We start from the raw sequence: 144,179 nt of genomic DNA, 5'->3' as shown, positions 1-144,179 counted from the left end.
TACCATCCCTACAGTGAAGCATGGTGGTGGCAGCATCATGCTGTGGGGATGTTTTTCAGCAGAAGGAACTGGGAGACTAGTCAGGATAGAGGGAAAAATGAATGCAGCAATGTACAGAGACATCCTGGATGAAAACCTGCTCCAGAGTGCTCTTGAACTCAGACTTGGGTAACTGTACATTTTTCAGCAGGACAACGACCCTAAGCACACAGCCAAGATATCAAAGGAGTGGCTTCAGGACAACTGTGTGAATGTCCTTGAGTGGCCCAGCCAGAGCCCAGATTTGTATACGATTGAACATCTCTGGAGAGATCTGAAAATAGCTATGTACTGATGCTTTCCATCCAACCTGATGGAGCTTGAGAGGTGCTGCAACGAGGAATGGGCGAAACTGCCCAAAGATAGGTGTGCCAAGCTTGTGGCATCATATTCAAAAAGACTTGAGGCTGTAACTGCTGCCAAAGGTGCATCAACAAAGTATTGAGCAAAGGCTGTGAATACTTATGTACATGTGATTTCTCAGTTTTTTATTTTCAATAAATTTGCAAAAATGTAAAAAATAACTTTTTTCACGTTGTCGTTATGGGGTATTGTATGTAGAATTTTGAGGGAAAATTAATTTATTCCAGTTTGGAATTAGGCCATAACATAACAAAATGTGGAAAAAGTGAAGTGCTGTGAATACTTTCCGTATGCACTGTACCAATCATCTGCTGTGTGACCCTAATTTTGTACTGAATGCCACATGCAACGTTCTCTGCTTTGTGCAAATTAGTAAAAGGGCACATAAATAGCACTGCAAGTAATAAATTATACAACAACATATACAATAATATTTTTATAAAGAATATTCTTTCTTCTAAACACAATGGGGGTAATTCCAAGTTGATCGCAGCAGGATTTTTGATAGCAACTGGGCAAAACCATGTGCACTGCAGGGGAGGCAGATATAACATGTGCAGAAAGAGTTAGATTTGGGTATGGTGTGATCAATCTGCAATCTAATTTGCAGTGTAAAAATAAAGCAGCCAGTATTTACCCTGCACAGAAACAATATAACCCACCCAAATCTAACTCTCTCTGCACATGTTATATCTGCCTCCCCTGCAGTGCACATGGTTTTGCCCAGTTGCTATCAAAAATCCTGCTGCGATCAACTTGGAATTACCCCCAATGTTTTATAGAGAATATTAAACACATACATTATTAAGTCAGTATAGCCTTTTGTAAACACCTTCACTTCACCCAGGTGAAAAAATGTTGTTGAAAGAAAAGTGTAAATAAGTGCAACCAATGTTTGTCTTCCCTGAAAGAATCAATAATGTGATGAGATGGAAATAATGTAAGTTTTACCACACACCTGCATGCAGCACTTACACATTGCGTTAGAAAGCTGCTTTATCTCCATATAATGCCATAAAATAATTAAAAATCAAAGCATAACACCCTTAGCAATAGGAAAATGTAAAACATAATAGGTCTCACTCACATGAATAATATTCATATGGCATATAAAAAGATTACAAGCCATGGAGCATTCTTTGTAGGTTTTCCAATCAGACTTTCAAAAATAGAGGAACACTCTTATTTGATGGTGAATTTGGATAAACTTAAAGAAAGAGATATGGGAGCCCCCATATTGTAGTATGTTTTAACACAAACATCTCAGTGTATAGCGTAAAATGCTTATTTAGGGCAAAATTGAATAAGAGGCGGGTTCAACTTCTAAATAATGGAGGTTTTGCAACCTGATGATTTCCTAAGCCTGGGGGCCTAATTCAGACCAGGTCTGAACTGGGCATGCCGGCGCATGCCAGACAACCGATGGCCATCTTAGTCCAGCGATCGCCTCTGCCTGATTGACAGGCAGAGGCGGTCGCTGGGCAGAAGGGGACGGGCCGCCATTTTGGGGGCGCAGTCCGGCTAACGCGGGCGTGCACGGACCATGCGGGGGTGCAGCCACTGCGACTCGGACAGAGACGATTAGCTTATTGCCAGAGCGCAGGAGCTGTGCAGCCAGGGAGCTACTCATCAAGTACAAAAGCATCACCGCTGTGCAATGCTTTTGTACTTGTGCGGGGGGTAGGGACAGACATGCGGGTCGGACTAGCCCTGTGCATGTCTGAGTAACTTATCGTAGCCGTTTTAAAAATTTGCACGGCTACCATCAGGTCTGAATTAGGCCCTAAAACTGCAGAGAAAGCACACTTTAGAATAGAATAGAATAGCACTAAATGTCAAAGAACCATCAATGATGCAGACCATACCAATAATACAGCTGTATAGCTAAACCCGCCAGACAATTCACCTGCAAATATGGGAGAAGCACTTCTCACTATGATCTGTGTAGGCTTTGTTTTATATATATATATATATATATATATATATATGCTAAGAAATTAGGAGAGCGCACTGGTAAGTTTAAAATGTAATATCTTTATAAATAAAGTGTAGTAGCAACGTACATTTCAGTTTCAGAAGACAAATACAGCATGTATTTAAAAACCGTCAGGGCTCTGCTCTGCTCCGTCTCGCTGATAGCACTGCACCGGCTCTGGTTCCAGCAGCTGACGTCACAACGTCCACGGTGTGTAGCCACGTCCATCGCGTTTCAACCAATAGTGGTCTTCGTCAGGGGATGTGGTCATTGTCCATAAGCAGGGATTTTATACATACACCCTTCATTGTAAGTTTAACACTTTCACATCAGTTTAAAAGTGAGAGACACGTTTAGGTATATTCTAATAAACACCATTATAACAGTTCACAACAAAATAAAATAAAAAGAGTGCAGCACACTAATCAGTCCCAATTCTCACAGAATCAATTTTCCTAACAACATTAAACTGCAATTGTTTTTAATCATTTTAATAGTACCTTGCCATATAACTTCTAGCTAAATGAGGTTAACAAACCTCCCCATGCCCAATCATTAATTGGGATCAGATCACTATGCTGCACTTTACAAAAAATATACATGTATTTTTACAACCTCTCTATAAAATATAATTCCATATATCCAAAACGAACACATATTCAAAGATTATATCCTAAAAAATATATGCATATATATATTAATAATAAAAGGCAGACTTAATACTATAATCGGACCAAAAAACCTAAAAAATATATATAATCCAATAGATGGGACTTCCACTCATTGACAAACAGCTGTTGATCGTAAATTCTTCCATTTCATATAATCAGAATGCTAATGATTCAGTGCATTTTAACCCATACGTCCGGGCTCATTGTTTGAGATCCACAGGTCGGGACTCAGCCGCTGCCACTTGTGGATCTCAATGAGCTTAGGCACACAGGTTAATCATGTAAAAACGGAACAATATCACATCCTTCATTAAGTCCTTGTGGTGCAAATGTGTTTAGGGTATATATCCAGTAAGTTTCTCTCTGAGAGAGCTTTTTTAACAAATCACCTTTTCTATCATCTAGTGTAATTTTTTCTATCGCTTTGAACTTAAACCCTTTCAAACTGGAATTGGCACATTCTTTAAAATGACGGGGACACTGTGATTTTCCACTTTGTGTAAAATGTTACGTGTGTGTTCTAATATGCGCAATTTTAGAGTGCGCTTCGTTTTACCAACGTAGCTTTTACCGCAGCTACACTCCAATAAATATATAACATGGGTACTCAAGCAGCTCAATTTACCTTTAATCTTCCATGATTTCTTTTTACTGGAATCAAAGAATTGTTTATTATCCTTATGTGCATATTGACACACTTTACATCTTTGACAAGCAAAAAATCCTTCAGTTTTATATATATCTGACTGGTCATTAATGGATTTAAGTTTGCTTGGAGCCAATCTATTTTTCAGGGAACAAGATTTCCTGTATATGATCTTGGGTTGCTGCGGGATGACATCTCTTAATAACGGGTCAAGACACAAAATGTCCCAGTGTCTCATAAGTATCTTTTTAATCTCTCCTCCCTTTACATTATACCGTGTCACAAAAGAGACACCTTGTGTATGACCCGACATCACATCTTTTTCCTTATATACCGTTAGCTCTTTCCTATCTCTATCTAGGGCTTTTTTATAACATTTTTTTATCAGTGTCTCTGGGTATTGTTTTTCCCTAAACCTTCTGTTATAGATTTCCGATTGTTCCTGAAATGTATCTATTTGTGAACAATTACGTCTCAATCTGACAAATTGAGAATAAGGGATATTCTCAATCCATTTCTTATAACGGCAGCTTTGGAAATGAACATAACTATTTCTATCTATCCCTTTAATATGGGTATAAGTGTTTATTTTTTCATTACTACTGTAATCACTGCTATCCAATATAAGATCCAAAAATTTAATTGTACTTTTTTGATGATTAGAAGTAAAATGTAAGTTATAATCATTGTCATTTAAATATACCATAAATTTTTTTAAATCCTCGTCATTCCCCGACCATACCACAAGTACGTCATCTATAAACCTTTTATATATATGTATATAATTTCGAAAGGGGTTGTTATTATAAATGACCTCCTTTTCCCATTTCCCCAGATAGAGATTTGCCAGACTTGGGGCATAGGGGGTCCCCATTGCAACCCCACATTCCTGGTTAAAAAATTCACCCTGAAAATTAAAATAATTATTCTTAAGGATATAACCCATACATTCCAACAAAAAATTCCTTTTTTTACTTGTTAAATTAGGATCTCCTTCTAGAAACATTTTAGTGGCCTCCAATCCCCCCTCATGCGGAATACTAGTATATAGGGCCTCGACATCAATCGTGGCCCAACTAAATTCATTTCTCCATTTTAGATCTCCTAGTTCATTCAAAATCTGTGTTGAATCTTTAATATATGATTCTAATTTAAGTACATGATCTTTTATATGTGCATCCACAAATTCTGATATGCTCGATGAAGCCGATCCTATCCGGGACACTATAGGACGTCCGGGTGGCTTGTCCAGCCGTTTATGGACTTTTGGAAGGCTATAAAATATTGGAACCCTAGGATGAGGGTTAAACATAAATCCAAATTCCTCTGAATTAATACTACCATCTTTTACACCTTTATCCAACAAAGATCTCACTTCTTCTACAATCCGTTCTGTGGGGTCCTGAGATAATTTTCTATAAGTGTTTCTATCATTCAACAATCTTTCACATTCCTCCAAATAATCCTTTCTATTTAACAAAACAATACCTCCTCCCTTATCCGCCATCTTAATAACCAAAAGGGGGTCTTTTTCCAACGTTTTCAAAGCAGCTCTTTCTCCTTTGCTCAAATTATCCTTAAACTTAAACTCATTACTACAAAGTTTATCTAGATCTTTTTTCACCAATTTGGAGAATGCATCGATAAAACTGCCTCTGGATTAAATTGGATAAAAGTTTGATCTCTTTTTAAAACTTTTACTATTATTTTGCACATTATTCTCCCCATCTGTATGTTTATTTTGTTTAACAAAGTGGCGTTTCAAAGTCAGGTTCCTTATAAATTTATTTGTATCTATAAATAATTCAAACCCATTGGGGGACGTATTAGGCGCAAAGGATAATCCTTTTGACAATAGGGTACTTTCATTTTTAGTTAAGATATGATCTGACAGATTAAACACCTCTGTTTTTAACGGGAATTCTGTCTTCTCATTTTTCCCCCTCTTTCCTCCTCTTTTGCCTCTCTTTGTTCCTCTTTTTTTCTTTTGGTTCCCAATCCTGGGCTGTGAACTACTTCTTTGTTGTTGAATGCTCTCCTTTCCCTCCAATTCCCCTCTCTCTGAAAAAAAATGTGCATTCCGGGTTTTATTTTCAGGTGTAGATAGGGCTTCATATCTATTAGTGGTGGGGATCCTATAGGGCCTCCCTCCATTCCCTCTATATTGGTTGTTATTGCCTTGTTGATATTTATAGTGATTTGTTACTTGCTCTTTTCCACTCTCTTCTTTGTCTCGGCCAATTCCGTATTGTCCCTTCACGATAATCTGTAGTATCACGTTTAAATTTACTAACCTTAGTTTCTATGATATCCCCTTCGAATTTTTTGATACGATTATCACCCACAGCTTTAAGGTCCTTTAATTCTTTCAGATCCTTAATAGGTTCCAACTGTTTCTCTAAATCACCTATCTCCATATCTATTTCACCAAGCTCTCTTTTTCTCTCTAAAATTATCAGTTTCATTAGCTCCAGTGAACTATTATCTAAAATTTTATTCCATTCATTTATAAAAGTCTGCCTCTCATTACCAAACGTGAATTTTTTAAAAAGCCGTAAACCTCTTGGTATCAATTTACACTCCACATATTTTTCTAAAGTTGTGATTTCCCAGCTGAGCTTCATCTCTTTTACATAAACTTTCTCTAGTTTGTCCCATAATGAATCCAAATCTAAACCACTCTCAATATCTGTATGTTTTTTTCTATAACCTATATCTAATGCTCATTGAACATTTTATGACATTCTTCATTTCTTAAATTCCTCCTATCACTCCTTGAGTATGCCATAACTAAGGTTAGTAAATTTAAACGTGATACTACAGATTATCGTGAAGGGACAATACGGAATTGGCCGAGACAAAGAAGAGAGTGGAAAAGAGCAAGTAACAAATCACTATAAATATCAACAAGGCAATAACAACCAATATAGAGGGAATGGAGGGAGGCCCTATAGGATCCCCACCACTAATAGATATGAAGCCCTATCTACACCTGAAAATAAAACCCGGAATGCACATTTTTTTTCAGAGAGAGGGGAATTGGAGGGAAAGGAGAGCATTCAACAACAAAGAAGTAGTTCACAGCCCAGGATTGGGAACCAAAAGAAAAAAAGAGGAACAAAGAGAGGCAAAAGAGGAGGAAAGAGGGGGAAAAATGAGAAGACAGAATTCCCGTTAAAAACAGAGGTGTTTAATCTGTCAGATCATATCTTAACTAAAAATAAAAGTACCCTATTGTCAAAAGGATTATCCTTTGCGCCTAATACGTCCCCCAATGGGTTTGAATTATTTATAGATACAAATAAATTTATAAGGAACCTGACTTTGAAACGCCACTTTGTTAAACAAAATAAACATACAGATGGGGAGAATAATGTGCAAAATAATATTAAAAGTTTTAAAAAGAGATCAAACTTTTATCCAATTGAATCCAGAGGCAGTTTTATTGATGCGTTCTCCAAATTGGTGAAAAAAGATTTAGATAAACTTTGTAGTAATGAGTTTAAGTTTAAGGATAATTTGAGCAAAGGAGAAAGAGCTGCTTTGAAAACGTTGGAAAAAGACCCCCTTTTGGTTATTAAGATGGCGGATAAGGGAGGATGTATTGTTTTGTTAAATAGAAAGGATTATTTGGAGGAATGTGAAAGATTGTTGAATGATAGAAACACTTATAGAAAATTATCTCAGGACCCCACAGAACGGATTGTAGAAGAAGTGAGATCTTTGTTGGATAAAGGTGTAAAAGATGGTAGTATTAATTCAGAGGAATTTGGATTTATGTTTAACCCTCATCCTAGGGTTCCAATATTTTATAGCCTTCCAAAAGTCCATAAACGGCTGGACAAGCCACCCGGACGCCCTATAGTGTCCGGGATAGGATCGGCTTCATCAAGCATATCAGAATTTGTGGATGCACATATAAAAGATCATGTACTTAAATTAGAATCATATATTAAAGATTCAACACAGATTTTGAATGAACTAGGAGATCTAAAATGGAGAAATGAATTTAGTTGGGCCACGATTGATGTCGAGGCCCTATATACTAGTATTCCGCATGAGGGGGGATTGGAGGCCACTAAAATGTTTCTAGAAGGAGATCCTAATTTAACAAGTAAAAAAAAGATTTTTTTTGTTGGAATGTATGGGTTATATCCTTAAGAATAATTATTTTAATTTTCAGAGTGAATTTTTTAACCAGGAATGTGGGGTTGCAATGGGGACCCCCTATGCCCCAAGTCTGGCAAATCTCTATCTGGGGAAATGGGAAAAGGAGGTCATTTATAATAACAACCCCTTTCGAAATTATATACATATATATAAAAGGTTTATAGATGACGTACTTGTGGTATGGTCGGGGAATGACGAGGATTTAAAAAAATTCATGGTATATTTAAATGACAATGATTATAACTTACATTTTACTTCTAATCATCAAAAAAGTAGAGATGAGCGGGTTCGGTTTCTCTGAAACCGAACCCGCACGAACTTCATGTTTTTTTCACGGGTCCGAGCAGACTCGGATCCTCCCGCCTTGCTCGGTTAACCCGAGCGCGCCCGAACGTCATCATGACGCTGTCGGATTCTCGCGAGACTCGGATTCTATATAAGGAGCCGCGCGTCGCCGCCATTTTCACACGTGCATTGAGATTGATAGGGAGAGGACGTGGCTGGCGTCCTCTCCATTAGAAATTAGATTAGAAGAGAGAGAGAGATTGTGCAGAGTCAGACAGAGTTTACCACAGTGACCAGTGCAGTTGTTGTTAGTTAACTTTTATTTATTTTAATATAATATATCCGTTCTCTGCTATATCCGTTCTCTGCCTGAAAAAAAACGATACACAGCAGCAGCCAGTCACACAGTGTGACTCAGTCTGTGTGCACTCAGCTCAGCCCAGTGTGCTGCACATCAATGTATAAAAGGCAAAGCTTATAATAATTGTGGGGGAGACTGGGGAGCACTGCAGGTTGTTATAGCAGGAGCCCCCAGGAGTACATAATATTATATTAATTTAAAATTAAACAGTGCACACTTTTGCTGCAGGAGTGCCACTGCCAGTGTGACTAGTGGTGACCAGTGCCTGACCACCAGTATAGTAGTATATTGTTGTATGTATTGTATACTATCTCTTTATCAACCAGTCTATATTAGCAGCAGACACAGCACAGTGCGGTAGTTCACGGCTGTGGCTACCTCTGTGTCGGCAGTCGGAACTCGGCAGGCAGTCCGTCCATCCATAATTGTATTACAATATATACCACCTAACCGTGGTATTTTTTTTTCTTTCTTTATACCGTCGTCATAGTGTCATACTAGTTGTTACGAGTATACTACTATCTCTTTATCAACCAGTGTACAGTGCGGTAGTTCACGGCTGTGGCTACCTCTGTGTCGGCAGTCGGCAGGCAGTCCGTCCATCCATAATTGTATTATTATTATAATATATACCACCTAACCGTGGTTTTTTTTTCATTCTTTATACCGTCATAGTGTCATACTAGTTGTTACGAGTATACTACTATCTCTTTATCAACCAGTGTACAGTGCGGTAGTTCACGGCTGTGGCTACCTCTGTGTCGGCAGTCGGCAGGCAGTCCGTCCATCCATAATTGTATTATTATTATAATATATACCACCTAACCGTGGTTTTTTTTTCATTCTTTATACCGTCGTCATAGTGTCATACTAGTTGTTACGAGTATACTACTATCTCCTTATCAACCAGTGTACAGTGCGGTAGTTCACGGCTGTGGCTACCTCTGTGTCGGCAGTCGGCAGGCAGTCCGTCCATCCATAATTGTATTATTATTATAATATATACCACCTAACCGTGGTTTTTTTTTCATTCTTTATACCGTCGTCATAGTGTCATACTAGTTGTTACGAGTATACTACTATCTCTTTATCAACCAGTGTACAGTGCGGTAGTTCACGGCTGTGGCTACCTCTGTGTCGGCAGTCGGCAGGCAGTCCGTCCATCCATAATTGTATTATTATTATAATATATACCACCTAACTGTGGTATTTTTTTTTCTTTCTTTATACCGTCGTCATAGTGTCATACTAGTTGTTACGAGTATACTACTATCTCTTTATCAACCAGTGTACAGTGCGGTAGTTCACGGCTGTGGCTACCTCTGTGTCGGCAGTCGGCAGGCAGTCCGTCCATCCATAATTGTATTATTATTATAATATATACCACCTAACCGTGGTTTTTTTTTCATTCTTTATACCGTCGTCATAGTGTCATACTAGTTGTTACGAGTATACTACTATCTCTTTATCAACCAGTGTACAGTGCGGTAGTTCACGGCTGTGGCTACCTCTGTGTCGGCAGTCGGCAGGCAGTCCGTCCATCCATAATTGTATTATTATTATAATATATACCACCTAACCGTGGTTTTTTTTTCATTCTTTATACCGTCGTCATAGTGTCATACTAGTTGTTACGAGTATACTACTATCTCTTTATCAACCAGTGTACAGTGCGGTAGTTCACGGCTGTGGCTACCTCTGTGTCGGCAGTCGGCAGGCAGTCCGTCCATCCATAATTGTATTATTATTATAATATATACCACCTAACCGTGGTTTTTTTTTCATTCTTTATACCGTCGTCATAGTGTCATACTAGTTGTTACGAGTATACTACTATCTCTTTATCAACCAGTGTACAGTGCGGTAGTTCACGGCTGTGGCTACCTCTGTGTCGGCAGTCGGCAGGCAGTCCGTCCATCCATAATTGTATTATTATTATAATATATACCACCTAACTGTGGTATTTTTTTTTCTTTCTTTATACCGTCGTCATAGTGTCATACTAGTTGTTACGAGTATACTACTATCTCTTTATCAACCAGTGTACAGTGCGGTAGTTCACGGCTGTGGCTACCTCTGTGTCGGCAGTCGGCAGGCAGTCCGTCCATCCATAATTGTATTATTATTATAATATATACCACCTAACCGTGGTTTTTTTTTCATTCTTTATACCGTCGTCATAGTGTCATACTAGTTGTTACGAGTATACTACTATCTCTTTATCAACCAGTGTACAGTGCGGTAGTTCACGGCTGTGGCTACCTCTGTGTCGGCAGTCGGCAGGCAGTCCGTCCATCCATAATTGTATTATTATTATAATATATACCACCTAACCGTGGTTTTTTTATACCACCTAACCGTGGCAGTCCGTCCATAATTGTATACTAGTATCCAATCCATCCATCTCCATTGTTTACCTGAGGTGCCTTTTAGTTCTGCCTATAAAATATGGAGAACAAAAAAGTTGAGGTTCCAAAATTAGGGAAAGATCAAGATCCACTTCCACCTCGTGCTGAAGCTGCTGCCACTAGTCATGGCCGAGACGATGAAATGCCAGCAACGTCGTCTGCCAAGGCCGATGCCCAATGTCATAGTACAGAGCATGTCAAATCCAAAACACCAAATATCAGAAAAAAAAGGACTCCAAAACCTAAAATAAAATTGTCGGAGGAGAAGCGTAAACTTGCCAATATGCCATTTACCACACGGAGTGGCAAGGAACGGCTGAGGCCCTGGCCTATGTTCATGGCTAGTGGTTCAGCTTCACATGAGGATGGAAGCACTCAGCCTCTCGCTAGAAAACTGAAAAGACTCAAGCTGGCAAAAGCACCGCAAAGAACTGTGCGTTCTTTGAAATCCCAAATCCACAAGGAGAGTCCAATTGTGTCGTTTGCGATGCCTGACCTTCCCAACACTGGACGTGAAGAGCATGCGCCTTCCACTATTTGCATGCCCCCTGCAAGTGCTGGAAGGAGCACCCGCAGTCCAGTTCCTGATAGTCAGATTGAAGATGTCAGTGTTGAAGTACACCAGGATGAGGAGGATATGGGTGTTGCTGGCGCTGGGGAGGAAATTGACCAGGAGGATTCTGATGGTGAGGTGGTTTGTTTAAGTCAGGCACCCGGGGAGACACCTGTTGTCCGTGGGAGGAATATGGCCGTTGACATGCCAGGTGAAAATACCAAAAAAATCAGCTCTTCGGTGTGGAGGTATTTCACCAGAAATGCGGACAACAGGTGTCAAGCCGTGTGTTCCCTTTGTCAAGCTGTAATAAGTAGGGGTAAGGACGTTAACCACCTCGGAACATCCTCCCTTATACGTCACCTGCAGCGCATTCATAATAAGTCAGTGACAAGTTCAAAAACTTTGGGTGACAGCGGAAGCAGTCCACTGACCAGTAAATCCCTTCCTCTTGTAACCAAGCTCACGCAAACCACCCCACCAACTCCCTCAGTGTCAATTTCCTCCTTCCCCAGGAATGCCAATAGTCCTGCAGGCCATGTCACTGGCAAGTCTGACGAGTCCTCTCCTGCCTGGGATTCCTCCGATGCATCCTTGCGTGTAACGCCTACTGCTGCTGGCGCTGCTGTTGTTGCCGCTGGGAGTCGATGGTCATCCCAGAGGGGAAGTCGTAAGCCCACTTGTACTACTTCCAGTAAGCAATTGACTGTTCAACAGTCCTTTGCGAGGAAGATGAAATATCACAGCAGTCATCCTACTGCAAAGCGGATAACTGAGTCCTTGACAACTATGTTGGTGTTAGACGTGCGTCCGGTATCCGCCGTTAGTTCACAGGGAACTAGACAATTTATTGAGGCAGTGTGCCCCCGTTACCAAATACCATCTAGGTTCCACTTCTCTAGGCAGGCGATACCGAGAATGTACACGGACGTCAGAAAAAGACTCACCAGTGTCCTAAAAAATGCAGTTGTACCCAATGTCCACTTAACCACGGACATGTGGACAAGTGGAGCAGGGCAGGGTCAGGACTATATGACTGTGACAGCCCACTGGGTAGATGTATGGACTCCCGCCGCAAGAACAGCAGCGGCGGCACCAGTAGCAGCATCTCGCAAACGCCAACTCTTTCCTAGGCAGGCTACGCTTTGTATCACCGCTTTCCAGAATACGCACACAGCTGAAAACCTCTTACGGCAACTGAGGAAGATCATCGCGGAATGGCTTACCCCAATTGGACTCTCCTGTGGATTTGTGGCATCGGACAACGCCAGCAATATTGTGTGTGCATTAAATATGGGCAAATTCCAGCACGTCCCATGTTTTGCACATACCTTGAATTTGGTGGTGCAGAATTTTTTAAAAAACGACAGGGGCGTGCAAGAGATGCTGTCGGTGGCCAGAAAAATTGCGGGACACTTTCGGCGTACAGGCACCACGTACAGAAGACTGGAGCACCACCAAAAACTACTGAACCTGCCCTGCCATCATCTGAAGCAAGAAGTGGTAACGAGGTGGAATTCAACCCTCTATATGCTTCAGAGGTTGGAGGAGCAGCAAAAGGCCATTCAAGCCTATACAATTGAGCACGATATAGGAGATGGAATGCACCTGTCTCAAGTGCAGTGGAGAATGATTTCAACGTTGTGCAAGGTTCTGATGCCCTTTGAACTTGCCACACGTGAAGTCAGTTCAGACACTGCCAGCCTGAGTCAGGTCATTCCCCTCATCAGGCTTTTGCAGAAGAAGCTGGAGGCATTGAAGAAGGAGCTAACACGGAGCGATTCCGCTAGGCATGTGGGACTTGTGGATGCAGCCCTTAATTCGCTTAACAAGGATTCACGGGTGGTCAATCTGTTGAAATCAGAGCACTACATTTTGGCCACCGTGCTCGATCCTAGATTTAAAGCCTACCTTGGATCTCTCTTTCCGGCAGACACAGGTCTGCTGGGGTTGAAAGACCTGCTGGTGACAAAATTGTCAAGTCAAGCGGAACGCGACCTGTCAACATCTCCTCCTTCACATTCTCCCGCAACTGGGGGTGCGAGGAAAAGGCTCAGAATTCCGAGCCCACCCGCTGGCGGTGATGCAGGGCAGTCTGGAGCGACTGCTGATGCTGACATCTGGTCCGGACTGAAGGACCTGACAACGATTACGGACATGTCGTCTACTGTCACTGCATATGATTCTCTCAACATTGATAGAATGGTGGAGGATTATATGAGTGACCGCATCCAAGTAGGCACGTCACACAGTCCGTACTTATACTGGCAGGAAAAAGAGGCAATTTGGAGGCCCTTGCACAAACTGGCTTTATTCTACCTAAGTTGCCCTCCCACAAGTGTGTACTCCGAAAGAGTGTTTAGTGCCGCCGCTCACCTTGTCAGCAATCAGCGTACGAGGTTACATCCAGAAAATGTGGAGAAGATGATGTTCATTAAAATGAATTATAATCAATTCCTCCGCGGAGACATTGACCAGCAGCAATTGCCTCCACAAAGTACACAGGGAGCTGAGATGGTGGATTCCAGTGGGGACGAATTGATAATCTGTGAGGAGGGGGATGTACACGGTGATATATCGGAGGGTGAAGATGAGGTGGACATCTTGCCTCTGTAGAGCCAGTTTGTGCAAGGAGAGATTAATTGCTTCTTTTTTGGGGGGGGTCCAAACCAACCCGTCATATCAGTCACAGTCGTGTGGCAGACCCTGTCACTGAAATGATGGGTTGGTTAAAGTGTGCATGTCCTGTTTTGTTTATACAACATAAGGGTGGGTGGGAGGGCCCAAGGATAATTCCATCTTGCACCTCTTTTTTCTTTTCTTTTTCTTTGCATCATGTGCTGATTGGGGAGGGTTTTTTGGAAGGGACATCCTGCGTGACACTGCAGTGCCACTCCTAGATGGGCCCGGTGTTTGTGTCGGCCACTAGGGTCGCTAATCTTACTCACACAGCTACCTCATTGCGCCTCTTTTTTTCTTTGCGTCATGTGCTGTTTGGGGAGGGTTTTTTGGAAGGGACATCCTGCGTGACACTGCAGTGCCACTCCTAGATGGGCCCGGTGTTTGTGTCGGCCACTAGGGTCGCTTATCTTTCTCACACAGTCAGCTACCTCATTGCGCCTCTTTTTTTCTTTGCGTCATGTGCTGTTTGGGGAGGGTTTTTTGGAAGGGACATCCTGCGTGACACTGCAGTGCCACTCCTAGATGGGCCCGGTGTTTGTGTCGGCCACTAGGGTCGCTTATCTTTCTCACACAGTCAGCTACCTCATTGCGCCTCTTTTTTTCTTTGCGTCATGTGCTGTTTGGGGAGGGTTTTTTGGAAGGGACATCCTGCGTGACACTGCAGTGCCACTCCTAGATGGGCCCGGTGTTTGTGTCGGCCACTAGGGTCGCTAATCTTACTCACACAGCTACCTCATTGCGCCTCTTTTTTTCTTTGCGTCATGTGCTGTTTGGGGAGGGTTTTTTGGAAGGGACATCCTGCGTGACACTGCAGTGCCACTCCTGGATGGGCCCGGTGTTTGTGTCGGCCACTAGGGTCGCTTATCTTACTCACACAGCGACCTCGGTGCAAATTTTAGGACTAAAAATAATATTGTGAGGTGTGATGTGTTCAGAATAGGCTGAAAATGAGTGTAAATTATGTTTTTTGAGGTTAATAATACTTTGGGATCAAAATTACCCCCAAATTCTATGATTTAAGCTGTTTTTTAGGGTTTTTTGAAAAAAACACCCGAATCCAAAACACACCCGAATCCGACAAAAAAAATTCGGTGAGGTTTTGCCAAAACGCGGTCGAACCCAAAACACGGCCGCGGAACCGAACCCAAAACCAAAACACAAAACCCGAAAAATTTCCGGCGCTCATCTCTACAAAAAAGTACAATTGAATTTTTGGATCTTATATTGGATAGCAGTGATTACAGTAGTAATGAAAAAATAAACACTTATACCCATATTAAAGGGATAGATAGAAATAGTTATGTTCATTTCCAAAGCTGCCATTATAAGAAATGGATTGAGAATATCCCTTATTCTCAATTTGTCAGATTGAGACGTAATTGTTCACAAATAGATAAATTTCAGGAACAATCGGAAATCTATAACAGAAGGTTTAGGGAAAAACAATACCCAGAGACACTGATAAAAAAATGTTATAAAAAAGCCCTAGATAGAGATAGGAAAGAGCTAACGGTATATAAGGAAAAAGATGTGATGTCGGGTCATACACAAGGTGTCTCTTTTGTGACACGGTATAATGTAAAGGGAGGAGAGATTAAAAAGATACTTATGAGACACTGGGACATTTTGTGTCTTGACCCGTTATTAAGAGATGTCATCCCGCAGCAACCCAGGATCATATACAGGAAATCTTGTTCCCTGAAAAATAGATTGGCTCCAAGCAAACTTAAATCCATTAATGACCAGTCAGATATATATAAAACTGAAGGATTTTTTGCTTGTCAAAGATGTAAAGTGTGTCAATATGCACATAAGGATAATAAACAATTCTTTGATTCCAGTAAAAAGAAATCATGGAAGATTAAAGGTAAATTGAGCTGCTTGAGTACCCATGTTATATATTTATTGGAGTGTAGCTGCGGTAAAAGCTACGTTGGTAAAACGAAGCACACTCTAAAATTGCGCATATTAGAACACACACGTAACATTTTACACAAAGTGGAAAATCACAGTGTCCCCCGTCATTTTAAAGAATGTGCCAATTCCAGTTTGAAAGGGTTTAAGTTCAAAGCGATAGAAAAAATTACACTAGATGATAGAAAAGGTGATTTGTTAAAAAAGCTCTCTCAGAGAGAAACTTACTGGATATATACCCTAAACACATTTGCACCACAAGGACTTAATGAAGGATGTGATATTGTTCCGTTTTTACATGATTAACCTGTGTGCCTAAGCTCATTGAGATCCATAAGTGGCAGCGGCTGAGTCCCGACCTGTGGATCTCAAACAATGAGCCCGGACGTATGGGTTAAAATGCACTGAATCATTAGCATTCTGATTATATGAAATGGAAGAATTTACGATCAACAGCTGTTTGTCAATGAGTGGAAGTCCCATCTATTGGATTATATATATTTTTTAGGTTTTTTGGTCCGATTATAGTATTAAGTCTGCCTTTTATTATTAATATATATATGCATATATTTTTTAGGATATAATCTTTGAATATGTGGTCGTTTTGGATATATGGAATTATATTTTATAGAGAGGTTGTAAAAATACATGTATATTTTTTGTAAAGTGCAGCATAGTGATCTGATCCCATTAATGATTGGGCATGGGGAGGTTTGTTAACCTCATTTAGCTAGAAGTTATGTGGCAAGGTACTATTAAAATGATTAAAAACAATTGCAGTTTAATGTTGTTAGGAAAATTGATTCTGTGAGAATTGGGACTGATTAGTGTGCTGCACTCTTTTTATTTTATTTTGTTGTGAACTGTTATAATGGTGTTTATTAGAATATACCTAAACGTGTCTCTCACTTTTAAACTGATGTGAAAGTGTTAAACTTACAATGAAGGGTGTATGTATAAAATCCCTGCTTATGGACAATGACCACATCCCGTGACGAAGACCACTATTGGTTGAAACGCGTTGGGCGTGGCTACACACCGTGGACGTTGTGACGTCAGCTGCTGGAACCTGAGCCGGTGCAGTGCTATCAGCGAGACGGAGCAGAGCAGAGCCCTGACGGTTTTTAAATACATGCTGTATTTGTCTTCTGAAACTGAAATGTACGTTGCTACTACACTTTATTTATAAAGATATTACATTTTAAACTTACCAGTGCGCTCTCCTAATTTCTTAGCAACAATACCCTTCTGCTCCTTTGGCTTGGAGCTGGATGTAGCTGCACATGGAGGAGTTTTAAAAGCAGGAGAGGAATCAACTCTGGAAACATTTGGACTGTTTGCGCAGAGACTGAGTATTTCAACATTACTTTTTCTATTGCCATTTTTTCAGCTGCTGCATAAGTCTGTTTGATACATAGTATTGTGATACATTTATATCAATTTGCACGGTAGTTGTAACCAGTGGTTATTGTTTCATTTATTATGGCATACTCAAGGAGTGATAGGAGGAATTTTAGAAATTAAGAATGTCATAAAATGTTCAATGAGCATTTAGATATAGGTTATAGAAAAAAACATACAGATATTGAGAGTGGTTTAGATTTGGATTCATTATGGGACAAATTAGAGAAAGTCTATGTAAAAGAGATGAAGCTCAGCTGGGAAATCACAACATTAGAAAAATATGTGGAGTGTAAAATGATACCAAGAGGTTTACGGCTTTTTAAAAAACCCACGTTTGGTAATGAGAGGCAGACTTTTATAAATGAATGGAATAAAATTTTAGATAATAGTTCACTGGAGCTAATGAAACTGATAATTTTAGAGAGAAAAAGAGAGCTTGGTGAAATAGATATGGAGATAGGTCATTTAGAGAAACAGTTGGAACCTATTAAGGATCTGAAAGAATTAAAGGACCTTAAAGCTGAGGGTGATAATCGTATCAAAAAATTAGAAGGGGATATCATAGAAACTAAGGTTAGTAAATTTAAACGTGATACTACAGATTATCGTGAAGGGACAATACGGAATTGGCCGAGACAAAGAAGAGAGTGGAATACAAAAGAGCAAGTAACAAATCACTATAAATATCAACAAGGCAATAACAACCAATATAGAGGGAATGGAGGGAGGCCCTATAGGATCCCCACCACTAATAGATATGAAGCCCTATCTACACCTGAAAATAAAACCCGGAATGCACATTTTTTTCAGAGAGAGGGGAATTGGAGGGAAAGGAGAGCATTCAACAACAAAGAAGTAGTTCACAGCCCGGGATTGGGAACCAAAAGAAAAAAAGAGGAACAAAGAGAGGCAAAAGAGGAGGAAAGAGGGGGAAAAATGAGAAGACAGAATTCCCGTTAAAAACAGAGGTGTTTAATCTGTCAGATCATATCTTAACTAAAAATGAAAGTACCCTATTGTCAAAAGGATTATCCTTTGCTCCTAATACATCCCCCAAAGGGTTTGAATTATTTATAGATACAAATAAATTTATAAGGAACCTGACTTTGAAACGCCACTTTGTTAAACAAAATAAACATACAGATGGGGAGAATAATGTGCAAAATAATAGTAAAAGTTTTAAAAAGAGATCAAACTTTTATCCAATTTAATCCAGAGGCAGTTTTATCGATGCGTTCTCCAAATTGGTGAAAAAAGATCTAGATAAACTTTATAGTAATGAGTTTAAGTTTAAGGATAATTTGAGCAAAGGAGAAAGAGCTGCTTTGAAAACTTTGGAAAAAGACCCCCTTTTGGTTATTAAGATGGCGGATAAGGGAGGAGGTATTGTTTTGTTAAATAGAAAGGATTATTTGGAGGAATGTGAAAGATTGTTGAATGATAGAAACACTTATAGAAAATTATCTCAGGACCCCACAGAACGGATTGTAGAAGAAGTTAGATCTTTGTTGGATAAAGGTGTAAAAGATGGTAGTATTAATTCAGAGGAATTTGGATTTATGTTTAACCCTCATCGTTGGGTTCCAATATTTTATAGCCTTCCAAAAGTCCATAAACGGCTGGACAAGCCACCCGGACGCCCTATAGTGTCCGGGATAGGATCGGCTTCATCAAGCATATCAGAATTTGTGGATGCACATATAAAAGATCATGTACTTAAATTAGAATAATATATTAAAGATTCAACACAGATTTTGAATGAACTAGGAGATCTAAAATGGAGAAATGAGTTTAGTTGGGCCACGATTGATGTCGAGGCCCTATATACTAGTATTCCTCATGAGGGGGGATTGGAGGCCACTAAAATGTTTCTAGAAGGAGATCCTAATTTAACAAGTAAAAAAAAGAATTTTTTGTTGGAATGTATGGGTTATATCCTTAAGAATAATTATTTTAATTTTCAGGGTGAATTTTTTAACCAGGAATGTGGGGTTGCAATGGGGACCCCCTATGCCCCAAGTCTGGCAAATCTCTATCTGGGGAAATGGGAAAAGGAGGTCATTCATAATAACAACCCCTTTCGAAATTATATACATATATATAAAAGGTTTATAGATGACGTACTTGTGGTATGGTCGGGGAATGACGAGGATTTAAAAAAATTCATGGTATATTTAAATGACAATGATTATAACTTACATTTTACTTCTAATCATCAAAAAAGTACAATTGAATTTTTGGATCTTATATTGGATAGCAGTGATTACAGTAGTAATGAAAAAATAAACACTTATACCCATATTAAAGGGATAGATAGAAATAGTTATGTTCATTTCCAAAGCTGCCATTATAAGAAATGGATTGAGAATATCCCTTATTCTCAATTTGTCAGATTGAGACGTAATTGTTCACAAATAGATAAATTTCAGGAACAATCGGAAATCTATAACAGAAGGTTTAGGGGAAAACAATACCCAGAGACACTGATAAAAAAATGTTATAAAAAAGCCCTAGATAGAGATAGGAAAGAGCTAACGGTATATAAGGAAAAAGATGTGATGTCGGTTCATACACAAGGTGTCTCTTTTGTGACACGGTATAATGTAAAGGGAGGAGAGATTAAAAAGATACTTATGAGACACTGGGACATTTTGTGTCTTGACCCGTTATTAAGAGATGTCATCCCGCAGCAACCCAGGATCATATACAGGAAATCTTGTTCCCTGAAAAATAGATTGGCTCCAAGCAAACTTAAATCCATTAATGACCAGTCAGATATATATAAAACTGAAGGATTTTTTGCTTGTCAAAGATGATAAGTGTGTCAATATGCACATAAGGATAATAAACAATTCTTTGATTCTAGTAAAAAGAAATCATGGAAGATTAAAGGTAAATTGAGCTGCTTGAGTACCCATGTTATATATTTATTGGAGTGTAGCTGCGGTAAAAGCTACGTTGGTAAAACGAAGCGCACTCTAAAATTGCGCATATTAGAACACACACGTAACATTTTACACAAAGTGGAAAATCACAGTGTCCCCCGTCATTTTAAAGAATGTGCCAATTCCAGTTTGAAAGGGTTTAAGTTCAAAGCGATAGAAAAAATTACACTAGATGATAGAAAAGGTGATTTGTTAAAAAAGCTCTCTCAGAGAGAAACTTACTGGATATATACCCTAAACACATTTGCACCACAAGGACTTAATGAAGGATGTGATATTGTTCCGTTTTTACATGATTAACCTGTGTGCCTAAGCTCATTGAGATCCATAAGTGGCAGCGGCTGAGTCCCGACCTGTGGATCTCAAACAATGAGCCCGGACGTATGGGTTAAAATGCACTGAATCATTAGCATTCTGATTATATGAAATGGAAGAATTTACGATCAACAGCTGTTTGTCAATGAGTGGAAGTCCCATCTATTGGATTATATATATTTTTTAGGTTTTTTGGTCCGATTATAGTATTAAGTCTGCCTTTTATTATTAATATATATATGCATATATTTTTTAGGATATAATCTTTGAATATGTGGTCGTTTTGGATATATGGAATTATATTTTATAGAGAGGTTGTAAAAATACATGTATATTTTTTGTAAAGTGCAGCATAGTGATCTGATCCCAATTAATGATTGGGCATGGGGAGGTTTGTTAACCTCATTTAGCTAGAAGTTATATGGCAAGGTACTATTAAAATGATTAAAAACAATTGCAGTTTAATGTTGTTAGGAAAATTGATTCTGTGAGAATTGGGACTGATTAGTGTGCTGCACTCTTTTTATTTTATTTTGTTGTGAACTGTTATAATGGTGTTTATTAGAATATACCTAAACGTGTCTCTCACTTTTAAACTGATGTGAAAGTGTTAAACTTACAATGAAGGGTGTATGTATAAAATCCCTGCTTATGGACAATGACCACATCCCCTGACGAAGACCACTATTGGTTGAAACGCATTGGGCGTGGCTACACACCGTGGACGTTGTGACGTCAGCTGCTGGAACCAGAGCCGGTGCAGTGCTATCAGCGAGACGGAGCAGAGCAGAGCCCTGACGGTTTTTAAATACATGCTGTATTTGTCTTCTGAAACTGAAATGTACGTTGCTACTACACTTTATTTATAAAGATATTACATTTTAAACTTACCAGTTCGCTCTCCTAATTTCTTAGCAACAATACCCTTCTGCTCCTTTGGCTTGGAGCTGGATGTAGCTGCACATGGAGGAGTTTTAAAAGCAGGAGAGGAATCAACTCTGGAAACATTTGGACTGTTTGCGCAGAGACTGAGTATTTCAACATTACTTTATATATATATATATATATATATATATATATATATATACTGCTCAAAAAAGTAAAGGGAACACTTAAACAACACAATGTACCTCCAAGTCAATCACACTTCTGTGAAATCAAACTGTCCACTGACAACTGCCAAATTCCTTTGTCGTATAAACAACCCTTAATGAAGTCTAAGAACACAGTACGCTGTTTACTTAAGAAGTACCGTAAGGGTACGCTAGTTGCGTAACGATCGCTTAGCCGTAGGCGAGACGCTCAAGCGTCACGTTCGCTCACGGCCCAGTGATCACAGGACAGCACGTTATTGGTGATGACTAGAGTAATGATTCGCTATGGCGTAGCGGACGCTCGAGACCACGAGGAGATCACCAGCGGCGCAGATGCTCACAACGCTATACCTTTATGTCTAAACCTTTTATCAATGAAATACACAGAATACCTTAATGTGAATACAGGGTGTAAGTGCAACCTTGTGTAACCTGACTAACTACAAAGCTGCTTGAGCGTCACCGACGCTCAAGTGAACACTTAAAACTATAGGAAATACACAGATACTGGTTTAGGGTCCAAAGCCTATTATCTGTATTATAACTATTATACTTGCAAAAAGAATCACAGTACAAATGATACACTACAATATAACAGAGACTTCCTAACCGAATAACTATACAAGAAATACAATACAATACTATGCTGATCTAATACAATACAATACTAGTCAATGGGAGATACGAGAGAAAGAGAAGGGAGAGAGAGAGAGAGAGAGAGAGAGAGAGACGGAGAGAGAGAGATTGGCTCACAGTAAGACAATATGATTACGGAGAAAAACTTACGCACAAAGGGTATGATCGCATGCGCCTCTGGACATCCAGCTTCCCGATTATCAGCAATGAGAACCGTTTGATGAGAAGTGAAAGCTGGATGCCACAGGCCCGTCTTTTATGCTACTCACACAATGCAATCTAATGGTCCCTACAACCTCATTGTCCATTGGACGCAGGAATTCGGCTTCGCACTATAACGAAAGGTCATAGGGTGCTTCATACAGGTGGGCTGTGACGATTTCAAACAGCTCAGGTGGGTGGGAAACTAGGTTTCCCGCCGCATACCTGAGTATGAGTAAATAATAGAAATGGACATAAACTTCTTATGTCCATAACTATCCGCTCGAGCGATTAGTACGCTCCAAACCAACACCGGAATATTGTTAATTAAATACTCTTCCGATGGGTACCAAACACTGCTGTATGATTCCTGTTAGACCCTTCGCACAATACAAAGAGGGATTCCTCCGTTCAGGGACATTCTATATTAACCAAACTTTCAGAATCTATCAAAGGGACCATGGTCTACAAACTACATTAATTGTGAAAATATGTAACGAATGAGTCGCACGCCACGGTTACATAAACTCTACCGTAAATACGCATACCGTGCGTCCGCGGGTGCACGCTATTGCGGGTATGCACCTTCACGGGAGAGCATACGCATGCGCAGCGCAGACCAGTGTGCGGTGCAAATATGGCAGAGTGTATGGGGATATTTTTCTGACTTTGACAGTCCACCCTTTGGCAGTCAATAATAACTGCCACCTTCAAAACATTTCATAAAGGAGAAAAATATAAGTCAGGGGTTAATTCATTTCCATGGTTGGGTAAGGAAGAAGAGAGGAGTAGGTGTGAAGAGGGTATGACCTAGTGAGATAGCAGAAGTATGTGTGTATGAGTCCATGTTTGGAGGGTCATGTATCATCGTGCCGTACGTGTGGTAAATCAAGCTTCGAGGTATTGCGAAGTATACATTTGAATTCCTTCTTATCCCGTGGTACAGGTCTGTGGATGGGCTGTCAAACTTTACCGAGCTCTTTTCGGCTTTTGAACAGAATGGGGAGCACATTTTAGTTGATGATACATGAATGGGGGAATATGTGATTGCTGATATCTGTGCCTGTATTCCCTATACTATGTGTGTTATTACCTGAGGGTTGTAGAGATGAGGATGAAGAACACTTATGGAAAATGCAATGATATTCTATGTCAGGTAAATGTACATCTGTCGTTGAAGTTTTGTTCGGTATCTGTTGAGAGTCGTCTTCTTTGCGCTGTATTGCTCCTTGGGCATGAGCAAATAGCTTTGTCAGTGCCATCAGATTTACAAAAAAAAATGTTGGGCTAGCGTGAGTTTAAAAATACTAGGGAAACTGGGGATCCATGGCAAAGTTCATCAAGTGTCCATATCATAGGTAGTCAGAACTTCATCTTTGGCGCTTGTCTGTTGTCTGTATGGCGTCTCGTCAACTTCCTCGTCCAAGGGGGTCTTTGTATCTTGGAGAAAAAACAGAAAAACAGGTGAAAGAAACGGACCTTATAATCGCATTTTCATCACATCATGGTTTCTATCATTGGGTCATAAATCAAATCTAGGTTAATTACGGTTTCCTCACTCCTCAAGCTCATCACTTTTGTACTTTGTTTGCACCTCATTAAAGCCTGCCCGCATCTAAATATCAATCCAATAGATATAACAACACCTAAGATACATAGGAGAAACTTTCCAACATCCATTATGACTCCTTGAGCCCAGTCTCCTAAACCGGAGAACCAATTTCGCGGGTTCAACCATGACACCCAACTAGTCAGCTCATTACCTACAGCGGCAAGGGTGAGATTGTGTTTTCGGCTAAATTCCCATTTTAATTGGAGAATATCGTCCATCTTTTGGTCTATGACCTCTACCGGATCCTCGGTGCTATTTGTGATATACGTGCAACACTTTATGCCGTACTGTGTTGCCAATGTAACACAATATCCGCCTGTTACTGCTGTAAGATAATTAAGAACCATCCTATGCTGAACTAATTCTGTTTTATAAGCTTGAAGTTCTCTTCCAGTGTATCTGAACGTGTCATCATACATTTCAGTGATATTATCTAACAAATTGGCAAGTGCGGAAATGTATCTATAATTCATCACTCCTCGAGCGGTGCGAGTGAAATCTAACGCTACCAGAACCTGAATCCCGGTGGATTCATGGATAAGATCAGAGGCCGGATGCTCTAACCTTTCTGACAGTTGTCTTTTAACTCGGTGCTCGTAATGAGTGTGAGTATAAGGAGCTTGGGCACCATGGTGTATGTCTTTCATTTTGTCATGTGTTACCGTCATCACTTCAGGCAATACTTTTCCAATATAACACAATCCTTCAGAGTTTGGGGCAAGCCACTTGTACGCCTTTCTCCCGCATATGAAATATGCATCATCGGGGAGAACATATGGGACAGAGAAGGACATTACCATATTACACACCTTCCAGGTGAAATCTCCTGACCCTAATTCTTCCATCTGCTTAATGCATGTATCAGTTTGTACGATATGTGCACAGTATCCTGGTGATACTTCTCCAACTCTAGTAATCCTATTTCCTAAGGTATATCGATACCGGAAAGATTTTCCTCTACTGGCTATGTGGCGTACAAGCTCTGTATCTGTAGGCATTCTATCTGCTCTGTGTGAAAAGGTCATGGTAAGGTTGCTCCATGACACTTCCCAATTTCCCGGCTTACGGGGATTGGAGATATTGAAACATAAGAGGGACCTATCCACATGGTATTGGTGGAGCTTCAAACTAGGAGGGCTGGAGATGTTAAACCTCCGGTCCACCGGTCTCCCACCACTTAGCTCAAGTACCTCCCCTAACGTTAAAGGAAATGGTACTAGCCCTGATTTGCTATGACCCTGAGGTACTTGAGAGCATACCCAACAATCTGTTTGGTTTAATACGTTACCCACTAAGGAGTGATAGTCACTCAATGGATGCCGGTCCATATGGATATTAAAACTGGATTGGCATTTCTTTATGCACCCATCCTCAATCAAATTGTCACAGAGCCTACAGATACAGTTTTCTTCAGCTAACAATCCATCACAATTTCTTCTATCGGATCGTTTTCTGATACTCGCCTTTGCTTGTTGGTTTGGTTGATCTTGGAAAACTACGCCTCCATCATCATAATCGGAACCCATTCCAGAACCTCTCTCGACCTCTATGGTACTCTCGCCGGAACAGACTGCTCTGGTCAACATCATGGTTAACATCAAAATCCGGATCACAGTCTCTTGGGGCAAGTCCATCTTTGAGGAGGAAATAGAGAAGAATGAGAAGGGGGAAAAAGAAATTTTAAGGGAGAGGGGATGGGGAGTGGAGAAAAACAATAAAAGGGAGAAGGGAGTCAACAACTGCTTTCGGTCTTCAAGGCTCAGGTGCCGCCTCAGTCCTCCTGGAACAGACACTCCAGTGATACAACCTCTACCATCTGTTCCTTATCACGGGACTTCTCTGGATCAGCAACCTTTTTGCAGTGGGATGAATGGACCCAAGTCTCTCTCTCAGCAACCTTCAATGCTGTGGTGCTAGTCAATAAGACCTGGTATGGTCCTTCCCATCTATCAATAAGACAACCTGAGCGTAGAAAATTTCGTATCATTACATAATCCCCAGGTTCAATGTCATGACAATTACTATCTAGTAAATCAGGAATCACCAACTTCAGATTATCATTTTGATTCCTCAACTGCTTACTCATGTTAATCAAGTATTTTACAGTTACTTCATTGTTACATTTCAAATCATCCTGAGGGTTAATCATGACATGCGGTTGTCGACCAAACAGAATTTCAAAAGGGGACAGGTTAAGAGGGGACCTGGGAGTGGTTCTGATGCTATACAAAACAATGGGTAAAGCTTCTGGCCACGTCAATCCTGTCTCTGCCATTACTTTACTCAATTTATTTTTAATAGTGCTGTTCACTCTTTCGACCTTCGCACTCGCCTGTGGACGGTACGGAGTGTGCAGCTTGCTATCAATACCCATTAATTTACACATTCCTTGAAAGACATCACCGGTAAAATGGGTACCCCTATCACTTTCAATGATTCTAGGGATACCATATCTACATACAAATTCCTGTACAATTTTTTTTAGCTGTAAACATAGCGGTATTTGTAGCTGCTGGAAATGCTTCGACCCAATTTGAGAAAACATCTATACAAACAAGTACATATTTCAAATTTCGACATGGGGGTAATTGAATGAAGTCAATTTGTATTACCTGGAAAGGGCCGCCGGCAGGTGGGATATGGGATGGTTCTGTAGGTATTGCTTTTCCAATATTCTTTCTCAGACAGGTAAGGCATGACATTGCTCTTTTACCCGCATGAGAGGAGAATCCTGGGGCGCACCAGTATGCTCTTACCAATTTGCACATCCCCTCCTTGCCTAGATGAGTCAACCCATGAGCTGCTTCAGCCAGACATGGAAGATATGCTCTGGGGGCCACTGGTTTACCATGTCCATCCGTCCAGAGCCCTGAGGACTCCTGGCCATATCCCTTTGCCTTCCAGACTGCTCTTTCCTGTGTGGAACACAAATTCTGCATCTCACACAACTTCTGTGTGTTGATGGTATTAAATACCATCAGTTGTGTGGTGTCTGTCTGTATGGGGGTAGCAGCTGCAAGCTTAGCTGCTTCGTCTGCTCGGCTGTTACCAAGTGACACTGGGTCTTGACTATATGTATGTGCTTTACATTTGATAACAGCCACTCTGTCGGGTTCCTGTATCGCTGTTAGAAGCCTTTTTATATAAGCTGCATGCGCTATCGGTGTACCAGCTGCCGTCATGAAATTTCTGAGGCGCCATAGGGCTCCGAAATCATGTACTACCCCGAAGGCGTATCTAGAATCAGTGTAGATATTGGCTGACTTACCCTTAGCCAATTCACATGCTCTGGTTAGGGCGACCAGTTCAGCAACCTGGGCTGAGTGAGGTGGACCTAGCGGTTCCGCTTCTATGGTGTCTTGGTCATCTACGACTGCGTATCCAGTACACAAGTCTCCCGAGTCTGACTGTCTATGACAACTACCGTCAGTGTAGAACGTGAGTTCTGCATCTTCCAGTGGATTGTCACTGATGTCAGGCCTTGCGGTAAAATTTTGGGTCAAATATTCCATACAATCATGTGCATCTTCCTTTGTATTAAATCCTCCTTCCCCATCACTCTCACCTTCCACCCTTTGTGTCTGACCAGGCACACCTGGGAGAAATGTTGCAGGATTTAATGCGCTACATCTCCTTATGGTGATGTTTACTGGGGCCATTAATGCCAATTCCCATCTTGTAAACCTTGCTGATGAGACGTTTCTGGTTTGGGCAGAATTCAATAAGGCAGATACTGCATGTGGTGTATGGATTGTGAGGTTGTGGCCTAGCACGACATCTTCGCTTTTTGTCACTAGCAATGCTATCGCCGCAACGCTACGCAAGCATGTGGGAAGGGATCGCGCTACCGTGTCTAGCTGAGCGCTGTAGTATGCAACTGGCCTGCTGGCATCACCGTGTTTTTGGGTTAGTACACCTGCTGCGCAACCAGCACTTTCTGTTCCGTATAGTTCAAAGGGTTTCCCATAGTCTGGCATACCTAGTGCTGGCGCCTGCGTTAGGCACTGTTTGAGTCTCTCAAATGCTGTTTCGGATTCGTCTGTATGCGAGATCCTATCAGGTTTGTTTGAGGAGACCATTTCCTGCAAAGGTAACGCCAATATGGAAAACCCTGGGATCCAATTACGGCAATACCCACACATTCCTAAAAACGTCCTGATCTGTTGCTGGGTTTGTGGCAGTGTCATGTCTCTAATGGCTTGGATTCTATCAGCGGTCAGGTGTCTCAGTCCTTGTGTTAGACAGTGTCCCAAATATTTTACCTTAGGTTGGCATAATTGCAACTTGTCTTTGGAAACCTTATGTCCTGTGTCTGAAAGATGAAACAGGAGCTGTTTCGTATCCTTCAGGGAAGCTTCCAGCGAATCTGAACACAGTAGTAAATCATCTACATACTGTATCAATACTGATCCACTCTCCGGTTGGAAAGACTGTAAACAATCATGCAAAGCCTGAGAAAATACACTTGGACTATCTATGAAACCTTGGGGTAACCGAGTCCACGTGTATTGGACTCCTCTGTATGTGAATGCAAACAAATATTGGCTGTCAGGGTGCAGAGGTACCGAAAAGAATGCGGAGCAGAGGTCAATAACAGTGAAAAATTTGGCAGTGGGAGGAATTTGCATTAGGATGACAGCTGGATTTGGCACTACGGGGAACTGACTCTCAACTATTTTGTTAATCCCCCTTAGATCCTGCACTAGCCTGTAACCCCTCCCCCCACTCTTTGTAACAGGGAAGATGGGACTATTTGCTGTGCTGGACGTTCTTACTAGAATGCCCTGTTGTAGCAAGCGCTCTATTACTGGGAAAACTCCTAACTCCACCTCTGGCTTCAGAGGATACTGTGGGATTTTTGGAGCTATCCTACCATCTTTTACTTGTACAACTACTGGAGCTACGTTTGCCATTAATCCAGTGTCCTGTCCATCTTTTGTCCAAAGTGACTCTGGTATCTGAGATGTCATCTCTTCTATTTGGGATGGATTCCTATTTGTCATAATGGGATGTGACATTAATTTTGATGGGGAGTCTAACATGTCTCGTACTTCCTGAGCGTGATTCTCAGGAATGTCCAAGAATACACCTTCAGGAGTACAATAAATGACGCAACCCATTTTACATAGTAAGTCTCTTTTAGTACTTTCTATCAACTATAAAAATTGGCAAACAGGAATAGTGATATACGAAATTGAAAAAGAAATGCAGATATATATGTATGCGTGCGTGTATACGCAAGACAGAAGAGAAATAAACAGTTTTAAAAGACACAAGCGTTTTGTTCTTACTTCCGGTTCCCGGATTCCTTCAGCACTCTTTATCTAAGTGAAGCAGACGCTTATCCCGTCAGCACTGCGAGACAACCTCCCACCCTTTGCTGGGGGATAATGTCTGCTGATCTACCTAGTGCAGATATGAGAAGGACAGGACGAGTCCCCCAATTGACAACTGCTAAATTCCTTTGTCGTATAAACAACCCTTAATGAAGTCTAAGAACACAGTACGCTGTTTACTTAAGAAGTACCGTAAGGGTACGCTAGTTGCGTAACGATCGCTTAGCCGTAGGCGAGACGCTCAAGCGTCACGTTCGCTCACGGCCCAGTGATCACAGGACAGCACGTTATTGGTGATGACTAGAGTAATGATTCGCTATGGCGTAGCGGACGCTCGAGACCACGAGGAGATCACCAGCGGCGCAGATGCTCACAACGCTATACCTTTATGTCTAAACCTTTTATCAATGAAATACACAGAATACCTTAATGTGAATACAGGGTGTAAGTGCAACCTTGTGTAACCTGACTAACTACAAAGCTGCTTGAGCGTCACCGACGCTCAAGTGAACACTTAAAACTATAGGAAATACACAGATACTGGTTTAGGGTCCAAAGCCTATTATCTGTATTATAACTATTATACTTGCAAAAAGAATCACAGTACAAATGATACACTACAATATAACAGAGACTTCCTAACCGAATAACTATACAAGAAATACAATACAATACTATGCTGATCTAATACAATACAATACTAGTCAATGGGAGATACGAGAGAAAGAGAAGGGAGAGAGAGAGAGAGAGAGAGAGACGGAGAGAGAGAGATTGGCTCACAGTAAGACAATATGATTACGGAGAAAAACTTACGCACAAAGGGTATGATCGCATGCGCCTCTGGACATCCAGCTTCCCGATTATCAGCAATGAGAACCGTTTGATGAGAAGTGAAAGCTGGATGCCACAGGCCCGTCTTTTATGCTACTCACACAATGCAATCTAATGGTCCCTACAACCTCATTGTCCATTGGACGCAGGAATTCGGCTTCGCACTATAACGAAAGGTCATAGGGTGCTTCATACAGGTGGGCTGTGACGATTTCAAACAGCTCAGGTGGGTGGGAAACTAGGTTTCCCGCCGCATACCTGAGTATGAGTAAATAATAGAAATGGACATAAACTTCTTATGTCCATAACTATCCGCACGAGCGATTAGTACGCTCCAAACCAACACCGGAATATTGTTAATTAAATACTCTTCCGATGGGTACCAAACACTGCTGTATGATTCCTGTTAGACCCTTCGCACAATACAAAGAGGGATTCCTCCGTTCAGGGACATTCTATATTAACCAAACTTTCAGAATCTATCAAAGGGACCATGGTCTACAAACTACATTAATTGTGAAAATATGTAACGAATGAGTCGCACGCCACGGTTACATAAACTCTACCGTAAATATGCATACCGTGCGTCCGCGGGTGCACGCTATTGCGGGTATGCGCCTTCACGGGAGAGCGTACGCATGCGCAGCGCAGACCAGTGTGCGGTGCAAATATGGCAGAGTGTATGGGGATATTTTTCTGACTTTGACACCACTTAGGAAGCAACACTGATTGACAATCAATTTCACATGCTGTTGTGCAAATGGAATAGACAACAGGTGGGAATTATAGGCAATTAGCAAGACACCCCCAATAAAGGAGTTGTTCTGCAGGTGGTGACCACGGACCACTTCTCAGCTCCTATGCTTTCTGGCTGATGTTTTGGTCACTTTTGAAAGCTGGTGGTGCTTTCACTCTAGTGGTAGCATGAGACGGAGTCTACAACCCACACAAGTGGCTCAGGTAGTGCAGCTCATCCAGGATGGCACATCAATGCGAGCTGTGGCAAGAAGGTTTGCTGTGTCTGTCAGCGTAGTGTCCAGAGCATGAAGGCGCTACCAGGAAACAGGCCAGTACATCAGGAGATGTGGAGGAGGCCGTAGAAGGGCAACAACCAAGCAGCAGGACCGCTACCTTCGCCTTTGTGCAAGGAGGAACAGGAGGAGCACTGCTAGAGCCCTGCAAAATGACCTCCAGCAAGCCACAAATGTGCATGTGTCTACTCAAATGATCAGAAACAGACTCCATCAGGGTGGTATGAGGGCCCGACGTCCACAGGTGGGGGTTGTGCTTACAGCCCAACACTGTGCAGGACGTTTGGCATTTGCCAGAGAACACCAAGATTGTCAAATTCACCACTGGCGCCCTGTGCTTTTCACAGATGAAAGCATGTTCTCACTGAGCACATGTGACAGACGTGACAGAGTCTGTAGATGCCAAGGAGAACGTTCTGCTGCCTGCAACATCCTCCAGCATGACCGGTTTGGCAGTGGGTCATTAATGGTGTGGGGTGGCATTTCTTTGGGGGGCCGCACAGTCCTCCATGTGCTCGCCAGAGGTAGCCTGACTGCCATTAGGTACCAAGATGAGATCCTCAGACCCCTTGTGAGACCATATGCTGGTGCGGTTGGCCCTGGGTTCCTCCTAATGCAAGACAATGCTAGACCTCATGTGGCTGGAGTGTGTCAGCAGTTCCTGCAAGATGAAGGCATTGATTCTATGGACTGGCCCGCCCGTTCCCCAGACCTGAATCCAATTGAGCACATCTGGGACATCATGTCTCGCTCCATCCACGTTGCACCACAGACTGTCCAGGAGTTGGCGGATGCTTTAGTCCAGGTCTGGGAGGAGATCCCTCAGGAGACCATCTGCCACCTCATCAGGAGCATGCCCAGGCGTTGTAGGGAGGTCATACAGGCACGTGGAGGCCACACACACTACTGAACCTCATTTTGACTTGTTTTAAGGACATTACATCAAAGTTGGATCAGCCTGTAGTGTGTTTTTCCACTTTAATTTTGAGTGTGACTCCAAATCCAGACCTCCATGGGTTAATAAATTTGATTTCCATTGATAATTTGTGTGTGATTTTGTTGTCAGCACATTCAACTATGTAAAGAACAAAGTATTTAATAAGAATATTTCATTCATTCAGATCTAGGATGTGTTATTGTAGTGTTCCCTTTATTTTTTTGAGCAGTGCATATATATATATATATATATATATATATACATATAGCAGAAGAAACGAGGCGGCACTCAGAGACTTTCACTTCAATGGTATAATTGTGCAAATGGTGCAAATGGTCACATCAACATTTCGGGGACCTAGTCCCCTTCTTCAGGATAACAATAGTGCAAACAGGAGTATTTAAATAAGGTTAGAAACACTTACCCACCGACCCCATTCGGTCACATGCTGCAGCGTTTCCCTCTGGCCGCCCGATCTGGACTTCCGCCCGGCTCCCGAACACCTCCACGGGACCGGAAATGACGTCACGGGAGCGAGCCGCATCACCATAGCAACCACTCGAGGCAAACAACTGTCCAAGCGTCTCCTCCTGGCCGCGTCTCTCTCGCTTCCGCCCAGAACCCCCCAGGTCCCGCAAGATCAGGAGCAACATCACGGAGGCCAGCTGCGTCACCATGGTGACGCTGTTGCTGTGAATAAATACAATAACAAAACGATATAATAAGTGACAAAATAAGATGACCTTAAAGGTCAATGCAATAGCGAAGCATCATAATAAAGTGCTAGTGCAGACTACAATACAATTAAACACCAATTAAAAACATCACAGGGTGCAAAAAGAAATCTGTATGGTGACACATCTATTGTTGTAATGATCTTGAGGGCACAATACTGTATACCAAATATGACAACAATATAAACACTCAAGCATTTTTTAGTAACCTATAACCTATTCAAGAATGCTGGAGAAACATGTGCATAGCACCCAGACTTCATGACCTAATTATTCTTAATGTCTGACACATACTCATCCACCCAAATACAATCCAATAATTAAGCCCAGCCAAGACATGGTGGAGCTAACCTATCTACCAGGGAAATTTTTCTAGGACACTTTCAACCAGTTACTGCTGGAGAATTGATGGAATTTACAGAAAATTAATTAACCCCAAATTTTCATTTAGACCCCCCGGTTTCAAAGTATTCAGCCTATGAATCCCTGTCACCCCCCCCCCCCCCCCCCCCCCGCCCCCCTCGGTATCGAATCCGGGACATGATCGATTATGCGATGTTTGAACGTGGCCATGGAATGTCTAAATGTCACGAAATGTTTGGCTACAGGTTGATCGCCGCTACCCGATGCCAAACCATTTCGGATGGCCTGCCTGTGCTGGGCCATTCTGATTTTAAATTGGCATTCTGTCTTGCCGATGTAATACCGCCCACATGGGCAAATAATGGCATATATGACAAATTTCGTGCTGCATGTAAGTGGCCATCTAATTTTGTATTTTTTCCCTGAATAGGGGTGAGCTATGGTAGTCCCTGGTGACATGTGGGAACATGTTGTACAGCCAGTACATTTAAAACATCCATTGCGCCTAGACAAAAAGTGTGTGGGATTTACTTTAAGTTTAAAGGTCAATGCAAGAGTGAAGCATCATAATAAAGTGCTAGTGCAGACTACAATAAAATTAAACACCAATTAAAAACATCACAGGGTGCAAAAAGAAATCTGTATGGTGACACATCTATTGTTGTAATGATCTTGAGGGCACAATACTGTATACCAAATATGACAACAATATAAACACTCAAGCATTTTTTAGTAACCTATAACCTATTCAAGAATGCTGGAGAAACATGTGCATAGCACCCAGACTTCATGACCTAATTATTCTTAATGTCTGACACATACTCATCCACCCAAATACAATCCAATAATTAAGCCCAGCCAAGACATGGTGGAGCTAACCTATCTACCAGGGAAATTTTTCTAGGACACTTTCAACCAGTTACTGCTGGAGAATTGATGGAATTTACAGAAAATTAATTAACCCCAAATTTTCATTTAGACCCCCCGGTTTCAAAGTATTCAGCCTATGAATCCCTGTCACCCCCCCCCCCCCCCCCCCCGCCCCCCTCGGTATCGGATCCGGGACATGATCGATTATGCGATGTTTGAACGTGGCCATGGAATGTCTAAATGTCACGAAATGTTTGGCTACAGGTTGATCGCCGCTACCCGACGCCAAACCATTTCGGATGGCCTGCCTGTGCTGGGCCATTCTGATTTTAAATTGGCATTCTGTCTTGCCGATGTAATACCGCCCACATGGGCAAATAATGGCATATATGACAAATTTCGTGCTGCATGTAAGTGGCCATCTAATTTTGTAATTTTTCCCTGAATAGGGGTGAGCTATGGTAGTCCCTGGTGACATGTGGGAACATGTTGTACAGCCAGTACATTTAAAACATCCATTGCGCCTAGACAAAAAGTGTGTGGGATTTACTTTAAGTTTTGCAATATCGGTTTTAACTAAAATATCTTTGATACTTTTACCTTTTTTGTAACTAGGCATGATGCACTTATCATGTAGCATCTTCAAGTCAGGGTCTGATGCCACTATTGGCCAAAGCTGTCTGAGTTGATGTTGCGTCTCTCTGCTCGCCACATCATAATCACACACCCAGGGAATTATTTTAGACATGTCTTTGGTGTGCTTGGGCCTTACCAGGATTTTCTTTCTGTGTAGCCTCTGCTTTTTGTCGGGCTGATTGTACCAATGCCCGGGGGTAGCCTCTTGCCAGAAATCTGTGTTCCATCTCCTCCAACTGAATTGCTCTAATGGAGTTACTGTTGTTGGCCCTGCATACTCTCAAAAACTGAGAGTATGGGAGACCCCTGATGGTGGATATCGGGTGAAAACTATCATATCGCAGAATCGTATTGCGATCGGTAGGCTTTCTATAAAGGCATGTGGCAATCTTACCATCCTGCAATTTGATTAAAATATCAAGAAAACAGATTTCTACTGGACTGCTGGTCATTGTAAGTTTAGCTGGACTATCTGACTGGTTATGTGATTCAACCAATGAACCTAACTCCTGTATTTCCCCTCGCCAGAAAATCAACACGTCATCTATATAACGGTAATAGATAAACAATCTATTGGCAATGGCCTTGTTGGACAAAAATAATTCTCGCTCTGTTTCCCACATGAAGGCATTAGCGAACGAGGGTGCCACAGAAGACCCCATGGCACACCCCGTTTGCTGCCTATAGAACCTTCCAGCAAAGATGAAAAAATTGTGCGTCAGGGTAAACTGTAGTAACTTCATGAATAAATCAACATCTGGCCCAGTATACAGAACATTCCCCACAATTAGACGTCTCACAGCCTGCAAACCCTGCTGGTGAGGGATGCAGGTGTATAGGCTGGTGACGTCCACCGTGGCCAAAGAAACATCTGTTGGAATCTCATCAATGGTGCGGAATGTCCGTAACAATGTACTGGAGTCCTTCAGATATGTACTGATACCCTGGATACACGGTTGTAGGTAAGTGTCCAAGAAAATGGCTACTGGTTCACACAGAGACCCACTGGCAGACATGATGGGTCTGCCCGGGGGTCTCTGCGCATCTTTATGAACCTTAGGAATGGTGTAAAATAGAGGAACCACCGGTTTATCAGGTAACAACTTCTCGAAAATATCTGCCGAGATCAGGCCTTCCAGCTTGGCCTGTTCCAACAGATGTATTAATTCTAACTTGTACTCTGAGGATGGATCCTTAGTCAAAATACAATACGTCTCCCTATCACCAAGCAGTCTAAGGCACTCCGCTGTATAGTCTGTGGTGTTCTGAACCACTATGGATCCACCTTTATCAGCTCCACGTATTATTATGTCCTCTCTGTTACTTAGCGCTTTCAAGGCCATTCTCTCATCATGCTGTAAATTGTGGAATTGATGTCTACTAGATTTAAAATCTGGATTCTCAAGCATCCTGTGAAAGGTTTTAAGGGAAGCGTTAGTGGTAACTGGATCAAAACGTGACTTTGGGCCCAATTTCTGGATTCTTGGAGGCAGTGATTCCTTGATAGCCTGTGGGGTCTTTTGTCAAAGTGCTCTTTAATTTGCGGTGCAATTTAAATGTACTGATTTTTTTCTTAAAATCATCACCAAAATTTGTCGGAACAAATGTCAAGCCTTTGTTAAGCACCCGCAACTCAGATGGTGATAAAGGTGTGCTTGACAGATTGAAAATTAGTGCTTCTTCGCCCTTGGTGGTTTTGCTTTGCTTTTTCCTTTTGTTTTGTCCCCCTCGCCTAGTGAACTGGCCTTTCTTCCTCGACCCGCGATTATGGCGCGGGTCCTGACCCCTAAAGGGGTGTCACGCTTGGAACATGCTGAGGAGGACCCATGGGTATCATCAGAGTCAATGGCAGAAGTTGTTTTCTCTACGGCCTTGAAAAGATCTAGACTTGGCAATGGCAATGAAAATTTGGGGTTAATTAATTTTCTGTAAATGCCATCAATTCTCCAGCAGTAACTGGTTGAAAGTGTCCTAGAAAAATTTCCCTGGTAGATAGGTTAGCTCCACCATGTCTTGGCTGGGCTTAATTATTGGATTGTATTTGGGTGGATGAGTATGTGTCAGACATTAAGAATAATTAGGTCATGAAGTCTGGGTGCTATGCATATGTTTCTCCAGCATTCTTGAATAGGTTATAGGTTACTAAAAAATGCTTGAGTGTTTATATTGTTGTCATATTTGGTATACAGTATTGTGCCCTCAAGATCATTACAACAATAGATGTGTCACCATGCAGATTTCTTTTTGCACCCTGTGATGTTTTTAATTGGTGTTTAATTTTATTGTAGTCTGCACTAGCACTTTATTATGATGCTTCACTCTTGCATTGACCTTTAAGGTCATCTTATTTTGTCACTTATTATATCGTTTTGTTATTGTATTTATTCACAGCAACAGCGTCACCATGGTGACGCAGCTGGCCTCCGTGATGTTGCTCCTGAACTCGCGGGACCTGGGGGGGTCTGGGCGGAAGCGAGAGAGACGCGGCCAGGAGGAGACGCTTGGACAGTTGTTTGCCTCGAGTGGTTGCTATGGTGACGCGGCTCGCTCCCGCGACGTAATTTCCGGTCCCGTGGAGGCGTTCGGGAGCCGGGCGGAAGTCCAGATCGGGCGGCCAGAGGGAAACGCTGCAGCATGTGACCGAATGGGGTCGGTCAGTAAGAGTTTCTAACCTTATTTAAATACTCTTGTTTTGCACTATTGTTATCCTGAAGAAGGGGACTAGGTCCCCGAAACGTTGATGTGACCATTTGCACCATTATACCACTGAAGTGAAAGTCTCTGAGTGCCGCCTCGATTCTTCTGCTACATACTACCGGTCCCCGGCTGGGGAGGGCACCAGAGCAGTATCAGTCCAGCTTTGGACTTCGTGGAGTGCCGGAGCAGCTGCATCTTTTATATATATATGTATATATATATATATATATATATATATATATATCAAAGGATAGAAATAGTACAAAAAAGTAACCAGATTAGGATTTTGTGACTATTAAAGGGATGAGAGAGTGTTTTTCAATTTAAAAAAATACATTAACGGGTACATTTTTCATATAATTTTTGAAATGTTATTAAACGTGCAAGGCAAGTCAGCCCCTCAACATCAATTAAACCACTTTAGATTGATGTAAGATATTAAATTCGACCTTTAGTAAACGTACCCCTAAGTGTCCATGTACTGTCTTTATATTAGAGAAATTTGCTCGCCAATTTTTGCTGGTTTTTGTTTTGGTTCTAATTCCATGGAAGCGTTGCTTTTGGTTTTGACAAATTGGCCTCACTGGTTTTGGTTCCGGATTTTTTTTTATATATGTAAACAGCTAAAATTATGTTATTTTTGCAAGCCAAACTAAATCCAAAACCCAAAATTCAGATTTAAAATCCAAATTCCAGACCGCGGGAAGATGCAAACCAGCACTTGGTTCGGATTAGCACCCCTCCCACCTATCAAAGAGTATTTTTAATTAGCATGGATCTCTGGCATTTACAGACTGCATATTGGAAAAGGCACTATGATGGTAAATCCTGAATACATTTATACAATTTGGCAATTTTAGGGATGAGTTTGGGGTATAGGGACCCTGGATTGGTGTGACCTGGCTTCTTTGGGGCATCACATTGTAATACTTAATCTAACACATTTTTTAGCATCAACACGAAAAATGTTTTTGCAAGAGATGCAAAAGAAACAGGGGACTACAATGCCTTTTCTGGGGCACACTTGTAAGTTTGAAAATTAATGCATAATTAAAAATTAACTTTTAATTCATCATTTTAAAATATAAACATACCAATTTCTACACCAGGTTTTATGGCATAACCCTGCTGATTTAAAAGAGTACAGTTAGCGTTTATCATAAGTTAATAAATAACCATAGCGAAAATATGAGAGAAAACGATATATATTTCTCACAACCTGCGACCTATAATTTCTCTCTAAATAGGGTTACAATTGTCAGATCGTCCTATTTATCACCTCTCACCATTTAGTAAACAAGAAAACACCAATGCTCTCAAAAAAGTGTTTTTGATGGAGTTTGTATGTACTCCCTTTTTGTGGTTGTTTTGCTGCAGACTATGAGGTCATTCCGAGTTGATCGCTAGCTGTCGTTGTTCGCAGTGCAGTGATCAGGCTAAAAATCGGCAGTTCTGCGCATGCATATGCGGCGCACTGCGCACGCGCGTCGTACTTTCACAAGAGCCAATGTGGTTTTACACAAGCTCTAGCGACGCTTTTCAGTCACACTGCTGATCGTTCAGTGATTGATAGGACGTGGGTGTTTCTGGGTGGTAACTGACCGTTTTCGGGGAGTGTGTGTAAAAACGCAGGCGTGCCAGATAAAAACGCAGGATTGGCTGAGGAAACGGGCGAGTGCCTGGCCGAACGCAGGGCGTGTTTGTGATGTCAAAACAGGAACGAAACAGACTGAAGTGATCGCTAGCTAGGAGTAAGTCTCGAGCTACTCTGAAACTGCACAATCTTTTTTTGTGGCAATGCTGCAATCCTTTCGTTCGCACTTCTGCTAAGCTAAGATACACTCCCAGACGGCGGCGGCTTAGGGTTTGCACCGCTGCTAAAAGCAGCTAGCGAGTGAACAACTCAGAATGAGGGCCTATATCTGCTGCTCAAAGTCTAAACGTAGTTGGTCACCAATCAGTCGTGTGGGCAAGCTACTTACATACAGATGTTATATAGGTATGTTACCACTTCTCTGATGTATGGCCGACAACCCTGGTGTTAATAATAGTCCCCAGGGTGGCCGTAATAAATGGTATCACTCCCAGACTATAAAGACAATGTCAAAACATAAATTGCATGTAGCTGTTCAAATCTTTCACGTAATTCTGACTAATAGGCAGAAACCCACCAATCAGTTGTGTGGGTGACCACCTAACCTGCAGATAGTGACTAATCTGAAATTACATGGATGCCTCTAATGGGTCTCCATGTTTATTGGTATATAACGAGCAGTACTGCTGTGGATAATGGTCCCCAGAACAGTCAGATAAGAGATGACCTATCAATTTCATTGATATGGGGAGGAAAAACCATTAATTGCACACGCTACCTATATTGTTACATTCTAGCCATTCTGGAATGTACAGTAATCAATACATACTTGCCTACCTGACCCTCTCCATGAGGGAGAAAATGCTCTGTTCCTGGACTTTCCTGGTAATGTATGATTGCCATCACCTGTGGTGAAACGCCTTTCTTATCAATTACCTAGCTCACCACAGGTGATTGCAATCATACATTACCAGGAAAGTCCAGGAACAGAGCCTTTTCTCCCTCATGGAGAAGGTCAGGTAGGCAAGTATGAATCAATAAGCATTCAGCAATGTAGGCAAATTCTCTGTCAGTGTATTACATCTATAAAGACATGCATATGCACAGGCAACTGTGACCAAGCTGTAACAAGCGAAACGTACGTCAACTTCCGGTTCCGGTCCGGGTCCGGCCTCCTTTCACTGGGTAACAGACGCCGGAGATCGTGCCTCACCTCACCGCACTCCAGCGCTTGCTGCACAGAGGCAATATGGTGGTAACAAGCTAATTCAATCAGCAAATGCATTATCTATTCCGCTCTATGTTTTTTCTACTCATTTCCCCTCAATAGGAACGGGCTCTCTCATTTCTGCAGCCGGGATACCCTGCACTGCAATCAAAGCATCAGGGTTCCCTGTGCAGCAACAAAGAAAGGAGAAGCCAGTTCCTCTCTTCACTTTTCGAAGCAGTGTGGAGCTTTAGGTGTCTCTCTCATCCTGGATTCAATGTTTCATAACAGATACAGTACAGCAGAAGGCTCCTCATCTCCGCACACTCTGGTTTCCTACAATCTTTCTATTAAGGGCGTCATTATCAATATTTAATCAAGCTTGACATATATCTTCAAGAATTCCTCTGTGTAACTGTATATGCATGTCTTTATAGATGTAATACACTGACAGAGAATTTGCCTACATTGCTGAATGCTTATTGATTACTGTACATTCCAGAATGGCTAGAATGTAACAATATAGGTAGCATGTGCAATTAATGGTTTTTCCTCCCCATATCAATGAAATTGATAGGTCATCTCATATCTGACTGTTCTGGGGACCATTATTCACAGCAGTACTGCTCGTTATATACCAATAAACATGGAGACCCATTAGAGGCATCCATGTAATTTCAGATTAGTCACTATCTGCAGGTTAGGTGGTCACCCACATAACTGATTGGTGGGTTTCTGCCTATTAGTCAGAATTACGTGAAAGATTTGAACAGCTACATGCAATTTAAATTTTGACATTGTCTTTATAGTCTGGGAGTGATACCATTTATTACGGCCACCCTGGGGACTATTATTAACACCAGGGTTGTCGGCCATACATCCTGGAAGTGGTAACATGCCTACAAGCCCGGCGTTACCCGCTCAGCAAAGGGATGCAGTGCAGGTAGGCGCCGGTCCGGACAGGCGCTCTGCTTGCCCTGCATCCCTTTGCTGCACAGCCCTGTCTCCCCCTGCTGCTGCCGGTAGCTGTGTCTGTCACACTGTACAGGCAGCGGCGCTGGCAGCTAGAAGCCTCCCCCTACTCCCCCTGCAGTGTCCGTAGCCTGGCCGAAAAGGGGGCAGAGCTAAACGGAACTGGGGGAGAGGGGCTACACGGGGCCAGGCTGCAGCCTGTTCACAGGATGATGAGCGGCTCCAGCAGCCAGACTTCTTTAGGTGAGTGAATGGAAAGAGAGTGAGCAAGAGAGAGTGTGTGTGTGTGTGTGTGTGTGTGTGTGTGTGACTAGGCAGTGTTTAAGCGTCACTGCTACAGGGGGCATTGTATGTGTAAGCATCACTACTACTAGGGGGCGTTGTGTGTAAGCATCACTACTACTGGGGGCGTTGTGTGTAAGCATCACTACTACTAGGGGGCGTTGTGTGTAAGCATCACTACTACTAGGGGGCGTTGTGTGTAAGCATCACTACTACAGGGGGCGTTGTGTGTAAGCATCACTACTACTAGGGGGCGTTGTGTGTAAGCATCACTACTACTGGGGGCGTTGTGTGTAAGCATCACTACTACTAGGGGGCATTGTGTGTAAGCATCACTACTACTGGGGGCGTTGTGTGTAAGCATCACTACTACAGGGGGCATTGTGTGTAAGCATCACTACTACTAGGGGGCGTTGTGTGTAAGCATCACTACTACTGGGGGCGTTGTGTGTAAGCATCACTACTACTAGGGGGCGTTGTGTGTAAGCATCACTACTACTGGGGGCGTTGTGTGTAAGCATCACTACTACAGGGGGCGTTGTGTGTAAGCATCACTACTACTAGGGGGCGTTGTGTGTAAGCATCACTACTACTGGGGGCGTTGTGTGTAAGCATCACTACTACTAGGGGGCGTTGTGTGTAAGCATCACTACTACAGGGGGCGTTGTGTGTAAGCATCACTACTACTAGGGGGCGTTGTGTGTAAGCATCACTACTACAGGGGGCGTTGTGTGTAAGCATCACTACTACAGGGGGCGTTGTGTGTAAGCATCACTACTACAGGGGGCGTTGTGTGTAAGCATCACTACTACTAGGGGGCGTTGTGTGTAAGCATCACTACTACTGGGGGCGTTGTGTGTAAGCATCACTACTACAGGGGGCGTTGTGTGTAAGCATCACTACTACTAGGGGGCGTTGTGTGTAAGCATCACTACTACTGGGGGCGTTGTGTGTAAGCATCACTACTACTGGGGGCGTTGTGTGTAAGCATCACTACTACTGGGGGCGTTGTGTGTAAGCATCACTACTACAGGGGGCGTTGTGTGTAAGCATCACTACTACTGGGGGCGTTGTGTGTAAGCATCACTACTACTAGGGGCGTTGTGTGTAAGCATCACTACTACTAGGGGGCGTTGTGTGTAAGCATCACTATTACTAGGGGGCGTTGTGTGTAAGCATCACTACTACAGGGGGCGTTTTGTGCGTAAGCGTCACTACTGCTAGGGGGGCGTTGTGTGTTTAAGTGTCACTACTACAGGGGGCGTGGTGTGTAAGCGTCACTACTAGAGGGGGCGATATGTGTAAGCGTAACTACTACAGAGGGAGTTGTGTGTGTAAGCGTTACTACTACAGGGGGCATTGTGTGTAAGCGTCACTGCTACAGGGAGCACTGTCCCTTTGTAAATTATGGGAGGCACAAATTTATAGTTTGCAGGGGGGCGCCAAACACCCTAGCACCATCCCTGCATACCTATATAACATCTGTATGTAAGTAGCTTGCCCACATGACTGATTGGTGGCCAACTACGTTTAGACTTTGAGCAGCAGATATAGGGGGTAATTCCAAGTTGATCGCAGCAGGATTTTTGATAGCAACTGGGCAAAACCATGTGCACTGCAGGGGAGGCAGATATAACATGTGCAGAGAGAGTTAGATTTGGGTGGGGTGTGTTCAATCTGTAATCTAAATTGCAGTGTAAAAATAAAGCAGCCAGTATTTACCCTGCACAGAAATAAAATAACCCACCCAAATCTAACTCTTTCTGCACATGTTATATCTGCCTCCCCTGCAGTGCACATGGTTTTGCCCAGTTGCTATCAAAAATCCTGCTGCGATCAACTTGGAATTACCCCCATAGTCTGCAGCAAAACAACCACAAAAAGGGAGTACATACAAACTCCAACAAAAACACTTTTGAGCGCTTTGGTGTTTTCTTGTTTACTAAATGGTGAAAGGTGATGAATAGGACGATCTGACAATTGTAACCCTATTTAGAGAGAAATTATAGGTCGCCGGTAACCTTGTGAGAAATATATAGTTTTCTCTCATATTTTCGCTACGGTTATTTATTAACTTATGATAAACGCTAACTGTGCTCTTTTAAATCAGCAGGGTTATGCCATAAAACCTGGTGTAGAAATTGGTATGTTTATATTTTAAAATGATGAATTAAAAGTTAATTTTTAATTATGCATTAATTTTCAAACTTACAAGTGTGCCCCAGAAAAGGCATTGTAGTCCCCTGTTTCTTTTGCATCTCTTGCAAAAACCTTTTTCGTGTTGAGTCTATTTGGTCTAGTTATCTGGGAGCATCGCCAACCAAGAGCGGATAGAAATTGACATCAAGCTACAGCTAATATTTTGGTATACAATTAATTAATTTTCTATTGTCAAAGGTCCTGTGCGGTTTCAATTCTATCTCTTAGCACTTTTTTTAGCATGTAATTAGTTTTCTACTTTCAGTATGTTACATATTTTAACATTTTAATTCTTACAATTCAGCATGATACCACCTCTTATTATATTTAGAATTAGGATGTGCAGTCAGGGGCAACAGAATGTTTTTAGGTTGGGGGAGGCGAAGCTAAAATTTCATTTTGGTGCCCCTGTGATGCACAGACAAAACCCTCCTGCTCCTCAGTGGTCCCACCTCTAACCTCACCCTACATGGTGCTGTGGTGCCGGCCTCCTCTCAACCCCCCTTCCCCTCTCAGTGCAGGTGAGCGCTTACCTCGGGATCTCCATAAGCAGCTTCACCTTTCCAAGCAGTCTGCTTCCGCAGGGTGCTGTCCCATCTTCTGTCCTAGTTGGCTCTGTCTCTCTGAGTTTTCACTGATGTGTTACTGAGAGGAGGCATGGCCATTCTAAGCCTGCTGGGAGATCCCAGGACCATAGTCATGCCTCCTCCCAGTAATGCATCAGTGAAGAGAGACAGAACCAACTAGGACAGAAGATGGGAGAGCACCCTATGGCAGCAGACTGCTTAGAAAGGTGAATCCGCCCACAGATATCCAGAGATAAGCGCTCACCCAACTGAGGGGGACAAGGAGACTGGCACTGCAACATCATGTAGGGTGAGGCTAGCAGTGGGACCACTGGGGAGAAGAAGGGGTTTGCCTGTGAATCACAGTAATAGGTTGCTGCTGCACAGCCCCTGCACAGCGGATGTATTGTGAGGTATTTCACTTGACTGCACAGCACACCACTCCTCTGCTGCTCCAGGACATCAACGCCTCTGTCATGTTTGGGGTGGCAAGATTGCTCTGTTGCCAACCTCATTCCGATGGCTCTGTGTGCAATTCAAACCAACCATACAAACTACAATCACCAGCAGGCCCTTAATATCCATGCCTGCTGGCAGTTGTGGTTCTACAAGTGTCATCGTGCCAGAATATGCATGCTGGCACTTGTAGGTCACCCATAAAAAACAATATTAACACTTTAATTACCATTAACCTAGCACCCACCACTACCAGGGGTTGTAAGGCATAGCCCTGGGGTTGACTGGTTGTCCCTTGAGAGAGGGGACCCCATTTTGGGGGCTCCTAGTTTTCCAACGGATTCCAGCCCTGGGCTGTCCAGTTTGGGGCTGATTAGAATTATGGCATTGGGACCCCATATTACCGTTATCTCCCTGCTGGTTCAGACTGGTTGCTGGTCATTGGAAAATAGGGATAATCTCACACTGTTATTTTCCCCTACTTTCCAGTATAAGACCAGGCTCAGAGTTCTAGGGTTGGTTTTGGATTTTGGGGTGCACACTGCACACACTTAATGAATTTTGAAAAGACTGGAGCCTTCACAGATCACAGTGATCTGTGCAGGGCTCCCGGTGCTATTCTAAACTTGGGGGCCCATTTATCAATGAGTTTTATCATATGCAACTTGTTTCAAAACTCGTTGCATGTGATAAATGGTGCTCCAGCCATTAAGCACCCAACTGTTATTTTATGTCAGTTAGGAGCTGATTGGCTGGAGAACCATTTATCATATGCAACGTATTTTAAAACTCGTTGATAAATGGGCCCCTTGGTCTATTGTTTGGTTGGATTTACTAGCGGTTTTCAAAACCCTGGCTTTCTTTTCATTCTTCCTATGGTCTAAAATATTGATGGTGCTTTGATATTCAATTCTGTTCTATTCTAAATTGTGCTTTTTCTAAAGTTTTACAGCGGTTTTGCCCTAGTAAATAGGCGGGTTGTAAAACCAGTGTAAAACTGTCACAAAATCAATGGGATTTATAATTGCCTCTTAGTATAATTCTACAGCTAAGTGTGAATGATGGAACAAGAAGAAGACCATATCGCTTGAAAGTGAAATATGATGTTTTAATGTGAACCTCAGAAAATGTGTTGCATTTTCCCTGTAACAGGCATTCCCGAACTCTGTGCTCAAGGGACACTAACAGTCCAGGTTTTACACTACGTTCACCTCCCCTCTCCTACAAGCTCTTCACTGGCTTCCCTTCCCTTTCAGAATCCAATTCAAACTTCTCACACTCACTTGCAAAGCCCTCACCCTCTCCTCTCCCATTTACATCTCTGACCTTATCTCCCTTTACACTCCCACCCGTCCTCTTCGCTCTGCTAATGCACACCGACTCTCCTGTCTTCTGATTACTTCCTCCCACTCCTGTCTCCAAGATTTTTCACGTGCTGCTCCCTTTCTCTGGAATTCTTTACCTCTCCCCCTCAGACTCTCCACCTCCCTACAGAACTTCAAACGGGATCTTAAGACCCACTTCTTTACCAAACCCAGCCAAATCTCATCCTAACTCTCTGTTCTACGCTCTCTGTGTACCCCATCTGTGTCACCCGTCTGTCTACCCCTTCCCTTAGAATGTAAGCTCTCACGAGTAGGGCCCTCTTCCCTCATGTGCTTATCCTTTTCTTACTTTAATAATCTTCAACTGCACCAAATCCCGCAGTTTTTTGGCCACCGTGGAACTTATCTCTATGTCGTTTACTGGTGTAGTTATGCTTAGTTACCCTGTACTTGTCCTATATTGTCTTCAACTGTAAGTCACTGTTTTCCTGTTTTGATTATGTGTATATGTACTCTGTAATTGAGCGCTGCGGAACCCTTGTGGTGCCATATAAATAAAAAATAATAATAATAATAATATCCATGCTTGAACTGAATTAGTACCTCAGTTATTCTGATTTAACCATTTGTGCTGAAGGCTGGATATCATTAAAACCTGCACTGTTAGTGTGCCTTAAGTACTGAGGTTGGGAATGCCTGCCTTATAGTGTAAGATGACCTACAGTAAAAAACGCTTCTTAAAGCAGGTGAACCATGTGAGTCTTGTTTTTTTTATACACACACACACAAAGGAAGAAATGCATATAAATAAATAGCAGCATAAACAGGTTTTTATTGAGTGCACTGATAGCTTTAGAAAAATAGACTCCAAATAAAGCATAAAAAAGATAAATTGATGAATTAAATGGATCTGTGGTACATACACTGAGAACAAACGCTAATGTATCTTTATGCTTATTTGACCACTGTTATGAAACCCTATAATTCTGACAACTATTACGCTTTTTTAACTTACTTCACTAGTAAGGATTTTTTTCCATGTTCTTTTCATATTCGGATACCTTTATTGGCACGTTATTGTGATCAAGAAACTAAATTAGATGCATACTTTATAAATGTCAGGCTTCCATTCTACTTGCACTGCTGAGCTAAAATGAGATATTACTCACAGCGCTATCCAGCGTCTTAATTAATATTATATATTCACATTTACAACCTACAAGGTTGAGCGTCAATAGACAGCAGCGAACCTCTATGGAAAAGAGAAATTTGGCCTTTTGCAGACAAAATTTTAGTAACTAAATATGTATAGTCATTATATGGGACAAACACTTGCGGGTAAATGTCATAGGGTCTGAGTTTGCTGGAAGTGTGGGATTTCTTCCGAGAATGCCGTATTTTTAAAGTGGCAATCATTTACAAAGCTAAACCAACCTGGTTTTGCCTTGTAAATGATTGCCACTTTAAAAAATTGGGCATTCTCGGAAGAAATCCCACACCACCGGCAAACTCGGACCCTATGACATTTACCCCTTGTTCTGAGTATTGCACATTTACTTTATACATATTATGTGTAATTATTTGACACAAGCTCCCAAGATATTTTGCACAAGAAACTAATTTATCTGCATATTACAGTTGCTGCCACCTGACTCCATCTTGCAGGGTTCCTGGAAATGCTCAGAGTGTATTCTTAGAGAGTTTCCAGTGGTTGATCTGTGATGTCCTGATGTCACATGCATCCGGTGGTGGGGGTGCGGGCCCAGGGTTCCTCAATGCCCGTCTACAGCACTGCTTCTACTAAGTGATTAAGGTAACATTACATTCCAAATAAAATATAAGCATAATGCCCCTACTATTCATTGCATGTGAATAGTAGCTGTTGCACAGGTGGAAAATGACACAACACAAAATATTGTTGTGTTGGTTATGTGCTGTCAAGTCGATGCAGACTTATGGTTACCCTATGGATGGCTGCCTTGAAATTTCGGAGCCAAGCGGTTCAGTGTTCAGTGTTGATACTGTCTCACTGCTGGTTTTCCTCTTTTTTTGTTGGCCTTCAACTTTTCCAAGCATAATGTCTTTCTCTAGGGATCCTGTTCTGCGCAAGATGTGAAAACACAAAACACTGTATACAGAAATAATGATAATGGGCCTAGTTCAGGTTGGATCGCAGTGTGCTATCCAACCGGAATTTTTGAGTAAAAGATGCGGGCGCATGTGCAGCACCCGTCCTGTGCATGCACCCGCATTTTCTGCCTGTCAATCACCAGGGAGGAGACGGAGCGTCGCAGTGGAGGAGCTGGACAATCAGGGGATGGTGCAGTGCTAACGGGGGCATGATTGCGGCAGCTGCATGATGGCGCATGCAGCTGCCGCGACCGGGGAAATGGCTGCAGGTCTTCTGCGGGTGAAGCTAAGCTGCGCCGGCAGGAGGCTTCCTCTATTACTGCTAACAAGCAGATGGGATCGCAATTTCTGCTTGTTGAAGGGTGAGAGGCTCCGGTCAGCATGCTGGGTGGCCTTGCCCAGCGATGGGCGGACCCCAGCATTACCTCCAAAGGATAGCAAATTCTGCTAATTAGCAGAATTTGCTATCCTTACTGAATTAGGCCCAATGATTGGAGTTCATGTTAATAAAATAAACCTTTTGACTAAAAACAATGGAATCTCCCATTTTGTGGGTTAAACCAATACTAGCAATACATTTTACTATTTAATTTACAGCTTTCTCATCCAAATCAAAATGACTCAGCACATACAAGTGTTGCCTCATAGTGAGCCAAGAGAGTTTAGCATGTACAGCTTGTGTATTTGCAAAAACAAAATAGTAAATGCAACCTATATTGAACTTCGACAATGACCTGGAGAGATAGTACATTTAGGGGAAGATTTATCAAATCTTGGAGAGCAATAAAGTGGACAAGTTGCTCATAGCAACAAATCACCATCTGTCATTTTTCTAGCACAGCCTGTAAAATTACAGTTATTTATTATTACCCATTATTTATATAGTGCACACATATTCAGCAGTACTTTACAGTGAATATTTGGCCATTCACATCAGTCCTATCCCCAGTAGAGCTTACACTCTATGGTCCCTACCACATGTACACGTACTCATATACACACTAGGGTTATTTTATTTTTTTGTCGGGAGTCAATTAACCTTCCAGTATATTTTGGGATTGTGTGATGAAACCTTATTAGCTGCTATGGCGGGGTATAGCTCTCAGAGGCAATGGAGTCGCCTGCCTCCGGGCTCCATGCCCTAAATGGGCACCTGCATGTACAGCAGCACCTATGTGGTTCACAGCGAAATCCAAGTTTTGACCAATGCTCTTCGATTAGAGCTCTGCAGCACACCCACTGCTTCTGCAGAGTTAATCAGCTCTGTCTCAGGTGGATGCGATCATGTGACCGCCGCTCAGGATTCCGGCGGTCACCATGCCGACGTTGGGATCCCAAGCGATTAAATGCCTGATAGTCGGCATGGCGACTAACAGCGACTATTCCCACTCGTGGGTGTCCATGACACCCATACAGTGGGAATAGAACCTGTGGCGAATGCAGCAAACCACCGAGCTCTGTTGCGCTCAAACCCCTTACCGGCATTCTGCGGTCAGGATCCCAGGGTCGGTATGCTGACCTCCGGGATTTCCACCTCCGATTTCACAGCCCCAACATGCCCCAGGAGCCCTGCTAACACCAGTAATAGGGGGCAGGACAGCTGCTTTGTACCACTCAGCCTGCGCTGAAGCAAGCGTCTGTGCACCCATATATACACATACACAAACACACACAAATACACTGCATATTTGTTTTCCCTTTTTAATAAGGGGCATGGCACCAAGAACCAACTTGCCTCCAGGTGACTGGGATGAACTTACGCCCCTGCTGCTATCGGAAACTTCTTCACTTTATCTCTCTCTCTAAGATTTGATACACATTTGCCCCCCACCCACCCCCCTCCAAATTGTTAATGTATTAAAAGCGAGAGAGAGAGAGAGAGAGAAAAAGAGATACTAATTACAAGCTTGTGAAAATAAAGAACAACATTAATGCACATGAAACACTTATGTAGTGTGTGTGTGTGTGTGTGTGTGTGTGTGTGTGTGTGTGTGTGTGTGTGTGTGTGTGTGTGTGTGTGTGTGTCTTAAGTAGAGATTTATCAAATATTAGCAAGAGATAAAATGGAGAGAGGTAAAGCACTAGAAAAATGACAGTTCTCATTGATAAATCTCCCCCCAGAGTAGTGCACTGACAGCATTATTTTTCTGTATAAGGGTTGTGCTTGTAAAGAGGTCAACTGCTTATTTGGGCAGTAAGTTCAGGGGTATAGGTAAAATGGTAAATTAGCCCTTTCTATCTTATTGGTAGACTAAATAATACATGTAATACTGCTTCAGTTTTTTTATTACACATTATATAAACACAAATATTTCAGGCGACTTGTAAAACCGATGAGTGGGACCCATTCCAGTTACTGAGCATGACCTTATGTAGAGTTGACCAACAGTTATTGGATTCAAATTTAAAATGAAACACTAATATTCTGGAAGATTTGGAAAAAAAAATCTATATGGTAATCAAAAAAATGTTACGTGTAAAATTGTATCACACTATCATGTGTTCTGTTGGATTTCTCAGTATTTTTTAAGTGTTATATTAATCATTTAGGCATATATATATAATCTATTGTCCTACTCAAATTTTTCTTTCTGAAAATATAATTGATAAAAAAAAACACTGTTTCATAAAGAAAAACAATTAAAATAACCTTATCCCAAAATATAATCATACTTACTATTTGTTCCTGTAAGACATTAATTTACCATTTGTTTTTAACATGTGTGCAGCCTCTTTCACAGATGGTATAGATGTGTCCTCATACATGGTGGCTAAAGTCGTGCCAAACAGCCCCACCTGGTGTGTCAGGTTCCTGTCAAATCAGCCCCACCAAGCTCCATTTTCGCTCACAATGTGCATCTTATTCACACAAATAAAACAACTGGAGTGACAAAACGTCTTTACTAGATCCCACTGATCAGTCTGATGTCCGACATTGAAATATTTGTGTGTAAACTAGAGATGAATACTGGAGATTATTGTTGAGGTAATAATACTTTAGGAACAAAAACAGGCCCAAGTTATGTGATTTTAGCTGTTTCTGTCCATAACAGCATATATGTTGTGTAACCTAAAGAGACATTGATTTTCATAAGCCTCTAAATTACTGACTGATCAATCTGGTAAAGCGAATGAGTGATTGGTTGCTGAGGGCTTCAGCATGTTTTTGTAAATTTTTGAATAAAAAAAAAATACTGATACAAAAACAAAACCCACAGGGGTGACCATTTGTACCTGTTGACCAAATGCATGTTGACCATTTGGTGTTGACCTAATTACTGTCGACCATAACACTGTCAATCCATTGATCCACACCCATTTATTATATTAAGTATACAGTATATATATTTATCAAGGGGCTCAGACCATGCACTTTTTAGTGGTTAGCCAAGCCTCTGTGGCAGCTGGCCACACCCTCTCTGGAGACTGGCCACATCCTCTCTGGAGACTGGCTACATCCTCTCTGGAGACTGGCCACATCCTCTCTGGAGACTGGCCACACCTAAACAAGACCTACTACCACTGCATTCCCCATGTGTGCCCTTCATGCCCCAGTCTGACACTGGCTGGTCATATACATGGTCACCTCCATCTACAGTAACACCCTTCCTGGTCCAGGCAACACCCTTCCTGTTCAATCAGCAATTACCTTTTTTTGTTTAAAGCAAATTAGACTCTACAACCAATTATTGCATTGGTTGTTATTGTTTACAGTGTAGACTTTTTAGCAAATGATCCCTAAATACTTTTTACCTATCATTAGTGAAACAGCATAAATGTTGGGGTATGGATCATTAGGTCGACAAGAGTTAGGTAGACAGTCATTAGGTCAACCACTATTGGTCGACATGAACTAGGTCGACAGGGTCACTAGGTCGACATGGTCATTAGGTCGACATGAACAAGGTCGACATGGAAAAAGGTCGACATTAGTTTTTTTACTTTTTTGGTGTTGTTTTCTTTGTAAAGTGACGGGGAACCCCAATTAGTGCACCGTGTCCCCTCGCTTCACTCACCATGCTTCGGGCAAGGTGCCTCGCTCCGCTACCGCAGGTTACCATTCCCAATTGTAGTCCACATGGATCGTAAAGTATGAAAAAGTTAAAAAAAAAGAAAGTTGAAAAACTCATGTCGACCTTTTTCCATGTTGACCTTGTTCATGTCGACCTAGTGACCATGCCGACCTAATGCATGTCAATCAATAGTGGTCAACCTAATGACTGTCGACCTAATGACTGTAAGCCAAATGTTGTGTAACCTAAAGAGACATTGTTTTTCATAAGCCTCTAAATGACTCCAGACCGATCAGTCTGGTAAAGCGAATAAGTGATTGGTTGCTGAGGGCTGTAGTATGGTGAGGCTTCTTGCACCACAAAATTAACAGCAATCAGCTAATCACAGCAGCACCTCTCACCCATGTACACTGCTAGATGACTGGCCCCATCACACCCATGTTCACGGTTAGTTGATTGGTCCCATCACACCCATGTACATTGCTAGATGACTGGCCCCATCACACCCATGTTCACGGCTAGTTGATTGGTCCCATCACACCCATGAACATTGCTAGATGACTGGCCCCATCACACCCATGTTCACAGCTAGTTGATTGGTCCCATCACACCCATGTACAGTACATTACTAGATGATTGGTCCCATCCATAGATAACAAGAATAAAAGTGAGATAGTTGCAGCAGCACCTGGAAGCTTAGCATCCAATAGTATACAGAGATACAGATGGAATAAGACAAGGACAAATGTCATGACGGTGCTCATGTGTGACATCCAACATTGACCATAACGCGGTGCATGTATTGTTACACAACTGGTCATCCTCACACCATCTGTATACCATCTTAGTATTGCTTATGTATGAGTTTTATATGTGGATGAATGACATACTCTAAACAAATTTGCATTTTACTTTGTCACTAAGATGTCTATTTACTAAGCATTGGATGGAGATAAAGTGGATGTAGAACAAGTACCACCCAACCAGCTCCTGTCATTTTTCAAACACAGGCTGTGACATGACAGTTAGGTGCTGGTTGGCTGGTACTTTATCTCTTTCCACTTCATCTCCATCCAAGGCTTAGTAAATAGAGCACAATGTCACCATGGGCCTGATTCAGAGATGGACACAGGAGTGCTGCTACTATCGGAAACTGCAGCTGCACAAGGACTGTTCTGCGCATGTGCAGAAGAGGCCTTGAGATGTCATCCGTAGTTTACCTCTGCCACTGTCTGATTGACAACTTGCTGCCTGCGTGTACTTGCAACCGATGGTCATGATGCGGGATCCCAATTTGCTAAGTCGGTTACAGTGCTGGAATCGAAGCTACATGCAGGAGGCGTTCCTTCTACTGTGACGTCTATTGCATGTTCCTCCTTCAAATCGGATGGAAATTCATGAGTGGCTTTGCATTTCCGTCTATCTCTTAAGCAGGTCCTACTGTATGTCACTACGTCAGGATTTGTGTGTAGGGACTCACTGACTAAGCAAATGTCAATAAGTGATAACTACAGGAATATTACTTAAATCAAGTGGCCCAGCCACACTACAGATAACTACAAATAACTGCTGTTTCACTATTGTAAATTCCTAGCAGTGCTGCACACAGTTTCCGATTAGGATTAGGACTTACACCATATCTAAATGTGTACTATCGATTTCCAGTAATGAGACACCATTGATAAAGATACTGTATATACTTTGATGTAGTATAGTTCAGAGAGAGGAGCCACAGGTCAAAGAAATACAGATGGACTAGTTGAACAAATGATTTCTTACCTATTAAATATCAAATGTACTGTACTGTATGCAAAACGGAAATATTAGACAACGGTAACAAACTGAGTAGTTTAAAATAAGCTACTGTAAATAAAGGTACATCTTTATATAGTTTCAATTTATCTCTCAAAAATATTACTTTTAACAGAATAAATAATATTAGTATATGCTTACAATAATCTTTCTGTGATCATTAAAAAAATACCCACTCTTAAAATAAGGCTCAGTTATTCCGCAAACAGGAAATTATAAAGGCATTTACGTAATACTTTACACAATCCATCATGTTAAACATGTCACAACCTAGTCATTAATTGGACATTTTATTGTTTCTGCAGTCAGTTTTCTTGATGGTTTTAGGGAGAGAGTCAGGAAAGAATCCAAAAGTTTGGCAGTAATTTGTCTAACATTTACGTCATAAGAAAAGTATGAATTTTTGAGTTCCTGTATTTTGTGGAAATTCCTCAAAAAAGGCCAAATTGTGTCTTCAAGACGCTGCCACGATCAAGGAACTTAAAGAGTACCTACTGCCTACGATAATGGGGCCAAATGATCATAAGAGTCCAGCCTATCAATTCACAAGAAGCCAGTGACGCAGCTGAGAAACTTAGGGCCTCATTCAAGTTTGTTAGCAATTCAAAAAAGTTAGCAATTGGGCAAAACCATTTTGCACTGCAGGTGGGGCAGATGTAACACGTGCAGAAAGATTCAGATTTTGGCGGGGTGTGTTCAAACTGAAATTTAAATTACAGTGCAGAAAATTAGCAGCCAGTATTTACCCTGCACAGAAACAATATAACCCGCCCAAATCTAAATCTCTCTGTACATGTAACATCTGCACCACCTGCAGTGCAACATGGTTTTGCCCATTTGCTAACTTTTTTGGTATGCTAACAAACCTGAATAACCCCCTTAATGCCTAACACTTATAAGGCATCATTAAACTTTACAAGGCACTGTTTCCTAATGAACCCATAGGCTGCATCCATAGAAATACTACCACCAGTGTGTTAAGGTTTTAGATGCACTTTAAAGAACCTAAAATTATACAGATAGAGACACAATACATTAACCAAATTATTGACGGCAAAAGTGTTGCCAGTTGTACATTATCTCTTAGATTAAAAATGCTAATTGATAAATGATAATTTTGTGATGAATTAAATTCTATAAACTTTCAATACACAAACTAAATGTGTATTGAAATAAATGATGTTAATGAATAGCAGTTTATCTTTTCTCTCCTAAACTATGAAGAAGAAATCAGCAACAGATCCTTAAGGATCCAAACACTCAACAAAGTTACAAATTATGGCACATACAAGTTGTGTCTTGACAGAATTTGGTTAGTTTTTTCCCTGAAATCAGTTTATCATTGGCATATATTTATTTGAGTCTGAAAAATGTGGAAATAAAGGCTTAAGTAATTTGCTACAAGTCAAATACATTGCTGTTTTTCAATATTCAATCAATTGCAAATGAACTTTGCAATTATATATTTATATCCACCACTCTAGGGACTCTACCTTGGCCTACTGACCACTCTGCTAGTGTTTAGCATGTCTTCCAAGCTGTTCAACTTTGCCTGCTTTACATGCCATAACTTTTGTACACTCTACTGACTCCTGTACATTTTTAGTGAAAGACGTCTGTTTTTGTCAAACATCTGCACAATAAACAAAAACACATTCTCGTAATACAGTATGCACTGTATGCACCATCTATGAAATGGTCTTGTATTTATAAGCTTATTTCCCTGTTAACATCACAAAAATAAACACTTATACAAAATACATTGGAATTCATTGTTAGAAATCCATTTGAAAGTCAGATGCCTTATCCAATAAGGATCTGAAATGATGTCCAAGTAGAAGCCTTGCTCCATGTTATAATGGCCTTATAGCTTGCACCATCAGTTCTGCTTCTTCAGGTTTTTGGCTGCCCATTTTGCGTGATAGGATTTATCTTTTCTAGCGAAACTTCTGCATCATAATCTAGAATCCCGGAGAATGCAGGAGATATTTTGTCCAAACTTTTAGAGAAACCACTTTCCTCTTCTTTTTTCAAGACCTCCTCTTCAGGGCAAATAATAGCATGTGGAATTAGGTAAACTAAATTACACTCATTTGGAATTGAACCTTTGGGCTCCTGCTGACATGAATAGATGACTGCCCCATTATTATTTATGCTGACTGTTTCAATTGCATTGTTCGATGTAGGGCAGAGTCTGTAGCAGCCTAGTAGGGTTGAGAAAGCCTTGCGGAAATCTGCATTGAAAGCATATATGATGGGATTCAATGAAGAATTTGCCCACCCAAACCACACAAAAATGTCAAATGTGGTTGAACTGATGCAGAATGGTTCCGCACCACTTGCCGAAACACTCGGATCGCAAAATGGCACCATACAGTTCAAGATGAAAAAGGGCAACCAACAGCATACAAAAACTCCCATAATCACTGACAATGTCTTCAATACTTTAGTTTCTCTTTTAAATGAGGTCTTCAAAGAGCTTTCAGGTTGCTGGCAATCAATGCTACCTCTATCGCCTGTGCTGTTTTGGCAGTTTTTGGCATGCACAGCAGCCCTTTCTAGAGCTGAGATGCGCCGTATTTGTTTTGCTGCTATCCTGTATATCCGTGTATAGGTTACAATCATAATGGCCACTGGTATATAGAAGCTAATCAGTGATGAAGAAATTGCGTATGTCCTGTTTAGGCTGGAGTCACAGTTATCCATCGTGGTGCCTTGCAAGGTCATGTTTAGGTCAAAAAAACTGGTTGTTTTTGCTTTATGCCAGTTAAGTTGCACAGGAATGAAAGATATCAGGACTGATAAGGTCCATGCAACACTTATCATTATAAAGGCTACTTTCGGGGTCATTTTCCTTTCATATCTAAAAGGGCTGGAAATGGCCCAGTACCTATCAACGCTGATGACACAAAGGTTCAAGATGGACGCCGTTGAACACATTATATCAAAAGCAACCCATATATTACAGAATGAACCAAATGGCCAGAAGCCAGCAATCTCTGCAATAGCTTTCCAAGGCATGACCAGCATTGCTACCAAAAGGTCGGACACAGCTAGGGAGATCACAAAAAAGTTTGTGACTTTTGACCTCAGATGGCGAAATCTGACGACAGCTGCGCAGACCAAAGTGTTTCCAAAAAGAGTTGAGAGTATTAGAACTGAAAGGAAACAGCCTGTAAGGATGCGAAAAGATGAATCCTTTTCTGCAATTAGCATTTCTCCATCCATACTGGTCATATTTAAAGTCATATTGCCTGGTAGTAGAATTTCATATTAGAAGTCACAGATATTGCTAGCAATGGCCAGCTGCTATAGCAGTGTTCTGTCTAGTTCCCATCTTTCCTGCTGATTTGAGTTTCCCAAAGCATTTGTAAGGAAACCCTGATGAACCATTTGTCATTTAAAACAAGCCTTCAAAACAATCCAGTGACAATATACAGCCATTTTTAGTTCAATGCTTTCACTAGCAGCAAGACAGCATATACTACAGGCATATCACTTTGGCTAAACTATTGACATGTGCAGTATCTAAAGGAGTAAGCACTTCTCATAGTAGTGGCAAACAGGATATTGATCATGTATACTCGGCCTCTTTCTATTCACTGTTTCTCTCTTCTTTAGTTATAAATTAATCTTCAGTCTTGGCAGCCAAAGGACATCTTGGCATGCAGATCAGTGTTTCATGTGGTCATTCCATCTTGTTTATTATTTTCACACTTATTTTGGTCACTTTACAGAAAGATCTTTTCACCAGGCTGTTGAGAGGAAAAAGTACATTTTATTATTTTTGCAAATAACTTCATTTTTCATTTTTCATAACCATCCTTCCTACACTATTCTGAAGTACCATTTTTTTTTTCCTAGGAAAATTCTTAAGTGCTATAATGTAGCTTTTATTGCCAATAAAACAACGTGACATGAAATGTTATTTCAGAGCTCACATCTTAAGGCTGTATTTGGAAATGCATGAACATAACAATTATCAAAGTGTGAGAATGTTTTCCTCACATAAGTGTTTTTGTTGAAAGATGCCCTGTGCATCTTGGTTACCCCTCATTATATGAAAATCTTGCCATTTTCTTCTCTTCTCATCTGCTGAATTTACAGATGTTTTAGTTGTTTGACAGACACAGCGGATTCTACAAAACTTTATTTTGGCTGCATTTAATTCACTTTAGTACCATAATACTTTATTATTATCAGAACGGATAAAAATTTGAAAATATAAAAATGATATATATATTTTTACATGCATATATATATATATATATATATATATATATATATATAAAGTTACTGTGGACTGGCACTCCCTCCTCAATAAACAGCGTTGCTCCGGTGCCTTCCCAGTGCAGATGGGACAATGTTACAAAGAAGAGGCGGCACTCAGAGACTGTAGTTGTCAAAATTGTATTCCACACAAACGATCCAACGTTTCGGGGGTACTTACGCCCCCTTTGTCAAGGTGAACAACAGATGTTGTTCACCTTGACAAAGGGGGCGTAAGTACCCCCGAAACGTTGGATCGTTTGTGTGGAATACAATTTTGACAACTACAGTCTCTGAGTGCCGCCTCTTCTTTGTAACATTATATATATATATATATATATATATATATATATATATATATTAGATTCTAAAATATTAAAATTGTATATATATATATATATATATAGTTCAGGGGTATGTCGGCGGCACTCAGTCAGACTTATACGGCTGAAGTATAAACAAGTGGTTATATTTATTGTTGTTTTAAATAAAAATAGAAAAGGCTGATTTCCCCTGAATGACCAAAAAGTCAGCATAGGAGTGTTTTAACAGAGGGGAGACCCTATTTGCCCGTACCTTGTCCCCGAGGACATCTCTATTGTGCATATGCAAATCACAAGGAAAATGGCAGCTGCAGCCATTTACCCAGTGATTTATGTCTACATCTATGGCCACCGCTGGACTCCAGAGGAGTAAGTATAATTCTATTGGGTCCAGAATGTTCGGGGCCCCCTGGACCCAGTGTGCCATGTGTACCGAACACATAGCACCCATTATAAACACACCTATGAGTCAATACCATAATAAACTAATTGATTATAGGATGATGTTCAACCGAATATTCTTTAGCTGGCTACTGACTCACAGCACTGAGGTCACGGGTTCAATTCCCAGCATGCTTGAGTGGGTTTCCTCCGGGCACTGCGGTTTCCTCCCACAATCCAAAAATATATTGGTAGGCTAATTGGCTTCCAGCAAACACAAATACAAAAATAACCCTAGTGTGTATGTGTGCGTGTGTACATGTGGTAGGGAATATATATTGTAAGATCAACTGGGGCAGGGACTGTTGTGAATGGCCAAATATTACCCGTAAAGTGCTGTGGTATATGTGTGCGCTATATAAATAACTAAGAAGAAGAAGAAGAGAAAGAAATAGCCACACACTGGAAAAAAATAACTTGCCTCAACCAGATACTGTTTTGTTTTTTTTTGTTTTGTTTTTAAATAAATTTACATATCCAGAATGACATTGATTATTGCACATTATAGTAGAGATGAGCGCCTGAAATTTTTCGGGTTTTGTGTTTTGGTTTTGGGTTCGGTTCCGCGGCCGTGTTTTGGGTTCGACCGCGTTTTGGCAAAACCTCACCGAATTTTTTTTGTCGGATTCGGGTGTGTTTTGGATTCGGGTGTTTTTTTAAAAAAACACTAAAAAACAGCTTAAATCATAGAATGTGGGGGTCATTTTGATCCCATATTATTATTAACCTCAAAAACCATAATTTCCACTCATTTTCAGTCTATTCTGAATACCTCACACCTCACAATATTATTTTTAGTCCTAAAATTTGCACCAAGGTCGCTGGATGACTAAGCTAAGCGACACTAGTGGCCGACACAAACACCTGGCCCATCTAGGAGTGGCACTGCAGTGTCACGCAGGATGTCCCTTCCAAAAAACCCTCCCCAATCAGCACATGACGCAAAGAAAAAAAGAGGCGCAATGAGGTAGCTGACTGTGTGAGTAAGATAAGCGACCCTAGTGGCCGACACAAACACCGGGCCCATTTAGGAGTGGCACTGCAGTGTCACGCAGGATGTCCCTTCCAAAAAACCCTCCCCAATCAGCACATGACGCAAAGAAAAAAAGAGGCGCAATGAGGTAGCTGACTGTGTGAGTAAGATTAGCGACCCTAGTGGCCGACACAAACACCGGGCCCATTTAGGAGTGGCACTGCAGTGTCACGCAGGATGTCCCTTCCAAAAAACCCTCCCCAATCAGCACATGACGCAAAGAAAAAAAGAGGCGCAATGAGGTAGCTGACTGTGTGAGTAAGATTAGCGACCCTAGTGGCCGACACAAACACCGGGCCCATTTAGGAGTGGCACTGCAGTGTCACGCAGGATGCCCCTTCCAAAAAACCCTCCCCAATCAGCACATGACGCAAAGAAAAAAAGAGGCGCAATGAGGTAGCTGACTGTGTGAGTAAGATTAGCGACCCTAGTGGCCGACACAAACACCGGGCCCATTTAGGAGTGGCACTGCAGTGTCACGCAGGATGTCCCTTCCAAAAAACCCTCCCCAATCAGCACATGACGCAAAGAAAAAAAGAGGCGCAATGAGGTAGCTGACTGTGTGAGTAAGATTAGCGACCCTAGTGGCCGACACAAACACCGGGCCCATTTAGGAGTGGCACTGCAGTGTCACGCAGGATGTCCCTTCCAAAAAACCCTCCCCAAACAGCACATGACGCAAAGAAAAATAAAAGAAAAAAGAGGTGCAAGATGGAATTGTCCTTGGGCCCTCCCACCCACCCTTATGTTGTATAAACAAAACAGGACATGCACACTTTAACCAACCCATCATTTCAGTGACAGGGTCTGCCACACGACTGTGACTGATATGACGGGTTGGTTTGGACCCCCCCCAAAAAAGAAGCAATTAATCTCTCCTTGCACAAACTGGCTCTACAGAGGCAAGATGTCCACCTCATCATCACCCTCCGATATATCACCGTGTACATCCCCCTCCTCACAGATTATCAATTCGTCCCCACTGGAATCCACCATCTCAGCTCCCTGTGTACTTTGTGGAGGCAATTGCTGCTGGTCAATGTCTCCGCGGAGGAATTGATTATAATTCATTTTAATGAACATCATCTTCTCCACATTTTCTGGATGTAACCTCGTACGCCGATTGCTGACAAGGTGAGCGGCGGCACTAAACACTCTTTCGGAGTACACACTTGTGGGAGGGCAACTTAGGTAGAATAAAGCCAGTTTGTGCAATGGCCTCCAAATTGCCTCTTTTTCCTGCCAGTATAAGTATGGACTGTGTGACGTGCCTACTTGGATGCGGTCACTCATATAATCCTCCACCATTCTTTCAATGGTGAGAGAATCATATGCAGTGACAGTAGACGACATGTCCGTAATCGTTGTCAGGTCCTTCAGTCCGGACCAGATGTCAGCATCAGCAGTCGCTCTAGACTGCCCTGCATCACCGCCAGCGGGTGGGCTCGGAATTCTGAGCCTTTTCCTCGCACCCCCAGTTGCGGGAGAATGTGAAGGAGGAGATGTTGACAGGTCGCGTTCCGCTTGACTTGACAATTTTCTCACCAGCAGGTCTTTCAACCCCAGCAGACTTGTGTCTGCCGGAAAGAGAGATCCAAGGTAGGCTTTAAATCTAGGATCGAGCACGGTGGCCAAAATGTAGTGCTCTGATTTCAACAGATTGACCACCCGTGAATCCTTGTTAAGCGAATTAAGGGCTCCATCCACAAGTCCCACATGCCTAGCGGAATCGCTCCGTGTTAGCTCCTCCTTCAATGTCTCCAGCTTCTTCTGCAAAAGCCTGATGAGGGGAATGACCTGACTCAGGCTGGCAGTGTCTGAACTGACTTCACGTGTGGCAAGTTCAAAGGGCATCAGAACCTTGCACAACGTTGAAATCATTCTCCACTGCGCTTGAGACAGGTGCATTCCACCTCCTATATCGTGCTCAATTGTATAGGCTTGAATGGCCTTTTGCTGCTCCTCCAACCTCTGAAGCATATAGAGGGTTGAATTCCACCTCGTTACCACTTCTTGCTTCAGATGATGGCAGGGCAGGTTCAGTAGTTTTTGGTGGTGCTCCAGTCTTCTGTACGTGGTGCCTGTACGCCGAAAGTGTCCCGCAATTTTTCTGGCCACCGACAGCATCTCTTGCACGCCCCTGTCGTTTTTTAAATAATTCTGCACCACCAAATTCAAGGTATGTGCAAAACATGGGACGTGCTGGAATTTGCCCATATTTAATGCACACACAATATTGCTGGCGTTGTCCGATGCCACAAATCCACAGGAGAGTCCAATTGGGGTAAGCCATTCCGCGATGATCTTCCTCAGTTGCCGTAAGAGGTTTTCAGCTGTGTGCGTATTCTGGAAACCGGTGATACAAAGCGTAGCCTGCCTAGGAAAGAGTTGGCATTTGCGAGATGCTGCTACTGGTGCCGCCGCTGCTGTTCTTGCGGCGGGAGTCCATACATCTACCCAGTGGGCTGTCACAGTCATATAGTCCTGACCCTGCCCTGCTCCACTTGTCCACATGTCCGTGGTTAAGTGGACATTGGGTACAGCTGCATTTTTTAGGACACTGGTGACTCTTTTTCTGAGGTCTGTGTAAATTTTCGGTATCGCCTGCCTAGAGAAATGGAACCTAGATGGTATTTGGTACCGGGGACACAGTACCTCCAACAAGTCTCTAGTTGGCTCTGCAGTAATGATGGATACCGGAACCACGTTTCTCACCACCCAGGATGCCAAGGCCTCAGTTATCCGCTTTGCAGTAGGATGACTGCTGTGATATTTCATCTTCCTCGCAAAGGACTGTTGGACAGTCAATTGCTTGGTGGAAGTAGTAAAAGTGGTCTTACGACTTCCCCTCTGGGATGACCATCGACTCCCAGCAGCAACAACAGCAGCGCCAGCAGCAGTAGGCGTTACACGCAAGGATGCATCGGAGGAATCCCAGGCAGGAGAGGACTCGTCAGAATTGCCAGTGACATTGCCTGCAGGACTATTGGCATTCCTGGGGAAGGAGGAAATTGACACTGAGGGAGTTGGTAGGGTGGTTTGCGTGAGCTTGGTTACAAGAGGAAGGGATTTACTGGTCAGTGGACTGCTTCCGCTGTCACCCAAAGTTTTTGAACTTGTCACTGACTTATTATGAATGCGCTGCAGGTGACGTATAAGGGAGGATGTTCCGAGGTGGTTAACGTCCTTACCCCTACTTATTACAGCTTGACAAAGGGAACACACGGCTTGACACCTGTTGTCCGCATTTCTGTTGAAATAGTTCCACACCGAAGAGCTGATTTTTTTGGTATTTTCACCAGGCATGTCAATGGCCATATTCCTCCCACGGACAACAGGTGTCTCCCCGGGTGCCTGACTTAAACAAACCACCTCACCATCAGAATCCTCCTGGTCAATTTCCTCCCCAGCGCCAGCAACACCCATATCCTCCTCATCCTGGTGTACTTCAACACTGACATCTTCAATCTGACTATCAGGAACTGGACTGCGGGTGCTCCTTCCAGCACTTGCAGGGGGCGTGCAAATGGTGGAAGGCGCATGCTCTTCACGTCCAGTGTTGGGAAGGTCAGGCATCGCAACCGACACAATTGGACTCTCCTTGTGGATTTGGGATTTCGAAGAACGCACAGTTCTTTGCGGTGCTACTGCTTTTGCCAGCTTGAGTCTTTTAATTTTTCTAGCGAGAGGCTGAGTGCCTCCATCCTCATGTGAAGCTGAACCACTAGCCATGAACATAGGCCAGGGCCTCAGCCGTTCCTTGCCACTCCGTGTGGTAAATGGCATATTGGCAAGTTTACGCTTCTCCTCCGACAATTTTATTTTAGGTTTTGGAGTCCTTTTTTTACTGATATTTGGTGTTTTGGATTTGACATGCTCTGTACTATGACATTGGGCATCGGCCTTGGCAGACGACGTTGCTGGCATTTCATCGTCTCGGCCATGACTAGTGGCAGCAGCTTCAGTACGAGGTGGAAGTGGATCTTGATCTTTCCCTAATTTTGGAACCTCAACATTTTTGTTCTCCATATTTTAATAGGCACAACTAAAAGGCACCTCAGGTAAACAATGGAGATGGATGGATACTAGTATACAATTATGGACGGACTGCCGAGTGCCGACACAGAGGTAGCTACAGCCGTGAACTACCGTACTGTGTCTGCTGCTAATATAGACTGGTTGATAAAGAGATGTCGTAGTATGTATGTATGAAGAAGAAAGAAAAAAAAACCACGGTTAGGTGGTATACAATTATGGACGGACTGCCGAGTGCCGACACAGAGGTAGCCACAGCCGTGAACTACCGTACTGTACTGTGTCTGCTGCTAATATAGACTGGTTGATAAAGAGATGTCGTAGTATGTATGTATGAAGAAGAAAGAAAAAAAAACCACGGGTAGGTGGTATACAATTATGGACGGACTGCCGAGTGCCGACACAGAGGTAGCCACAGCCGTGAACTACCGTACTGTACTGTGTCTGCTGCTAATATAGACTGGTTGATAAAGAGATGTAGTAGTATGTATGTATAAAGAAGAAAGAAAAAAAAACCACGGGTAGGTGGTATACAATTATGGACGGACTGCCGAGTGCCGACACAGAGGTAGCCACAGCCGTGAACTACCGTACTGTACTGTGTCTGCTGCTAATATAGACTGGTTGATAAAGAGATGTCGTAGTATGTATGTATGAAGAAGAAAGAAAAAAAAACCACGGTTAGGTGGTATACAATTATGGACGGACTGCCGAGTGCCGACACAGAGGTAGCCACAGCCGTGAACTACCGTACTGTACTGTGTCTGCTGCTAATATAGACTGGTTGATAAAGAGATGTCGTAGTATGTATGTATGAAGAAGAAAGAAAAAAAAACCACGGGTAGGTGGTATACAATTATGGACGGACTGCCGAGTGCCGACACAGAGGTAGCCACAGCCGTGAACTACCGTACTGTACTGTGTCTGCTGCTAATATAGACTGGTTGATAAAGAGATGTAGTAGTATGTATGTATAAAGAAGAAAGAAAAAAAAACCACGGGTAGGTGGTATACAATTATGGACGGACTGCCGAGTGCCGACACAGAGGTAGCCACAGCCGTGAACTACCGTACTGTACTGTGTCTGCTGCTAATATAGACTGGTTGATAAAGAGATGTCGTAGTATGTATGTATGAAGAAGAAAGAAAAAAAAACCACGGTTAGGTGGTATACAATTATGGACGGACTGCCGAGTGCCGACACAGAGGTAGCCACAGCCGTGAACTACCGTACTGTACTGTGTCTGCTGCTAATATAGACTGGTTGATAAAGAGATGTCGTAGTATGTATGTATGAAGAAGAAAGAAAAAAAAACCACGGTTAGGTGGTATACAATTATGGACGGACTGCCGAGTGCCGACACAGAGGTAGCCACAGCCGTGAACTACCGTACTGTACTGTGTCTGCTGCTAATATAGACTGGTTGATAAAGAGATGTCGTAGTATGTATGTATAAAGAAGAAAGAAAAAAAAACCACGGTTAGGTGGTATACAATTATGGACGGACTGCCGAGTGCCGACACAGAGGTAGCCACAGCCGTGAACTACCGTACTGTACTGTGTCTGCTGCTAATATAGACTGGTTGATAAAGAGATGTAGTAGTATGTATGTATAAAGAAGAAAGAAAAAAAAACCACGGGTAGGTGGTATACAATTATGGATGGACTGCCGAGTGCCAACACAGAGGTAGCTACAGCCGTGAACTACCGTACTGTGTCTGCTGCGACTGGATGATAAATAATGATATAAAAAATATATATATATCACTACTGCAGCCGGACAGGTATATATATTATATAATGACGGACCTGCTGGACACTGTCTGTCAGCAGAATGAGTTTTTCATAGAATAAAAAAAAAACACCACACAAGTGAAGTCACACGACGAGTGTTTAACTTTTTCAGGCAATCACAATATAGTATACTACTAACTATACTGGTGGTCAGTGTGGTCAGGTCACTGGTCAGTCACACTGGCAGTGGCACTCCTGCAGCAAAAGTGTGCACTGTTTAATTTTAATATAATATGTACTCCTGGCTCCTGCTATAACCTATAACTGGCACTGCAGTGCTCCCCAGTCTCCCCCACAATTATAAGCTGTGTGAGCTGAGCACAGTCAGATATATAATATATACATAGATGATGCAGCACACTGGGCTGAGCAGTGCACACAGATATGGTATGTGACTGTCTTGTACTCCTGGCTCCTGCTATAACCTATAACTGGCACTGCAGTGCTCCCCAGTCTCCCCCACAATTATAAGCTGTGTGAGCTGAGCACAGTCAGATATATAATATATACATAGATGATGCAGGCATGCAGCACACTGGGCTGAGCAGTGCACACAGATATGGTATGTGACTGAGTCACTGTGTGTACCGTTTTTTTCAGGCAGAGAACGGATATATTAAATAAAACAACTGCACTGCTGGTGGTCACTGTGGTCAGTCACTAAACTCTGCACTCTCTTCTACAGTATCAGCCTCAGGTCAATCTCTCTCTCTCTCTCCTAATCTAAATGGAGAGGACGCCAGCCACGTCCTCTCCCTATCAATCTCAATGCACGTGTGAAAATGGCGGCGACGCGCGGCTCCTTATATAGAATCCGAGTCTCGCGAGAATCCGACAGCGTCATGATGACGTTCGGGCGCGCTCGGGTTAACCGAGCAAGGCGGGAAGATCCGAGTCGCTCGGACCCGTGAAAAAAAATATGAAGTTCGTGCGGGTTCGGATTCAGAGAAACCGAACCCGCTCATCTCTACATTATAGTAAGTGCAATGGGGTTGACCACTGATAGCACTTATTGAGCTCATGGCTATTGGCATCACTAGGGTGGGTGTCATCCAGTGTGGCACTGTGTGGTTGTGGCTTTGTATCCATTAAAAACAAACTATGTCAATCAGTGCCGTTACTAGCCATTAAAGTGCTGTGTGCAAGAATTAGCATCGACGCACACCACACCCCTCCCCCATAAACAAAACAAGGCCAGAGCGTAGTCGTGTGCCAAAAATATAGGGGTGTGGCTTCATGGGGAAGGGGAGTGGCCACATAGCTGCTTATTATGGCAGTGTAGAGACCCCTTTTACACATTACGGCAGGCAGACTCCCACTTTCTACACTTTACGCCAGCATAGTCTCTTTTTTACACATTACGGCAGGTAGAGTACCCGGGGTATATTTACTAAAATTCGTATTAGTCCCGATCTGGAGGGAGATTCATCACGAATGACATCGAATGTGTGTATTTGCAACTTTTTGAAAACTTTACGCCTCATTTACTAAGCTGTCGTATTTGTATTTTTCGTGTTTTCCTATGTCGATGTCATTCGTGGTTTTGTAAGGTAGAATGCGGCCGATTTAGTGGTTTTGCGGCCGTGTTATGAGGTTTTTTTAAACGACTGCGTCACATTTTGGTTACGGCAGTGTTTGTCCGTTCACGGACGCGTTTTTTTCCTAAGTTTCGTTTTTGTCACTCGTCCGTGATTGGTTTGATTCGTGATGGAGGAGTGTCTGTGCACATTACTATAAAAACGCCCCAAACCATCCGAACCTCGTGGGTTTAGCTAGTGGAGAGGTGAGAGGAAGGTGTGTTAGGAGTTGGTGAGTTGTTTGGAGTTTTTGGCGGTTTTGAGGAGGTTCTTTGTGATTGTTGAGTGCTGTACTGTGTGTGTAAGTAGTCTTGTCATACTTGTTGTGTAGTTATTTAAAAGTCTGTCTAGTTTTTTGTCATTGTTTTTTATTTCACGTCTATTGTCATTGTTTGTGAGTGAGTGTGTGTGTGTGTGTGTGTGTGTGTGTGTGTTTGGTGTGTGGTGTGTAGTGGTATTGGAGGAGTGTGTTTACTGTTTTTTTTCTCAGTGTTATTTGTTGTTTGTCCTGATTATGTCCCAGTCAGAGGTGAGTGTGGTGGAGGAGGTGAGTGAGAGGGAGGAGGTGAGTGAGGTGGAGGAGGTGAGTGAGGTGGAGGAGGTGAGTGAGAGGGAGGAGGTGAGTGAGAGGGAGGAGGTTAGTGAGGTGGAGGAGGTTAGTGAGGAGGAGGGGGAGGTTGTTGCTGCGGCCTCCAGTGATAGTGATGGTGTTGTGGCTCCGCAGCCACGCACCACTACAAAGACTGGCCGCAATGTAAAATTCAGCTACAAATATGGCTTTGGTGCGGGAGCTGATGAGGCATCATCGGCAGTTGTTTGGCCATGATGCTGCAAAGGTGTCGTCACGCAGGAAGAGTGTTCTGTGGGGGAAGGTAGTTGCGGCTGTGAATAGTGAGGGTGTGGTGAGGCGGACCGAGGACACGTGTCGTAAGCGTTTCTACAACATAAAGCGCCGTGTCAAGGCGAAGATGGCCAAGGAGGCTAAATCAGCCCGCCAAACCGGGGGTGGACACCCCTTCCGTGCATCTTACCGTGATTGGGAGGAGCCTGTGCATGCACTCATTCCGCCAGAAGTGGTTGGTGCCACTTATGTCCGGGATTCGGATCGGCCAAGGCAGGATGGGGAGTTTTTTTTTTTTTTTTTTTAAATGAAACATCTGTGCTTTGTCCTTAGTTGTCTGAAATGTCTTCTAGCTAATTGTGGTTGTCAATTTGTTCATTATTCTAATGTGTTGGTGATGTAGTGCAGGCCTGGCCAACCTGTGGCTCTCCAGCTGTTGTAAAACTACAAGTCCCATCATGCCTTGCCACAGTTTTGCTATTAGGGAATGCTAAAACTGTGGCAGGGCATGCTGGGATGTGTAGTTTCACTACATCTGGAGAGCCACAGGTTGGCCAGGCCTGATGTAGTGTTATTCTCAATTATCTATTTTTTTAACCTTTGTATAGTTGATTTTTTTTGTGGTTGCCTTGTCCTTTTTCTGGTATTTTACGCCAAAAGTAAATGTTTGTAGGTGTATTTTAAAGAAATGTGATGAATATTTTTTTTTTTTTATTATTTTATTACATTTCATAGCATTTATGTTTATTGTGTGTTGTTCTGGGTTGTCTTTTGTGTGCTTCATGTGTTTTTTCATGCATATTTGGTTGTGATGTTTCCAAGTTTTCGCAGATATTTGTGGCTAGTGTTTTATTGTTAGCATCAAAAATTGGGAGCTTAGCGTGCAATATTGTGGTTGTGTCAAGCTACGACGTTTTGGTTTTAAGTAGTAATTTTTTTTTTATTATTTGCGTTAGTGTATGGATTATTTTGGAAATTTTTATCAAATTTAAATGATACACACCCAATGAAGTCAGGCAGAAAAGCATAAGCATTGTTTAGTTTACTTCTCATCAGGTACCACATATGTTTACATCACAATAAGGAATTTGCATAAACATATCAACAAATAGTATGTTCATAAGTACATTCTTCATATTTCTACAGTACGCAAGAGAAGCAGGACAGCCAGGCCACATCCCACACTGCCAAGAGATGCAGATGGTGCCAATGCAGGTAAGATTTTACTGTAAACACATATTCTGCAAACACATAGAAACACAAAATGTTAATGTTTATCTTATCACATAGGTTCTTCTTCGGCAAATCCCCCTCCACTAAGGCGCCCATCACAGGGCTCGGTTACTGTGGCTACGAGGCCACCCAAGAGACGCCGTCTTGAGGCAGAAGCTCCAGCACCAGCATCACCACCCCAACGGCGCATCTCCGCAGTGTCGGCCATGCCACCACTAGCTCTTTTGGCCAGCCCACAAAGTGAGGATCCACAATCCCCTCAGTTGTCTGGTGAGTAAACATAACAATTGCGTGTAAATAAGTTAAAAAACAGTGGGGTAGATTTATTAACCTGGAGAAGGCATAAGGAAGTGAAAAAACACTGATATGTGCAAGGTGATAAAGGCAGCAGTACAAAATGAACACAAATATTAATTTACATATTGGAGCTGTTTGCCTTGTGCCTTTATCACCTTGCACATATCACTGGTTTTTCACTTCCTTATGCCTTCTCCAGGTTTATACATCTGCACCACTGTTAGTGCAGAAAAAAAAAATATTACACAAATGACCAGTCATCCTTGCAATAATCAACAACAACAACCACATGGTGTTAAGGTATTTTTAGATGGTTAATTGTCAGATGTGATGTTGGCCATATCAACACATTTTTTTGACATAAATTTTTGCGAAAAAAAACGACATAAATGTTAAGTCTCATCCAATTGTTTGGCATGGCCAACATCACCAGTTCTAAACATAGGGCACCTTAATACTTTTTCACCCATTGCTAATGTGTACATTTTAGACCACTATATTTGTTAACGTTTTGGGCAGACCACTAACTGGCTTGAACAATGTATGAGTGTATTGGTCAACACATTTATTGTATTGTGTGTGTTGTTCCAAAGGAAGCTTCATACCCAATATGTAAATGTAGTAATTTGTATTTGTTAGAGTTCTTCGTGTTTAAACATTAATTATGGCTCAGAATCCAACTATTCCCACAAACTTTAAACAAATGAGTAGTGAACGTTAGAAGCCACATATTTTTTAAAAAAGGTGAACAACATAGTTAAGTTGAGGCCACAATCTATTTAGCAATTACAACATTAATATTAAGAAGTAATGCATGTTGACGTAAAGCTATAGTAAGACCAATGCTACATATTTACTAAATAGTGGCTGTCTTCAACCCCATACAGACCCACCCATCATCACCGAGGATGCCCAGCAGGAACGTGACCAGGAGACCTTCACACTCCACCTGCAGGCCATCGATCCGACCCAGCAAACCACGCCGCAGGACATACCCCAACCACCCCAAACATCACACAGCCCCCAATTGACCACAACACAAGTGGACACACAAATGGGCCCTGAGTTTTGGACCCGTTGGTCCACACAACAGGCGCAATACTGCGCAAGCCTCAACACCCACAGCCAATACCTGTCAAGTCTGCCCCATCATCTGCCTAGACTGAGTCGCAACTCAGGCAGACTTATAGTGCAGGTGGGCAGAATCGCAAACTCCATGGAGCAGATGAGGGCAGACAACAGCCAAATGCAATCAAACCTCCAACGCATCTTGGATGAACAACAGCGGCAGCAACAATCACTCATCCAGATCATCCAACATAACCAAATGATAAATGAGAACCTATCACGAATTATAGCAAACAACACTGCCGCTAATACGCAGCTCACAGCAAGCTTGAACAATCTAAGTCAAAGCCTAAGTGTGTTGGCATCACACCATGTGACATCGAGCTCGGGGACAACTACACCAAGCCACACCCCAGTTCAATCCCCAGTTCGACGCTCAAGTCGAACCCGCACCAACAAGCCAGCACAATCCTCGGCACCCAGCACACACAAAAAAAAATAATAATAATGCGTGCACAAAATATGGTGACTATTAAAATGTTTTGGTTTTTTTTCATAAATTCGTGTGTTAAAATAAATAAATTGTTAACATGGAATATGTGTATTGTTTAATTCGCTCCACAAACCACCTCCACATTAGTGTCTTGGGCCAGATGTGTATTGGTATAAATATATTGCCTGCCCCTAGGTGTCCTCAGCTCAACGTGTGTCTAATCTATGGCACCCAGCACATTGGCCATGGCCGCAAGATCACATAAAGCTACCCTGACTGCATGCCACTGCGACTCCAGGGTAGGGAAGCAGAGAGAGGCATCTATGTGGCCATCCAAGACATCCAAAATTAAAGGTGAGTGTCATGACCTGTAATCAATACAATACTGTGTTCTATTACATTACAGAAGCACCACTTAGACATAGACGTGTATGTATGTTTTAACTCACCTGAATTACATATTTCTAAAAGGTGGCCTGTGAGATACTAATGACATCGCTAGTCACAGGCTGGAAGCTGCCAGTAGCCATAAAGTGCAACACAGGCAGGAGTTTGTGCTGGCCTGAGACAGAGCGAGAGCGTGCTGTCTCAGGGTCTAGGTTCAGTTTGACAAGGTCATACAGAGGGAAAATGTTATTTACATTTAGTCGGAGCATCTGTATAACATGTTCATCAGCAAATTTGTTATGGTTTAAACGCCCACTAAAACAACAAGCCATGGCCAGCCTATGCGGAACATGTACAACCTGCTGACCATGTTGATTTTCCTGGCCTGGGTTTATTGTAGCCTCATGGAGCAGTGTCAGGTATCCCCCAGCAAACAAGACAGCAGTACTACACACAGTAGCAGCCATTTCAGAATGAGAGTGGTGAAAAATGTGTTGGGGCCCCTTTTAAAGGTTCAAAAAGTCAGGTGTGACTAATGTTGAATTGGCAACACATGTAAACACGCTTCTCAAAAGCAGGTCTACTTTTTTTTAGGCTTTTTGTACGATTAGTATTTTTACACGGCCGCACATGCATTTTCACGCAAGAGATTTCAAATACGAATGGTTAGTAAATGACCGTGTTCAATACCTAAACAGCCGCGTTTGACCGATGGTGTATTCATTCGTATTTTTACTACACAGCCGTAATAAAAATACGAATGCACTCATCACTGCCGTGATTTTAGTTTAGTAAATTCCCGAGATGACACTTTGAAGAAAAAACACCATCTCGGTCAAAATCGGGACCTTAGTAAATATACCCCCCCCCCCCTTTTTACACAGTACAGCAGGTAGAGTCCCCTTTTTACACAGTACTGCAGGAAGAGCTCCCTTTTACACATTACGGCAGCAGAGTCCCACCTTTTAAACATTATGTCAGGCAGAGTCCGCCTGTTTACACATTACGGCAGACAGAGTCCCCCTTTTTACACATTAGGCAGCAGAGTCCCCCTTTATTACATATTAGGCAGTGTAGTTCCCCTTTTTTACACATTAGGCAGCATAGTCCCCTTTTACTTACACATTAAGCAGCATAGTCCCCCTTTTATACACATTAGGCAGCATAGTCCCCCTTTTTAACACATTATGGCAGCATAGTCCCGTTTTTTTACACCTTAAGCAGCAGAGTTTCTTTTTTTTTTACACATTTAGCAGCATAGTCCCCCTTTTTTACACATCAGGTAGCATAATCCCCCTTTTTTACACATTAGGCAGACAGTGAGCAGTGCACTCACCTGTCAGCGTCCTCTTCCTGGGAGTGCAGGCAGTCATGGCAGCGGCAGGGGATGTCCCTGTGCGAGTGACGGTGGTACAGACCCGGCGCAGTAGCTGCAGCCAGTCTGTTCAGCTTCGTCCAACTGGCTCCCGACACCCCAGGTGCGGCTTCCTGCCGTGAGGAGGTGTATCCCTTGCTTGCGCTGCCGCTGACTTGTACTGCTGCTGGAGTCGAGGAGAGGGGGGAACAGACGGAGCACACGGTAACACAGACAGAGCTGCCGGCTATAATGTATTAGCAGCGATACGTCCGGCATAGAAGGAGCCGGGCGCAATGCTAGTATTATATATTATAGCAGGGAAAGAGGCATTTGGTGACAGCCAGTGGTGGTGCATGTGCATGGTGCGCCCATGGCGCAGCTGCGCTGTGTGCAAAGCACCATCTGCCCATAACTAGTTACGGCCCTGGGGTGTCAGGGAGAAATGGATGAGAGGGGAGAGAGAAGCAAGAGAGAGTGTCAGGAGAGAGAGGGGAGTGAGAGAGAGAGTATTATGAAGAGAAAGAGAGAGAAAGGCAAGGTCAGTCAGAAGGAAAGGGGGGAAGCCAGCATTGGATAGTTACGCTACTGATTACAGCACAGCCACAAGTCTCTCATGGGGGTGGGCTCTTCACGGCATTAAGCCCCGCCCCCTAAATACCCACGAATTGCACCACTCCCCTCCTACATACTCAGTGTCTGCCTGCAGCTGCCACTGGGATGGGGGGTCCAGGATAGTAGTTGTACCCCCACCCCCTTTCACCGGCTAGTGTGTACAGAGAGAGGAGGGATGGGTCAGCCCACAGCTGAACAGCGCTGCACATTTGGTAGGTTGGCAACTTTCCAGGAAGCACAAAGCATCCCATTGTACCCGGGGGAGGATGGGGAAGGGGATACAAAGGTCCTCTCCTCTGGCGGAACAGACGGCTACCTCACCTCCTCCCTGATTGTGATGGCCAGTACTGGTCGCCTGCCAGCGTACTAAATGAGTCAGGCTGACTCATTAGTACTTGGCTGTCTTGCATAATGCCGCGGTCACTTAATTGCAGCTTGTTCTGCCCACACTGTCTCTATTGCAGCGCGATCGGAGCTGAGCTGAGAGCTCCGATCACAGCTGGCAGCCAGAGTGGAGCCGCCGTGCACCCGTCAGCTGCACGACAAACCAACCATCTGCCCGCATCATCAGTGAAAGAGGGAGGGAGCCGGGACTCCGGCGTTCCTCTCCTCGGGAGCACTGTAGCTACAGTAAATGGCTACACTGGCTGGTGGGCGGTAGTGTAGCGCATTGCACTGTGTGCAAAGCCCCTCTCGCCCATACCTAGTTACGGCTCAGATGTCAATACCAGCCTTTCCCCAACCCTAAATCCTGCTAATCCAGATGAACGCAAACAAATTTCCCACATTAAGTCTTTCAAGTTGTACTATACTATGAATGGTTAGTATTCAACCCTTTCTCGAAAAGTGTCTGATATCTGTCTCACTGTCTCGATCTCCTATTTTATTTACTATACTATGATCTCAAGGATGGCTGTGTATACCTTGCAGATTTCAAGGCTTTACATAACTAACTTATGCTCAGTCAACATACATGCTTCATTTATTTTTAAATAAATATTTCAGATTACACAAACAAAGTTGAACAATTTTCTCCTGTTGTGGAATCTGAATACATTTTCATTGATCAGTTGATCTTTATGTGATCAATATGAAGGATAAATATATGTGAAACATAGTGAAGTTTAAATGCTATCCACTGCACCAAGTATATGACCTAGTAATGTTCCATTGTAAACACCCTATAAAGCATTAGTGAAGCTTTGCTTGCAGTCTAGAGATGTGCGGTGGGCACTTTTCGTGTTTTGTGTTTTGGTTTTGGTTTTGGTTCTGGTTCCATGCTCGTGTTTTGGATCTGGATTGGTTTTGCCAAAACCACCCTTTCGTATTTTTGGTTTTGGATCTGGATAATTTTTGAAAAAAAACATAAAAACAGCTAAAATCACATAACTTTGGGTCATTTTGATCCTACAGTATTATTAACCTCAATAACATTAATTTCAACTCATTTTCAGTCTATTCTGAACACCTCATACCTCATAATATTGTTTTCAGGCAAAAACGTTGCACCAAGGTGGCTGCATGACTAAACTAAGTGACACAAGTGTGCGGCACAAACACCTGGCCCATCTATGAGTGGCACTGCAGTGGCAGACAGGATGGCAGATTTAAAAAAATAGGCCCCAAACAGCACGTGATGCAAAGAAGAAAAAGAGGTGCAATGAGGTAGCTGGATGGCTAAGCTAAGTGACACAAGTGTGAGGCACAAACGCCTGGCCCATCTAGGAGTGGCACTGCAATGGCAGACAGGATGGTACTTTAAAAAACTAGGCCCCAAACAGCACACAAGTGTGCGGCACAAACAACATGGGACGTGCTGGAATTTGCCCAGATGTAACACACACACAACATTGGTGGCACAGGAGAGTGTACCCCTAAACCACACACACACAGCAAAGCCTGTAAAATTAATTTGGATAATATTAACCCTTTTATTTGGAGCTATTATAATAACATGCAGCACAGGTGAGCGTACCCTTACACCACACAGAGCAAACCCTGTAAAAATTCTTTGGATAATATAAGTAATGTCTATAACCCTTTTATTTGGAGTAAATAATATACAGCACAGGACACCACCACTGGACTTATGGCAGCACAAGACACCACCACTGGACTGATGCAGCACAAGACAGCACCACTGGACTGGACTTATATGGGTGTACCCCTGGACTTATACAGTAGTACCCCTGGAGTTGTACGGCAGTGTCAGACAGGATGGCACTTTAAAAAACTAGTCCCCAAACAGCACATGATGCAAAGAAGAAAAAGAGGTGCAAGATGGAATTCTCCCACCCACCCTTATGTTGTATAAACATGACATGCACACTTTAACAAACTAATCATTTCAGTGACAGGGTCTGCCACACGACTGTGGAAGAAATGACTGGTTTGTTTGTGCCCCCACCAAAAATGAAGCAATCAATCTCTCCTTGCACAAACTGGCTCTACAGAGGCAAGATGTCCACCTCATCCTCATCCTCCAATTCCTCACTTCTTTCAGTGTGTACATCCTCCTCCACACAGAGTATTAATACGTCCCCACTGGAATCCACCATCACAGGTCCCTGTGTACTTTCTGGAGGCAATTGCTGGTCAAGGTCTTCCTGGAGGAATTTATTATTCATTTTGATGAACATCATCTTCTCCACATTTTGTGGAAGTAACCTCAAACGTCGATTGCTGACAAGGTTACCGGCTGCACTAAACACTCTTTCGGAGTACACACTGGAAGGGGCGCAACTTAGGTAAAATAAAGCCAGTTTGTGCAAGGGCATCCATATTGCCTCTTTTTCCTGTCAGTATACATACGGACTGTCTGACATGCCTACTTGGATGCTGTCACTCATATAATCCTCCACCATTCTTTCAATGGTGACAGAATCATATGCAGTGACAGTAGACATGTCAGTAATCGTTGGCAGCTGCTTAAGTCCATACCAGATGTCAGCACTCGCTCCTGACTGCCCTGCCTCACTGTCAGTGGGTGGGCTCGGAAATCTTATCCTGTTTCTTGCAGCCCAAGTGGCGGGAGAAAATAAAGGAGAAGCTGTTGACGGGTCACGTTCTGCTTAAGTTGACAATTTTTTCACCAGCAGGTCTTTGAACCTCTGCAGACTTGTGTCTGCCAGAAAGAGAGTTACAACGCAGGCTTTAAACCTAGGTTCGAGCATGGTGGCCAAAATGTAGTGCTCTGATTTCAACAGATTGACCACCCTTGAATACTGGCAAAGCGAATGAAGGGCTCCATCCACAAGTTCACATACTTTGCAAAATCGCTCCGTCTTAGCTCCTCCTTCAATTTCTCCAGCTGCTTCTGCAAAAGCCTGATGAGGAGAATGACCTGACTCAAGCTGGCAGTGTCTGAACTGACTTCACGTGTGGCAAGTTCAAAGGGTTGGAGAACCTTGCACAAGACGGAAATCATTCTCCACTGCGCTTGAGTCAGGTGCATTCCCCCTCCTTTGCCTATATCGTAGGTGGATATATAGGCTTGAATGGCCTTTTGCTGCTCCTCCATCCTCTGAAGCATACAGAGTGTTGAATTCCACCTCGTTACCACATATTGCTTCAGGTGATGGCAGGGCAGGTTCAGGAGTGTTTGCTGGCACTCCAGTCTTTGGCATGCGGTGGCTGAATGTCAAAAGTGGCCCGCAATTTTTCGGACCACCGACAGCATCTCCTGCACGCACCTGTCATTTTTCAAAAAATTCTGCACCACCAAATTGTATGTGAAAAACATGGGACATGCTGGAATTTGCCCAGATGTAATGCACGCACAATATTGGTGGCATTGTCAGATATCACAAATCCCCAGGAGAGTCTAATTGGGGTAAGCCATTGTGCGATGATGTCCTTCAGTTTCTGTAAGTGGTTGTCAGCAGTGTGCCTCTTATAGAAAGCGGTGATACATAGCGTAGCCTGCCTAGGAATGAGTTGGCATGTGTGAGATGCTGCTACTGGTGCCGCAGCTGTTGTTGCTGCAGGAAGCAATATATCTACCCAGTGGGCTGTCACAGTCATATAGTCCTTAGTCTGCCCTATTCCACTTGTCCACATGTCCATGGTTAAGTGGACAGTGGGTACAACTGCATTTTTTAGGACACTGATGACACTTTTTCTGACGTCTCTGTACAGTCTCGGTATCGCCTGCCTAGTGAAGTGGAATCTAGATTGGATTGGTATATACTACCTCCATCAATTCTCTAAGTCCCACTGAACTAATGGCAGATACCGGATGCACATCTAACACCAACATAGCTGTCAAGGCCTCAGTTATCCACTAACAGGATGACTGCTGTCATATTTAATCTTCCTCACAAAGGACTGTTGGACAGTCAATTGCTTACTGGAAGTAGTACAAGTTGTCTTCCGACTTCCCTTCTGGGATGAGAATCAACTCCCAGCAGCAACAACAGGAGCAGTAGGCGTACCACCTAAGGATCCTCCGGAGGAATCCCAGTTCGGAGAGGACTCCTCAGTCTTGCCAGTGACACGGCCTGCATGACTACTGATGTTCCTGACTGAGGAGGAAGTTGATGTTGAGGGAGTTGGTGGTGTGGCTTGCAGGAGCTTGGGTACAAGAGGAAGAAGGGATTTAGGTGTCAGTGGACTTCTTATGCTCTTACCCACAGTTTCACAACTTGACACTGACTTCTGATGAATACGCAGCAGGTGACGTATAAGGGAGGATGTTCCTAGGTGGTTAATGTCCTTACCCCTACTTATTACAGATTGACCGAGGCAACACACAGCTTTACACCTGTTGTCCGGATTTGTGGAGAAATAATTCCACACCGAAGAGGTGGCTTTTTTGGTATTTTGCCCAGGCATCACAATGGGCTTCTTCATCCAAAGGAAAACAGGTGTCTCCCCAGGTTCCTGATTTAAACAAACCACATCACCATCAGAATCCTCATCATCAACTTCCTCCTCAGTGCCATCAACACCCATATCCTCATCCTCGTGTACATCAACAGTGACATCTTCAATCTGAATATCAGAAACTGGACTGTGGGTGCTACTTCCAGCACTTGCAGAGGGTGTGCAAATGGTGGAAGGAGCCACCTCTTCCCATCCAGTGTTGGGAAGGTCAGACATCACAACTGCCGACACACTTGGACTCTCCTTGGGGATTTGTGATACCATCTTAGAACGCACAGTTCTTTGCTGTGCTTTTGCCAGCTTAACTCATCATTTTTCTAGTAGGAGGATGAGGGCTTCCATCGTCATGTGAAGCTGAACCACTAATCATGAACATAGGCCATGGTCTTAGCTATTCCTTGCCACTCCGTGTCGTAAATGGCATATTGGCAAGTTTACGTTTCTCCTCAGACCATTTCAATTTATTTTTTGGGGTCTTTTTACTGAACTTTGGCTTTTTGGATTTTACATGCCCTCTACTATCCCATTGGGCATCGGCCTTGGCAGACGACGTTGATGGCATTTCATCATCTATGTCATAACTAGTGTTACATGACTAGTGTTGCAGCAGCTACAGCACTAGGAGGAAGTGGTTCTTGATCTTTCCCTATTAAATCCTCCAAAGTTTTGTTCTCCATTATATAGTTATATAACAATATGCGGTACAGGAGAATGTATCTCTACACCACACAGGGCAAACCCTGTGAAAATTATTTGGATTAAATATTAATTACTCCTTTATTTGGAGTAAATAATATACAGGACAGGTCAGCACCACTAAACTTATATGGCAGCACCACTGGACTGGACTTATAAGGCAGTACCACTGGAATTATACAGGAGTATCACTGGAATTATATAGCAGTATCACTGGAATTATATGGCAGTATCACTGGAATTAAACGGTAGTATCACTGGAATTATACGGCAGTATCACTGGACTTATACGGCACTACCACTGGACTTATACGGCAGTACCACTGGACTGGATTTATACGGCAGTATCACTGGACTTATACACCAGTACCACTGGAATTATATGGCAGTATCACTGGAATTATACGGCAGTACCACTGGACTTATACGGCAGCACCACTGTGCTGGATTTTTATGGCAGTATCACTGGATTGGATTTATACGGCAGTATCACTGGACTTATACGCCAGTACCACCAGAATTATATGGCAGTATCACTGGACTTATACGGCAGTATCACTTGATTTATATGGCAGTATCACTGGACTGGATTTATATGGCAGTATCACTGGATTTATACACCAGTACCACCAGAATTATATGGCAGTATCACTGGACTTATATGGCAGTACTACTTGACTGGATTTATACGGCAGTATCACTGGAGTTATACGCCAGTATCACTGGAATTATATGGCAGTATCACTGGAATTATACAGCAGTATCACTGTAATTATACGGCAGTACCACTGGACTGGATTTATATGGCAGTATCACTGGACTTATACGCCAGTACCACTGGAATTATACAGCAGTATCACTGGAATTATACGGCAGTACCTCTGGACATATATGGCAGTTTTACTGGACTGTATTTATACGCCAGTATCACTCTATTTATATGGCAGTACCACTGTACATATACGGCAGTATCACTGGATTTATATGGCAGTACCACTAGACATATATGGCAGTATCACTGGACTGGATTTATACGCCAGTACCACCGGATTTATACAGCAGTATCACTGGAATTATATAGCAGTATCACTGGAATTATATGGCACTATCACTGGAATTAAACGGCAGTGTCACTGGAATTAAACGGCAGTACCACTGGACTTATACAGCAGTACCACTGGACATATACGGCAGTACCACTGGACATATACGGCAGTACCACTGGACTGGATTTATACGCCAGTACCACTGTAATTATACAGCAGTACTACTGGAATTATATGGCAGTATCACTGGAATTATACAGCAGTACCACTGGAATTATATGGCAGTACCACTGGACATATATGGTAGCATCACTGGACTGAATGTATATGCCAGTACTGCTGGAATTATACAGCAGTACCACTGGAATTATATGGCAGTACCACTGGACATATACGGCAGTATCACTGGACTGGATTTATATGCCAGTACCACTGGAATTATATGGCAGCACCACTGGACATATACGGCAGTATCACTGGACATTTATGGCAGTATCACTGGACATATATGGCAGTACCACTGGACATATACAGTAGCACAGGGACACCACCACTGGACTGATGCAAGCACCACTGCAATTGACTAGACTTATACAGCAGCACTGGACATATGGCAGCAGAGGACACCACCACTGTGACTGGACTGATGCAGCACAATACACTACCCCTGTACTGATGCAGGACAACACAGCACCACTGCAATAGACTGGACTTATACAGCAGCACTGGACATATGGCAGCAGAGGACACCACCACTGTGACTGGACTGAAGCAGCACAATACACCACCACTGAACTGATGCAGCACAACACAGCACCACTGGACTGGACTTATACAGCAGCACTGGACATATGGAAGTAAGGACACCACCACTGTGACTGGACTGATGCAGCACAAGACACTACCACTGAACTGCTGCAGTACACTGAGGATGGAGACATGTCCTCTCTCTACACTTTCCAATGCCGGTGTTAAAATGGCGGCGACGCGCGGCTCCTTATATGGAATCTAAACCCCGCGAGAATCCGACAGCGGGACGATGACGTTTTTACCTCATTCTGGTTTCCGAGTCAGGCAGGAAAACCCGAGCCTGACTAGGATTCGGGCTCTGGTAGAGAATGTCGGGGGGGTTCGGTTCTTAGGGGACCGAACCCGCTCATCTCTAGTTTGCACGTCTAAAAAATTATTTGGCACAAATAAAAACAGAGACCAAAGCATACATGTCTCAGATAGCTACATAGAGTTTCTTGCATTGGAGTATCTGTGGGCTACAGCACATATACAGGTGAACCTGCAGTTCACCAGCTCATGCATTCATCATATAAATAAAAATGATCAATATTGAAGTTATAACATAATAGTATGCTCAGGGTCGTCTTCAGAGATGAGTAGGCTCATGTGCAGTCTCCTTCTGGGCCCCCTCATGCCTAGCCTGCAGCGCTCTTGACTCTGGGCAATAGGATCACTAGGGGACCCTTGCGCTGTCCCAAAATCTAGTACGCATGTGCAGGTCTCCGGGGAATGGCGTGGCAGCCATTTTCCCAGTGATTTTCCTACTGTACATGCACAAAACACCAGGAAAATGGCCACTGCACCATTTTCCCAATGATTTCTGTAGTACTGCGACGCAGGACTCTGGAGAATAGTTATTGAAAAAAATAGTAGCAGGGTGTGTGGTGTGGGCCTCCCTGGACCCCGGGGGCCCATGTGCACTGCGCACACTGCACCCATTATAAATACGAGAGTGATTATACTAAAGAAAACTGTGACGCACTTTTATTAATGAGTGCACCATACATTCCAAGGGAGAACTTTAGTAGATGATAATTGATGAACAGCCATATGTGGTGAGCTGAAATATGAAATTTTAAGAGCTATCTTACTGTACATATCAGTGGTTCTCAAACTTTTTTGAATCACGGCACCATAGAGCATCACAAAAATGTTTTCATGGCACCCCTAGGCCAAAAGTTTTATATTGAGAAATTTAGAATAAAATATTAAATAAAGTAAATTATGTTTATATGTCATCCTTAGGTTCAGTTATATGGTGAGGGACAGGATTTGCTTCTGTTTAATATTTACATATTTTATGGCTGGCAGCCACAAGCACTGTTTTTGTCTATTACATTCAGAGCTGGCCCTAGGTATAGGCAAACTAGACAAATGGGGTATGGGTCATTGGGTCGACTCAACTTAGGTCGACAGTTATTGGGTTGACCATTGAAGGTCAACATGCATTAGATCGACAGGGGCTATAGTTCGACATGGTCATTAGGTTGACATCTACTAGGTCGACAGGTCAAAAGGTCGACATGGGTTTTTTCAACTTTTTTGGGTGTTGTTTTCTTCGTAAAGTGACGGGGAACCCCAATTGGTGCACTGTGTCCCCTCGCATGACTTGCTTCACTCGCCATGCTTTGGGCAAGGTGCCTTGCTCTGCTACCGCTGCGCTCGGCACAGGTTACCATTCCCAATTGTAGTCTACCTGGATCGTCAAGCATGAAACAGTCCAAAAAATGAAAAAATGTGAACAATTCATGTCGACCTTTTGACCTGTCGACCTAGTACTTATCGACTTTATGAACCTGTCGACCTATTGACCATGTCGACCTAATGCATGTCGACCTTCAGTGGTTGACCTAATGACTGTCAAACTAATGACCGTATCCCAGACAAATGCCTAGGGCATTTGGAGTGCCTATGGGCACATGCAATTTCTGCTGATTAAAATGATATGTGGCATGCCTATATTCAGTGTGTGACTGTGGCTGTATCTGCATACGAAATGCTACGTTACAGTGCATTCCTGGAAATCACTGTAACGTAGCATTTCGTATGCAGATACAGGCACAGTCGCACACAGAATATAGGCATGCCGCATATCATTTAAATCAGCAGAAACTGCTTGTGCATCCTAGCCATATTGCAATGCAAATAAGACGCATTTTTAGCAAAAAAAAAGACATCTCCTGCTGCATGCCGTATTGAGGCAAGATGTATGAGGACACCTCTGTATTCAAGCAGAGGCAGAGGTCACAGTATTAGAGACCATGTGAGTACTGTGTGCAGGTGGGTTGGTTGTGCAATAGTGTTCGGCATATGTGTAAGGGGTATTATGTGTGTCATGTGTATAAATGCATTAATAATGTGCAGCATATGTGTAAGGGTAATTATGTGCATCATTATGTGTATTAATAAGCATATGTCTAAGGGACATTATGTGTATAAGGACATTAAGAAAGGTTGGCATAATGTGTAAGGTGCATTATATTTATAAGGACATTAATAATGTGTGTCATTTGTGTTAGGGGCATTACTGCGTGGTATTATGTGTTTAAGTGCATTACTAATGTGTGGCATTATGTGTATAAGCTGCTCTATTGTGTGGCGTAATGTTTACAAAGGGCACTACTGTGTGGTCTAATGTGAATAAAGAGCAATATGGTGTGGTGTAATGTGAATAAGGAGCAATTCAGTGCGATGTAAAGTGGATATAAGGGGCACTACTGTGAGGAGTAACGTATATACTGTATAAGGTAAAGTGGTACTACTGTGTGATGTAATGTGAATAAGAGACACTATCGCATGATAAAATGTGAATAAAGTTGCACTACTGTGTGGTGTAATTTGAATTGGGGGTACTTTTGTGTGGCCATGCCCCTTTCCAGCAAGAACAAGCCAATTTTTGGGATGTGTGCAGAATGTGCGCACTATTCCTGTATAAAATATAGGGGGTAGGAGCACCAAAATGAGAACTGCTATGGGTGAGTTGTGATGGTGCTGCGAAAGGGGTGCAGGGTCAGAGGTGGAACTAGCGGTGGTGCTAGGGGGAACCAACCAAAAACTTGCCTAGGGCATCACATTGGTTAGGGCCGGCTCTGATTACATTGACCATAAATAATTTTAATAGATCCTGGACCACCAACTCAGGGAACCCCTGCAAGAGCCTCACGGCACATCAGGGTGCCACGGCACACAGTTTGCAAACCATTGGTATATAGGATGGATTATAGTGGAATACCCCAGATGACCCTATAATTTTAATCAAATCTACTCTTAATCTTTTCTGTACTATCAAAATTAGTCTGAAGATAATGCATGCTGTTTTACATAATTAAGAAACATTTGTGAATATTGCAGTATTATATGAAAATAATATAATATCACCTCATAATCTGTTGCTTTCTTTTTAATGTTACAATATTTTAAACAAAATGTCAAAGGGGAAAGCATCATAATGATTTTTCCCCTGCATTAGTCTAATAACTTAGACTGTGCAGTGTGCTTCTTTCCTCATTAACGGCAGTTTCTTAACCAGAAAAGGTTGTATAATTAAAGCCTCTGCTAGGAATCTAGGGCAATCCATGGTACACAGTATAATTAGTAGGTTCATCAGCTGAAAGCAAAAGTATCAACGTTTTACAGCCCTTTGTGAAATAAAAGTTTCAGGATGCAGAAACTAATAGCAGATGAATTAGAAATTACCACATAGACCAAACACCCAGTATTATTTCTCATATTAAAAAATGACAACTGTATTCTGCATGCTTACAGCAGTTTATCATAGTATCATAAACGGTGAGTCATGTTATCTTTATGTACCTGATAAATGAGCCATAAAGAAAGAAAAATACCTATGCATTATTCTGACAATGACTGTTTTCAAAAGAACATTGGCCCTCATTCCGAGTTGTTCGCTCGGTATTTTTCATCGCATCGCAGTGAAAATCCGCTTAGTACGCATGCGCAATGTTCGCACTGCGACTGCGCCAAGTAACTTTACTATGATGAAAGTATTTTTACTCACGGCTTTTTCTTCGCTCCGGCGATCGTAATGTGATTGACAGGAAATGGGTGTTACTGGGCGGAAACACGGCGTTTCAGGGGCGTGTGGCTGAAAACGCTACCGTTTCCGGAAAAAACGCAGGAGTGGCTGGAGAAACGGTGGGAGTGCCTGGGCGAACGCTGGGTGTGTTTGTGACGTCAACCAGGAACGACAAGCACTGAACTGATCGCACAGGCAGAGTAAGTCTGGAGCTACTCTGAAACTGCTAAGTAGTTAGTAATCGCAATATTGCGAATACATCGGTCGCAATTTTAAGAAGCTAAGATTCACTCCCAGTAGGCGGCGGCTTAGCGTGTGTAACTCTGCTAAATTCGCCTTGCGACCGATCAACTCGGAATGAGGGCCATTAGCTCATGTTTAGCTTGCATCCATGGTAACATGTTAGTCAATCCAGTGCTCACTCTATACAACTCTAAGGGGGTATACTGTATTTACTAAAGTGTAGGTTTTTAGAAGTGGAGATGATGCCCACAGCATCCAATCAGATTCTACTAATCATTTATCTAACATCTTCTAGAAGATAATAGCTAGAATCTGATTGGTTGCTATTTGATACATCTCCACTTCTCACTCGAAGGTGAAATCCATATCAGGACTAATGTCTCTGGCATGCAGGGCCATTTCTAGGGCCAGGCGAGTCATGCAACTGCATGCGGCGTCGGCGGCCACAGCCACCGGGTTAGATGCATCAACGTTTTGAGTGCTACAAAATGGAGAGAGAAAAAGCACCAGCCAGTCAGATCCTAACTATAATTTTTTAAATGCCCAGGGGGTAGATTTTGTCTGCGGGAAGAGGGGCTTAGGTTTAGGCACCACCGGGGAGGGTTAGAGTTAAGCTGCGTGGGGGGTTAGGTTTAAGCTACAGAAACAGAGGGTTAGGGGGCATGGGGATGGTAAGTGTTCTGAACATCAGGATGCTGTGGTCGGTATTCTGACCGCCGCCATCCCAAACGGCGGCAACTCATACCCAACCCTGCCTCACATAGGAATATCTTTTCTAAGGATTATTTGTACACAGTAGCCCTTCTCACACTATATGGCATGGTACCACCACAATACAGTATGAACTAACATTGTAATTTACTAATGTAGACTATATGAGAGATGGTCAACAAAATATGCTCCCGTCCGAAGAAACGAACATCCTTCACCAGCATACTGCTCCAGCAAAAGGTACTGGATCAGTGCACATGCATGGGCTACACATGGTCAAAAACATATTGCTTTAGTGATATGGCTGTACATGACTAGAGAGTCTGTACTGCATGTGCAAAACAGTGATGATTGTGTAGTATGTATCAAGACTTCAAACGCTGGATCATTTATTAGTAAGGTCTAATCACTTTGAACCCACAGATTTCAGCAGTACATTCTATTGCCAACTAGAGGTAGACATCAAAGTAACTAACACCACCCAATGCAGAGGTGGGATTATCATGACAAGTGTTGATCTGCTAAATGACTGTCACAATAATCCTGATAATTACTTTTGCTGTTAATCACTGTCTCCATGCAGCATGTGTAACAACACTACTCTGGGTTATAAATTCCCACCTATGGGCATGACTCATGGAATTAGGTGACTTTGAAGAAGAAAAAACACACATAATTGCGGTACAAAATAATGTTCAGGGAAATATAAACAATGCTTTCCAGTTATACAGTAGCAGATTCTAGCAAGGATTTCCATACACAATTGGCAAGTGTTACTACTGTGTGATGACATAATAATAAAAGTGCTAGTTGTTTCAGTCAGGGAAACGACAAAGAGCATTTTAGAAGTCTGGCAACTACAAAACCCTTGACCTTATATCTCCATCCTCTAATATCAGATCTCACGAACATTACAAGAAATAAACAATCTTTACACATCCAAAAATATGTCACTCTTTTAAGTGCTGCTATATCTTGTCACATACTGTACAGTATATCACCTCTGATTGTGACCAACTGTGCTCAAAGTTCACTTAATGCCATTAGAATTAAATATTTAAAAAGATTTCTTTGACCTTTGTAAGATGACTGGCTGAGTTCCGTGGAGACTGCAATTCTGTGAGTTACATCAAGTTCCATATAGTGACAAATGGGACATTACTACTGCACTAACCAGGTACAGCAACTGCAAACTGTGACATAGGCCTGTGATTCTTAAAGGGACTTGCAACGGAGATTAACAACACATCTTCTTTTAACTTGCCTGTAACAGTGTTTATAAAACATTCCACAGATAATTAGTTGCTATATGATCCAATCCCTTTCAAATGAGAGATTAACCCCAATATTTAAGATTAAGGGACATATTTATAAACTGGAGAAAAGCCCTATCTCCTAGGAAAATAGTTGAAGACTGTTTGTAGACTTCTCTGGGCCAGAGCATTAGGGGGTGAAGGGGGGGCTAGGCCATGAGTTTGGTTTTGCTGTCTGTAGAATTGTTCCCATTCTGACCCATAGGCCATAGGACAAATTATCCTGCTCTGTAGATGCTGGGAGTAAATATTACACTTTTAGGGCCTAATTTAGAGTTGTGAGCAACTGAAAGGTGAAGTACATACAGCTGGAAGGAACTATTGCCAGCTTGGCAAAACCATGTTGCACTGTACTGGTGGTCAAACTTAAAATGATTTATGTTGGGGGAGAATGCATCCTCGCTCATCTCTAAATTACAGGGTAAATCTAAAACTGTCCAGAATGTGAGCTACATGTGAAACCAGGTAGCATTTTCCCTGCATGTACGCCCCATGTAGTTTATGTTATTATTTTTATTGTAGATGTATAAGGCATCGTAGCATATTGCGTTACAAAATAGTGAAATAAATATATCAAACACAAAATAGGGAGGTATGGATTTGACAAAATAAATGTAGGCATTGAAAGGGTAGAGAGGGTCTGTTCATGAGAGAGCTCACATTCCACAGGGTAGGGATGGCCATCGAACATCAATGATTCTAAATCATCAATGGTCTATGACCGATGGTAACTACTTTTACCATCGATGGGGTAGAACCAGATGGTTTCCCGCCATTGATGATAAAGAGTTATCAAAAAAAATATATTTTCTTTCAGGGTGTCAGGGACATGGAGCACAGCCATGCCCCGGGCCCTGATTGGCCCACAAATCACTTAATACTAAAGTAAGGGTCACCATCGGTGGTTCCCTTACAGATTGTTTCCAACCATCAAGGTTATCAATCGATGGTACCATCAATGGTAACCATCGATGGATAACCCACCGATGGCCATCTCTACCACAGGTTACAAGAGGAGAGAGTGTTTCTCAGAGTGGTAAACAGGACAGTTGCACGGTGCGTTTGTGTGGGCAGTGTAGGTAGGAGCAAGGTAAACTATATGAAATAAATGGATATTCACAGTCCGCTTACATATTAGAAGGCTGTGGGAGAGACACATTGGCTTGGTAAGGAATGCCATAAGTGAGTAGCAGCATGGCAGAAGTGACAGAGGGTTACCAGAGGTGAGGCACAGGACAAAGGCAGATCTGCAAGTGTGAGAGGTAGAACATTTTGAGAAGGATTTGAGAAGGATGAGGGGTTGGTGATAATTAGAATTTTTATGCTAGTTATTTAAAAATTAATAAATGTAATTTGCATTATCAATTATTTTTCCTGTTTATTTAAACAACTACATACAGTATATATGGGCCAGATTTATGTGTGTTTATGCAAAAGTGTACTTTTTTTCCTATATTTTATACAATATCCTTTAAAGTGAGGCGTGTGTATATATGCAGGGAAAATTAAAGCACGCAGTAACAAATCATTGGTAATAATGGGTTGGAAATGGAATCCCGGCGGTCAGGATCCCAGAGGTCAAAATATGGAACCCAGGTTCCCGGACACCAGAATGCTGACAGCCGGGCGAGCACTAGAAAGACCCTTGAGGGCTTGGTGGCTCGCTGCGCTCACCACAGGTTCTATGCCTTCTCTATAGGTGTTTTGGACATCCACGAGTGAGAATAGCCTTGGTACAGCTGTTGGCATTCTCGGTGGTTGGGGATCCCAGCGTCGGTATTCAGACCGCCGGGATCCCGACTGCCGGGATAGTAACTACATCCCGTAATAATGATGCCATTCTCACACAAAGTAAAAACGTTCACGGCCAATTACCCAAAATGTGTTAGCCACAAATTATCATTATATATCCAGCAAACAGTTACCACCATCGTGCCCAACAACGCCACCTCAGCACTGGTATAATTACTGAAAATGATTCCATACAGTACCTAGGATAGGAGTGTGAAGACTTCCAGCACACATGGTCAGTCTGAAAAAAGTCTTGAGTCATCAAGTTTTTTTTATAAAATATTAATATATTGATCCACAGGAAGGTAAAACATATATATACATATATCCCCTTACTAATTTCCTATTACCAGTCATACTTTAAACAGAGTCCTACCCCCAATGCTATCCATATATTACAGAGATAATCAACTGTCCCAAGCCACATATACTGCAGAGGAAAACCCCAACCATACTAGCCTTTTATCGCAGTTACTATCCCACTTTCCAAATCTCATGTTGCTGTCTACAAGCACAACTGCAATTACTAGTCCATCCTTTACTGTACAGATACCCATGATTACTCAGCAGATAGAGATGCTCCATTACTAGCCATTATTTGTGCTAATACCTCTCTGTATGCTGGGCACTTGCCTCCAAACAGGAAACAGAACTGCAGGAAAGAAAAGATGAAATGACATCATATTTAAGAGTAAATCGCAATAAAAAAAAAACCCTCCCTGCTCTCCAGTTGCCAAGTGTAGAGATATGGGACTGTCAGAACTTGTGACAACACTATGTTTTTCATCATACATGTTAGAGAACTCTAGCTCAATTATGTTAGACCCCTAGAGCCCATGAGAAGGTCTTCTGCCTATAATAGCCACCTGCTGTTCCCTTAGAAGACTCAGGAGGCTGGGTACAGCTGAAAGGAAGAATGTCACTGTTTTTTCCACAACACGGCTGACAATGACGAGAATTAATTGCATCCAAAAAAAATTGTGAGGGCTGAGAAATCTGCTGCTGCAGCACATCCACACGAGTTGCTATTCCTAGTTATAAACAGTACCCAGGCATTATTAAACTATTAGTTTAAATCTAATATACACCATTGGGCTAAATTTAATATACACAATCCATACATCCCAATATGACCCATTCCAGTAGGGACAAAATGCTCTCTACCTGGACTTCCTTCTTAAGTTATGATTGCAATCACCTGTGTTGTGTTGAAACATCCTTATTATCAATTAAATAGTTCAACACAGGTGACTACAATCATATATTAAGAGGGAAGTCCTTGAAAGAGCATTTTGTCCCTCCTGGAATAGGACATGTTGGGAGGTATGCACAATCTTATATACCCCCATCCCCCTTCCAATGGGGTCCCCCTGTCTAAAGTGTCCCGGGCACCCCCAAGACTTAATCCGGCCCTGCAGCACAGAACTCACAAACTATTTTAGCAAGGTTAGGTAATACAGAGACTAGCTGAGAGAACTTCAGCAGGCACACAGCAGGAACATCAGATAGTTCAGGGAACAGGACTAAGTGCCAAGGCTTCAGCCACGGTCCAGATACTAGGCACTAGCACATAGAAAAAGGAACAGGAAATTGAAAGTATCACCGGTAGGGAAGTGCAGGGCTGTCTGACTTTTAGCAAGAACAGGGACAAATCAGCGAGAGCCAGGCAGCCCAACCCCCTTAATAAGAACTAGATGCAGCTAAGAAGCTGCATGTATATCAGGCATCCCAGCTGCTAGGCAACAACCAGGACTAGGAAACAGTGCAGACTGAGTCCCAGTTACCCGGGATCAGCAACCTTCAAAGCCAGCATGACGCAGCGTCCAGGTCACCTGGCAATGAGCAGGACAAGCTACAATAAGGTGACCATAATATCCCTTTAATCTGGGACACATATGATTTACACAGGTTCTGTGGCTGGCTAAAACCAGGTGAAATTCAGGCTAGATTTTAGCCAGCCACAGAACCTGTATAAATTCTAGGTGTCCCAGATTAAAGGGATATTATGGTCACCCTAGCTACAACAATGAGCCACAGTGACATAACAATATATTAGTCGTCAGATATTGCACTGATATTAGGCTGCTATAGCAGCAGTATTGTTATTCTGTATGCCACAACCACTATATTCAGCTGATTGTCGAAGGACCAAAAAAAACTTTAATCATACCCTGTAATCAAGTTTCATCTTGGTGGACTGATGAAAATATATAACCTGTACACCCTTTAGACTTAGGCCGATATATATCGTTCCTACATGAACTGGAATGATATATTGGGCTATCACTTAGTGTGTACCCTCAATCCTGCGCTCCCATATGTCGGCAGCAATGTTGTCTCATCTGATGTGCTGCACGTCAGATGGGCCGACCCCACTGACAACACCATGCAGCTGAATGCAGGATGTACTGCTATATTGCACGGTCAGACACTGGATTGTGCAGTGTGTATGGCCATGCGATATAGCTGTACTATTGGATGTGTGCTATTGGATGAAAAACACGTCATTTTGCTGTATAGCTGGGATTATTAGTGCTCAGAAAAAAGAAATAGAATTACCACAGACTGATATTTATGTTGGAAAGTAACTACATACAGTACATTTATTTATTTATTTTTGGTCACTCAAATCCTTTAGTTACCAATATGATGATTTTCAAATTATTCTAATGAACATTGATGAGAAATAAGCAAGTACTAAATCAGCTTTCTCAGGGAGAGTGGGAAAAAATCACCATACTCAGGGTGCCCTTCACCATAGCCCAGTAACTGCTGCACGCAGCCATTATTCTCAGGGCTCTGTGGTTTGCCTCAAAGTCCCCACTACATGCCCTACATTATAAAACAGCGATAGACAATACTTCAAGGATTGCAGCCCTCTAACCTTCACAAGGGTCACACTTTACCCTTAATCTCATTAACAAAAAACTGCCCCAATTATCTCTGAAGACCCAAATCCATTTAGTTGTACGTAAATTCTTCCACATGCCATTCATGCCTCCAAATGCCACTTAGGCCTCCTACATTCATCTATTACTTTAATTTTTGAACAAAATAAAAACTCTTTTCCTTGCCTTAAAAAACATCACATCGTCTTAGATTCCACATTTATTCCAAAACTTACTGTACTGCAGACTTTCCCAAAAGTCATTCAGGCTACCCACTTACCCTCATATGTCACTCAGATGCCTCCGCCCAATATGATCTTGCACACCCCATACTGAGAGAACAAGTAACCAACCACTGCTAATATAATAATCACTTAGGGGGTCATTCCGACCTGATCGCACGCTAGCTATTTTTTGCAGCGCTGCGAACAGGTCAAAACTCGGCAAAACTGCGCATGCGTATGCACCGCATTGCACAGGCACGTCGTACGGGTACAAAGCGGATCGGTGTTTGCCGATGGATTTAACGAAGAATCCATTCGCACAGCCGATCGCAAGAAGAATGACGGAAGAAGGCATTTATGGGTATCAACTGACCATTTTCAGGGAGTGGTTGGAAAAACGCAGGCGTGTCAAAGCGTTTGCAGGGCGGGTGTCTGACATCAATTCCGGGACCGGACAGGTTGAAGTGATCGCAGCGGCTTACTCAGAAACTGCACAAAACTTTTTTGTACCACTCGGCTGCACAAGTGTTCGCACACTTGCAAAGCGAAAATACACTCCCCCATAGGCGGCGACTATCTGATCGCAGCGCTGCAAAAAATAGCTAACGAGTTATCAACTCGGAATGACCCCCTTAGTCACTAATTAATTTATAATTACTAACAGTGCCGAAGTACCAAATAGGCAGAGTAGGCACTGGTCTATGGGCCTGCGCCTTTTAGGGGCCCCACAACAACAGATCAAAATAATATTGAATAAGAAAATTACAATCAAGTATTCTTAAGATGTTTCCAATAGATAGAAAAAATGAATCAACTCAAAGAAACGAAAACTTTACATTAAAGACTGTATTAATGTATTGAACAGTACCCAATAACAACTTACATAAACCGTAGACATCAGCAGTGGCGGTTCTTGCCACGGGCAAGCGGTACTTTTGCCCGGGGCGCCGCCATCCGGAGGGCGCCGCACCAGGGCAAGATCCGCCACTGTGCCCCCCGCAGTGCCCTGCTGTGCCCCCCCGCTTTGAAGGGAACCAGACGCGTAGCGTCTAGTTTCCCTTCATTGAGAGGACCTTAGTTGTGCGGTGCGCGATGACGTCATCGCGCACCGCACAGCAAAGGTCCTCTCCATGAAGGGAAACTAGACGCTACGGTCTAGTTTCCCTTTGTGTAGAGGACCTTTGCTGTGCGATGCGCGATGACGTCATCGCGCACCGCACAGCATAGTGGCACAGACACTAGGGGTCATAATTGACCTCTAGTGTCTATGCTGTTCTATGGGAGAGACGTAATAACGTCTCTCCCATAGATCGAAGAGAAGAGAGAGGGGAGAAGAGCGGTGCCGCCGGCGGAGGGGGTCTGGATCAGGAACGGGGATGGTAAGTATTCTTTTTATTTATTTATTTATTTTCTTGCAGCGTCGTGACCACGGCCCCAATTGAAGCCACGCCCCCATATTTTGCCCGGGGCGCCACAAGTCTTAGAACCGGCCCTGGACATCAGATTCACATTACAGTTTCCAAATTGTAGACTGTTGGTTGGTAAAATTAAAAACATATTAGAAGATAATTTGCGAGGGGAGCCCTGAGATTTTGACTGCCTAGGTGCCTCCACAGGGTTTAATCCGGCACTGATTACTAATGCCGCCAGTTTAACAAAATGTCTTGCTTACATTGTCAATAAAGTTTGATTAATCATGAATTTTGCTTGGAGCTCTTTCCTGAGGAAGATGTAGGTCTTATACAGTGAGGGCATGATTTAGAGGTGGGCACACTGCCGGTGTTGGAGGTAGTGGAGCGTTTTTTCACCACTGCGCATGCGTCTAAGTTACGTCAAACAATGCGTCCATATTGTGTACATACAAAGTTGCAGTTGTGATTTCAGCAGTGACGAGCAGTGGGGTGAGGCAGAGCCTTTCCTGTCACACTCCAGTATACGTCAGAGTTTTGACTGTATAAGGTATATGAAAAATACAAATATGTTAGAAATGTCTTTTTTATATTATTCTACAAATTTTTGTAGTCAAAATTCTGGAGTTAAAAGTCTATAGCAGGTGAGGCAGTGCTTCCCTTGCCTATCTTTTCTGCACATCTCTGATCAAAAGTTCAAAACTCTTCAAATTTCTAGGAGTTTATACCTCTGCCCCTGTGCATAATGCCCACATGAACCCTTTGGCTGATATATTGTGTGTAAATCTGGCTCTGGTACTAGCCAGTGCATCTTCAGCCATTTACCTCACTGCACGTCCCTGGATGTCAGGTGCATGCAGGGAGTATTGAAAATGTAGTAGGTGTTCCTGGGCGGTGACAGGGAGGTGTCTTAGCACATGCACGGAGAAGGCACATCTAATGGGCGTGTTATTACTGGGTGTACAGAAGCTGACAGTGGGCATCTCAGCCCTTGCACATTTGGATGCACGAATGTATACAAGGGAATGGCTTTGTATCTGCATTTGCTTAAATTTTAAATTTGCAGACAGGTGACCACCAATAGATATAGAGGTGCATGCTACTGTGTCCACCTCTAAAACAGGCCCTGAGTGGTCAAATTATTATGACCACCAGTCAATTTTAAGTAGCTATTCTACAGATAATGCTGAAGTAGGATGTCTGAATCCATACAAGTATGGAAAGAAGAATGTATGTAGAGACTAATGAAGTGTATTACTCATGACATAATGGGTAAATGATATTGGCCCTCATTCCGAGTTGTTCGCTCGCTAGCTGCTTTTAGCAGCATTGCACACGCTAAGCCGCCGCCCTCTGGGAGTGTATCTTAGCTTAGCAGAATTGCGAACGAAAGATTCGCAGAATTGCGAATAGAAATTTCTTAGCAGTTTCTGAGTAGCTCCAGACCTACTCAGCCATTGCGATCAGTTCAGTCAGTTTCGTTCTTGGTTTGACGTCACAAACACACCCAGCGTTCGCCCAGACACTCCCCCGTTTCTTCAGACACTCCCGCGTTTTTCCCAGAAACGCCAGCGTTTTTTCGCACACGCCCAGAAAACGGCCAGTTTCCGCCCAGAAACACCCACTTCCTGTCAATCACACTACAATCACCAGAACGATGAAAATTCCTTGTTATGCCGTGAGTAAAATACCTAACTTTTGTGTAAAATAACTAAGCGCATGCGCTCTGCGAACCTTGCGCATGCGCAGTAAGCGACTAATCGCAATATAGCGAAAATCGGCAACGAGCGAACAACTCAGAATGACCCCCATTATGTGAAGGACTTTGAACCTGGAATGATTGTTGGTGCATACAGCAGTGGTGCGAGCATTAGCAAAATTACTGCACTAATGAATTTTTCGAGGGTGGCAGTTGTTATGTGCACATAGAGCAAACCAGCAGACAAAAAAACTGGGTCTGAGCGGTAGGCCTGTGGTCATAAATGGATATTGAATTCTCAAGCAGAACGGAGAGTGGGAAGACTTGTTCAGTCCCACAGATGGGCAAAAGAGCACCAAATTATAGATTTTCTATTTCAGGGATTAACTCAGATGGCCTCTCAACGAACAGTAATTCACCAGTGCAGTCTTTTTGCTAATGCTCCCACCGCTGCTGCAAACACCAACAATCATTCACATTCAATGTCTTTCATTTCTCATTGTTTTCCAATTATTTCAGGAGTGAAACACTTCATTAGTCTCTGCATATCTTCCCCTCTACGTTCTAATACAAATTCAGATATCCTACGTCAGCATATTTGGTTTTGAGGCATAGCTAATTTGCATAAAGTCGCCTGGTGGTCATAATAATTTGGCCACTCAGTGTATGTGCTGCGTGACAGCCCTGCACTGTGGAGAGAATAGAGTTGGTACATTTTCCAGGCTGTAGTCACAATCTGCAGACGAATGGTTTCTTTATTGTGCAAATTGAAGCACTGCAGCCATCACATACAGAGAGTGTGTATCCCCCAAGAGAGTAGTTGATCAACGCTGCACTTAACAGCCAGACTAGGTGTTATATATTTATGAAAATGTACACATTTTGTAATAAAGATAACCCCCGTGGGGTTAGGGTCAGGCTGCGGGGGAGGGAGGGTTAGGTTTAGGCAGCGGGAATTGGGGGTTAGGTTTAGGCACCTCCGGGGGGTGGTTAGGGTCAGGCACTAAGAGGGGAAGTTATGGTTAGACTGCGGGAACAGAGGGTTAGGGATAGAGGGTAGAGAAGAGAAAACCTACCACACTCACCACTGTCGGTTTTTCACTCATCTGGATCTCGGCGTCTGTATTATGACCGCTGGGATCCCGCAAGCTGGCATTTCATATTGAAACCTTTCCATACACTGGACACAGGTCCGACTTTTTGTATGAGCTCAATGGGCTCTTGCCCAAGGGCCCTAGGAGTATAAGGGCCCTAGGCTGATAGCTGAAAGTCTCCTCTTTGCAGGGGTACCAGCTTTTTGAAAATCGGCCCTGGGAAACCAGAGATATCTGACTTCAAAGCAGTGGACCCATCCGAGACTGTTAATTGCTCTTCCCAGCCAGATATCTCAGGTTCTGTCTGACTTTGAGGTTTTCTGAGGGTACAATCTAAAAGCTGTGACTCTCCCCTTTTGGTCAACACTGGCATCTTGTCTCTACTGTGCCCAGAACCAGAGATATCAGCCTTCCAGCAGCTGGTCCCTGCTCCAGCTCCACTCGCCTGGGATGCAGTTTTATATTTTTGTTGGTAGATTGCTCTGGCTCCTGAAATCTGATCCCCACGTCCCCCATACCTCCTGAAAGGTGGGACTCTCTAGTTTTTTATCCAATTGAAAGCTAAGAAATCTATTTCCAGGAACTGGAGATATCTAAAGTTAAGCAACCTGCCCTTCCACCATAAAGGGTGAGCTGCTGACATGCCCTCAGCCCCTGTCTCCTGTGAATAGCCGCTATGCACACAGCGCCTAGTTACTGCTGAGCAGAGTCTCAGGAGCCTCCCAACTGCCCCCCCCCCCCCACACTTCACCACAAGACACTGTGGCCCGCGGGTGGGACAGCGGGACAGTAACAAAAAATGGGACTGTCCCGCCAAAATCGGGACAGTTAGGAGGTATGTGTTAGACACAGTCATACTATATGCATTTGCATAAATGTACATAGGATCTCATTCAGCTTGGATCACTATTGAGGCAGAAATTGCATTTTTTTACAGAACTGCTTTGGCACAAAAAAATGCATCTGAAAGGTAACAGACACCCACTGATGCATTCACAAATTTGCGTATGCATTCGCATAATTGAGATGCATATGCAGAAAACTAATACCATCATCAATTTTGGTTCACCCATGTGTAAGAGGGGTGGCGGTGCGGTGTGGTGATGCCTGCTGCCGTGCAGGTGTACTTTCGTTACTCACCAGGCGCCGCTCTCTCTCACCCTCAGGTACCGGAACCTTCGACGGACCTGGCAATCTTCAGTCGGATCCGGACACGGCGATTCCCTCTCGGAGCTGACGGACGAACGAGCTGAGGAGAAAATAGTCTACCTTAAGGGGGGGTATCAACCCTTCTTCCACCGGAAAAGGGGATACCCCAGGGGTGACAGCGACCTTCACCGGTTGGGTGAAAGGTCATCACTGGCACAAAGCCTCAGCCACCCAGAATTCACACACTCGCACTCTCGCGCGTAGTGTGATGAAGGGGTTGTCACGTCCGTGAGCAAACCCCTATTCCGGCGCTCGGTGACAGACAAAGGGACAAACGTACACAGATGCTACTCACCGTCAGTTCCGCACTGCGAACGTCTTCTTCTCTTACAGGTCCCTGTAAGGAGGCAAACAAACAAACAGCCGTGCAGGGCCTAACTTCAACCTAGTGTAACACCCCTATACTAACTACAACGGCAGAGCCCTCAAACTAGCTCTGTGGGTGTGGTGCAACAAAACTAAACACAGACCTAACAAGCTTACACTTTGCCCTGCACGGTAACAACATACATCACGATACACAGTGCAAGCAACTACCACGGTGCTGTCCCTTTAAGTACCTGAATCAGAACACCAGGTAGTGGGGGCCGCACAGCTCACCCACCTCCCGTATTCTGTCTTTCCAGGGACTCAGGCCGAGCGGGCCTGCCTGCCTAAACACCTTGGGGTGGCCTGGCCTAGTGCCCAGTACCACCTGTATTCACCTTCGGGGGAACCGCTTATCGCCTGGGCCTATTGCCCCCTATTTGCGCACGGGCCGAGGCCCGACATTGCCCACGGGCCTAGCGCCCGCCTAACTTGTCGCCCGTTGGGTGACCTTGGCCTAGTGCCCAGGGTCACCTTGTATCCCTAGCGGCCGCCTACTAAACTAGGGCCTATTGCCCTCTAATGTCACCCAGGCCTATTGCCTGATTTTGCCCCCCGGGCCTAATGCCCGCCTAACTGGTGCCACAGGCCGGTGGCCTGACTATCCTTACGGGGCTAGTGCCCACTATGTGCCCTCGGGCCTAATGTCCGGCCAACAGTGGGGCCTGACTTTGTGCCCACAGGCCGGAAGGGCCTGACCATGCCCACGGGCCTAATGCCTGTCCCTGGTGGTCTAGGGAAAAAAAGGGAGGGGGGTGGAAGTTGCCTCACTGAGGCCTCACCTGCACTGGGGGTCTACGGCGCCCTCTTCTGCCGCTGACCCGTCCTGGCCAGCGGCGCTGCCTCCACTCTTCCGCATCCAGCCGCCGCTGGACATCTTCTTTTAGCAGCCCGACGTCTTCTGGCCTCTTCAACGGCCACCGGAGCTCTTCACCGCTCTTTGGCGTAGCCTCCCGTCCTCTTCTCCTCGCGGTGTCTCCTCTCTTCTCCCGCCCGTCTTCTTCTGCACTCTTCCGCGCGCCCTCGGTCTTCGGCTCCCGCACGGCATCTGACGTCAGATGCCGGGGGCGGGGCCTATGACGTGGCGAGCGCCGATTGGCTCACCGCGCCCTTCTCCGATTGTTCGGCGCCCCGCGAGCCGCGATTGGCTCGCGGTCAGCGCCAGATTTGAAAGGCCACGGGCGGCGCTTTCCATTGGCGGCCAAATAGGCGCCAAGTTTGAAGCGCCGCCGCGCCGCTGCCCAACGCCGCTCCTCGTCCGGTGCAGGGAACCGATACACAGTCCCTGCACCGGACACCGGCTGCTGCTGCACAACCAGCGCTGGGGATAGACAAGCTGCCCCAGCGCTGTCCACCCGTGCGCTCTACAGGGGACACAGATCCCCTGCACCCTGCAGTGCTGATGTGCCCTGGGACACAGGGCACATCTCTACACATGCATATGCAGGATAGACGTGACTGCAGTCACAGCTGCGCCATATTTTTAATTGCAGCAATCGCAGCTGACGTCAGATGCACGTCCCAAAAAACGGGCATGACACACCTGTGTTTTCCCAACCACTCCCCACAAGCGCCAGGTAACCACCCACAAATTATCACTTTCTGGCAATCGCTATTCAATTTCACTTTGCTGGCCCTCCAATCGCATTGCAAACACATTTCGGCCTTCACACACGTGCGATGCAGTTGCAGCGCATCCGCAGTCGTCAGATAATCATCCGATTTGCAATTTTGTAACGTTGCACTGAAGCTGAATAAGGTCCATAGTACGTTTGCCTTTTTCACTGAAACCAACATAACGCCAGCCATTTGTGCTTAGCAACAAAAATAAAAATATGAACAGATCATGTAGACTGGAGGATTGTCATGATAAGTAAAATATTGTTATTGGCGCTTACAGACAGAGGCTGTGGGACCAATCTATGTTCTATTTAAAGCTAAGACATTTTGATAGATAATACCCAAGAGGGACACTGACAAAAAATTTAGATAATATAAAAGACTTTGTGCCACAAAACTATGATTAAACTTTTGAATACGAGTTGAATTGCTTGTGACATAATTTTTTTTGATACAGTACATTGTTGATTTTCTACATTAAATACTGTATATGAAATTTAGCTTATATAGAGTCAGTGAACTCAGGACAGAAAATGAAAGCACTATAACAACAATGGAAACCAGTTACATCACAAAATAATCTTAGCGTAGCTTTTACTACAGTGGTGATATATAAGGCAGTGCTCAAGATACTGTTCTCACCTGATAACAGTGACAGAATGGTCCAGTGTTAAAAATACCTAAACTCAGACAACCAATGGCTAATGGTAGACCTTTTTGTGTACCAGCACATACATACATAGGTGCACAACCGAAGTCTGATTATGGGAGCTGTTCCCAAAATATGAGAATGGTTCTACTTCTGCGGCATTGCAGGTCCAGCTGGAGATCTTAACTGGGCCATGTGCAAACCGCACTTTTTTACCTCACTTCCGGGGAGGGATTTCCCCGTTTTTAACAATTGTTCAATAAAGTTTTTTTATAAATAACAAGACAGGCTAAACCAGTGATATCCTCGATAAAGGGCGTGCAGCCCGAAACGCGTTGGAAGCAATCACACGGTCCGTGCACTCTCAGTTACACAGAGCGCACAGAAGAAGACACCCTCCGTCCGTCCTCACAAGCCGGGATCCCGAGCGGCTGCAGCCGCACAGCTCGTCACACAGAAGACGCGGCTAAAGCAAACAGCTGTTGCGGAGAAATAACAGCCAGCCGCCAGGAGTGAAGATCCCGTCCCACCACTGCCAAGTACAAGGTGGGTAGTCATAGGCGTGCGCAGCTAATTTCATTAGGGGCTGCAACCCCGGAGGGTCAAGTCTAGCACTGCCATTTGGACGTATCTAGCACCGCCCATAGACATGTCTAGAACTATTTTACAATCTCTCAGTAAAATCACATGGCCTAATCTAATTTATTTTCTCTAACGTCCTAGTGGATGCTGGGGACTCCGTAAGGACCATGGGGAATAGACGGGCTCCGCAGGAGACATGGGCACTTTAAGAAAGAATTTGTATTCTGGTGTGCTCTGGCTCCTCCCTCTATGTCCCTCCTCCAGACCTCAGTTTGAATCTGTGCCCGGACGAGCTGGGTGCTGTTTAGTGAGCTCTCCTGAGCTTGCTATAAGAAAGTAATTTGTTAGGTTTTTTATTTTCAGGGAGCTCTGCTGGCAACAGACTCCCTGCATCGTGGGACTGAGGGGAGAGAAGCAGCCCTACTCTCTGAAGCTAGGTCCTGCTTCTTAGGCTACTGGACACCATTAGCTCCAGAGGGATCGTACACAGGATCTCACCCTTTGTCGTCCGATCCCGGAGCCGCGCCGCCGTCCCCCTCGCAGAGCCGGAAGACAGAAGCCGGTGAAAGAAGCAAGAAGACTTCGAAATCGGCGGCAGAAGACTCCAGTCTTCACTGAGGTAGAGCACAGCACTGCAGCTGTGCGCCATTGCTCCCACACTACACCCACATACTCCGGTCACTGTAGGGTGCAGGGCGCAGGGGGGGGGCGCCCTGGGCAGCAATTAGGACCTCTTGGCAAAAAGTAGACATATATACAGTTGGGCACTGTATATATGTATGAGCCCCCGCCATAATATTGTATAAAAACGCGGGACAGAAGCCCGCCGCTGAGGGGGCGGGGCTTCTTCCTCAGCACTCACCAGCGCCATTTTTTCTCCACAGCTCCGCTGAGAGGAAGCTCCCCAGGCTCTCCCCTGCAGATACACGGTAGAAGAGGGTGAAAAAGAGAGGGGGGGGGGGGGGCACATAATTAGGTGCAAAAATCATTATTACAGCGGCTACTGGGTTAACACTAAGTTACTGTGTGATTCCTGGGTTTTATAGCGCTGGGGTGTGTGCTGGCATACTCTCTCTCTGTCTCTCCAAAGGGCCTTGTGGGGGAACTGTCTTCAAAAAAGAGCATTCCCTGTGTGTGTGGTGTGTCGGTACGCTTGTGTCAACATGTTTGACGAGGAAGGCTATGTGGACACAGAGCGGGAGCAAATGAATGAGGTGTCTCCGCCGACGGCGCCGACACCTGATTGGATGGATATGTGGAAGGTTTTAAATGATAATGTTAATTCCTTACATAAAAGGATAGACAAAGCAGAAGCCTCAGGACAGTCGGGGTCTCAACCCGTGCCTGATCCTATGTCGCAGAGGCCGTCAGGCTCTCAGAAGCGCCCACTATCCCAAATTGTTGACACAGATACCGACATAGATTCTGACTCCAGTGTCGATTACGATGATGCAAAGTTACAGCCAAAATTGGCTAAAGCCATCCGTTATATGATTATAGCAATTAAGGATGTGTTGCACATCACAGAGGAAACCCCAGTCCCTGACAAGAGGGTTCATATGCAGAGGCGTCACTAGGGTTGGTGTCACCCGGTGTGATAACTCATGGTGTCACCCCCCTCCACCCCCCCTCCCCCCCCACCATAGTCCTCCTCCTGTATCACACCACACGGAACCCTTAGTAATGCACTAGTACTAGTTGTACTTGTAAATCATAATTCCTGTATATCACTGGATGCAATGGCAATAGTAGTGACATGAACAGCTAATAAAATTAATATTATACCTTTAAATTACAATATCATATGCACAGCCTAAATGTAATAACATTTACATGGGTTAGGTGAATTAGACTCAACGCCTAAATTATTACACTCAACAGTTTCATAACTTTCTGGCCACAAACTGTCTTGCAATGCAATGAGGTTTTTTCGTGTGTTACCCATGATTCTGAATATGGCATAAAGATGATGACTGATAATCAATAAAAGTAAAACAGGTAAGTATAGATTCTCAGCGGCACTCAGCTTCTCAGTATAAAAGATACGGACAAGATCTGCTTATCAACGTTTCAATATATCTTCATATATTTTCGTCAGGATGAAAATATGAAAATATATTGAAACGTTGATAAGCAGTACTTGTCCGTATCTTTTATACTGAGAAGCTGAGTGCCGCGCCGACGAGAATAAATATATATATATATATATATATATAATTAACTTAAAGTAATACTGGATTATATTGAAATGAACAGTTTATTTGGTACAAATAAATGGTACTGATTTCAATACACTCTTTAGGGGAAAAAATATATACATATATGTAGACAGGCGCAGGCGGCACTCAGCAGGCTGAAATCGGAGCTTATATGATAATCACTTTAATGGCAACGGGCCGACATGTTTCGGAGAAACCCTCTCCGTCCTCAGGACCAGAGGACTGAGAGGGTTTCTCCGAAACATGTCGGCCCGTTTCCATTAAAGTGATTATCATATCCGGTCTGATTTCAGCCTGCTGAGTACCGCCTGCGCCTGTCTACATATTTGGTGGTATTTGATAGTCCACGAGGAGGGCACCGCTGCATTTTTCCACACGTTGACCCGAGTGCCGGACCTCATTTTGGAGTATACATATATATATTTAATCGGCAGTGTATTTTTCTAGCTGTAAATACTAACTTTTGATCACGTTTTTGAACACACTGAACTGGCAGAAGCCACAATCCAGGGAGTGACTGCTGCTGAAGACTGAGGTGCGCACTTGACTGCAGAGCCGATCCTCCCTCTTGTAACGAAGCTGCTGCACTCCTACTACAGGTCACAGTCCCCTCCCACTTCTCCCTCCCAGCATGGCAAGCGGCACTAGCATGCGTGATAACATCATCACATCACGCTGTGTGCGATTCCCGAGACCCGGCCGCGGCGGTGTTCTGCAGGGTTGGAGGCGCCGGGCGGGTGTGCATTGATAGCACATCACGCTGTGTGCGCTTCCCGAGACCCGGCCGCGGCGGTGTTGTGCAGGGTTGGAGATGCCGGGCGGGTGTGTATTGATAGCGGGCCGGCATTGAGAGCGGCGCTTACTACTGGGGAGGCGGGGTGTGCACACTGCCGCGGACGTGACACTGGATGAGAATGTGCTGATGGGGGTGTGCGGCTGCTCTATTTGGTGTCACCCCATGGAGGGGTGACACCCGGGTGCGGGCCGCACCCCCCGCACCCCCCTCATGACGCCACTGTTCATATGTACGGGGAAAAAAGGCAAGTGGTGACCTTTCCCCCTTCACATGAGCTAAAAGAGTTATGTGAAAAGGCTTGGGAATCTCCAGATAAAAAACTGCAGATTTTCAAACGGATGCTTATGGCGTATCCTTTCCCGCCAACAGACAGGTTACGCTGGGAATCCGTCCCTAGGGTGGACAAAGCTTTAACACATTTATCCAAGAGGGTAGCCCTACCGTCACAGGATACGGCCACCCTCAAAGATGCTGCGGATAGAAAGCAGGAGGGTACCCTGAGGTCCATTTATACACATTCAGGTACCTTACTCAGGCCAGCGATAGCATCGGCCTGGGTATGTAGTGCTGTAGCAGCATGGACTGACACCTTGTCTGAGGAACTGGATACCTTAGACAAGGATACTATATTAATGACCCTGGGGCATATAAAAGACGCTGTCCTATATATGAGAGATGCTCAAAGAGACATTAGCCTACTGGGCTCTAGAATAAATGCAATGTCGATTTCTGCCAGAAGGGTCCTGTGGACTCGGCAATAGTCAGGTGATGCCGACTCAAAAAGGCACATGGAGGTTTTACCCTACAAGGGTGAGGAATTGTTTGGGGAGGGTCTCTCGGACCTGGTCTCCACAGCTACTGCTGGAAAGTCAAATTTTTTGCCATATGTTTCCTCACAGGCTAAGAAAGCACCGTATTACCAAATGCAGTCCTTTCGATCACAAAGAGGCAAGAAAGTCCGAGGTGCGTCCTTTCTTGCCAGGGGCAGGGGCAGATGAAGAAAACTGCACAACGCAGCTAGTTCCCAAGAACAGAAGTCCTCCCCGGTTTCCGCTAAATCCACCGCATGACGCTGGGGCTCCACAGGCGGAGCTAGGCCCGGTGGGGGCACGTCTCCGAAACTTCAGCCACAAGTGGGTTCACTCCCAGTTGGATCCCTGGGCAATAGAAATTGTGTCTCAGGGATACAAGCTGGAATTCGAAGAGATGCCCCCTCACCGTTACCTAAAATCGGCCCTGCCAGCTTCCCCTTTAGAGAGGGAAATAGTGTTAGCGGCAATTCACAAATTGTATCTTCAACAGGTGGTGGTCAAAGTTCCCCTCCTTCAACAAGGAAAGGGTTATTATTCGACCATGTTTGTAGTACCGAAACCGGACGGTTCGGTCAGACCCATATTGAATTTAAAATCCCTGAACATAGACATGAAAAGGTTCAAGTTCAAGATGGAATCGCTTAGAGCGGTCATTGCAAGCCTGGAAGAGGGGGATTTTATGGTGTCTCTGGACATAAAGGATGCATACCTTCATGTCCCCATTTATCCGCCTCATCAGGCGTACCTCAGATTTGTGGTACAGGATTTTCATTACCAATTTCAGACGTTGCCGTTTGGTCTCTCCACGGCACCGAGAATATTTACCAAGGTAATGGCAGAAATTATGGTACTCCTGCGGAAGCAAGATGTCACAATTATCCCATACTTGGACGATCTCCTCATAAAAGCGAGGTCAAGAGAGCAGTTACTGATCAGCGTAGCACGCTCTCTGGAGGTGTTAGGACAGCACGGCTGGATTCTAAATATCCCAAAGTCGCAGTTGATTCCTACGACTCGTCTCCCTTTCCTGGGCATGATTCTGGACACAGACCAGAGGAAAGTGTATCTCCCGAGGGAGAAGGCTCAGGAACTCATGACACTGGTCAGAGACCTGTTAAAACCAAAAAAGGTGTCGGTGCATCACTGCACACGAGTCCTGGGAAAGATGGTGGCATCATACGAGGCCATTCCATTCGGCATCATGCGAGGACCTTTCAATGGGATCTCCTGGACAAATGGTCCGGATCACATCTTAAGATGCATCGGTTAATCACACTATCCCACAGGGCCAGGCTGTCTCTCCTGTGGTGGCTGCAGAGTGCTCACCTTCTAGAGGGCCGCAGATTCGGCATTCAGGACTGGGTCCTGGTGACCACGGATGCAAGCCTCCGGGGGTGGGGGGCAGTCACACAGGGAAGAAATTTCCAAGGCCTGTGGTCAAGTCAGGAGACTTGCCTTCACATCAACATCCTGGAACTAAGGGCCATATACAACGCCCTACGTCAAGCGGAGTCCCTACTTCGCGACCAACCGGTTCTGATTCAGTCAGACAACATAACCGCAGTGGCTCATGTAAACCGCCAAGGCGGCACATGGAGCAGAGTGGTGATGGCGGAAGCCACCAGGATTCTTCGCTGGGCGGAGACTCACGTAAGCGCACTGTCAGCAGTGTTCATCCCGGGAGTGGACAACTGGGAAGCAGACTTCCTCAGCAGACACGACCTACACCCGGGAGAGTGGGGACTTCATCAAGAAGTCTTCACACAGATTACAAGTCGGTGGGAACTGCCACAGATAGACATGATGGCGTCACGCCTCAACAAAAAGCTACAGAGCTATTGCGCCAGGTCAATGGACCCTCAGGCGGTAGCTGTAGACGCCTTGGTGACACCGTGGGTGTTCCAGTCGGTCTATGTATTTCCTCCTTTTCCTCTCATACCCAAGGTACTGAGGATAATAAGAAAAAGAGGAGTAAGAACAATTCTCATTGTTCCAGATTGGCCACGAAGGACTTGGTATCCAGATCTGCAAGAATTGCTCACAGAAGATCCGTGGCTTCTTCCTCTAAGACAGGACCTGTTGCAACAGGGACCCTGTTTCTTCCAAGACTTACCGCGGCTGCGTTTGACGGCATGGCGGTTGAACGCCGGATCCTAGCAGAAAAGGGTATTCCGGAGGTCATTCCTACGCTGATAAAGGCTAGGAAGGACGTGACAGCTAAACATTATCACCGGATATGGCGAAAATATGTTTCTTGGTGTGAGGCCAGCAATGCTCCTACGGAGGAGTTTCAGCTGGGCCGGTTCCTTCACTTCCTCCAGTCGGGAGTGGATTTGGGCCTGAAGTTAGGCTCAATTAAGGTCCAGATTTCGGCCCTTTCCATTTTCTTTCAAAAGGAGTTGGCTTCTCTGCCAGAAGTTCAGACGTTTGTGAAGGGAGTGCTGCATATTCAGCCTCCTTTTGTGCCTCCAGTGGCACCTTGGGATCTTAACGTGGTGTTAAGTTTCCTGAAATCGCACTGGTTTGAACCACTTAAAACAGTGGAGTTGAAATATCTCACGTGGAAGGTAGTCATGCTATTAGCCTTGGCTTCGGCTAAGCGCGTGTCAGAATTAGCGGCTTTGTCTCATAAAAGCCCATATCTGGTTTTCCATATGGATAGAGCGGAATTGAGGACACGTCCACAATTTCTGCCAAAAGTGGTCTCATCCTTTCATATGAACCAACCTATTGTGGTGCCTGTGGCTACTCGTGATTTGGAGGATTCCGAGTTACTAGATGTAGTCAGGGCTTTGAAAATTTATGTAGCCAGAACGGCTAGAGTCAGGAAAACGGAGTCACTGTTTGTCCTGTATGCAAGCTTGGTGCTCCTGCTTCAAAGCAGACTATTGATCGCTGGATCTGTAACACGATCCAGCAGGCTCGTTCTGTGGCTGGATTGCCGCAGCCAAAATCAGTGAAAGCCCATTCCACTAGGAAGGTGGGCTCTTCTTGGGCGGCTGCCCAAGGGGTCTCGGCATTACAACTATGCCGAGCTGCTACTTGGTCAGGTTCAAACACGTTTGCAAGGTTCAACAAGTTTGATACCCTGGCTGAGGAGGACCTATCGTTTGCTCAATCGGTGCTGCAGAGTCATCCGCACTCTCCCGCCCGTTTGGGAGCTTTGGTATAATCCCCATGGTCCTTACGGAGTCCCCAGCATCCACTAGGACGTTAGAGAAAATAAGATTTTACTTACCGGTAAATATATTTCTCGTAGTCCGTAGTGGATGCTGGGCGCCCGTCCCAAGTGCGGACTTCTTCTGCAATACTTGTATATAGTTATTGCTTAAATAAGGGTTATGTTATAGTTGCATCAGGCTTTATCTGATGCTCTGTTATTGTTCATACTGTTAACTGGGTAAAGTTATCACAAGTTATACGGTGTGATTGGTGTGGCTGGTATGAGTCTTACCCTGGATTCCCAAAATCCTTTCCTTGTACTGTCAGCTCTTCCGGGCACAGTTTCTTTAACTGAGGTCTGGAGGAGGAACATAGAGGGAGGAGCCAGAGCACACCAGAATACAAATTCTTTCTTAAAGTGCCCATGTCTCCTGCGGAGCCCGTCTATTCCCCATGGTCCTTACGGAGTCCCCAGCATCCACTACGGACTACGAGAAATAGATTTACCGGTAAGTAAAATCTTATTTTTAAGTAGATATAATACACCCCAGAGCAAAAAAATGAAATATAATGGTGCGACCACCAGGCAGTACTGACGATCCACTACGGCATAACCCTGAGTGCTAGCTGCCGCTGTACCCCTATCACTGCTTACACTTCCCCAATCTATCCCTGACCCAGTGCCGGAACTAGAGAGTGATGGGCCTAGGTGCATATGCATTCCCCTCCCCACCCCCACCCCATACACACCCCTTGCACCCCCCAGCATTACACCCTAATTTTAAGTGGGCCACTCTGAAAAGTAGGGGAGATTTACTGAGCCAAATGGGAGGCGATCACGAGCCTGCCTGTCGGAATACCGGCGCCACAGGCTTTTCTCTCTCTGTGGGTGTCCACGACACCCATAGAGGGAGAATAGATCTTGTGGCAAGCAGAACAAGCCACCGAGCCCGCAGCGTGGCGAGCCTGCACAGGGCTTTCTAGCACTCGCCCAGCTGCAGGTATACTGGTAGTCGGTATCCCACTGTCGGGATCATGACCGACGGTAAGAGGTATGTATTCCGGGACGAAAACTTCCATTTTAATATAACACAAGTAAAAGTTTATAATTTACACATGTGCCATCAGAGCCTCATTTGCCTCTTTCTATGCCATCAGACCCCTCCTCTGCAGGACACCAGCATCTGTCACAAATGTCCCCATGCTCACCAGCTACTGACAGTAGTGCCCCTTATTCACAATATGAGTCAAAACTCACATTATGCCACACGGTATGAGCCGAAATTTACATTATAGCACACGGTATAAGCCGAAATTCACATTACGCCACACAGTATGAGCCGAAATTCACATTACGCCACACAGTATGAGACAAAATTCACATTACGCCACACAGTATGAGACAAAATTCACATTACGCCACACAGTATGAGACAAAATTCACATTACCCTACACAGTATGATCCAAAACTCACGTTATGTCACACAGTATGAGCCGGAATTCACATTATGGCAAACAGTATGCCCCCAGAAGTGCCAGATACACATAATACCCCCATAGTGCTCACCGTTATTATAAAAGTATAACACATTATTAAAAATAAATATTTTGAGGGATATAAATAATCCATAGTAATAAAAAAATCTAAATTTAACATATATTAAAACAGAGCTGTCTCAGTGACACACTGACAGATAAGAGTGTGTCTTACCCTCTCTGCTGAGTGCTGAACTGTCTCAGGCTCGCTCAGCTGTGTCCTCCGCTCTGGCGGCGACTCAGATTACTCCTGAGAGGAACGCTACCTGGGCTGGGCCTGTGATGTTGGCATGGCTGGCGGCGGCAGTTGCAGGACAGTGAGGACACGGCGCAGGAGCAAACACAGGATTTCTATGGGGGGGTTTCCGTATACATATACACACACACACATATAGACAAGGTGTGGAGGCGGCACTCAGAGGCTTTCACACGGTGTATAAATCAAGCCAGGTGTGTTTATTCAAGTCAACGTTTCGGGGGACGAACCCCCTTCCTCAGGACACTACAAACAGCCCCCGAAACATTGACTTGAATAAACGCACCTGGCTTGATTTCTACACCGTGTGAAAGCATCTGAGTGCCGCCTCCACACCTTGTCTGTATCGGGGCTACACCACCCCTAGGAAGGCACCAGGGCAAATACACCTTGGGGGATGTTGGATTGCCGGACTGCTGGATGGGCTATATATAAATATATATATATAAAAATGTTCGCAAAGCTGTCACTCCACGGCTGTACATAAATTATTTGCGTCCGATGCCCTCCAGGCGTATTCGGCCAGAACAGTCAGTTACCATACATGTCACGGGTAGGCGGCACTTACGGCGGCTATGAATAATCACACGGACCCCAGCAATTTGATCAACGTTTCAATCTTGTATTCAGATTTTATTTTTATTTAATTTTTTTCAGCAAACACAATGGCCGGCACTCTTAGATGTTAATAATTAAACCACATCACAGCATGTCACCAATCACATAGTACACATACATACACAGCATACATACACACACACACACACACACACACACACAGGAAGCTCACATAATAGTATACATACACATACATGACAACCTTACATACATAAACACACAGACATAGCAGTAGTACACAACATGCATACATACAGTAGACACACACAGTAGCATACATATACACAGCAGACACAGCTGACACCATAGTACACACTGTACACACACATCTCTTTAACAAAAAATAAAACACAGCCACCATATATAAACGCTGCCAGCCCCTGCCGGGTCAGCGAGAGCCCGCCGGCCAGCATCTTTAATCAAAGACGCCCGCATACCGATCCTCCCACTGGACCCGCCACTACCGCCGTCACCCACTGACATGCGTCCCATACCTGCAGACAGGAGACCCTGCACCCGACTTGGCCAGTCCACCCCCATGAGAAGGGAAATGCCTGAGGAGCTGCTCTCACTCACCCCCCTGCGTGCGCGTAGCCGCGGGAGGAGACGGGAGAGCGCTGGCGGTGACAGACTGCAATGAGCAGCGCTGGCACTGCAGCAAGCGGAGATCGGGGGCTTATCACAGCCCGCGGCGATAATTACAGGCGTGGAGTGCCGGACATTAGGGGGTGCCTGTGCGCACCAGGCACCCCCCGTGCGCACGCCTATGTGGGTAGTATAGGGATAGATAGGGTTTTTGCCATCCCGCACAGAGACATTAACGGGACTAAGAGCCGGCAATACAGAAATCCGGCAGGACCGGGAAATAAAACACAAAAGGGGCTGTAAACATTTACTAATCCTTTTTAAATTACAGGTATTGCACTGCAGTATTGCAACAATTATTTGTTGCAATACACATTACACATTGTTACAAGCGCCTTGTCCTCAAACACATTGTCAGTATCCTTTTTTGCTCAGGGCTGCTCAAACACAAAAAATCCCAGTAACAGCGCGGTTTTTCTTCTTTTTAAACGTCTATTAATTTTTGTTACACTGCTGCTATGAGTGTACCTGGGTACATCACACATTCATTAAGAAAAAATATAGGAGAGATTTTTTCTAGTGACAGACCACCACCAGAGCCATCAGTAGGAGATGAAAGATTCTGTGACCAATTCCTTAGATTGGAAAAACACTACACTCAAGAAATAAAACAATGGTGGGAGATCACAACATTGTCCCAATATTTAGAACAAAATATTATACCGAGGGGTCTAAGAATTTATAAAACCCCACTTTTGAACCTGTCAACACTGATTTTTATCTAAAGTGGAATACAATATTGGACAACTGTTCGAGAGAATTAATTAAACTCATCATATGGGATAGACAAAAATCCCTTAAAGATCTAAATGAGAAAATCATAAATATTGAACAAAAATTTGAGTCTTTAAGAAAGATGACAGATTATATAAACTTAATGAAAATGACTAATAACAAATGACTATAAACAAATGAAACAAAATGAAAAAAGAAATGCAGGCCAATTGAATAAAGAACACAAACAGAACCCAAAAAGAAACTATGCACAAATTGTTAAATCAAATCCACCTGGTAAGCATCAACCATATCAAAATGAACGAAGATCAGACCCAGCAGGAACAAACAATAAGTACACTTACAACAGAAAAGAACCCATAATTAAGCATCTACCAGTAGTACATACCAGAAGATCTGAATACCAAGCTTACAATCCACATAACTTTACGTATGAAAAGAAATCCACACAGAAGATCATGAGGGAATCATTTGAAAAAGGAAGGAATGCGGCGAAAGAGGAAGCGCATAATGAATTAAGAACATTAATAAACCAGATAGAAGCATCAGAATCCACTATGGAAATAACAACAAGCAAACAGAGAAAAAGAACACAAAGAGAGGAAGACTCCAGTGAGGAAGAAGAGGATTTTTTAGGATCTCCCCGGAGATTGGGAAAACCACCAGATGGGAAAAATGTACCACAGAAAAAAACCCGAATAGAAAACTCCCCAGGAGAAGGGGGGTCCGGGGGGGGCAAGAAGAAAAAATCCATAGTGCATAAGGAAGAGAATGAATTACCTTCAGATCTTAGAGAAATTGGCATCTACAATCTCAGTAAAAAGAAACTGACAGGGCACATATCACTTTGCTTCAAAAAGGCCTAAAATTTGCCGGACATTCCGATATAAATCAATTTGGCCTATATGTGGATACCCAGAAATTCGTGCGCAAATTATGTGTAAAAAAGTTTTTTAACAAAAAAGAACAAAATAATCATAACATCATGGAAGAAAATGATTTCCTACACAGCCATTTGAAACCACAATCTACATTTTTTCCATCATATATCAAGGGACCTCACATTGAGACATTTGAGAAACTGATAGAACAGGACCTACGGAAATTAACAGGAAAAGAAAAAAAGAAGTACAACCTGTCACAAAAAAAGAAAGAAGCTTTGGAAGATCTAAAGAGGGATGAAACTATAGTTATAAAGCCCGCAGACAAAGGCGGAGGACTAGTCATCATGGAAAAAAGTCAGTACATGAAAGAAATCCAGAACCTACTATCAGATTCTAACACCTACCAGAAACTCATCACGGATCCCACTGGAACCTACTTATTAGAATTGCATGACCTACTTGATGAAGGGCTACAACTAGGTATACTCACAAAAAAGGAGTTCGATTACCTTCATATTCAACATCCAAAAATTCCTACCTTCTATGGACTCCCAAAGATACATAAAAATTCCAGCCATCCACCAGCAAGACCAATTGTTTCAGGAATAGAATCTCTAACATCAAATCTTTCCAAATATGTGGATTCCTTCCTACAGGATTTAGTGTGCAAACAACAAAGTTATCTAAAAGACTCAATGGCAGTACTCCAACTCATCAAAGATATGGAATGGAGGGAGAATTATATATTATGCACATGTGATGTTAAATCTCTCTATACTTGCATTTCTCATGACATCGGACAAGAAGCCACCCGTCACTTTCTATCCACTAGCACCAACTTACAAAATGTACAGATCAATTTCATTATGAGAAGTATAGAATTCATTCTACATAAGAACTATTTTTGGAATGAAGGAACCTTCTTCAACCAAGTAAGAGGCACAGCAATGGGTTCTTCAATGGCACCAAGTTATGCGAATCTCTTCGTCGCAAAATGGGAGGAAGAAAACATTTGGAGTAATAACCCCTATAGAGAGAACCTTATCATCTGGAAAAGATACATAGATGACCTGCTGTTCATTTGGAAGGGAACTGAAGAAAATCTACAGAACTTCCTAGAACATATGGAGAAGAATAAATATGGTCTGGAATTTACTTCAACATTCAGTAAAGAAATGGTAGTTTATTTGGATCTAGAAATCTTCATATCTCACAACACATTACACACAAGGACCCATAGAAAAAATGTCAGCAGCAATAGTATTCTTCCAGCAAATAGCAACCACCACACAAACTGGACCAAGAACATCCCTGGAGGCCAATTCAGACGCATGAAAAGGAACTGCTCGAAAGAGGAAGATTTCATTATACAAGCCGATCAACTAAAACAGCAGTTTGTGGAAAAAGGATATAAAAACACAAGCCTTCAACAAGAAATAGAAAAACTTGGAAGCATAGAAAGAAAAGATTTAATTCAATATAAACCCAAACAGGAATCAAATGAGTTTCAAATGGCATTTATTACTCAGTACAACAGCCAACATCTTTGTTTTGAAAACATCTTACATAAACATTGGCACATATTAAAATTAGATACACAGCTTGCAGAATTCCTTCCTGAGAAGCCTAAGATAATCTACAGAAAAGCAAGAAATCTTAAACAAGAATTGACCAAAAGCTATATACTCTCAATTTCAACAAATCAAAGAACAGCAAGAAACGTGGGACATAGCTATTGCTTAAACTGCTCAGCCTGTTAAACAACCAACAGCACATCCACACGTTCAGAGAAACTATTTACATCTAATGTCTCAAAAAAACAATATAAAGTAAAAGATGCCATTAGTTGTAATACAGAAGGTGTTATTTATCTGCTGGAGTGCCCTTGTCACCTGCAATATGTAGGCCAAACCAAAAGAAAACTAAAAACACGAATTTTGGAACATATATACAACATCAAGAAAGGCCTACAAACACACAGTGTTTCAAAACATTTTTTGGACTGTCACAATAAAAATCCTAGTGAATTAAAATTCATGGCAATCCAAAAAATCCAACAATATTGGAGAGGAGGAAATATCTCGGACTCGTTAAAAAAGAAAGAAACTGAGTGGATTTTCAATCTCCAAACACTACAACCTGCTGGTCTCAATGTGGACATAGAACTCAATGTTTTTTAAAAAAAATCCTAAAAAAAATATAAAAAAATAAAAAAAATAAACTTTTAATTATATATATATATATTTTTTTTTTTTATATATAAAAAATATTTTTGCTGAAAATAATTTTTTCTTAGCTTTTCGTATAGAAAAAATGAAAGCCATACAAATTCCATTTTTTATTATTACTTTTTGAATACATACAATAATTTTTACACTTTTATCACATTTTCAAGTGCAATACCTGATAATTCTTAACTGGGCCATGTGCAAACCGCACTTTTTTACCTCACTTCCGGGGAGGGATTTCCCCGTTTTTAACAATTGTTCAATAAAGTTTTTTTATAAATAACAAGACAGGCTAAACCAGTGATATCCTCGATAAAGGGCGTGCAGCCCGAAACGCGTTGGAAGCAATCACACGGTCCGTGCACTCTCAGTTACACAGAGCGCACAGAAGAAGACACCCTCTGTCCGTCCTCACAAGCCGGGATCCCGAGCGGCTGCAGCCGCACAGCTCGTCACACAGAAGACGCGGCTAAAGCAAACAGCTGTTGCGGAGAAATAACAGCCAGCCGCCAGGAGTGAAGATCCCGTCCCACCACTGCCAAGTACAAGGTGGGTAGTATAGGGATAGATAGGGTTTTTGCCATCCCGCACAGAGACATTAACGGGACTAAGAGCCGGCAATACAGAAATCCGGCAGGACCGGGAAATAAAACACAAAAGGGGCTGTAAACATTTACTAATCCTTTTTAAATTACAGGTATTGCACTGCAGTATTGCAACAATTATTTGTTGTAATACACATTACACATTGTTACAAGCGCCTTGTCCTCAAACACATTGCCAGCTGGAGATCCGCATGGTGAGAAGAGTAAAACATGAAATAACCATGCTTCTTACCACTTTAGCTCCACCCAACCCCCCCACCCCCCTTTAGTCCCCTAATAAATTAAACTTTTTCATTTTTCTGCTAAAAGCAAGAGCCTTCCTACTAAATGTATTGCAGCATTTGAAGGGGACTTTGAGCCCTATATTTCATGTACAAAGGGGTACTTTTCCATAAAACAGGCGTATTGCATTCCAAAATGACACTGTAGGTAAAGGCATATTTTTGCACTTTCATATATTTTTGGGTATCCGTTTGATAGATAGACAGTGTCTAGTTAGACAGTCAATAGATAGACACCATATGTTAGACAGACATTAGGTCGACAGGGTCAAAAGGTCGACATGAAAAAGGTAGACAGTACAAAAGGTCGACATGGTCAAAAGGTCGACATGAAAATGGTCGACATAAAAAAGATAGACAAATGTGTTTTTTTTATGTAACATGTTCTTGGACTATTTCATACTTTATCCATGTCGGCATAGAGTTGGTTATACACCTTGTGGCGAGCGCAGCGAGCCACCGTGCCCGAAGCGTGGCGAGCGAAGCGAGACCCGCGAGGGTATGCCTTTCTACAATTGGGGGTCCCAGATGACAAAACTATCCATACAAACCGCAAAAATGCAAAAAACATGGTGTCTACCTTTTTCATGTCGACCATTTTCATGTCGACCTTATGACCCTGTCGACCTTTTGACCTGTCGACATTTTTCATGTCGACCTTTTGACCCTGTCGACCTTATGTCTGTCTAACATATGGTGTCTATCTATTGACTGTCTAACTAGACACTATCTATCTTTTATACCGGAACCTATTTTTGTACCTTAAATGTCCCTGAAAACAACTGGAGGTAAATCATACATTAATTGCTTCTCACTGAGGTTATAGGACCCCATCGAAGAGCCCCTACTGAACAGCTAACTACAGGAAGGGAGGGAAGAAGATGTAATAAGTGGATAACCTATTGACTAGAGCAGGGGCGTCAGAACGTTTTTAGGTTGGGGGGGCAAGATATAATCTCAATTTGGCGCCCCTAAATTGCTGAATCGCTAAAGGCCAGATCAACACTAAATTCCCACAACCAGAAAAGCATACTATTGTTTTGGCTTCCTCATGTACAGATGTAGCCACACTCATCATCACGACATGGATGGCGTGCCTAGTGTGCCCGCATCTATAGCGTGCACTCCATAGGCTTCAATGGTGCAATCGCCGGCTGCGACTAGTTGCAGCACGGCGTATACTGCAGCTTGCGGCGATGCGTATATCCATGCATATGCATCGCGGCAACGATGAGTATGGCTATAACCGTACTTAGTGACCAGAATGTCTGATTGTATGATGTCACTTCAGCTCTCCCAATGTAGCAGGGAGAGTATATCAAGCACTAGCAGTGACCAGTGACCAGTGACTGGCGCCGAGGTGACTGATAGTAGTGGCCGTGGAGTTACAGGGAGGGCGAGGGCAGGGGTGCTGAGGGAGAGTTACAGGGAGGGCGAGGGCAGGGGTGCTGAGGGAGAGTTACAGGGAGGGCGAGGGCAGGGATGCTGAGGGACAGTTACAGGGAGGGCGAGGGCAGGGGTGCTGAGGGAGAGTTACAGGGAGGGTGAGGGCAGGGATGCTGAGGGACAGTTACAGGGAGGGCGAGGGCAGGGGTGCTGAGGGAGAGTTACAGGGAGGGCGAGGGCAGGGGTGCTGAGGGAGAGTTACAGGGAGGGCGAGGGTAGGGATGCTGAGGGACAGTTACAGGGAGGGCGAGGGCAGGGGTGCTGAGGGAGAGTTACAGGGAGGGCGAGGGCAGGGATGCTGAGGGACAGTTACAGGGAGGGCGAGGGCAGGGGTGCTGAGGGAGAGTTACAGGGAGGGCGAGGGCAGGGGTGCTGAGGGAGAGTTACAGGGAGGGCGAGGGCAGGGATGCTGAGGGACAGTTACAGGGAGGGCGAGGGCAGGGGTGCTGAGGGAGAGTTACAGGGAGGGTGAGGGCAGGGGTGCTGAGGGAGAGTTACAGGGAGGATGAGAGCAGGGGTGCTGAGGGAGAGTTACAGGGAGGGCGAGGGCAGGGGTACTGAGGGAGAGTTACAGGGAGGGTGAGGGCAGGGGTGCTGAGGGAGAGTTACAGGGAGGGCGAGGGCAGGGGTGCTGAGGGAGAGTTACAGGGAGGGCGAGGGCAGGGATGCTGAGGGACAGTTACAGGGAGGGCGAGGGCAGGGGTGCTGAGGGAGAGTTACAGGGAGGGTGAGGGCAGGGGTGCTGAGGGAGAGTTACAGGGAGGGTGAGAGCAGGGGTGCTGAGGGAGAGTTACAGGGAGGGCGAGGGCAGGGGTACTGAGGGAGAGTTACAGGGAGTGTGAGGGCAGGGGTGCTGAGGGAGAGTTACAGGGAGAGCGAGGACATGGGATGCTTAACTGCTGTGGCAACCCCCCCAATGACTAATTACGAAATTGGAATTTTCCAATTACCTTAATTAGTCTTTAATTACTCACCTTCCGCAGCACTGCCTCTCCTGCAGATCTCCTCTTCTTCTCACAAAGCGATCTTCCAGGGACCTGCCAGGCACAGGACAGGTACGTACTACCCCTGCACCCCCTCCACGCACACTACACTGCAGCCACTACCCTGAACCTCCCTCCCCCCCCCATACCCCCCATAATTGGCACTAGTAAAGGGACAAATATGCGCGCGTCGAAGGTGCGCGCCGTCAGAAAGGGGGCGTGGCTTTGTTGAAATGGGCGTGGCTTCGCATACAGGGGCGTGGCATTGCAGGAAAAGACTACCTTATACCCCAGTTTTGCAACCTGCACGCCCAGACGTTAGCCACCACAGGAAAGAAAAATAATCCTGATTCATGCCCCTTACATTATTTGCCATTTTTCCTCCTTATAGAAATGCCCAGTATACATTATGCCACATACTGTAATGGCCCTTAGACATTATGCCACACACAATAATGCACATGACACAATATGCACACACTGTAATGCCCCCGACACATTATACCACACACCGTAATGCCTGTGACACATTATGACAGGAATCGCAATGCCCGTTATACATTATGCTAAACACTGCAATGCCCCTGATACATTATAGCACATACAATGCCTGTGACACATTGACACACACCGCAATGACCCTGAGACATTATACCACATACCACAATACCCGTGATATAGTATACAACACACCGTAATGCCTGACACATTATGACACAGACCGCAATGTCCGTGATACATTATGCCACACACTGCAATGACCCTGAGACATTATACCACATATCACAATGCCCGTGATAAAGTATACCATACACCGTAATGCCTATGACACATACCGCAATGCCCGTTATACATTATGCCACACCGTAATGCCTGTGACACATTATGACAGGAATCACAATGCCCGTTATACATTATGCTACACACTGCAATGCCCCTGATACATTATAGCACATACAATGTCTGTGACACAGTATGACACACACCGCAATGGTCCTGAGACATTATACCACAAACCACAATGCCAGTGACATAGTATACAACACACCGTAATGCCTGACACATTATGACACACACCGCAATGTCCGTGATACATTATGCCACACACCGTAATGCCCATTACACATTAAGTTCTACAGTAAGGCTTCTAATTACTTTTAAATTACCTGCTCGTTGCCAGGGGTTTCATGCTCTTGGTTCCATGCACGGTGCCAGGGATTTTCATGCTCAGGGTGTCATGCTCGTTGCCAGGGGTTTCATGCACTGGGTGTCATGCTCGTTGCTAGGGGGTAGTGCTTGTTGCTAGGGCCGTGCTCCCAGTGCCACATATGCCCCCAGTGCCAGATATTCCCCCACAGTGCCAGGTATATGCCCCCAGTGCCAGATATTCCCCCACAGTGCCAGGTATATGCCCCCAGTGCCAAATATACCCCCCACCCAGTGCCACATATGCCCCCAGTGCCAGATATTCCCCCAGAGTGCCAGGTATATGCCCCCAGTGCCAGATATTCCCCCACAGTGCCAGGTACATGCCCCCGGTGCCAAATATACCCCCCCAGTGCAACATATGCCCCCAGTGCCAGGTACATGCCCCCAGTGCCAAATATACCCCCCAGTGCCACATATTCCCCCACAGTGCCAGGTACATGCCCCCAGTGCCAAATATACCCCCCCAGTGCCACATATGCCCCCAGTGCCAGGTACATGACCCAGTGCCAAATATACCTCCCCCCAGTGCCACATATGCCCCCGTGCCAGATATTCCCCCTCTGTGCCAGGTACATGCCCCCAGTGCCAAATATACCCCCCCAAGTGCCACATATGCCCCCAGTGCCAGATATTCCCCCACAGTGCCACATATGCCCCCTCAGTGCCTGCTCCCCCCTGTGCCAGATATTCCCCCACAGTGCCAGGTATATGCCCCCAGTGCCAGATATTCCCCCACAGTGCCAGGTACATGCCCCCAGTGCCAAATATACCCCCCAGTGCCACATATGACCCCAGTGCCAGGTACATGCCCCCAGTGCCAAATATACCCCCCCAGTGCCACAAATTCCCCGACAGTGCCAGGTACATGCCCCCAGTGCCAAATATACCCCCCCAGTGCCACATATGCCCCCAGTGCCAGGTACATGACCCAGTGCCAAATATACCCCCCCAGTGCCACATATGCCCCCAGTGCCAGATATTCCCCCACAGTGCCAGGTACATGCCCCCAGTGCCAAATATACCCCCCAAGTGCCACATATGCCCCCAGTGCCAGATATTCCCCCACAGTGCCACATATGCCCCCTCAGTGCCTGCTCCCCCCTGTGCCAGATATTCCCCCACAGTGCCAGGTATATGCCCCCAGTGCCAGATATTCCCCCACAGTGCCTGCTCCCCCCAGTGCCAGATATTCCCCCACAGTGCCAGGTATATGCCCCCAGTGCCAGATATAACCCCACAGTGCCTGCTCCCCCCCCCCCCCCCCGCTCCTTTGTGTTGGAGGGACACTGAGGGCACAGCGCGCGCCTCTCCCGTGTCCCTCCTGGCTCTCCGGCCGGTCTAATAAAGGAAGTGCTGGTTCGTGAGCCAATCAGAGCTCACGAACGGCACTTCCTTTATTAGACCGGCCGGAGAGCCAGGAGGGACACGGGAGAGGCGCGCGCTGTGCCCTCAGTGTCCCTCCAACACAGCAGCGGAGGGAAGGAGACCGCAGATTGTCAATCTGTGCAAAGTCAGTGGCGCCCCCGCAGCCCCTCGACCCCAAGCCACCGCGAGGACTGCGGGGGCAGTAGTTACGCCACTGACTGCACGGAGCGAAGGATGTAATGTGCGGTCTTTCACCTGACCGCACATCACTCCTCCGCTCCTCCTGGACATGATCGGCGCCTCTCTATGTTTGGGGGGGGGCGAGCTGTCCCCTTGCCCCCCCCAGTTCCGACGCCTCTGGACTAGAGGTATTGTATACTCAGCTGTTATTGTGATATTATCTACAACATCTGCTAATATTGCACAAGAAATATAATTAGTCTTCATTACGTAGTTAGCAATATATTTATATATATATATCCTATATAATAAAAGGCTAACGCTATTCCTCGCCTCTATGAGGGGAATTAAAGTGTTTTGCGCGACGGCGACCACTAGATGGTGCCCAATGGAGCAATTCAAGTGTTGCTCCGTTTGGGCGAGCACAGCCTCCGGCCATGACATTTCTGTTATGTTGTGCCTTCATTTTGACAGGCTGCTAACTAGTACTATAATATTAGGATAACAGGAGGTGACTACATTTTACAGTTAAGAAAACTGTATTCTATTAGATGGAAGCAACACAGAGAGTATTTTTTTTGTAATGTTCAATACAAACCACTTGCACTTATAGTCACAGTTTCTAGTTTATAATAAGTTTATCTAGCAACCAGAAATCCATACTCCATACTAACAATCACCTACTGTATGTTCCCAAAAAGTAGTGATATGCACCGGAAATTTTTCGGGTTTTGTGTTTTGGTTTTGGATTCGGTTCCGCGGCCGTGTTTTGGATTCAGACGCGTTTTGGCAAAACCTCCCTGAAAATTTTTTGTCGGATTCGGGTGTGTTTTGGATTCGGGTGTTTTTTTACAAAAAACCCTCAAAAACAGCTTAAATCATAGAATTTGGGGGTCATTTTGATCCCATAGTATTATTAACCTCAATAACCATAATTTACACTCATTTTCAGTCTATTCTGAACACTGAACACCTCACAATATTATTTTTAGTCCTAAAATTTGCACCGAGGTCGCTGGATGACTAAGCTAAGCGACCCAAGTGGCCGACACAAACACCTGGCCCATCTAGGAGTGGCACTGCAGTGTCAGGCAGGATGGCACTTCAAAAAAATTGTCCCCAAACAGCACATGATGCAAAGAAAAAAAGAGGCACATCAAGGTCGCTGTGTGACTAAGCTAAGCGACACAAGTGGCCGACACAAACACCTGGCCCATCTAGGAGTGGCACTGCAGTGTCAGGCAGGATGGCACTTCAAAAAAATTGTCCCCAAACAGCACATGATGCAAAGAAAAAAAGAGGCGCACCAAGGTCGCTGTGTGACTAAGCTAAGCGACACAAGTGGCCGACACAAACACCTGGCCCATCTAGGAGTGGCACTGCAGTGTCAGGCAGGATGGCACTTCAAAAAAATTGTCCCCAAACAGCACATGATGCAAAGAAAAATGAAAGAAAAAAGAGGTGCAAGATGGAATTGTCCTTGGGCCCTCCCACCCACCCTTATGTTGTATAAACAGGACATGCACACTTTAACGAACCCATCATTTCAGCGACAGGGTCTGCCACACGACTGTGACTGAAATGACTGGTTGGTTTGGGCCCCCACCAAAAAAGAAGCAATCAATCTCTCCTTGCACAAACTGGCTCTACAGAGGCAAGATGTCCACCTCATCATCATCCTCCGATTCCTCACCCCTTTCACTATGTACATCCCCCTCCTCACAGATTATTAATTCGTCCCCACTGGAATCCACCATCTCAGGTCCCTGTGTACTTTCTGGAGGCAATTGCTGGTGAATGTCTCCACGGAGGAATTGATTATAATTCATTTTGATGAACATCATTTTCTCCACATTTTCTGGAAGTAACCTCGTACGCCGATTGCTGACAAGGTGAGCGGCTGCACTAAGCACTCTTTCGGAGTACACACTGGAGGGGGGGCAACTTAGGTAAAATAAAGCCAGTTTCTGCAAGGGCCTCCAAATTGCCTCTTTTTCCTGCCAGTATACGTACGGACTGTCTGACGTGCCTACTTGGATGCGGTCACTCATATAATCCTCCACCATTCTTTCAATGGTGAGAGAATCATATGCAGTGACAGTAGACGACATGTCAGTAATCGTTGGCAGGTCCTTCAGTCCGGACCAGATGTCAGCACTCGCTCCAGACTGCCCTGCATCACCGCCAGCGGGTGGGCTCGGAATTCTTAGCCTTTTCCTCACACCCCCAGTTGCAGGAGAATGTGAAGGAGGAGCTGTTGACGGGTCACGTTCCGCTTGACTTGACAATTTTCTCACCAGCAGGTCTTTGAACCTCTGCAGACTTGTGTCTGCCGGAAAGAGAGATACAACGTAGGTTTTAAATCTAGGATCGAGCACGGTGGCCAAAATGTAGTGCTCTGATTTCAACAGATTGACCACCCGTGAATCCTGGTTAAGCGAATTAAGGGCTCCATCCACAAGTCCCGCATGCCTAGAGGAATTGCTCTGTTAAAGCTCCTCCTTCAATGTGTCCAGCTTCTTCTGCAAAAGCCTGATGAGGGGAATGACCAGTGTCTGAACTGACTTCACGTGTGGCAAGTTCAAAGGGTTGCAGAACCTTGCACAACGTTGAAATCATTCTCCACTGCGCTTGAGTCAGGTGCATTCCCCCTCCTTTGCCTATATCGTGGGCAGATGTATAGGCTTGAATGGCCTTTTGCTGCTCCTCCATCCTCTGAAGCATATAGAGGGTTGAATTCCACCTCGTTACCACCTCTTGCTTCAGATAATGGCAGGGCAGGTTCAGGATTGTTTGGTGGTGCCCAGTCTTTGGCACGCGGTGGCTGAATGCCGATAGTGGCCCGCAATTCTTCGGGCCACCGACAGCATCTTTTGCACGCCCCTGTCATTTTTTTAAATAATTCTGCACCACCAAATTTAATGTATGTGCAAAACATGGGACGTGCTGGAATTTGCCCAGATGTAATGCACGCACAATATTGCTGGCGTTGTCCGATGTCACAAATCCCCAGGAGAGTCCAATTGGGGTAAGCCATTCTGCGATGATGTTCCTCAGTTTCCGTAAGAGGTTGTCAGCTGTGTGCCTCTTATGGAAAGCGGTGATACAAAGCGTAGCCTGCCTAGGAACGAGTTGGCGTTTGCGAGATGCTGCTACTGGTGCCGCCACTGCTGTTCTTGCTGCGGGAGGCAATACATCTACCCAGTGGGCTGTCACAGTCATGTAGTCCTGAGTCTGCCCTGCTCCACTTGTCCACATGTCCGTGGTTAAGTGGACATTGGGTACAACTGCATTTTTTAGGACACTGGTGACTCTTTTTCTGACGTCTGTGTACATTTTCGGTATTGCCTGCCTAGAGAAATGGAACCTAGATGGTATTTGGTACCGGGGACACAGTACCTCAATCAAGTCTCTAGTTGCCTCTGAATTAACGGTGGATACCGGAACCACGTTTCTCACCACCCAGGCTGACAAGACCTGAGTTATCTGCTTTGCAGCAGGATGACTGCTGTGATATTTCATCTTCCTCGCAAAGGACTGTTGGACAGTCAATTGCTTACTGGAAGTAGTACAAGTGGTCCTCCGACTTCCCCTCTGGGATGCCGATCGACTCCCAGCAGCAACAACAGCAGCGCCAGCAGCAGTAGGCGTTACACTCAAGGATGCATCGGAGGAATCCCAGGCAGGAGAGGACTCGTCAGACTTGCCAGTGACATGGCCTGCAGGACTATTGGCTTTCCTGTGTAAGGTGGAAATTTACACTGAGGGAGTTGGTGGTGTGGTTTGCAGGAGCTTGGTTACAAGAGGAAGGGATTTAGTGGTCAGTGGACTGCTTCCGCTGTCATTCAAAGTTTTTGAACTTGTCACTGACTTACGATGAATGCGCTGCAGGTGACGTATAAGGGAGGATGTTCCGAGGTGGTTAACGTCCTTACCCCTACTTATTACAGCTTGACAAAGGCAACACACGGCTTGACACCTGTTGTCCGCATTTGTGTTGAAATAATTCCACACCGAAGAGGTGATTTTTTTGTATTTTGACCAGGCATGTCAATGGCCATATTCGTCCCACGGACAACAGGTGTCTCCCCGGGTGCCTGACTTAAACAAACCACCTCACCATCAGAATCCTCCTTGTCAATTTCCTCCCCAGCGCCAGCAACACCCATATCCTCATCCTGGTGTACTACAACAGTGACATCTTCAATTTGACTATCAGGAACTGGACTGCGGGTGCTCCTTCCAGCACTTGCAGGGGGCATGCAAATGGTGGAAGGCACCACCTCTTCCCGTCCAGTGTTGGGAAGGTCAGGCATCGCAACCAACACAATTGGACTCTCCTTGGGGATTTGTGATTTAGAAGAACGCACAGTTCTTTGCGGTGCTTTTGCCATCTTAACTCTTTTAAGTTTTCTAGCGAGAGGATGAGTGCTTCCATCCTCATGTGAAGCTGAACCACTAGCCATGAACATAGGCCAGGGCCTCAGCCGTTCCTTGCCACTCCGTGTCGTAAATGGCATATTGGCAAGTTTACGCTTCTCATCAGACGCTTTAAATTTAGATTTTTGGGTCATTTTACTGAACTTTTGTTTTTGGATTTTACATGCTCTCTACTATGACATTGGGCATCGGCCTTGGCAGACGACGTTGATGGCATTTCATCATCTCGGCCATGACTAGTGGCAGCAGCTTTAGCACGAGGTGGAAGTGGATCTTGATCTTTCCCTATTTTAACCTCCACATTTTTGTTCTCCATTTTTTAATGTGTGTAATTATATGCCAGTATCAATAGCAATGGCCTACTACTATATATACTGCGCACAACTGAAATGCACCACAGGTATGGATAGATAGTATACTTGACGACACAGAGGTAGGTAGAGCAGTGGCCTTCCGTACCGTACTGCTATATATACTGGTGGTCACTGTCAGCAAAACTCAGCACTGTACTCCTCCTATATAATATACTGGTGGTCCCCAGTGCCCACAATAAAGCAGTGTGAGCACAGATATATGCAGCACACTGAGCACAGATATGGAGTGTTTTTCAGGCAGACAACGTATACTGGTGGTCACTGGTCAGCAAAACTCTGCACTGTACTCCTCCTATATAATACAGCTGCTCCCCAGTCTCCACAATTAAGCAGTGTGAGCACAGATATATGCAGCACACTGAGCACAGATATGGAGTGTTTTTCAGGCAGACAACGTATACTGGTGGTCACTGGTCAGCAAAACTCTGCACTGTACTCCTCCTATATAATACAGCTGCTCCCCAGTCCCCACAATTAAGCAGTGTGAGCACAGATATATGCAGCACACTGAGCACAGATATGGAGTGTTTTTCAGGCAGACAACGTGTACTGGTGGTCACTGGTCAGCAAAACTCTGCACTGTACTCCTCCTATATAATACAGCTGCTCCCCAGTCCCCACAATTAAGCAATAAGCACTGCAGTAGCACAAATATTATTAATAAACGGAGAGGACGCCAGCCACGTCCTCTATTTCCAATGCACGAGTGAAAATGGAGGCGACGCGCGGCTGCTTATATAGAATCCGAATCTCGCGAGAATCCGACAGCGGGATGATGACGTTCGGGCGCGCTCGGATTAACCGAGCCATACGGGAGAATCCGAGTATGCCTCGGATCCGTGTAAAATGGGTGAAGTTCGGGGGGGTTCGGTTTCCGAGGAACCGAACCCGCTCATCACTGCCAAAAAGGAATTGTATTCACTGCCATACTTTCCACAAATCCAATCTAGTGGATTGCATCATTAAATAGAACAGGACAAACTGTAGATCGACCATTGTTTTCTTTGGGAATCACACTGTTTCTACCAAACTATTTGGATTCATGCGCTTGCTGGATAAAAATACAGTACTACAAACATCGTCAATTGGTCTATTCGTGCAAACATAAGTATGCATGAAATTTGTTGCTCTTTCTGTAAGTTAGCAGTTTCACTTTGCTAACTTTCTCCCTAGTTACGATAAATCTGTATACTGTACTGTATTAGTCTAACCATACAAGATCATTATACTACTTTTTGTCTGTGCAACTGTATCTCTCATATGTCCTAGGAAAACACTGGAGAAAACTGCCTATCAAGATTGCCTGAGAAACAGTTTAACTGCGATTTGGTTTGCGGTAACTTGGAGCCAACCTTCTTGTGATAGATAGATAGATAGATAGATAGATAGATAGATAGATAGATAGATAGATAGATAGATAGATAGATAGATAGATAGATAGATAGATAAAAATGTAAAAAAAAAAAAAAAGACACTAAGTAATGGCTGAGTAATAATCCTACCTAATAAAAATATAATCGCCTATTTTCTGTTTGTGTATATCTGAGCCATCATGACAAGCCACAAATGAGTTTGATTTTTGATTGGCCACTAAGCATAAACCTGCATAATAGTCGCGGCACCTGTCAGCAATGACGCGGTCAGCAAGGTGATGATGAGCCAAGACGCTGGTAGGTAAGTACAGTACATGTGGGCTATTTACATAACTGCCCACACTACATACTAAACAGTAAAATATACAGTATACCGTAAGTGTAGCCCTAGGCTAATATATGTATAAATTATAATATACAAGTCTAATATATATTTAAAGTCAGAAGAAACTGGCTGTTGATTAAAACTCTAAAAATTGATTATTTTGAGACATCATTTGACTCATACAGAAACCTAGAAACTTGTGGATAATGCATATGTAAAATGTCCATATTACTACTGTACTGTATGTTACTACAGTTTCTCTTTCTAAGGGAAAATAATATGTGCCTCCACTGCTAATAAATACAATATGTGCAAAATATACAACTGCAACTTCTATAGCGATACTGACAAAACGGAACCATTGCTTTTAATAGCAGCTGTGTAGGCCTATTATTTCTAAAACCCCTGTCACTAAGATAGTTTAATTATCCCATTTAGGCTGTCGGGAATTGTCTACAAAAGACTAATCTCAAACCAATGCTATTTTGCAACATCAAATGCTTGCTTGAATGATTAATTACTTTAGATATCTGTTTATTTTCCAGTGGAAACGAATGTGTGTGTGTGTGTGTGTGTGTGTGTGTGTGTGTGTGTGTGTGTGTGTGTGTGTGTGTGTGTGTGTGTGTGTGTGTGTGTGTGTGTGTGTGTGTGTGTGTGTGTGTGTGTGTGTGTGTGTGTGTGTGTGTCAGAAGGGCATACGATATATATTGCTTCATAGCCTTAAATATAAATGGCATGTTCTTTCCTTCACATGGGTCATTACAGAAGAGTAGTCAGAAAAATGCAGGCAACTTGATGATAATTATTATAATGATTAATAATTAAATGTTGTTCATTTATTTAAGGGGGTGCTTGGGAAACTTATTCAGTATTAATACTTGCAATCCTGCCATCATAATTAGTTATAGTGTATTTGCCTAGAACAAAGTTTCCCAAATTCCACCATTATAGTCCAGTTTTTAAAAAATATACTGCTTGAGGCCAGATGGTTAGATCAAATTGATTGAGGTACTAATTAAGTCACCTGTACTTGAGCATGGATATCCTTAAAACTTGAACTGTAATGGAGGAGTTTGAGAAACTCTCACCTTGATGCATCTGAAAATAAGTTGTGCTTTAACTAAGTTTTTTATTTTTTCAGTTTTCTTTCAGTCTTGCTTTGTCATTTCTTTCCTGGACTAGTAAACACAAATCGGGCACTGCTATGATATTCTGTATACCAGATACTTTTATTGAGTATTTATATTCTAAATGTTGTTCTCCTATTGGCTATGATGCATATTATAAGACATCTCCTGAGGTATCTACAATCTATTCTCTATTCTCAGAAGTTCAGCACTCTAACTAGCACCGGTCATTCTCCTCTATTACACTAATTAAAAATAATTTGCTTTACTCTATGTATTCTAATTACAGTGAAGCTGGCCTCATACATATGAGCCATTAAGTAATTTTAAACTGATTAGCCAAGCATTTGCATACTGTATCTCCCAGCATGACCTATTCCAGGAGGGACAAAATGCTCTGCTCCTGGACCTACTGACTCTTAATTTATGATTGCCATCACCTGTTTTGAACAGATAATTTGATAAGAAAGGAGTTTCAGCACAGGTGATGGCAATCATAAATTAAGAGGAGAGTCCAGGAACAGAGCATTTTGTCCCTCCTGGAAATGGTCATGTTAGGAGCTACAGTATGCTATGCTAATATTTTTATGAGGTGGTCTTCTGTATGCCGGCGGCCGGGCTCCCGACGACCAGCATACCGGCGCCGGAATCCTGACCGCCGGAATACCAACATCTTTTCTCCCTCTTGGGGGTCCACGACTAGATATAGATAGCGTGGCGTGCGTAGCACGCCATCGCGCCCGCAGCGAGCCCGCAAGGGGCTCTTTTGCGCTCGCCCAGCTATCGGTATGCCGGCGGTCAGGATTCCGGCGCCAGTATGCTGGTCGCCGGGAGCCCGGCCGCTGGCATACCATGCTACACCCATTTTTATGTGTCCAACCAAGACCACCAGCAAACACAATCAAATCTTAAAGGTAATCTTCTCTTTTCTACAACAGTGTGAGATGTGATCGGCCAATGACCATAAATCTAGGCCAGGGACATTTGGGATCTAGACAGCCTACCTGACCACTGAACAACCAGATCTGTAAAGCACGATGTACCACATACGTGGATACATTGAACATAGATTTAATTTTTGACCAACTGTCCAGTTTGTCTAGTTAAGCCTCAAGCTGAATTATGTATGTGGTCTTTTCTGTTCTGTGTGCTGCAACTGATATATGTATTATGTCATATTATACATATTACATTATTTGCTCACACATGCTATAAAGTTCATTTTTAAGTGGTAAAGTATATGTGAATGGGAAGCTGTCCTTGTACACAGCTAATGCTAGGTTACATGTTGTTAATACTAAGGCAGCACCTAGAGCTATTAGTTATGTAATACTAGAATTATTCAAACATAGTTCAAAATCTGTGTTTTATTAAACACAAAAAGAATTTAACACATGGCCATTTCCAGTCTATTCAGTCTTCCACTAAACGCCTGTGGTGTCCCTTACAAATGTAGAATATATTAAATCTGCTATCATCCGGACTATTCACTGTGCATCACAACTGTTCAATACTGTAATACAATGTAGATAATACCCCACGGTGACACTTATTATATGATTCACATGCTTCAAGGTTAGGAAAAAACAAACCTTATGATGCTTGGAAATTGCTCATTGTAGATTGTATGGCAATATAAGTGCATATTGATTTTGCTTTTCTATCCTGAACCTTTACACTACTTACAATATTAAAATGCCAAAATGCTTTAATTAAAGCACTTGGGTATTGAAGTATTTGTAATATAACAGTACACATTTTATAATTATCAAATGTGTACTATGATACTTTATAAATAAATGAGGATCTGTAAACAATGAATGAATGGTTGGACTAATTCCACTACACTGGTTCAAAACACTTGTCTCTACAAATGAGATCTGGTCACTTCGTTCATAGACACGTTAGTATCTTAACATAGTAAAAAAACAAACAAAAAAAAACCCAGTGAATTAATTTTATTTGTTGGGACCTGATTTAGAGTAGTTGCATTAATGCTTTAACCATTTATCTACAAAAACATATGAGCTAGGCTTTAAGTATTTACAATAATATTGTGTTATATAATAACTAGTAAGGGAGACTCTGTATTTTACAGCATTTCACAACGGGTTCCTTTTAACACAATAATAATTAGTTCTTTTACACTTGACTGTTTTAACCTATTACTAGAGCCACATATTAACCATCACAAATTTGTAGCTCAGTAGGTCTGTATGTTGGTTAAGACTCAAGAATTTTAATTAAGCCTCTGAATATCCTTATTATAAGCTCCTAGAGAGCTTGATTTATAGTCAACTATTAAAAGACCACATCCTAGGCTTCATTATATGGTCTGTATAACTAGGGCACTATGAGCTGGACAAGGCAGCCCTAAATGTATAACACAGAATTAATGTCACTGCATTTCTTTTATTTAGCTTCAGACGCTGCAGATGGTTCTAATGCATACTTTGCATCATTTAATTATTGACACTGATCATTACAGCAGATTTTCTTGCACACGTCACATACCAGAACTGACAATACTGTACCTGGAGTGCCTAAGGCTAAATTTCTCATGAAAGTCCAATCAGGAGATCTTGCCTTGTTGTTTTATCGATTATAGACTTGCATACTTGACCCTTCTCCAAGTCTGACTGTACATTTACATTCTTCTTGCTTGTCATATAGACACTTGACTTCAAACCATTCCTTAAATCGCTATACAAGTCATCTTTATACATGTTTCTTTTTCTTAAACTCATCAGATAAACACTAAAACAAAACATAATGTGTCCCCATAGCTGATATTTTCTACGTGACAACCATTGTCAAAATTCCTTTACGCAAATGACCCATTGAAAGTTCATGTGAATAAAAATGCTTCTGGTAGTATTTCTGGTGCAAGAGTATATAGGCTTCCACATTTAACATCTGCTTTTGAAAACAAGCCAAAAAATGGGTTCAGTGTCTGCCACAAAGAGGAAATTGACCATACGTTTCAGGTGTGGTCAATAAGACATTGTACTTCACTGCGTTCTTCATTAAGTGTTGATAATCTTCCACACCCAAGCAAATATTTCCCAAATCACCTGCTGTTATCACCGCAAGTGGCTTTTGAGTAGCTTAGGATGGTACCCAGAACTTCTATCTTGGGATCATCTTTTGTATCTAAATGTTTGGATCCCTGAAGGTTTTCCTAATGTAAATAAAAGATGGGTCCAAACAGGAGATCCCCGACTGCTGTCCTCCAGATTTTGCCTTCTCTGATGGATTTTCATCACACAGCATGTTTACATTAGAAAACTGCATCAATCTTATCCAGAGAGGACCAGAAGACAATAAGGGCAGAGATGCCTTCTGTATGTTTGGTCCACTTCTCTAAAATATCATGGCCTTAAGTTCCGCAAGTCTACCTGAGCTGACGCAGGGAAAGTCGCACACATTCATTGTCCAGAATCTTTGATTACTCAGTTCCTCCTAAGAACACAGACATTGTACTATCACAAGACAAGAAGTAATGCAGTTCAGTGCAATTTATGAGAAACGATGAATAGACCCAAATGTCAAATAATTAAGAGACGGTATAGAAAGTAACAAACCATAACAAACTTTCAGACAAAATTGAAAATTACAGAAATAAAGTCATATACTGTACACCAGTATTAATTAATAAAAGACATTTGGAACATGTACTGTAGGTTGCAGATTTGCTACAGCCACATAAAACTGAAGTATGCTTTTTAATAAAATGAAATTCAAAGGAAAATGTACATGTATTATGATGTATACATAAAAAGAGGGATACAGCCTATAGCCAGTAGAACATTGCATGCAGCTTGTATCACTTACACAGATCTGGAAAAATTCAGCTGATCCTCAAGATGACTCCGACCTCATCCTTCAGTAGATGAAAGTAGCCTTCCTGTTAAAACAATGCTGTCTTGTCTTCTTCACTTTGAGAGTGCTGTTGTTTCTCTCATCCTGGTTATGGTCTCGATTCCATTGTTAGATTATCTGACGTCCTGTGTAAAGAATATGAATTCCTGGCGCCCTCTCGTGGATAAAAACGGATAGAGCGTCTTGAATATTTTCTGTCAATGACAATCACATTACACTCTACTACGAACAGAAAATGTTGTTCTTCCATGTTCCTCTTCCTCTTAGCATGCAATAAGTTAACTGTAATCACGTGGTTAATTTAACCCTGGCTCTATTTAAACTAAATTGTATAACAAGAAAATAAAGTTATTATGTAAAGTGTTTTATTATACAAAATGTTATTTGCGATTATAAACCGATTTTATTTTGAACCAGCTCTGCTGTATGTTATCTATATGATGTCATGTGGTTACTGAGTCAATTCACAGTATATACTCATTTTGCATCCCAGGGGCAGTTAATTCTGTGGTTTCAGTGGTACTGATTCAGCATCCTATAGAGATGAGTGATACAGACTCTGGGAGATGTTTGTATAAATACCGATTAAGAGATGGGCGCAGATCGCTGCATAAGCAGCAAGATCAGCATCCATCTCAACACATGCTGGGGTCCGCCCAGCACAGGGCAAGACCGCCCAGCATGTCTAGGGCCACCTCACGATTAATTAAATTGCGGATGCATCGAATTAATGTTGACTCCTGGCTATGCTGTCAGGTGGTCCACCTCCATTTTTTTAATCGTAGCTGCTGCATGTGACGTCACACAGCCACCCACAAAAACAATGCCAGCTTGGCCTGCCACCCCTCCCCAATGCCGTGTTGCTGCCATGCGAACACCCACCGTTATCAGTCACATTGCGGCAGCATCCTTCCGGGTTGCGGCCACAATGCTTGAGGCAGAGTAGGCACAATGCAGCCATTGCGTATGCGCAGTTTGTCGATACAGGCAAACTGCGCTGCGGGACGCAGCAGCTGCCAGCTCTGAATGAGTTCCTCTGTCTGCTTAAAGGTGAAAGATCTAAGGGGGTCATTTCGAGTTGTTCGCTCGCAAGCTGCTTTTAGCAGCTTTGCACACGCTAAGCCGCCGCCTACTGGGAGTGAATCTTAGCTTATCAAAATTGCGAACGAAAGATTAGCAGAATTGCGAATAGACACTTCTTAGCAGTTTCTGAGTAGCTCCACACTTACTCGGCATCTGCGATCAGTTCAGTCAGTTTCGTTCCTGGTTTGACGTCACAAACACACCCAGCGTTCGGCCAGACACTCCTCCATTTCTCCAGCCACTCCCTCGTTTTTCCCAGAAACGGCAGCGTTTTTTCGCACACACCCATAAAACGGCCAGTTTCCGCCCAGAAACACCCACTTCCTGTCAATCACACTCCGATCAGCAGAACGAATAAAAAACATCGTAATGCCGTGAGTTAAATACCTAACTGCATAGCAAATTTACTTGGCGCAGTCGCACTGCGGACATTGCGCATGCGCATTAGCGACTAATCGCTCCGTTGCGAGAAAAAAATAACGAGCGAACAACTCGGAATGACCCCCTAAGTAAAACTGGTCACTAAACTGACACAGTCACACCATAAATTTACATCCCATTATTTTACACCGCAACATTTTATCAGATGTCTGTATGCATTTTTTTGATGTTGTTGTTACATTCTGGATGAAACTGTTTACATCAATTGATTAATTGCAAATGATGTGCTTTTTTCCTTATTGTTACTGAAGTTTCAGATTTTTATGTTTCCTTTATTAGAAGAAATAAGTCATCAATTGTTTTTGCCCATTTCCTTACCTGTCAAGGATTTTAATTAGTGATCCTGACAGATCCAATTGAGGATAGTGGTTATAAAAAGTTGTCAGGCAGTGGGCGGTTCACCCTAAATTTATTGTCAAGTCTTGTGATTCATTAATAGATTTCTTCTTTTCAAAGGCAGGGTTAATTGTCGTTGACCTTTCACCATGTTTGCTGTTGCAAACAATTCTCTTGGGTTTCTTTTTTTTTTTTTTTTTTTTTATATTGTAGATGTGCATTGCTATATTTTTGCGTGTTATTCCATTGTTCTCTGTAATGAGCTTTGGATAATGCAATCAGAATGACATGCCTTGGAACACTGACACAAACTCCAACTGTCATCTTATAAAGAAGTCTATGTACAAAGCCTTGGAGAGAGATAAAGGGGACGGAGAAAATGTACCAGCCAACTAGCTCCTAACTGTCATTTTTCAAACACAGCCTGTGACATGGCAGTTAGGAACTGATTTGTTGATACTTTATCTCTGTCCACTTTACCTCTCTCCAAGACTTAGTGTGATGTTAGTGTATTAGAATGCTTAATATTTGTAGACACTCCCTTACTAATCTGTGTAAGCCTGAATCTTTAGTGATGGTCCCTGGGACCAGGGGGATGCTGGGAAGTGGGTGGTCCAGTGTGCAGTGTGCTTGGAGTTGGTGATGGAATAAACAGCACAGCAGTGAACTCACATGTCTCTGTGTCCTTATGACTGGATTTACAAACATATGAACAAAACATGGTGTCAGAAGAAGTTTAACTTGGACTGCTAGTGCTCTCAGAGTGTGACAGAATCCTGCAGCAGTCTGTAAGGCTGTGATACTCGGTGTCTGCAAAGCCTGCCGTGTGCTCCTCTCTTCAAACAGTGAGTAACCAAGGATAAACTAGCTCCTCCAACCGGCATGCTGATGTCTGGTAACTTGTCTGAAAACTGGAAAAGATTTAAGCAAAGGTTTAATATATATCTTGCTGCATGTGGAGCTGATACAGAGGCTGACAAAACAAAGGCATCCATTTTCCTCCATGTGATAGGAGAGGATGTGCTGGACATTTATAATAGTTTTCAGTTTGCAGAGGGGCAGAATATGGTGCTATCTTCTATAATGCAAAAGTTCGAAGATTACTTTGTCCCAAGGAAAAATGTGACATATGAAAGATATACGTTTTTCACATGTGATCAGAAGTCTGTAGATGGATTTGATCAGTATGTTACAGAGCTGCAATCACTCAGTAAAACCTGTGAGTTTGGTGATTTAAAGGATTCACTGATTAGAGATAGTATTGTCTGTGGAATACCCGATAATGGACTCAGAGAGAGATTGCTGAGAGAGCAAGACCTAACACTAGACAAGGCAGTGACTATGTGTAGATCTGCAGAAATAACTAGATTTCAAGCCAAAATGTTACACAAGGAAGTTGATGCTGCTGTCCATGTAGTGCACAAAACAGAGCCAAGCAAACCTCCATTCTCAAGAATGAAGCAGTCTAAGCCACAGTCTAATAAGGAAATGTGTAGTAGATGTGGAAATGCTCACAATCCTAAAATGTGCCCTGCTTATGGTAAAACCTGCATGAAATGTGGTAGACTTAATCACTTTGCCAAATGCTGTAAAATTAAAAGTGAAACAACCAATGTGCATGCTGTTAAACAAGCAGAGGAATTCTTTGTGGATTGCATTGAACTTTGCAGTGCAGATAAGAAAGAATGGATTGTCCCTTTAACTGTGAACGAGATTGTCATTCCCTTTAAGCTTGATACTGGCGCACAGGTGAATTTAATATCGTTTCAAGACTATAAGACTTTTAGAGTAAAACCTAAAATTCATCCAGCCAAAGTGAAAGTTACAGGGTACACTGGGGAGGAAATTCCTGTGAAAGGTACATGCTTAGTGACACTGAAATATAAGGGACAACAGTTTAAAACATCTCTACTGATTGTGGATAAAAGTGTGCAACCGATTCTAGGATTAAGTTCCTGTGAGAAACTAAGCTTGCTGAAGAAAGTTTTTATGGTGACATCACAAGTAGAAGATAAAAAGAAAAAAGAGAACTAAGCGCTCTGGTGAGTAGCACTGCAATGTGATTGTCAGCAGCCTCTTGTAAAAGGGAATTGCCAGTCCCTTAAAACGCAAAAATACCAAACAAATAACAAGTGGCGCTTGATAGTCAGAAAGTTGAAAACATTTATTTTAAAAATGTATATAAATTACAACAACCTCCCGGGAGTATATAACAATGTTAAAACATCACAATGATATTAGTGTACAATGTATTATAACTGAGTGTTCAAACTATAATTAAAACACCAATTGTAGATGATCTCATATACATTCAATTACTAATAGCACCTGGAAGGTCATGGAACGTGCAGGGTTCAGTATATGCACAAAAGTATATGGCTATCAAGTACTTATCAGAATAAAGGATCACTCACGGCTGTGTGCTTATGAAGAATTGCATATAACACAGATGAATAGCAGTAAGCGGCTGGTGCAGGATTATTGAGATGAAAAATAATTTATGTGCACCTATAACGCTGGGCAGGAGCTTCTTCGGTCCCAGCTCCCTGGTGCTGTCCCGTTGACCAGGTGGAAACACACACCAGAGCCTCAGCGATAGATGGAATTGATGCCGCGCCGTGCGGGGAGTCCCGATTGTCCGTCCTTACCCGATCAGCGCCACCTCCGGTACCTCCATGCTTTCCAAACGGAGACAAATAGCTGGTGAAGCCGGAGCTGTTGTGGTGGTCGGTCCGGGTGTATTGGCCGGCAGTCGGCCTGTCTTCAATGGAACAGACACCCGGTATGGTTTCCATGCGCCGGTCCGCACCGGACCTATTGGGAACTTCTACCACCCCCAACATGAGATGAACGGCTGGGGCTGTAGGAATGAAAGACTGCAGACCGAATGCTCCGGGCTGCAGTGGTCAGAACCGGGCTCCTATGCACGGCTCTGAAATTCGATTTGAAGCACACAGCAGTATTGATCCTTAAGGTGCAAAGCCTGTATCCTGCATCACAAGTAGAAGATGACAGAAATAGGCAGAAAGAAGAACAAAGCTAGGAACAGAAAAAGCACAAACAAAACTCTAAAAGCTATGTGTGCAAATGCTAGGAGCTTAGGAAATAAAATCCCAGAACTAACTGCAATAATGACAAGGGATGATCTAGACATTGTGGCAATTACAGAGTCATGGTACAATGAAAATCATGACTGGGACATAGCTATACCGGGATATACTTTATTTAGGAAGGACAGAATTGGAAAAATCGGAGGAGGGGTAGCAATGTATGTAAAAAATGCCATAAATACTACATTAATACAAAGTATTGAAGAAAAAACTGAGGCCCTTTGGGTGACCATAGAAACAGGGGAAAATTGATTATTCGTATTGGCGTGATATACAGGCCACCAGGTCAGGAAGAGGAACTTGACAAGAACCTATTGCAGGACATAACTAAAATGGCATTAAAAGGAGAGGTAATAATCATGGGAGACTTTAATCTTCCTGATGTAAACTGGGAGGTGTCTGTTGCTAGTTCCACTAGAAGTAGGAACATTTTAAATTCCCTTAAGGGAGCATCCCTCCACCAATTGGTGAGGGAGCCCACTCGGAAAGACGCAATATTAGACTTAATACTTACAAATGGAGACAGATTATCGGACGTAAAAGTGGGTGAAAACCTGGGATCCAGTGATCATCAAGCAGTATGGTTCAGCATTAAGACAGAGACTGACTCGTCCCATACAAAAACAAAGGTGTTGGATTTTAGGAAGGCTGATTTTGTAGGGATGGGAAAATGTGTAAGCGATTCTTTGGCAGAGTGGAGGAACTTGGAAACAGTGCAGGAGAGGTGGGAAACATTAAAATGTGCAATATTGAAGGCAACAGACCTTTGTATCAAAACTGTTAGGAAAAACACAAGGAAAAGGAAGCCAGTGTGGTTTGCAAAAGAAGTAGCAAATATTGTGAGAGCAAAAAAGATGGCTTTTAGGAAATATAAGCAGACACAAAATAATGAAGACAAAAAGATATAGCTTGTTAGACAGAAGGAGACAAAGAAGGTAATCAGATGTGCAAAGGCACAAGCTGAGGAGAAAATGGCCCAGTCAGTGGGTAAAGGAGGCAAAACTTTTTTTTAGGTATATAAGCGAAAGGAGAAAAACAAAAGGCGGAATTATAAAACTAAAGACGGACACTGGGAGTCTTGTTGAAGGAGACAATTTAATAGCAGATCATCTTAATGATTATTTTTGCTCAGTATTTACTACTGAAAGAGAGGGGAAGGGGCCACAGTTAAGTTGCAGGGATATTCAGGAAAATGAAACAAGTACATTTACAGAGGAGAAGGTCCTAACAGAACTCTCAAAGCTGAAAGTGGACAAATCTATGGGGCCAGATGGGATACATCCAAGGATACTAAAAGAACTTAAAGAGGTGCTGGTAGCACCATTGACAGAATTATTCAACCAGTCATTAGCTACAGGAGTAATTCCAGGGGACTGCAAAAGAGCAAACGTAGTCCCACTGCACAAAAGTGGTAGCAAGGAAGAGGCAAACAACTACAGACCAGTGAGTCTTACATCAGTAGTAGGGAAATTGATGGAAACACTCTTAAAAGAAAGAGTTGTAGATTATCTCAAATCCGGCAATTTACTGGATCCCAAACAGCATGGATTCACTGGGGGGAGATCATGTCAAACAAATCTTATTGACTTTTTTGATTGTGTGACTAAAGTGATGGATAAAGGTGGAGCCATGGATATAGCTTATCTAGACTTTAGTAAGGCTTTTGACACAGTTCCACATCGCAGACTGCTAAATAAACTTGAAAGTTTGGGATTGGATATTAGGATTATTGAATGGATAAGATCTTGTGTTGAAGGATAGAAAACAGAGAGTTGTGGTAAATGGAGTGCATTCACAGGAGGGAAATGTTACCAGTGGAGTACCCCAGGGATCTGTACTTGGACCAGTGCTTTTTAATATCTTTATTGGTGACATTGCAAATGGCATTAAAGGGAAAGTATGCCTTTTTGCAGATGACACAAAGGTATGCAACAGGGTAGACACACCAGGTGGGGTAAAACAAATGATTGAGGATCTAGGTAGACTAGAGGAATGGTCAAGAGTCTGGCAATTACAATTTAATGCCAAAAAATGCAAAATCATGCACTTGGGTCTCAAAAATCCTAAAGCTAAATACAGTATTAATGGCACTATACTGGAAACTACTGAGGAGGAAAGGGATCTAGGAGTCACTATTTCAGATGACTTAAAGGCAGGTAAGCAATGTAACAAGGCAATGAGGAAGGCTAGTCAGATGCTTGGCTGCATTGGGAGAGGAATCAGCAGCAGAAAGAAAGAAGTAATAATGCCACTGTATAGGTCATTGGTACGGCCTCATCTAGAATACTGTATTCAGTTCTGGAGGCCATATCTCCAAAAGGATATTAATACATTAGAAACTGTACAAAGGAGGGCAACTAAAATGGTGCATGGCCTACATCACAAAACATACCCAGAAAGACTGAGAAATCTCAATATGTATAGTTTGGAGCAGAGAAGGGAAAGGGGGGACATGATAGAAACTTTCAAATATATCAAGGGTTTTAACAAAGTCCAGGAGGGAAACATTCTCCAAATGAAGAGAAGCAATAGGACACGAGGACATGCACTGAGACTGGAGGTGGGGAGGTTCAGGGGAAATTTGCGGAAAAATTATTTCACAGAAAGGGTAGTGGACAAGTGGAATAGCCTCCCATCAGAGGTGGTAGAGGCTAAGACAGTAGAGCAATTTAAACATGCATGGGATAGACATAAGGATATCCTTACAAAGAAATAAGGATCAAATAAGGTTAGAGATAAAAATAATATAAAAAAAAGGGGCAGACTAGATGGGCCAAGTGGTTCTTATCTGCCGACAAATTCTATGTTTCTATGTTTCTATGTTTCTATGACTGCAAATCGATGTTTACAGAATATAGAGACTTGTTTGAAGGTCTAGGTTGTTTGCCTGGAGAGCATAAAATAAATAGAGACACACAAGTTTCTTCAGTGATACACCCCTGTAGAAAAGTGCCGTTTGCGCTGACAGAAAAACTGAAACAAGAGTTAAATCGCATGGAAGCCTTGGGTGTGATACAGAAAGTTGATGAGCCTACTGAATGGGTAAGCTCCTTAGTAATTGTTGAAAAGAAAAATGGACAACTCAGAATATGTCTAGACCCCAGAGATTTAAACAAAGCTATTAAACGAGAACATTTCAAATTACCAACCAGAGATGAAATCATGTCGCAATTTGCGGGAGCAAAATGGTTCAGTAAATTGGACGCATCTTCAGGATTATGGCAAATGAAGCTAGATGAGGCCAGCTCAAAGCTTTGTACATTTAATACACCAGAAGGTCGATACAGATTTCTTCGACTACCATACGGAATATTGTCTGCTCCAGAAGTATATCACAAAAAGATACACATGATTTTTGAACATATTCCAGGTGTTGAAACAATGATGGATGACATTATTGTCTGGGGATCTACAAAGGAAGAACATGATTCTAGATTGAGACAAGTAATGGAACTTGTCAAGAAAGTGAATCTAAAGCTAAACAAGTACAAATGTGAATTTGGCGTGAATACACTTACCTTTATGGGCGACGTGGTCTCGGATCAAGGTGTAAAACCAGACCCAAGGAAAATATCACCCATAGTGTGTTAGGAATGTCTGTGTGTTTGTATTGCCTTGCATTGTCTCATTCCTGCCTCTAGGGGTCTCACTTGCTGCCTTAGGTCTGAATGGCAGTTGTACACTCTGTCCCTGCAGGTTGATTACCTGATTGTGAGCAGCTGTGGCCAACACCTTGTACTGCTATTTAGCTCCAGCTCACCAGCATTCATGTGCAGATCATTGTGGTTCCGTCTGGAGTGTGACTAGGCTCTCTCCAGTTATCCTGTCTTGCTTCTGCCATACCTACATCTTGGAGACATTTCCTGCAGTTTGCCGTTACACATGCCTTGCTACAAGACTTCTAACCCTGCTGGATCAACATCTGCATTCCTGTATTATTATTTGCAGTCTGTTTCCACCCCTGCCTGATTACTACATTTTGGTATGTTATTTTCCCCCTGCTTGGTTTAAACCCGGATTTCTTCATGTTTATTTCACCTCTGTAATTAACCTGGACTATACCTATATTAGAGCATAATCATCCTCCCTGTTTCTATAACAAGCCATTACATTTATCTGGGAATATTGTGTTCTGTTCCATGTTAATCAAGGATCCAGTTTCTGTATGCTGATATTTTACTGGTTCTTTTCTACAATAAACCTTGTTTTAATTTTCACCTGGCTTCAGCTGACCTCATTTCAGGTATGCACACACAGAGAAACCTAGTAATCCTAACAGAATGATCAGCCCAAATAAACGTGTGCAGGAGTTTGAGGTATAGCTGAATTTCATAAAATGGCTTCATTTAAAAAAAATTCCCTGCCTCTCGAGTTTATGCCGTTCGTGGGTTCTACATTGCTACTGGATTTCAGAGAGAAACTGGAGAATATTCAAACCCTGTCTTCAGAGATATTGTCTGCTCTGCCTGAATATTCAATAAGATTACCAGTTCCCTTTAAGGAGACGCAGGGGAAAAGGGAAAAATATGAGTCTGGTGCTCTCAATTCTGGCTGCTGTTTTCCAATCCCAAGCAAAGGCAAGTTCTGGAGCTCTCCACGACCCAGTCTCTCTGAGGAAGAAAAAAGACACAGAAGGGATAAAAAAACTTTGTTTTTATTGCGGCAGGTCTGGACATTTTATTCAATTATGTCCTGCTCGCAAACCTAAAAAGAGCTTTCCTCATTCTGCCATAGTGCCTAATTCTGCTCCGTTATGCCACTGTGGTGCTCAAATTTCAAAAGGAGGGGTGTCCATCCAAGCGACCCCAGGAAAGGTGTCCGGCCAAGCGACCCCAGGAGGGGTGTCCGGCCAAGCGACCCCAGGAGAGGTGTCCGGCCCAGCGACCCCAGGAGCGGTGTCCGGCCCAGCGACCCCAGGAGGGGTGTCCGGCCCAGCGACCCCAGGAGGGGTGTCCGGCCCAGCGACCCCAGGAGGGGATAAGGACTCTACTGCCCTTGCCTTTGGGCATGAGGACTCTTCTGCCCTTGCCTTTGGGCATGAGGACTCTGCTGCCCTTGCCTTTGGGCATGAGGACTCTGCTGCCCTTGCCTTTGGGCATGAGGTCCCTGCTGCCCTTGCCTTCGGGCATGAGGTCCCTGCTGCCCTTGCCTTCGGGCATGAGGTCCCTGCTGCCCTTGCCTCACGGCATGAGGTCCCTGCTGCCCTTGCCTCACGGCATGAGGTCCCTGCTGCCCTTGCCTCACGGCATGAGGTCCCTGCTGCCCTTGCCTCACGGCATGAGGTCCCTGCTGCCCTTGCCTCACGTCATTAGGTCCCTACTGCCCTTGCCTCACGGCATGAGGTCTCTGTTGTCCTTGCCTCACGGCATGAGGTCTCTGTTGCCCTTGCCTCACGGCATGAGGTCTCTGTTGCCCTTGCCTCACGGCATGAGGACCTGTCTGCCCTTGCCTCATGGCATGAGGATGCTGTTTTTCCGTCTATTGGGCAAATTAGGACGGCCGTGTCAATGGTCAGTCCAAATGTTATTTTGTCTTTCAGGGTCACTCAGTCATCCAAGTCTGCCTTGCCAGAGGTCCGAGAGGTGTCTGCCTTGCCAGAGGTCCGAGAGGTGTCTGCCTTGCCAGAGGTCCGAGAGGTGTCTGCCTTGCCAGAGGTCCGAGAGGTGTCCGCCTTGCCAGAGGTCCGAGAGGTGTCCGCCTTGCCAGAGGTCCGAGAGGTGTCCGCCTTGCCAGAGGTCCGAGAGGTGTCCGCCTTGCCAGAGGTCCGAGAGGTGTCCGCCTTGCCAGAGATTGTGCCAAGACCTGTCCAGCCCCAGGAGGGGGCTCTGCCTGTCCAGCCCCAGGAGGGGGCTCTGCCTGTCCAGCCCCAGGAGGGGGCTCTGCCTGTCCAGCACCAGGAGGGGGCTCCGCCTGTCCAGCACCAGATAGAGGTGCCTGCCATGCCCGAGATCCAAGATTTGCCCGAGGTGTCTGCCCAGCCGGGGCCATCTGAGACTTCCCTGTCTAAGGTGCAAGAAGAGTCCATCTTGTCTGAGAGGCCACGGTTGTCTATCCTCCCTGATGTAACATCTAATTTGGAAAGCTGAGTCGTTGAGGAACTGCCTTACTTTGATGGAGATATCTCTCAGTGTTTAGCTCTCTTCAAGTATTATCTGAGAGTTGATGACTTTTCCCCTATTGATATCATTGCTAACATATGTATGAGGTTCAGAGGGAGGGCCTTGAAGTGGGTAAATGGTCTTATAGATGCGGAAGATGCAGTTTTACAAGATTTGCCTGCTTTCCTCAAGGCAGTGTCCGAAAGATTCAGTCCACCAACTGTCCTCGCTCTCCTGGATGAATCTGTTAAAGTGTGCCCGTCTGAGAACCTGCCTTTGCAGTGTGGGCAGCACCCTCAGTTTTTGAGATGTGGGCACGTATCTTTGGGTGTTCACGCAGATTGCTCAGCA

The 144,179-nt window shown here is 43.6% G+C and overlaps 1 protein-coding gene across 2 annotated transcripts; it reads right to left on the bottom strand.

Annotated features, from left to right (window-relative positions):
* Positions 1-55,102: 55,102 nt before the first annotated feature.
* On the bottom strand, positions 55,103-132,832 carry DRD1 (dopamine receptor D1). Of its 2 annotated transcripts, XM_063928055.1 has the most exons (3): positions 132,713-132,832; positions 131,413-132,340; positions 55,103-58,020 (listed from the first exon to the last, which is right to left on the bottom strand). In XM_063928055.1, exon 3 carries the CDS (start codon positions 57,512-57,514, stop codon positions 56,159-56,161), a length of 1,356 nt encoding a protein of 451 aa, XP_063784125.1. In that variant the 5' UTR covers positions 57,515-58,020; positions 131,413-132,340; positions 132,713-132,832; the 3' UTR covers positions 55,103-56,158. The 2 variants fall into 2 exon arrangements, with proteins under 2 accessions (XP_063784125.1, XP_063784126.1); XM_063928056.1 differs by lacking the exon at positions 131,413-132,340.
* Between the last annotated feature and the right edge of the window lie 11,347 nt (positions 132,833-144,179).

The sequence above is a fragment of the Pseudophryne corroboree genome, chromosome 6, assembly GCF_028390025.1.
Source record: "Pseudophryne corroboree isolate aPseCor3 chromosome 6, aPseCor3.hap2, whole genome shotgun sequence".
Lineage (NCBI taxonomy): Eukaryota > Metazoa > Chordata > Amphibia > Anura > Myobatrachidae > Pseudophryne > Pseudophryne corroboree.
Note: the sequence above shows the minus strand (reverse complement) of the source record. Positions and strands in the feature narration are given on the sequence as shown.

Excerpts from the sequence above, each read along its gene's own strand:
- DRD1 (XM_063928055.1), bottom strand. The coding sequence starts at position 57,514 with ATGACTTTAAATATGACCAGTATGGATGGAGAAATGCTAATTGCAGAA.